Source organism: Hippoglossus hippoglossus, chromosome 1 (genome assembly GCF_009819705.1).
Source record: "Hippoglossus hippoglossus isolate fHipHip1 chromosome 1, fHipHip1.pri, whole genome shotgun sequence".
Classification (NCBI taxonomy): Eukaryota; Metazoa; Chordata; class Actinopteri; order Pleuronectiformes; family Pleuronectidae; genus Hippoglossus; species Hippoglossus hippoglossus.
Window position 1 is genome coordinate 4,855,540 of NC_047151.1, and position 144,179 is coordinate 4,999,718.

Below are 144,179 nucleotides of genomic sequence, written 5' to 3' on the forward strand. Positions count from 1 at the left end.
ATAATTAAGTTCATATTTAAGCTGTTTGTTGTACTCTATTTTAGTATAAAGTATTTGTATTTAGGTGTTTGTATTGGCACTTTGTCCCTAAACCTTCAGACTGTTGCTGTGCATCAAGACTAAAATAGATTTTTATTCTAAAATGTCATCTTGTTTAAAAAACATATTATTTTCGTTGTTGCTATAAAGTAATAGTAGAGAAGGCATAAATACTCTTCTTAGGGTTATGTAATAATTTTTGTACTCCCAGCACATGATTGCAGTGAGCTAAATTTGCTCCAACATTAGTGTAACATGAGCCTTGAAGGGCAGATAATGTTCAGCAGATGGCCTTCTACAACTGTTGGGCCTGTGATTTTAAACAGGCCCAATTCGTTTGACAAAACAACCCCAGCTGTAGATTACAACTCTGTACCTGCAGTAATAAACACTTCAGTGATGCCCCATTGGTTTAGTTGGATAAACAGAATGTTTTATATAAGCTTCACAGAGACTGACTTATTTAATGGCATGTTTAGAGTTGACCTTTTGTTAGCATGGGGTTGTCACCATATGCTTCTGTCACAGATGGACGGGGTTGTATAGAGCCTAAAAAGGACAATAACTTAGGATATGGGCCAATCTATTTTGGAACAGGAAGACTTTACAGACTTGCTTCGTAAATTTAGATGACAAATCCCTGACACAGATGTGTCATTGTGATGACCGTCGTCATGAAGGTCCCAACACTAACTATGATGCCACAGCTGTCACCCTGGGTTTTAATGTGTTTTGTGACTGACCCCTTGGTGAGGGGCACACACTGAATTTAAACCTGCTCAAGACAGCTGTTATACCTTTGAGAAAAAGGTTAAAACAGGATCTGATGCTGTCTATTTTAACAGCCCTGTGGATATACATGCAACCTTTGACCTAGTTAGTGCTATGCCATAACCAAAGTTAAAAGGTACTTTATCCTATTACCTGCAGTTGACAATTTTATTTTAAAGCCTTACACACCTCAAAGTATCCATACTAAAATCTTTATGTGTTTTTAGTAGATGCAATCGTCATAGCTTAGCATGTTAGCATGCAATTATTTAGTAATTAGCTCTAAAAACAAATAACAGCTGAGACTGAGGGGAATTTTAAGGTCTTTTCCTTAGTATGTAAAGTGCCTTATTATAATTTACGTTGTGATTTGGCACTGTACAAATGAAATTGAATAGAATATAGCATTTGATCCTAAAACAAGTAAGGTGACTTCAGGTAATGTGGGACATTTATTGCAATTTTTAATTCTGCGACTTATTCCGATATCTGTTTTATACATTAGATCAACAAAATTATACCTTTCTGTAATTATTAATTTGTTTTCTAACCACACCAGGAGAAAGAATGGAGATATCATACTCAGAGAAGACATGACACAGCTTTTAGTGTTCTTCTCCAAAAACGATAAGTCACCATGCTTTATACATGTCAAGCTCAATATTACCGATTTTTAACAAGCATTGTGACAATTTATAAGAAAATGTATATTATTCATAGAAATGTTATTAATTCATATGGATGAGAACCCTGGCAAAAATATAGAAACCATACAATTTATTGAAAACATTCTATTAAAGGTTTATCACATTAAAAAAAATCAACAGCAAGCAGAAAAAACAATAATAGTTTATTCATTCAGGTATTTGCCATTCTATTGGGGCTACTCAGTTAAAAAAGAGTCCTTGTAGGTGAGAGACACCTCATCTTCTTCTCCACATTTGGTGAAACCAATGGCTGCAGACCTCAGGACAGACAAATATGTGCTTTTGGGATCATCTCTGTCCGAGAGGGCTAACTGATTATGTGCTAGTTAGCTAACCAAATGTCTGTGCCTGTCAGTTTAAACAGACATCTATTTTTCCTAAATGCATATTTCTCCTATTTAGAGCACTTAATTACCCAAATTGCCCAAAGCATGCTGTCCCACATTATGGGACAACTAAAAAATGTTGAAAAAAAACAAACCTAAAAAACAACATATTTTTTTACTTGAACACATCACAAAGATAATTGGATAACAACCAGGAACATTGTCTTATCTATGACAGATTTATATCCTTAACATTAATCTTGTCAGAATCTTATGTTACTCACCTTGTCATGGAAATCCAAGGGGGAGCTTCTGATTGACATTTGTCCTGCCCCTTTCTGTGAAATCACCCCATAAAGTCCTGTGATTTCAGTCATATGATATCCATGCTAATTTATAGTAAAATTCCTGTTGACTAGATTTTGTTAAAACAGGAAATAAACCGACTAGAGCTTAGGTGTGCCGCATTACCCAATGTCCCAGATAACACAAATTCCCCACTACAGTAGGATTCAGACATTAGGCTCTGTGGATGCCACAAGCAAATTTTAGTTTAAAGAAAGTTGAAAGAAATAGTCATATAGAAGAATCATATTTCAGTCGGTGAAAGAAGTGACTGACATCTCATCATACTCCTGAAAGAGAGTTGTGATTTGTTAACTCGATCAAGAATTCAGAAGTTATGAAGCACAGTGGTGAGGTTTGCTCTGACAAGTCTATACTGGACTGCCTGTGTTTGTTGTATCATGTTTTATGTTCTCTATCAACATACTGATGTTTTCAGATTGGGAACAGTGTGATATGGGCTGTGGACTATTGCTTGATGAGTCAAGTCAGGTATATTCATGTAGCACATTTTCATACAACAATGGACTTTGTGCAGCACTCTCTCTATCACACATAAATTACACACTGCCACTACCATCAGGTGCAACAATAATGCCTAAACATATGAAATTATAATATAAAAAATAAGAGGATATTTCAAATATGTATATAAGTTATTATAATGGAGAACAAATTAAAAATATAACATAATTATAACAAAGGAAAGTGATAAAAATATTGATAAATAATACACTATGTCCCATGTGTGATGTATGATACCTCCAGGGTTAGGGTTAGGCAGCTAAAAATAAATCAGTCTATAAAGAATAACAATGTAATGTGTCCCACTTACTTATTTTAGTCATTCAGTTTGTTTTCCCCATGTTCTCTGACTTAACATTTCATGACAAGTTTAATGAGCTTCAGTAATCTGTATCCAATCTTGGGTTAGGGTTAGTCCACTCTTGTATCTCGGACAGATACATTTGTGTTACTTGTGTTCTAGTAAAAGCTGATTCTCTTTTATAAAAACATAAAAGACACAAGATACTGCACTGGTTGCTGGAGTCATTCAATGGTAATTCTAGCTTATTTCAATTGTTCTTTATCAAAGGGATTTATGAGGAAGCAGAACTTTAAAGTTGCAATGGTCCATCTCAAACAGCAAAATCATAACTGTGTCGAGTTACCAACAGAGGTTTTAGCCAAATTTCACACTTCCTTTTCTCTTATTCAAAAGAGAGATTAGACTAAAGGCTGGTGTGTTTTGGGGATTGTTTTTCATATAAAGGTGTTCTGTTACATTAGTCTGGAAAACATAAAAAAAAAAAAGACTAATTGAATCATGTATTACAAACGTTTGCATGTTCAAATTGCTACAATATCTATAAGATTGGGTCTCATCGCGTGTTTACCTTGACACATTCTACTTTTGCATGCTGTAAATGCTTCCTCATTACCACAGCTCTGCGGTGGACAAGGATGTCATGATCACACTGTCACGGAACACAGACAATATTGCGTAATTTTTTAAGGAACCACACAGCCCGTGTAGACCACAGTATATATCTCTTGAAACTGTGACTTGTCCAAACTAAAACTAAAGTTCTGGGCATTCCATTGTAACCTTTGGTGTTTATTTCAATGTTTCACATCCTACTTATCCATGACCATCTGCTCCCTTACAATACTAATAGATTTAGAATCTCCTCATGTGTTCAATGTGCAGTTTTGTTTCTGTGTAGTTTTACATATGAGTCTATGATCTAAACATCTTTCTGCAAATCTATTTAAATATTTTGCAAATTCCTAGAGGCTTTCTCAAAGCAAAAAGGCAACAGGTTATGTAGTGTTCTGTTGTAACAGAGGAAACACACTACACACACACTGCACACACACACTCACGAGAGACGTCATGGAAAAACACTCCACTGTGAGTGTTTTACTCTCTCTTGTAGCATGGCAGAGTGAGCCAGCTGGTTCTGTGTAATCACCACAGACAACGCTGCTGCTGCTGCTGCAGCTATTATAAACTCCTGTGAGGCTTTGAGTCACATGTCAAGCTCTAATCGTCACACAACTTCTATAACTTCTATACATAATTGGCTTTCAACCCAGCTTCATGAACTGACAAGTAAAACATTTCATACACTATTTCTCAATGACTCATTTTCAAGAACATGCATGAAAAACAACCATGAAAAAAACATCATACTCAAAATCTAATTTAGAACTTCCTCAGACCATGTGTACTCACAAATGAAGGTCCGGTTGTCCTAGAAAATATAAACACACCTTTTAACCAAATGCATAATATGTTCAAACAAAAAAACAAGTCTTTAATGGACAACAGTAATTTAATTTACTAATGCATTGACCAAATGTACAAAATTACCATTAAATTGACGCCCTTTCATCAATTATTGTCATTATTTAAATCTTCAACTATACCAGTTGAGATTGCATATTTAGTTTACAATAAAGTGTATAAGAATGTTCATATTGAAATGTAACAGTTTTGGCTTTCATTAAATTGTTTATTGGCCTATAATTGACTGTATTCACCTGTAGTGTCTCCCCTAAACCTGGATGACATAACATATGACATTAGTAGCTCATGCGTGTACTTTAGCAAGACACAAGTTACCTATACTTGTTTTTGTCTTTCGGCTATTTAGCTGTAAGCTAGAGGCACTGGTAGCTTAGTCCTTTGTTCATCACCACTCAGCTCCACACAAGAATAACCAGAACAACTGGGACAGGAGGTGGGAGTTTGTTTATTTAGTGTCTTTATTTGAATTGTAAAACTGTCGTTATTTAGATGGGAGTCATGACCTGGCATTTTATGGAGGATATCATCTTTTTACTGGTGGCAACTTTATCTTGGCTGATAAATCAATCAACCTAAATCATTGTCAACACAGGTTAATGAAAATGAACTCATTGGAAAAAAATAAACTCCATGTACTGGATTATGATTTCGGCCAAGATAACTGCTGTTTCATTTAAGGTATTCCATTCATTTATTTAATGATGCATTATTTATGGGTGACTCCTCTATATGTGATTGTATCAGATGCCATTATTTATGATAACATGTAGAACTGCTCTTATCCCACGTCCATCTGAGCATCAGGCCCACCCTGATTCTGTGAATTCGCAGGTGTGGATGGACAAGTTTGAACAGGAAGCTGTTCTGGCACAGTGTGTTCTGGAGCTCCACGTGTCAGATGTCTGTCTTTCAGCATAACAGGTATTAGTATTGTTTCCTGACACATACCTACATCCGTGTGTGCATGTCATACCTGAACATCTCAGTTTTGTGAACCACAGCTGAAAAAGACCCACTGCTAAAAGAGTCCGTTTGGAGCAGTACAGCTGCATCATATTGACATTTATTTATCCACACAAACTCAAGTAAATAAAGGGCCTTTCTTGGAGAGGATTTACATGGAGGGTGCTGCAACCAATCTTTTACAACTGTACAATGAGGGACATTGAACATAGAAAGGACATTGTACATTTAATACCTATTCTCCTCATTATCCTCAGACATACTCCTGCAGCAACAAATATGGACCATTTCCCCTCATTTATTGAATTGTATAAAGCAATGTTTTCGGTTTAACTTGCCCTAAAGTTCTCACCAATCAACAAGCAACCCATCTGTTGTTTTAAATACCCTATAAAATATTGGTGCAGATCCTGGATTTTTTTCCCACTTTCAACATTGTGAGATAGGGCATTATACAACTTTTTTGTTGTTTTCTCAGATAATAACTCATGCATCTTGATGAAAAACATCAGGCATATTAAGGGGCTACTCTGTATGCATGTTTGTGTTATGTAAGTGAACAATAGTGTCACATGTTTTCTATTTGTTGAAAAAAAACACAATCTCAGTATGCTGTGTTCCAAATGGCTAATGTTGAAGCACCAATGATCATCATGTCTAATTAAGAGTTATTTATGAGTTATTACAGTTATTTATGTCTTAGTATTGTTAGTAAGGCACTAATTTATAAAGATAAATTTAAAAAAGACTACTGACAGAACAGGGGCACTTTAGAATTCAGCTGGCTGAGTAACCCCCTGACCCCTAGATCCGCACCTGGTTGAGAGTGACTTGCTTACCTGCCTAATCACCTAATCTCCGACCTTTACATTTTTCTCCGACCATGACATTTTAAATGCGTAATTACAACAGAGCCAGAATTTCGATGCTATTTTTCATCCAAAAGACCTACGTCACATTTGCCTTGAAGAGAGATGAGAGGTGGCTTGGCATGTGGACACCAACCACTGGAGAAATAATCAGTAGCCTGGCCTCCACTGTAGTCAAACCCTTTACAGTTTTGTGGTTTCCTCCACTTCAGTATTGAGGGACAATTTACAATACAATACTACAAAGCATGAATTTAATCAAGTTCTTTGCTTTTTTTAAAAAGAAAATAAATATGCTTTATTCATTTCATTGAAAAATCATGACCTAGTCAGCCAGATTATTTCAAACATTTATTTTTTACGGTGCAGGTCCCATTGCCAGACATACAGACAGAGCCACAGGGAGCTAGCTCTGTCTTGTTTCCTCTAGGTGGTGAGGCAAGCTGCAAGTTGTGTGCAGTTGCCCTTGTGTTTTCAGATTTCCATATCATATGGATTCTAATGAATATGTTCAGTTGTTCAGGTCTGTGGGTTAGCTGGGAATCTCTCAAGGTCAGAGGAAATGCTGATAGTTGATGTGCGTCAGACACTAACAGACACCCTATCACTGAAGGAACAACAAGAAGAGAGTCTTGACTTTTAATAAAGTCACAAAACAAAAACTTTCAAACGACTGGCGTGAGTTATGTTAGCTGTTTCTTTATCCAGGTTGAAAGAAACAGTATTGCACTTGTTGTTGTTTACCACATTAGTGTTTGTATTGTGACATTGCCACATTTTGCCACCTCCTTACACATGTCAATCTGATAAGCATGTCCACTTGCAAAGCTCACTATGTAAATTCGTCACATAATTACTATGGCTATTTTTTGTCACAACTTTATGAATGCCTTTGAGGAGAGAACAAAAGTGTCCACCATTAATATCTTCAGTTTATTGCGTTTAGATTACAAAGACACACAAAGGAAGTTAGCCCATCGAGAGACACCAGGGAGGGATAGTGGTGCAGCCTGAAAGAGGCTTTGACACCCAGGGATGTGCACAGACATTTTGGAGGGAAGTTTCTCAAGTGAGAAAAAAGGCCACTTCTCATAATTATTTATATTAAAAAAAATTATAAAACCGCAAGTTAAATATAGTATCAGATCTCTAGCTTAACACTTAATTGTAATACCTCACACTCACACAATTGTTAAATACTTAACAGTAGTAGAATTAATTATATTTGTTTTTGTCTTTAGGCTAATTAGCTGTAAACTCTAGGCACTGGTAGCTTAGTCCTTTGGTTGTCACCACTCACCACCACACAAGAGAAGAAAACCCAGTACAACAGGGACAGGAGCTGGGAGGTGGGAGGAGCTGCCAGTCTCACATGACTGTGATGACTGTGTACACAGTCATCACATGACTGTGATGACTGTTTACTGTTTAAGGGCGTTCTGGGGCGTCGCTACTTCGGCAACAACGAAGTTAATATTAATATTAACCTGTCACGTCACATCTTGTGTTGTGTAGCAGGTTTAAACGTTTGTCTCATAGACTCTGGAGAATCAAACACTCACACAAAGTACACGTCAGTCCTGTACGAGTCCTAATAACTTGTGATCAGTGCTGGTGTTTATAGTTAAAGTGTAAAGTGAGCGCAGGTCAGATGAGGAGTGAGGAGGAAGCAGACTCGGACAGAGACTCAGACACAGGACAGCCGCACCTTTAATTAGCGTCTGTCCTGGAGCAGCGGTGTTATAATTATTCAGTGGCGGGACATCGCTAAATACAACATGAATCGATTATGTTCTTTCTCTGTCTCATCAATACAGAGTCGTCCACATCGATATAAATATGAATTAAAAAAATGCAAAAGCACCCCAGAAAAAGGTCACCTTCTCTCGAGGAAGGAAAGGGGCAGGGGCTCAAGCCCCCTTTGATGTCTATGTCTGCACGTGTTGACACCAGGCTATAGCAGGGATTAAAACACTTTTGCTTCTAGACTTGATCAGATGATGTGTCATATATGACCTAGTTCATTTCAAACATAGTGGACACTTTCTCGTGCCTTTGTGCTGGTGACATTATGTTTTTCGGGGGTTATCGAGATAGGGTGTTAGCCTTGGTGGGGGTGCTCTCCTAGCATGCCTGTTATCTTCAAGATGGAGGTGCACATAAGAATAGTACAACACAAACTACACAATATTTTATCAGTGAGTTGAATATATAATTTACACAAGTGAAGAAGTGGGTGTCACAGCTGGTGCCAGGAACACAGGAAATAGAACACAAAATCAAATGCTTTTCTATGATTTATTTAATAAATTCAATTGTCTGTGGAAAAACAGGCGAGGGGAAACATAAAAGCAATGGAGGAAAAAAAGGATCCAGGTCATGAAGCAAACTCTGACTAAACAAAACATTCTGCAAACACAAGGCAATAAATCCACTGGGAACTAATTACTTATGAGGCAGAGGTGAAACACAAAAACGGCAGGAAAAACATGAAGACAGGAAGTAAACCGGAAGACAGGAAAAAAGACAGACAAATAGGAAAAGTAATTACAAAATAAAACAGGAAACTATAAACAGAGGTCAGGCAAGAAGTTCCAAAATAGAACCAGAGCATGACACTGTTTTGGTCTGAGAAAAGCAACCATCACAAGGTTAGGTTATAATGTGACTTTGTTGAAGCCGAATACATGAACATTGATCATCAAATCTTCGTTCCAGATTAACCCAGGTAGGATACACTCAAAGTTTTCCAACTTCAATCTGCACCATAGACTGTTCTGCACACAACGCCCAGCACACAAACAATAAAAAGTGCCAGTTTGTTGTAGAACTGTTTGAAGAGGACTCACTAATGACAAAGAATAATACAGAAATAGCTCCAGAGCATTTACACAGGACAAGAAAACAGCCCATCCCAAAAAGGGAGGTTTAGAAGTACTGCACTAGTATAAAACTTTCACACTTTTCCCTGAAAAGGAAAGAAGGAGGTGCTTAATGTAGACTTATGACATATTGATACATTGCTTGAACTTTAATAAAGATCCTTGAATGAGGCAGAGCTGAGAAGGATGACACAAGCTGATACACAGCTTATCTAGGGCAAAGGTAAACATGGATAGAGGAAAAACATAATTAGCTCACTGGTCACATGCTCTGTTTTGACAAAATGTCCCTGGATTGTTTTATCTTCCCTTGAAAGATATTGTGAGGTCAAGAATTGTGTTTTGACTCTTTCTCTTCTGAAAGTATTTTCCCTTGACTCGAAGTAGCAACCCCTCGGGATACCGCCTCCCCACCTTTTAACACAGGATTGTACACACACTCACTCCCTTTATGTCTATAATTTATACTTCAGCTTTCTCTCTTGTCATATCAGCCTCCTTCCTCTTTCTCCTTGCATTGAGATGTGGATTTGTATAACAGTGCGTCTGTTCTTCAGAATTGCTGTTTAGTATACATATACAGATGTTTCTTTGAGTGTGCTGTGTAGCCAACTTCATTTCACACCTCATGTTTTTTTCAGGTTTCTCCTGAGGTACTGTCAGAGGTAGTAGGAAGTCACACATGTGCAAATCACAAGCAAGTCTAAAGTTTTATAAGCTGTAAGTCAAGCAAGACAATTAAGTCAACTCAAGTAAGTCATAAGTCAAGTCATACGAAATTCTAATTATCTACTCCAGTTTCATTATACAAATCAGTTACATATTTGAAGACCATCATTTACCCCCGAACCCCGACATTCAACGGGTACAACAACAAGCGGAGAAAGCAGAATCGCGGGCTGACCTTATATATACAGTCTATGGGGCTGACCAGCGGAGAAATGCACGTCCCGTGTGAACAGCCAGGTGGCTGCGTGCTGGAGAACGGCGCTGCGCTGCCTCGCTGCGGCGCTTCCGCGTCCGGTGTAAACCCGGCGTAACGAGTGGGGGGGCTCTGTTTGTGCCAGTGTTACAGTAGTGCTGAACACCGCGGAAGTCTTCCACACTGCTGGCTGTGTGGCGCTGACACAAATTCCAACTCACGCATGGGAGAGCGAGCGGTCGCGCCTGAGCAACTGCTGCAGCCTCCCAGTCCCAACGATCCAGACAAATGCCACATGTGAGTGAATCGCGGGCTGACCAGCGGAGAAATGCTCGTCCCATATGAACAGCCAGGCGGCTGCGCGCTTGGGAACGGCGCTGCGCTGCCTCGCAGCCTCGCTGCCTCCGGTGTAAACCCGGCGTAACGAGTGTGTGTGTGTGTGTGGGGGGGGGGGGGGGGGGGGAGATGGCCAAGGCCATGTGGGGAGTCTTCCAGTGCCTTGTTACGACACAAAACCCAGGAAGCTCAATCGAGTCACTCAAGCATGATGTTTCTGACTTAGAGGAACCATAACAAAACGCGCGAGTGTTTTTTTCCCAGAGTTTTTGGGTTGGTAGACATGCTAGATACCCACATTAACATGTAGAAGCACTAACAAAGTGGAATTTGCATGCTATGTCCCCTTTAAAACAACTGTACCTGCAAAACTGAAAACATTTCCAATCAGCTTCAGTTGAATTTTGTGTTTAATCACAATTAAACAAACATGGACGTTACACAGGGGAGAGCTGGATTTTGCACACCCTGACAGTACGATCTGGCCAAAAATTAACCCAGCCGACTCTGAGATTCTCCGGAGAGAAACTCCAGGACAACAGAAGGGGAATACAAAGTATGGGAATGCATATTTGATAATTTATGTCATATAAAATATGTAATTTATATCGTTTAAAATCATTTTTCAGTGTGTTTCCTGGCGCGACACGCTCGCGGCAAGCGGAAAAAATAGACTCGACGCCGAAACCATCGGTGCAGGGCGCGAGGCGCCCTTGGCGCTGCGCGGCAGGGGGGCGGAAAGGAGGCGCCTGGCTTTCCTTGGCTTCCGCGTCCTGTGTGAACCCGGCGTTACTCCTCGCTGATGGACGCTTTCTACAATGGTCTCTCTGACGTCATCAAGGATGAGCTGGCGGCACGGGATCCTCCGGCTGATTTGGACACGCTCATAGCTACGGCTACCCGCATCGACGAACGTCTCCAGGAACGGAGGCGAGAGAGGGCGGTGACAAGTAGTCATCGTAGTCTTCTACCTTCTTCACCTCCGGACTCCTCGTTTGCATCGAACACGAGCTGTCCGAGCGAACCAGCGGAGCCCATGTAACTCGGCAGGACCCGGCTGTCATCAGCTGAATGACAGCGCCGCCGAGGGACAACTGCTGCATGTACTGTGGACAGGGGGGGGGGGGGGCACTATGTGTCATCTTGTCCAGTAAAAGACCGGGCTCACCAGGAATTCCGAGGGCGCTGGTGAGCCACATCACAAGTTCTGAAATGCCCTCTCGTCCCCTTCTCCACGCCCAGCTCTTCTGCAAAGGACAATCTAACACAGTCTCGGTCTTTATTGACTCTGGGGCCGACACCAACCTCCTGGACCGCACTCTTGCCGTTCAGCTGGGTGTTGATCAGGAACCTTTGATCCAGCCCATTAAGGCCACTGCTCTGGATGGGCGCCTCCTCTGCACAGTAACCCACCGCACCATCCCTCTCCGTCTAGGCATGTCAGGTAACCACACAGAGTTTATCAAGTTTCACCTAATACATGCACCACAACAACCGGTTATTCTAGGGCACCCATGGTTACGGAGACATAATCCACATATTGACTGGGTTACTGGTTCCATTTTACAATGGAGTAACCACTGTCATGCTGTCTGCCTAAAATCTGCTTCATCACTTCCCTCCAGCCCCTCTCCTCCTAATGAGTTTCCAGATCTTTCAGGAGTTCCATCTGAGTACCAGGACTTAAAGGAGGTGTTTAACAAGGCTCGGGCCACTTCGCTTCCCCCACACCGCCCGTATGACTGCGCCATCGATCTCCTCCCTGGTACCTCACCACCCAGGGGGCGACTCTTCTCCCTGTCTACTCCTGAGACCAAGGCCATGGAGAGGTACATAAATGACTCACTGGCTGCCGGCATTACCCGTCCTTCTTCATCCCCTGCTGGAGCTGGGTTCTTTTTTGTGGATAAAAAGGACAAGACCCTCCGACCCTGCATTGATTACCGAGGTCTGAACAACATCACCATTAAAAACAGGTACCCCTCCCACTAATCTCTTCTGCATTCGAACTGTTGCAAGGGGCTACAGTGTTTACCAAGCTTGACCTCCGGAACGCCTATCACCTTGTTCGTATCAGGGAGGGGGATGAATGGAAGACTGCATTCAACGCCCCTAGTGGTCACTATGAGTATCTGGTTATGCGTTTTGGACTTACTAATGCTCCTGCTGTCTTTCAGGCTATGGTTCTCGTCTGCTCCCATCCTTGTCTTTCCAGACCCAGAGTGCCAGTTTATTGTGGAGGTGGACGCATTGGACTCCGGGGTGGGAGCAGTCCTCTCCCAGCGGTCAGCTGAGGACCAGAAGATGCACCCGTGTGCTTTTTTCTCCCGCAAATTGTGACCAGCCGAACAACATTATGATATTGGGAATCGAGAGTTGTTGTCAAGTAGTGATGTGTCGAGCAATCCAGGAAGACTTGTGTGAAGCGCGTATTGAGGCTTGTGTTGATGACGTATGTGGTGACGTTCAAAGCCTCGCGAGCCGGCCGTACCACGTGACTGAGTCAGGAAATGGTTTGCGGGTTTGGCGTGCGATTCGAAATCAAAGGGGCAGCGAAACGCAATGGATCTCCCCCCACATGTTGTGGACTTGGGACTTTATTGCGCGTTTGTTTGCAAAAACAAAAAAAAGTTCCCGTCAAGCCAGGTGGGCATTATTCTTCAATCGTTTTGACTTTTCCCTCTCTTAGAATGTCAAGCCTGATGCCCTGTCCTGTCAGTTCCATTCAGACAGTTGTCCCACATTACCAGAAAGTATCCTCCCCTCCAAGGTGGTCATCGGCGTTATAACCTGGGACATTGAATATAAGGTGAAGCAGGGTCAGGCTGATCACCCAGTGCCGGCTGAACTTATGCTGCACCACATTTTCCATCTGCATGGCCTCCCCAGTGACATTGTCTCTGATCGGGGGCCACAATTCACAATTTTGGACAGAGTTCTGCAGTCTGTAGGGGGCCAAGGTAAGCCTGTCCTCTGGGTTCCATCCTCAATCAAATGGGCAGTCCGAGAGGGTGAATCTCCCACAATCCTTCCTCCTGGTCCAAGCAGCTCCTGTGGGTGGAATACGTTTGCCATTTTGCGCACCATGACATCAACCAAACACCAGGACCGGTATCTGCTACTTTGTGAGAGGAGGAACAGGAGGAGCACTGCCAGAGCCCAACAAAATAACCTCCAGCAGGCTACTGGCGTGCATGTTTCTGACCAAACTGTCATGTGGGGGGCATGAGGGCCCGGCATCCTCTAGTGGGACCTGTGCTTACAGCCCAGCACTGTGCAGCTCGATTAGCAATTGCCAGAGAACACCAGAATTCGCAGGTCCACCACGGGGCAGGCGCCCAATTCTCTTCACAGATGAGAGCAGGTTCACACTGAGCACATGTGATAGGCATCTGGAGATATCGTGGTGAATGTAATGCTGTCTGTAACATCATCCAGCATGACGGGTTTGGCAGTGGGTCAGTGATGGTCTGGGGAGGCATGTCCTTGGAGGGTCGCACAGATTTCCATGTCATAGCCAGCAGTACCTTGACTGCTGTTAGGTACCGGGATGAAATCCTCAGAGCGGTTGTCAGACCTTACGCTGGTGCAGTGGGCCCTGGGTTCCTCCTGGTGCAGGAAAATGTGGCCTCATGTGAGCAGAGTGTGTAGGCAGTTCCTGGATGACGAAGGCACTGATGTCATTTACTGGCCCTCACGTTCCCCTGACCTAAATCCAATTGAGCTGAACAGACTGCCCAGGAGCTCAATGATGCCCTGATCCGGGTCTGGGAGGAGATCCCCCAGGACACCATCCGCCGACTCATCAGGAGACGTTGCTGGGAGTGTATACAGGCACGCGGTGGCCATATACACTAGTGCAGCCATTCCCAAACTTAAGAATGCCGCGGCCCAATTTGAAAACTGAAAAATTTGTGCGGCCCACCCACACCTTTAATCACAACTATATAATCCACACACAGGACTAGAATCAACTATTACATACATATTATTCATTTTATAGCTAAAATAATTGTATATGAACGCAGGCATATGCAGTGCAAATCCAATAACATCCACATTTAAGCGTAACAATTTGCAAAGCAACCAATGTAAAAAAACATGAAGTGCAAATAGTGGATTGTTAAAAATATATTCTTGCTGTTTGTATAACAGAGCACAACAAGAATATCCGGGAGAAGAAAAACACATTTGAGGCATAACCAAATATACTTAAGGCGTTTAAAATGTATCAATCATACATTTTTTGTGGTAGTCAACGCTTACTTACAAATCTGAAACTTTTTTATCTATTTGGGAATGACTGCACTAGTGTATACTAGTAAAATTCACGCAAATTGGATTAGCCTGTGATTTCAATATCGTCACCCTCTTAAACTAATGGCCCAAGTCCTTTTTTCAGGTTTTTCAGAAAACACAAAAAAAATTAACCAAATATTGAATATATGATATTTATTAATAATTTCACTCAAAAAGGTTATGACAATTGATGACTATTGACATACTAATAACAATGTCTGTCAATTATGTAACATAAGAGGAATAAATTACTTAGGCAAATTTTTGAACTTGCCTTTGGACTTAAGCAATTTGAAACTTTCTGGAGTATGATGACGTAGTCTCTCGGGGTGAAGATATGCGTAACTATTTTGCGTTCAATAGTACTATGCATGCTGTCACACTCCGTTTGTGTGTGCCCTGCAACAAGGTATTTCTGTGTTATTAGTACCCCATATTTCCTTGCAAGCTCAGAGAATGCATTCGCCATTCTGATAAACGCAACCGTCGCTCCACACTATGATCTCCTTGAGTTCTGGATGGTCTTTGATCACAACTTCAAAGGACTCATCATAGGATGGGGTATAGTCTGGATCGCTTATGACATCATCATTATCAGATATGTCCTCTTCATGGTGTGGATGTGTCTGCTTGGAATCTTCAACAACATCAACGGGAGTGTTTAAGGTATTGTCTGCTCCATCTAAAGCAGAGTCTTGGCCTGGTACATGCTGCTTCATCTCTTCAACGACGGTCTCGTTGTCATTTTCAGTGGATGAGACATGATCGGTGTCAGAATTGTCAAGTGCATCTCCCACCAAAAAGGAAAAACATTTCAACCTTTTGAGGTGTACAGTCACAAATGTGTGATCATTCTGAAAAACATTCATTGCCTTGTGGTCACTTGTATTAAGCTACATCAGGGATTCCCAAAGTGGTTTGCATGCACCCCTAGGGGTGCACAAGCTGCCTCTAGACACTGCACAACAGGCATACTATAATACCGGTCAAATTATGTTATGATTACTAATATTATGTTCAAGTGAGGTTTTCATTAAATAAAAACACAAAAGTAAAGAGGATCCTTTGTAATTTTTTAGTTATATACATAATTTCTAGCTGTTAGATTACAATATGGTATTCAAATCTTTCTTAATTAGATCATGTAATGTGGAAAAAATTAGACAAAAACTGTAGATGAAATATTGTTTGAAAAGACAGAAAAGAGTTAACAGAAAGCCTATCACTTGTAACAGCCACAGATTGTGGAGCCTTTCCACTCTTTGCTAAATGCTAGCTTCATGGACTTAGCTATTTTACTGACTAAAATGCTGACTAAAAAGACTGAATAAAAAGACTAAATAACTTTGCAATATTTATAGCCTAGCCTATATTATAGTAAACCTCATCACTTACCAATAGGGGACGAGTCCTGAATCATGGAAATAACTTCAGCAGCTAGGTAGACGTTCGTTCTTCTTGATGCAGCCGCCATCTTGAAAAGCTTGTAAAATTGCCTAAGTCACATTGTCTTTTGACTTAGGCAAAATAAAACGGCCTAAGTCACACTCTTGACATAGGCCATTATTATACAGGGGTAGAATCGCATGATCTGTTCAACTGAGGATGTAGGCAATTTTACCAGAGGTGGCCAGCATCATGAGGAGATGATTTCGTCAAAAAAAATCATTTCTGTCAAAAAATTACTTGGGCCATTATTTTAGGAAGGTGACGATGGGTTGAGGATTTTGGTTTCCATTGACTGTTGTTTTGTCATTTTGTTTTCAACAAATTAAACAATGACAATCAGTAAAGAATTTTAACTTGAATAATTCGTTCATCAAGATCTGATGTCTGATTTAGGTGTTCCCAAAACGTTTTGGAGCAGTGTAGGTTCTGTCTGGGACCAGCTCTTAGTTATGCTGCTATGAGGTCTAGAATGTTGGGAGAACGCATGACACATGGAGCTTCTCTTTCCTCTTCTCCCTCAATATCACATAAATCTTGCATCAATACTTGTTACTGACTTAACTTCTTCCCCGGAGTCCTTGTGTTTTACTGACAATTACTCCTCAATTAATTTATAATTGCTGCTCCCTTCATCTCTATCAGACATTTTATTATGTGTAAATACTTTAAACATTGACATACTTTCCTATTATGTTACAAACCATTTCTTCTAATCAATGTTGAAAATACTGTTATTTTGTTGTTGTGTTCAGTTACAAGCGGCATCTATTGCACTTCTGTCCGTCCTGGGAGAGGAATCCCTTACATCTGGCTCTCTCTGTGGTTTCTAAATTTTTTTCTTCCTGTTTCCTGATTAAGGGTTAAGGGCAGAGGATGTTGCACCTTGTCAAATTGTGATTTTAGAATATGGGCATACAAATAAAATTTTATTACATTTTTTTTTTTACATAATACCACTGGGCTCAGTTTTCGCCGAACCTTGCCATAACAAAGATGCTTCCATCACTGGTGTTGACAAATACATGATAGGCCTATCAGCTATACTTGAAGTAGCAAATATCTCTGTTATGCTCACAATGGCACTCATTGTATTTTTGTTGTGGTTTCAAGTTCTAGCACCATGGAGATGAAATGTTTAATGACATCTTAGAATTGCCAGGCATGAGACAACCGTGCTGGTGCCATGTTATGAGGAAAACATAGAGATGGCCTTGTTACAGTATACCTGCAGATTACTTCACTCCATTACTATGATGGCTGAGACTGATTTAACGCCTCCAGCAAGCGCAGTTGTCTCAATTTTCTCCTTCTCACTGGATGTACTATGTCAGACACCTCTGGTTTATACCAAGCATGTTCTTAAGTCTGATGGCCAAATAGATAAATGTTGGTTGTATTAAACCACAGAAAACTCACATGTGCCCTCTGGCTAAAAACCTATGTGAGTTTTTTGTTACAGTGGCTTTCCCTTTGCCGCTCTCCCTTAAACCGGACACCCAGCCAGTTGTTGCTGTGCCCAGTCCTTCTACTCTCAGCCTCTGAAACGTCTTCAGGGTTGATTTAAGTTGTTTAAAGTAGACTCCACATTAGACTCCTTCTTGCACACTCAATCAGTTTTGAGGACACTGTGTTCTGGGCAGATTTACAGCTTTTGCCATACTCTTTCCATTTAATGACTAGACTCAAGGGAATGGTCTCTGTCTGAAATTTTCTTGCATCCATCCCCTGACTTGAGCTTTTAGAGCTGGACTTTACTTCCACAATTTCAGTAAGCTATGTGGTGGCAATTTCTGTGAATCAAGCACAAAGCCAAACATTTGTCTTTCTGTAAGTTTAATTCAGCATCTGCAGAACTCACAGTACAATCACAGAGGTGAGGTCTGTGTTCTTATAACCAACAGCCCCCTCCCATTAGGTATGTAAAGGTATTTATTACCATCCTGGTGTCCTATCAGTAAGACATTCTGCCTTCACGTCTCTGTGGACGACCCCAGATGTGAGATTCCAACCATATACAAAGAGATACCATAATGTTGAGGCTTCAAAGAGGCCATAAAGTTAAAATCTCTGAGCAATAACTGTAAACCTAAAGTTGCCCTTTTAGATAATCTATTTGGTTAATCTTCCACGTACAAGTCTGCTCATGCAATATCACAGACACAAAAGACAACATTTCCATTACAGCTACTTGGGGTGTTTCTTTGTCTTCATGGAGAAAATATTTTTTGGGAAAATACTAACAGACTGATACAGTACAGTGAACTCCCTTGATTACACATTTGTAATCTCCATTTAACATATGTGTTTTCCCAAAACTTTGGCTATACATTATTTAAGTGTGTCCTATTAAAGAGTGTGAATTATGTGTAGGCAGGGTCTCATAATTATAATACTTTTTCTCTGTGTCATATTTAGCCATTCAGTTATCACACAATTGAATATGTTATGCTTTTATCATACTGTTCAGTTTAAAGATTTGAAAGATTTATTGTTTCTTCTCCGTAATAGCTCATGATGTAAAGTAGTTGTTGCTGCTACTGGCCAGCAGACAGTCAGGCAGGTTACTGTTATGTAATCATAATGATCACCAGCATTGAAAGTGATGTTGGCATCACACAAAGATAATCAGTGAGCTGGTGCCATTTGATCATGAATATAACACCTGTAGTGTTTGATTGTTCAGCCTTCAGCCAGAGACACAGACAGTTGTTGCTAAACACTCCACAGGCAGTTGAACGTAATCAATAACATATCACTGTCTCATCCCATCCCAAGCATTTCTCTTGCAATTTGAGCTTTTATGTCTTTAATAATAGAAGGTTTTGGGTTTTCACTGATTATGATTGGGGTAAGCACTCTACACATGCCTTATTTTTTTCTTAAAGATCTCTGCAATATTTTTAAGGAAATTCACAAAAATGTGGAAAAATCTTGCAATGTTGAGGAAGAGGAAAAAATAAATTCTGGGTCTGCCCCTTGATCCGGATCCATGTGTAATGGGTTCTTCCCTTAAGCATCGCATCCCTTCACCAAGTTTCATTGATATCCATCCAATGTTTTTTGCGTAATTCTGCTAAATAAATAACAAACAAACCAATAAATGCAGACGAAAACATTGCCTCCTTGGCGAAGGTAATACCACATATCTACAATTTTCTGTGAGTCTGTTCTGACATAGTGGTACTTTAAGCCAACAGCATGTTAGCATGCTCACAAATTACAAGATAGCAACATGATGATGTTTGTGAGCTGACTTGTTTTGCTGATAACTTCTTGTCAGGCATAAATACACAACACAGCAAATTATGAAATGAAAGTGAAATTACTTCATGCAGAAAAAACTGAAACCCAGACTAAACTTGTTTTGTTGGTTTTCTTTGCTTGCACGTGTGCAAAATTGAAAGGGCTCTCAAGCACACCCAGATGAAGAAATGTGCAAATACTTTGAGTAGGTGGCGGTCACAAACTGCAACGATGACTGTTCCTCTATGGTATTCCATAGTGCAGCATGCCAGGAGGACATGGGTGTGTTTTTTGTGTGAGGGGTTAGAGGGGTTAGTGTTTAATGCCAACATTAACCACTATTCCTGATTTCTGAACATGTGCCCATTCAAGCCATTTTTTCAGACAAAACCTGGTCTTACATGTGAGAATGTTTGACACAGACAATTGTTTATATGATGAGATTTCAAGCCCCTTCACAGAAACCATAACTCCACAGATGTGTTTGTACTTGTTTGTCTTATTTGGTCTCCTCTGAATGTGATGGGAATGTGCAGACTGTTATTGCATACCATCACACAAAGGATAAGACTGATTGAATTTGGCACCACTAATGCTTCCCACAATCATTTCTGTTGATCTTAATGCTGCTTCCATGTCTTTTACAGTTGAGAAGTAGAACTGTCAGAAAGCTTCATTGGTGTAGGAGTTAGTTACTTCTGAATTCTGAGAATAACATCACCGTGTTTAACCCAGATGGTGTGATATTCTTTCCTCCCTCCTCATGTCTGCACACGCAGTCTCTGCTAGGTTTATATTGAATGTCACCTGTGAGTCACCGAATTTCAACTTTTCATTGTTTATTGGTTATAGTGATTGGAAAATTAAGCTCAATGGTACGATGTGTTGGGAAACAAGATAATTATGAGATAGTTTCAATAGTATGAGTAAACTGTTTATATAATTATTATCACAATGTATTATCATTACCTGAAAGTCTTAATATCATGATTATAAAATGTCGTTTTTAGAATTACATACATATTTGTCATACATAATATTTGTTATCCTGGTCAACAGCATCTCTCTCTCCCTCTTTGTGTTTGTCTGTGTTCTGATTACAGGAGTGGGATTACAAGGGTGTCGATCAACAATTGCGGAGAAGAAGCAACAATTGCTAATCGTCTCCTGCTTTCAACTTCGGACTCCAACTGAGGTGGAGAACTTGTCAAGTGAAATTAATCTGAGGTAATTTATTTTTAAAAACAGTGAAAACAGTGAAAATATGATATTTCAAGGGCTTTTACTTTGAATTTCCTCAATATAAGTGCCCTTTTTCTGGGGTGCTTTTAAAAAAAATGAAGTCATATTTTTATCGATGTGGACGACTCTGTATCGATGAGACAGAGAAAGAACATAATCGATTCATGTTGTATTTAGCGATGTCCCGCCACTGAATAATTATCACACCGCTGCTCCAGGACAGACGCTAATTAAAGGTGCGGCCGTCCTGTGTCTGAGTCTCTGTCCGAGTCTGCTTCCTCCTCACTCCTCCTCTGACCTGCGCTCACTTTACACTTTAACTATAAACACCAGCACTGATCACAAGTTATTAGGACTCGTACAGGACTGACGTGTACTTTGTGTGAGTGTTTGATTCTCCAGAGTCTATGAGACACACGTTTAAACCTGCTACACAACACAAGATGTGACGTGACAGGTTAATATTAATATTAACTTCGTTGTTGCGGGAGTAGCGACGCCCCGTTTATCCAGGAACATAAATATGAATTCATCAGGTTTTTATAAAGATCACTTCTACGTGTAAGTGATTAGAAAACATCAGAGGAGCAGAGTCACTTGTTGACCTGCGGAGTAATGCGTCTCAGTACAAGATGCATTGATGTGCATTCGAATCGTTGACGATTGAATAGTAATTGAATCGTGAGACTAGTGAAGGTGCACGAGTGAGTACACAGTCATCACAGTCATGTGAGACTGGCAGCTCCTCCCACCTCCCAGCTCCTGTCCCTGTTGTACTGGTTTTTCTTCTCTTGTGTGGTGGTGAGTGGTGACAACCAAAGGACTAAGCTACCAGTGCCTCGAGTTTACAGCTAATTAGCCTAAAGACAAAAACAAATATAATTCACCCTACTACTGTTAAGTATTTAACAATTGTGTGAGTGTGAGGTATTACAATTAAGTGTTAAGCTAGAGATCTGATACTATATTTAACTTTTGGTTTTAGAACATTTTTTTATATAAATAATTATGAGAAGTGGCCTTTTTTCTCACTTGAGAAACTTCCCTCCAAAATGTCTGTGCACATCCCTGGGTGTCAAAGCCTCTTTCAGACGAATTTACATAGTGAGCTTTGCAAGTGGACATGCTTATCAGATTGACATGTGTAAGGAGGTGGCACAATGTGGCAATGTCACAATACAAACACTATTGCAAATGTGGTAAACAACCACAAGTGCAATACTGTTTCTTTCAACCTGCACTCTTCTCAACCTGGATAAAGACACAGCTAACATAACTCACGCCAGTCGTTTGAAAGTTTTTGTTTTGTGACTTTATAAAAAGTCAAGACTCTCTTCTTGTTGTCCCTTCAGTGATAGTGTGTCTGTTAGTGTCTGACGCACATCAACTATCAGCATTTCCTCTGACCTTGAGAGATTCCCAGCTAACCCACAGACCTGAACAACTGAACATAGTTCATTAGAATCCATATGATATCAATGCAGAAGAATAAACTTATCAGCAACGCACTGCAACTCATCCCTAACATTTCCTATCTGGGTCACTCAGTTCCCAATTGAACCCTGAAGGAACATGTCACCAATTTTCTACCACATTCCCAAATGCTAATCATAGAGGTATCACATAAGTCAATCATACTTTCTCTCTCTGGCTTGTGATGGAAATCTGAAAACACAAGAGGCTGGATTACCAAATTTGTCTTTGTGTATTTTATTGAGAGCTTTCTGCAGAAGGATAAACACAGAGAGTCACAGGGATCACAGAGTGTTGATGGAGAACTGTCAAATGCAAACACCTTGTATAGGAGAACTAAGGCTGTGTGTCTGAGCCACTGCAGACTGGTTCTGTAGGCGCAGTTGAAGTCAATATGGTCAATGGAGAACCTACATGGAGCATTTGACTGATTTGACCTTTTCCTCTGTGGAGTTGAAGCAAGTCTACTGCACCCGACTTGCAGCTTGCCTCACCACTTAGAGGAAACAAGACAGAGCTAGCTGTCTGTGGCCAGAAAAAATGTTCTAAAACTAAAGTATGTCTGTATGCCAAACCCTACTGTCACAATAATTACTGTGGGACATCAGTTCTCCAGAGGAATGACGAAAGCTGTTCAATACAATGGATAAAACACAGTGTAAATTCAACATGAAGGTCTCACTCATCAAGCAATAATTTGAACACCCCTCACATACAGACATATTTTAGGTTTAGAACATTTTTGTTAGTGGTGCACCGATGTATCGGCCGTATATCGGTAGCGGCCGATATTCGCCTCGTTTACTGCTATCGGCGTATCGGTAATAAACTTGACTTTCAGCGATAACATTGGCCGATATTCATTGGTATGTTTTCTGCAGCCTGCCAATCTGGCATCCAGATTATGGTACACTGACGCCGGGTTTACACCGGGCTCTGAAGCGCCGCGCCGCGCAGCGCAGCGCCAAGAAGCCAGGCGCCTCCCCCCCCCCCTGTTAAACCTTTGTGCGGTTCACATGGGCTGCGAAGCGCCGCGCTAGCGCCCTTCACCGATGGTTTCGGCGTGCGAGTGAGCGTATCGCGCCAGGAAACAGACTGAAATATGATTTTAAACGATTTAAATGACATATTTGATATGATATAAATGATCAAATATGCATCCCATACTTTGTATTCCCCTTCTGTTGTCCTGGAGTTTTAATTTTCCCAATTTTCCCAATCACATAATTAAATGTCCCCCTCTGCCCATCCACTACAGCCACACAAGCAGTCATATAGATAAAAAGAGAGAGAGGGGGGGGGCTAAAGGCTTGCTTGGAGAATACGTCATTTACCCCCGACACCCGACATTGAACGGGTTACATAGAACAACCAGCGGAGAATCACGGGCTGACCGACGCGCAGAAATGCGGGTCCGGTGTGAACAGCCAGGCGGCTGCGCGCTTGAGAATAACGCTGCGCGGCGCGGGGCGGCGCTTCAGCGCCCGGTGTAAACCCGGCGTTACACACCAAGAAGGCCACATGCAAGTAATAAACAAATATCGGTATCGGCTATCGGCTAGATTGTTGTTTTAAATATCGGTATCGGTATCGGCCAAGAATTTCCATATCGGTGCATCCCTAATTTTTGTATATAAATAATTCTGAGATGTGCCCTTTTTCTCACTTGAGCCCCCTTTTGAAACACTCTAACACGCTTGTAACTTCATGCTTATAAACAAAGTGCACCATGAAATGAGTGGGGGCTAGTTTGACCCTGTGTTTCAGAGTGGAGGCTGGCTTGACCGCAGTCCTGTACTGCTGCACAGTGTGAGGGTCACATGACTGACCTGGTCCCTTCCTGGCGAACATGTTATGAGACCTGCAGCGAGAACGATCATACCTGCTCTATTCAATCTGACTTGTGTTTGATGTGTCACAATTTAATGAGCATTTTTTTTCTTGTGTTTGAGTTCAATCAGGCTCAGTGTGCAGTTTCAGGACATTGCCCCTGGGGAAGGCAGCGCTTAAGACTCCTTCCCAGAACAGATGTCAGGTACTTTGTATTGTGCAATCATAGCAAACTGATTAGTGGCTGTTAGCATAAAGGTAGCAGAGCAGAGCGGCCTCTGCCTCTTGGTGTTTTTGCCGACACTGATAGGAGAGGATCCCTGCATGGACTCCCTGGGTGTCTGCCCGAGGTCCCTGCTTCTGTAGCCAGAAGGAATTTTTGAATAAAACCCTGTTGCTGGAATGTTGGGTTTGTTAACAGGATCTGGAACGGTCCTGTCCAGCGTCTGTGTCGCCAACTTTTCCGCCTTAGGTCTTTCACTACCACCCAGTCGCCGGGCTTCAGGTTATGAAGTGGTCCAGTCGCCGGGGTAGGGAGTGCGTCTTTAACCCCATCTGTGTATGTACAGCTGTTTTTCCTCCAAAGTGCACGCTCATCCGCTGTTGCTCTAAGTTGGAGTTCCTGCAGGTCAGCCGTGGGGGTGGTGGGGTCGACCTGTAAGAGAATGTGTGAAGCAGATAGTGGCTGGCGAGCAGCTGCTTTCGCTGCTGCATCCCCCCTGGCATTTCCTTGTGATACTGGGTCATTATTAGAAGTGTGAGCATCACATTTACATACTGCAACCTGTTTGGGGAGGAGGACAGCATCAAGCATCTGAGACACTAGAGCATGATGTGCAATTGGTTTGCCTGATGATGTAAGGAATTCTCTGTGTTTCCAAATCGTGCCAAATTCATGTACTACACCAAATGCATATCTACTGTCAGTGTAGATATTCCCCCTTTTCCCCTTAGCCAATTTGCATGCTTCAATGAGAGCAGTGAGCTCTGCTGCTTGTGCAGACAGAGAAGCAGGGAGAGGTCGTGCAATCAATGTATCATGTGCTGTTACCACAGAGAAACCAACTTGAAAGTCTGGATTCTGCAAAGGTGTTTCCTGTAAATCTGGTCTGGGGGAACAAACCTCAGTTATTGTTACTACACAGTTGTGTTGTTCACCATCTCCTTCTGTTGGAAGAAGAGTAGCTGGGTTTAGAACATTACATCTTTTCACAGTGATGTTAAGCATTTCCAACAGAAAAGCATGTTATCGATAGCATCATAGACACAGCATTTGGGGTCAGCAGGGTGAGTGGGGAGTATCCTGCTAAATCCCTGGATGCCATGACAGTCTTATCTGAAGCTGCTACAGCTCTGAGACAAGTAAGGAGGCCTGTATCAACAGGATCAAGTTTTGCTGAGAAAAATGCCACAGGTCTCTGTTTGCCCCCATGGTCTGGGAGTAGCACTGATGTCATGTAGCCCCCCTTCTCGTCAACTGCCTGTGTGAAAGGTCGGTCAGGGTTGGGTAGTCCTAAAGTCGGGGTCGTTTGTAAGGTCAGTTTCAAGTCAGTGAAAGCTTTCACTATGACTCCTGATGGGGTGGAAACGATAAAAATATCCACAAGACAAATTACATCACTTCCCATCAAATTAATTGGACAACATGAGGATAGCAAAAATGAAAACTTGAATTTTACAGTGATGCCTCATATTATATTATATTATAATATCACCTCATATTAAGGGAGTCGTGAATTTTTCAACCACGGTGCTTCCTGAATCTAACACAGATCTAACAACTCATTCGCTCATTTTAGGATGTCTGTCAAACATATCATTCTTGATGACTGAATGTGTTGCTCCTACATCTAAAAGGAATATAATCTCTTTCCTTAGCACTGTGAGTGAGTGCGTTGGCATATTAGCATATACATCTCATTGATATTTAACATATGTTCCTATCAGTAGTTTATCTTTCTTTTCTGAAAAATCGTTTACGTCTGTGACAAGTGTTTGTGTTGGTGTGGTGCATTCACCCTCTTGATGTGTGAGGTGTTCCTCACGGTCTCGTTCTCTGTTCAAAGTTGCTGGTTCCTCCCTCTCCTCCATCCCCGCCTCGGTTCAATCAGCCTTGTAAAGTTGTTGTGTCTTCGGCAATTTTTTGCCCAATGTCCCCTCTCTCCACAGTGAAAACAAATGTCCCAATCATCATTCCACACGCGTCTCCCCTCCTTCCTTGAAATCCTCTTCTTTTGCATCCGCGGTGTACCTCTGAACATTGTCACTGAGCCTTTATGCAGATCAGTCTCTCTTTTCTTCTTCTTCTTCTTCATGTTTAATTATCTTCTTCGCATCAACGGCATGTGCTTTTATTAAGCTCTTCCCGAGTCCCACTTGATGCCTGTACGTTTTAACAGGCTGGCAACATCAGGTCACTTCAACCATCGCGATTTGGGCTGGATCCTGTCCCAGTCCACATTGCCCGCTTGTCTGGTGCGAGGGAAGAGAGGAGTTGCGGGTCTGGAACTTTATTAGGTGGAAAAGGTTGTTGTGGAGCCTGGGCTCCTGCCTGTGGAACAAACGCTTCTAGTGGAGCTTGGTGTTGTTCTGGTTGTCGTCTTCTCGGCGGGGAAGAGTCGAGGTCGGAAACCTACATTTTGAGACACTGAGACATTTGTGAGGTGTTATCTGTCCCTGCCAGTGTGTGTTTTCTGTCCCTTTGATGCAATTCTTCTAACCACATTCCACATACCTTCCTATCTGCCTGAAATGTAAGATTTACTTTTTCTGCCCTGACTTACTTTTTCTTTCTCCTCTAGCTTCAGTCTCAGCTGCTTTAGCTGTCTTATACTAAAACTCCCCCTAGTTGGAAACCCACATTCTTTCATTCACACTTGTATCAGACTTAGTGCTGTGTCACCATAGTTCCTCCACATGAAGTTCATATTAGGATTACTCAGATCAGTTCCATTATCCAAATCATCAAATTTTTCATTTACCTATGTAAAGACATTTTTTTATTTTAAGTATTAGTTACCTTAAGTCTTCAATCAATCTCCAAAACGCTTTCGTAAGGTACAAAATAGGAAACTCAGTAATATTAATATCCTCAAAATATTGTAATATCCCCTATATAATATAACCAATAGTAATTTCCTTTTACTTACTTGGTCTTTGGTAATTTCTCAATTTTATCTATTTTTTTATTTTTATTTTATTTAATACACATTCAAATATCCTGCCTTTATCTGAACATGAATCATAGTGCCTTAAAGAAGTTCTCTACAGTTCTCTGCACTTTTGGAGTCTTGTTTCAACAATGCAAATACAACTCAGTATTATGTCCTTTTCTGTGGTTGTGCTCTTAACAAACTCTTGTAATGGACGCAAACTGAAACTGAAACAAAAAACTAAAAGAATATAAAGATTTCAAGATGAAGAACAGGTGCCTTTGGTGATAAGGGCCAATTCCATTTGATAAGTTTATTTCATCCACCCGTCAGAATTTCCTGATTTCTGAATTGCTGGTTGAACATAGGGCTGGTTTAGCATTCAGTGGGTCATGTCACATCCAGACAGACAGACAGACAGACAGACAGACAGACAGACAGACAGACAGACAGACACGTTTTTACTTCAATCTGAGTAAGGACACTCATTGGCATAATACATTCCCTAGCCCCTTACCCTGACCTTAACCATCCAAACTAAATGCCTAACCTAATTATAACCCTAAAACCAAGTCTTAACCCTCAAACAGCCCATTGAAAAAGCGAGGACCCGCCAAAATGCTACACTTTCTGCTCTACTTTTTCCCTCCACTTGACCCAGACTGAAAACTTTATCTTACACGACTCATTGCTCCTCTCTGTCTCTCACCTACCTGCTGTGTTTCACAGTGACTGTACAGCCAGGGTGGGAGATGCCACCAGGGTCCTTTTTATACACAGTACATGGAGAAAACCCTCCTCCAGGCAGTCACTTTTCTTTCACTTTTATGAGTGTGTGCTCAAGTGTAAGTATAGCCGCACTTACCCTGGACTTCTACAAAGCCTTGCTTGTTCTGTCCATATGGTTTAGTGTAGCATTTAGTAAATCACATGGGATGAGTGACACAGAAAATAAAAGGGGCTGCAGCAAAGAAACAAGCTGGAGAGCTGGTTAAAAGAACCCGAAAAATTTTCTGTTCTGGGATCATGTTTGTGGAGGAGCTCCCATCTCATCATAGAATATAATAATATAATTTTGAACTTAAGTGTGTTTAATGCACACAGATCAGAGTGTGTATAAAGGGGTCTTTGTATGCTCCAGTTGAAGCCAAATGGAAAAATATTTTCATACATTTTTTACATATTTTCATACTAGTGAGGAAAGAAAAACCCATTCAACAAACTTGACATACAGTATGTGTGAATTCTTACCTTGTTCTAAAGGTCAACAAGTATATACAGTGAAGACCAGTAGTATAACCATCTGCATGTAGTAGATCATGAGATCAAAACCCTTGTATCCTGTCTACGGATGGTAAAAAAACAAAGAAAAAAAATCAACTCCTGACCAGATCTTCATCCGTGAGGAAAACAAATCGTCATAATTGAACACCACAGCAAATTTTGAAACCCAACCACATAATGCAATAATTCTGCTGCAGAGATTCAGGCCCGGATCTCGACTGCTCAGTTTGGGGGCGGGCAATCAGACATTTGGGGTGGGTACCCTTTCACAAGGTAGACTTAATGTTGAGCGTTTTTCCAAGTTTTAAAGAAGATAGAAAATTCAACAAAGCTGTGGTATAATAATAATAATAATAATAATAATAATAATAATAATAATAATAATAATAATAATATATGTGCAATCCATTGCATTACTGCACACATAATTATTATAATAATCATCATTTCTTTCAATTAGAGAGATGACTATCAGGAAAATATCATAGCCTAATGTAGACTTTACAAATAGTTAACTATATAGCGCTATCTGACCAAGTACGTTAACTTTATACGGAGTGAGCTGCAATTAAACACAACGATGAAGATTGGTGTCATTAATTTAAAATATGCAAACAGTTTCTGTATTTTTGTTTTTAGAGAGCACTTGAAGGAAGCGCCGAAAACTAAACTCGTGTGTGCGTGCCCCTCAGTCATGCTCGTGTGGACCTGAAGCAGCTCAACCGGGGGCTGCTGTGCCCCGCCCTCCTACGCCCCGACGCACGTATTGGCTGCAGGCCAGGGGGGGACCAAGGCAGCCACCCAATCAGGTTGAAGTAGCGGCAGCGTCCCTCTGCTTCTGTCGCCTTTGTGACCCCGCCCATCGCGCGAGCTATAAACTTGATGCGAAGTGTCGATTCTAGAGAGTTCCGTACTCACTCCCTCCACCACCACCCCTCACGATCTCTCAGCATCAGCTCTGACGACTCTTTCACTTTGTTTGACAAAAGTTCTCAAGCAGACTCTTTTGGGAATCAGACAGTGAAGGACAGCTACTGTTTGTGTGTGTTCCCTCCATCTGTCTGGCAGACGCGCCCTCACTCCCTCAGCACTGTGGATGAGTGGATCTTTCGCCATCTGGACTGAATCTATCAGCTGTCACAGTAGCTTCTGTTTCCTCTGCACGTCAGCGTCACATCACTTGACACGTACCGTCGACCCCAGGTATGTGTTTCCATCATCCCTCACGGTGTTTAGCCAATCTCTTTTGCCCGTTGAAAGTTTTATTTTTATTTTGTCTATGTACATTATTTGTTGTTTCTTTCAGTTCTTTTCTGTGAGACAGCTGTTTGCGCTCGGTCCATTTGGGACACTGGGCGTCTGTCACAGTTATAGCACCGAGGGGCTCAGCTGCAGAGATAAATTGGCTCTTGTGGTTTGTCTTCTGTGACTACAACTAATCCATCCCTCTCTTTGTCTCCTATCACTTGTTTTGATCGGCTGTAAATTTCCACTGCACCTCGTCTGAAAACAGAGGCTGAAACCACCACGTATGTGTATCAGACTAAAGACAATATAATTAAACCAATGAAAAGATATTCTTTTCAGTATTTGAATATTTATTTAAGGCATTTAAAAAAAAAAAAAAAAATCTTAAAAAGGAAGAAATATTTATTTTATTTTATTGACTCCATATTTTCAGAGTGCCTGTATGTGCAGGACGAAGAGAGATTGTTTTCATTTATTTCAGTAAGAAATCCTCAAGTTTGTATTTATTTTCTTAATTTCTTAATTTACTTGTTAACATGCTTTACAAGCAGCACATTGGTGAACTGACAAAGTGACTGGCTCTCTTCAAAAGACTTTAGAGATTAGCTTCCATTTGTCCCCAAACTGATTGTATAGACTTCAGCCGGACATTAATTGTTCCCTGCATAAGCTTTTGATGAAATCACCTGTTTGTACCATGAGTGAATTAGCAACTTGTCACAGACGGTGAACGTGTGTTCATCTTTTGTGTAAAGGTTGTCCTCTGTGTCTCTGTCTTTAAAAGCAGATATCAAGATAACATATACTCAATATAACCTTGTGGCCTCGTGGTTTTAGTTTAAATTGTGCAGAGATTGTTTTGAATGTTAGATTTCTTTGTATATTTAGTAGTTTGATACCTTCATACCTTGGTTCTTGCTCTGCTTGTGAGCTGTGATGGATGAGAGATGATCTGTTCCACAGAACTGATCCCTGAGGTGATGTGGGACATAAAAGTGACATTTTTCATATTAAGATTCAGAGGAGAGCTACTACAGAGAAAATAAGAGGTAGCAGGTATTTTTAAGGATCTCGCTGTTGGTCATCTCACTCTCTTCCTTTCCCTTTCTGTGAAAGATGACACGCTTGTGTCTGGACCGTGGCAAGGTCATATTTCATTGGCTCTCAGCATCGACCTGAAGTTTCATGTGTGAACGTGCACGAAGGCACACACGTGTGCTGGCTGGTTGTGAAAGCTGCCATCTTTGTTCATTGTCAATGTCAATTGTAGCAGACAATTATGTCCGCATAATTCCACATAACTACAGGGGGGGAAGATGGTGATGACGCATGTGGCAAACTCTCGGTTGGAACAAGAGTCGTTCTGAACGGAAAAGTACTGAGAGGAACAGGAGGTGTGTGAGGACAGGTATTTCTAGAAACAGTGTAGCTGCGCACATTCCAAGACACACTTCTACAACGTTAGGAATGAGAAAACATGTCAATTATTTAGACAGGAAAGAAGTCCAACGACACTCTCTCACAGAGGTTATCAATCCTCTGCCTGCTTTCTCTCACAGAGCCAAACGTCACATTCAACCTGTTGCGCACAGCCTCCAGATGTCATTAGGCCATGTCAAACCTGCAGTATATCCTTGTACAGCAGAGGTTGAGGATACCTGTCTTCTTCCAAAACCCCAGTGCCTTGAAGGTGACATTTTGTTCACAATCCTAAATCTATATCTTTCTTTAATGCATGATTTTAGAGGTTTACAGCAGCGATTTCTGATCAGATGAGAAAGATTAAGGACACAATAGTGAGTTTGAAACTCTTGTGACAATGAAGAGTGAATCATCTGCAAAGTTCAAATGCAATTTTTAACTCACAGCAAAACACAAAAGGATCAATAAACTTCCAAAGTCCTACTTGAATAGAAACAGGATCTTCTTCGTGACTGCTGGTAAATGTTTGCTTTGGCTAATTAACGAACGTTTGTTTGAGGCCCTATACTGTACATGTGGATCCACCATAGGAACGTCCAGAATGATCAAATTATGAACCCTTTTTTTCACCCTAGTTGCCAACAGTCTAAAGGAACCTCAACAAACTTGCTTGACTGTCATTGGTACCCTTGAGTGGCACCATGCTGCAGCATCAGTGCCAGTACAGTTTCGTTATACAGTCATTGCTGTCAATGCTTTTTGCCTTGAGAGTTTTCTCAGAAGGATTATTGTTCCTTTGGTTTTCACCACAAAAAAACCCCCCTGATAATTCATCTTCACAGTGAAATCAGAAGAACATGTTTTCTATGCTTTTATAAAAATGATTGTCAGCAGACTTTATTGCCTTAAGAAATAACTCATTGTGAAAATTACCAATGCCTTAAAAGAAGTGGCACAGGTCTCAAAGTAAAAATAACCATTCAGATATATATAGAAAAGTGGGTCCTACCCCTTTTGAAAGTTCCATCTCTAAATGTGCCTGCATTGTGTTGACGATTGAGTTGTGTAACAAGAGTTATGGAAAGATACCAGGTGCTGAGTAAGAAAGCTGCGGAAGTGACATGTACACACACCCACACACACATACAGAGCAGCTTGTGAGGGAGCTCCCAGCCACTCACAGACTATTTAAAGAAGGTGGGGCAAATAATTTGCATAACGTTAAGAGCGTAGGAGAAAGAAAACAAATCTTAATTTATTCATACTTACGACCTTGCTCGGTGCATTCTGTCAGTATTCAATTCATTTTATTTGTATAGCACCAAATCACAACATACATTTTCTCAAGTTAAGGGATAATGCATGTATGTGTGTTTAATATAATAAGTTCGAGACTTACTATTATAGAGAGAAACACTCGGGGACAGCAGAGAATAAAACTCTTAACTGGTAACTGTTTCTATACTCAATTGATAGAAATGAATGATTCCCATTCGCAAATTCTTATGAATGGAGGATTAAGGCTAGCCTTCATGGCTAAAAATGTTAACACGATAAAAATGTTTATATAATGATAATTTTCACCAGATATGTCTAAACATTATTTCTTTCAGCTGTCAAGACTCAGAGTTGTGGCTTAGTCAAAGTTGAAGACACCAGACAATTAATTGTGGTTTTAAACTGGGAATCAAATAACAAACACTTGGTGAACAGCAAAACATTTTACTAGTCTTCAGGGAGATCATTGAGAATTGATTATGGTCATGCCTCCCACCATGCTTGCACAATCCATAAGCATTATAAATCAAAAATTGTATGATATTGCTGTTTAGGACATTTTTATTTTGCCATATATTATTGTTTTATCACCCAGCTTGATGAAGGTACATTTCACCTCAGTAGTGAAACTTTATTTGCCAATATTTGATATTTGGCATGAAGTTGACTTTCTATGAGATTAGTAACAATAAGCATTTGTGAATCCTGCATCTGGCTTCCAAAAGGGAGGGCCAGGGGCTTTAAGGTCTGAGACTTAATTACATTCATATGTTACCTGACATGAATTATTCTGACCAAATCAGTGAATGTCAATACATTAGCCAACCTGTTTGGATTGTCTTTAAAGGAAAACATCATTATTGACTCTATAGTTGTGCTCCATTGCAACGAGAGTTTGTTGCCAGGTTAGAAGTTGCCTACGGCATACATAAGTTAAAAATTAGCTTGGCATCCTTTTCAGCCAGACATGCTCTTGATTCAACTCTCACTGAATCCAGACATTGAATAACTGCAAAAAAATATGGCAAAGTAAATGAAGGTGTGAAAGTGAAGTGTGACGATCAGTTTAAGTATCTGAATATGCGTTTCCCTGTTTTGCATTTGGACCAGAGTCGGTAACATGAGCACATCCTGCCTCACAGGAAAGGCAGATTAGCCACATTCACCAACAAGGTCCTTATGGACATCAAACGCATCGCACTGAAAGAAGAGGGCCAAGTGTGTGTAGTGAGGGAGGGGGCGTATAAGGGAGTTTTTTCAACTCCAAAATAGGTCAACAAGCTTGCACATCTCTATAGAGGGACCCCAGATCTCTCTCTGCTCTGGAATATCTTGCATACTGTACAAAGAGGAGAGAGGGGCTCAGTAAACTAGTCTAGGCCGTGCTAACCCTGCGTAAAAGCTTAAGAAAGGCTGATACAAACTGAAACTCACTAATATTATAAAGCTCCACCAATCAACATTGTACCATACCAATAAATCAACTGACCTCATATGCTATTAATGTCCAATGGGTCGCTCCAGTAAGAAACCCGGAGCCTCTTTTAGTTCTGGCTTTTCGGTACATTTACTTCACTGCTTTTGCTTGCCTCATTTCCTGCAGCGACTGGTAGTTGTATGAAGCCAAATACCTAAGAACTCACTGAATCCCATCACCTATAGTATCAAAGACAAAGTTAGCCACTAGCTGAAGGAGGAATCAAGCTATATTGAATATGAAACGGTCACTAGGAGCAGTGAATACACGTGATTGACCAAACGTTATTGGTCGGAGCTGTCAAGCTTCACCTCGTTTTTATAGCAGCTATCTAGAAATATTAGCCCTTGAACACGCATCAGTGTGATAAGAACTATGCTAAAATGACAAAAACTATCTTTGTGAAACAATTATTTGACGTGTTTTTTGGAAGCAGTATAGGTCATAAATCCTGCCTCCTCCATGTTATGTGGATTGTACATGGACCCAATTAGAAAGTCAGCCACCAGGTGGCGATTGAGATCCTTTGGCGTCACCTATGGGTGGCAGTCATGTAGTCCATCTTCATATACAGCCTGATAAGAGTGTGTTGGAGATCTTCCACTACCAGGTGTATGAAACATTTATAAGTGTAGCTTTAAAGTCACATCAACACATGCATGTCTTTCAACATGTAACAATAAAGGTTTGTAGGTTTTATCCATAAATGTGTCAGTTATGTAAGAAATTCATGGCACTGGTACAAGGCTTCCTCACGATTCCTTCCCCAATGTTCTTTTGTTTTACAAGCAGCAAAATACCAGCAGCCTACAGGGAAATCTGCCACCTCTGCGGTTGCATGAAGCCCCGTTAAAAAGTTTTACAAGCCCTTGGAAAGATTGCAAACATTCTCTCAGATGTTAATGCTGTTGATTTTAGTGGTGGCTAGCACCAATTACTAGAGCAATTACTTGGCTAAGCATTGTTGAGGTCTCAGACTCCATACTTGTTTGTTTGCAGCTGAGCTGCTTGTACTGCCAGACCAACTGAGAATCAAGTTTTTTTACAACTTTGAATACTGCTTGAGAAGAATGTTGTTTGTTTTTTATAATAATGCTTTGACGCCATAGTGTTCACATTGACTAAAATAATGCTGTATATTTATTGGATTCATACTTGATGTTTTGTGTTTCCCTTGTAACTCATTGTACTGAGGTAAGAAGTTCACAATGTAGCTCGGAATATCTGTTTACAAAATATATAGTTTCGAAAATGACACTATATTTCTATGTATTTTTTTTTCTTTTTTTATCTTTGATGATATGGGTTTGAGCTGTGTAATGTCTGGTACGTATGGGCTGTAACAGTGTGCGCAAACACATACATAGCTGTTATGAGCCACGTCAGTGAGCTTCTCAGGCTTTTGTTGATTTTGGCACAGAACCAACTCCTCCAGCCCCCCAGTCCCTTACCCATTCCTTACACACACACACACACACACACACACACACACACACACACACACACACACACACACACACACACACACACACACACACACACACACACACACACACACACATTTACCTCCTACTGGTATTTTCTTCGCTCCTTTCTTTTCACAAGCATATCCTTCTTCTCCTTTCTCTATTCTTCCATGTGGATATACATGCCTTCATTCTTTCTCGAGTTTTATGATTGGAGCCAAAGCTTTCTGTATACCAGATGTGTTTCACCCTGTTGGGAGGGAGCCATGTCTTGTTTTTTTCACCATGAAAAGAATGGCTGTGTTTTATTACAAATACATTTGTCTTTAATAAAGGAAAGGGTTCTCTAAGAAACTGCCTTACTGTGATATTTATCAAAGTGGTCCTTCAACTTTCCTGCCTTGCATTAACACAGTTGATGGGGTGTACTTGATATAAGCCATGTTGATGTGCAGAGAAGCAGGGGCAAGTAGGTGCAAACCAGCACCTAAAGTTTAACGCTTTTTTTATAGGTGCAAAGACTTTTCTCATATATTAATCCTTTTTTAAGAAACCATCTGCTCATCACACAGTTACAGTATCAAAACACACACACACACACACACACGTACACACACACACACGTACACACACACGTACACACTAACTTGGCTCTGAGTTGTGTTTACTTCCAAATGTATGGGGTCGAAACTCGTCCCGCCCAACCACTGAAGACGGGGGACAACATCTGTCCGCCATCTTTGTCAGTGCTGCCAAGTATTATGGTGAGACCCCTTTTGCTCTCCGTATCTTCATCCCTCTCTTCCCTTGCCTTCTGTTTTCTCCTCCTCCACTCCACCTTTCTCCACCCCATCACTCCGTCTGCCAAGCAAGTAGAGTCAGGTCATCCGAGATGCTGCCGCTCCTGTCTTTTTTGCTCCCACTGCAACCTTTTTATTCATTCTTTCTTTGAGACGACATCTTTTTACCTTGCTCACCTTACTCTCTTCAGTCATTTGAATAAAGCCTACTGTTTCTGTTCATTGTTGTTTATCATTTGTGCTTAATAGCTTTCTGCACATGATGAATGTACCTTTTTGTTTGTCAGAATCATCTTAGATGACATCTGAATATTTGCAGACTTGCCTCCCCACCCTCCTGTCCTGCAGTCCTACAAATATTTTAACACACATAGTAAATGTGAATATGTGATTTTTGTTTGTGCATTTTGTATTATTTGCTTTAATGATTTAAACAATCATTGCAAGCTGTATTGTTATATGATCTTTTGTATTTTGTAGCCACTCAAATCTTCATGTTTGTCCCTTTCTGTCTCTCTATCCAACAGAGAACGCACACAGCAGTAGTTCCGGATGGCTCTCAATGTGCCCGGCCTGGCGGTGATGGCAGTGTTCTACCTTTTGATCTTGGGCACGGGCATCTGGGCGTCCCTGCGTTCCAAAAAGGAGGAGAAGAATTTCAAGGGAGACGGCATGGAGATGACGCTATTGGCCGGGCGTAACATCAACTTGCTCGTCGGCATCTTCACTCTTACAGGTAAAGCAAAGAGAGCTCGGGACAGACAGAGGTGCAATAGATGTCACGCATATATTATACATTTACAACATTGATGAGAAAAGACAGTGTCTAACATAAATGGAGAGGTGTATCAAGTATTTATACAAAAGAAAATGTCTGACAGATAAAGTGACAGCTGTAATGGTAGTGTATGAGTAGGCATATTGCATACATGAAATTTACGATTGAATAAACAAAGTATCAAGTGATAACAGTCGTCTTAAATTGCTGTCGGTTATGTGTAAAATGATGGTAATGCACACACTGTATGTCATGTTTCTCCTATAACGTGTGTTTGTTTCTCTGCAGCTACGTGGGTGGGTGGAGGCTTCATCCTTGGTATAGCTGAGGCAACATACAACCCAACACTGGGCGCAGTGTGGGCCCTCATGCCTGTGCCCTATGTACTGACCTTCTTCTTAGGTGAGTGGCACAATTGATCCTCAAGCCAATAAAACCCTGAACCATAAACCTGGCCCTGACCTCCCCTTTCACCCTCTTCTTGTTGTTTTTTACGAATCATGTCAGCTCATTGAAGTCTGCGGTCAAATTTAATTGGATACAACTTTGTGAGTGAAACTGATCTAAGAGTCCATGTTATTCACGCACTGCAGTATCACAGATTTAAATAGACACAAAAGTAGGTATGTACTTTATGCAGCCTAACGTAGTCTTGTTACACATGACCTAAGGTCGTGCATGCAAGGTCTGAAATGAGTACCTGCAGTAAATGCCAGTGGTACTAGTGGTTGGGAAAGTAAACTGCGATAAACGCTGATAACATGTGAATACTGCCATTTGAATTGGTCTGTCTTCTATCCCATCTTCTTCACATCTCTGACTTGAAGATTATGTGGTCAGGTTTGGAAGAGGGAAGGTTATCGTCATTATTGTTTCCTTTGTTTAACCCTCAGCAGCTATTAAAAGTCCTGTGGGATGAAAAAACAATGTATTTTACAGTACAAGTATATGCAGTAATTGTAAAGGATATTTACTTTAAATGGGTATACCAGCTAATTTTAGATAACAATAAAATAAAGTTTCATAAAGCCTGTACACACAGATTATTAGGTGTGATATCAAACTGAACTGATTCCGTCTCTCAAGTGTTGTTGGCCACCAACGCTGCTCCCATACCCCCAACCCCCCACAGACTCCACACTCCAATAAAAGTGTCGCTCACTTTAAAAATAGGACCATGAGAAATAATGTTGAGGCAACAGGTGCAAAGAGACTTGGATTTCCTGCTCCTGATTTCACCAAACTGACAAACTCAGTTATTCGTCTGTAAACATTTGAAACAAGTGAAATGATCACTTCCTTGGCCTTATTGTCACAATAGCTTGTATGTGTGTGTTTGTGTGTGTGTGTGTGGGGGGGGGGATTATGGGAAATGGAAACCCCAAAGTCCCTGATCAGGAAATCTAACATTCCGCTTCTGTTGTTGTCCATTGTTGACCAAGTGGACCCTAGAGTTCAGCTGAAGTTGTTTATTGAGTTATCTGGAGGGAACATTTGTTTCTCTTATTGTTCATACGCACTTGTACTTTGACTCTCGCGCTCACCCTCTTCCTCTTCTTCCTCTCGCTCTCATTCAGTGTTTTTAAAAGGGCTGCCATGTTTTGAGCCTGATTGCCTCATCGAGAGAGTCTCTGACTTTATATTTCTGATTTAATCACACAGGTGGCTTTTTCTTTGCCAAGCCCATGAGAGAGAACAAGTATGTGACAATGATGGACCCCTTCCAGCAGAAGTATGGGAACGTCCTGAGCGTTCTGCTAATCTTTCCCGCACTAGTGGCTGATGTCCTGTGGGTGGCACGCACACTCGTCAGCCTGGGTAAGTTAGCTCAAACTCTGTCTGTCAGTATATCGTATGCACATACCTACTTAAGCAATCATGCAGGCACCAACAGATCTAGGTACACAATGTGCACAAAATAAATAAACCACTAACCATCAAGACTTGAGCTGCATTGGTGCTTGATGGACTGTGACGTCAGAACGACACCTTTAAATAATAATAGTTGTGCACACATGGCACACTCATCAGCTTGGGTGAGTTAGCTCACTCTGTAAAACTGTCTGGCACTGAATCGTTTACACACATGTACTTGTGCAATCACGCAGGCCCCCCACAGGTCTAGTTACACAATGTGCACAAACACTTTAAAGCACAATAAGTGGGTGCAGCTTAGTGAACAGTCACTTAACTTAATAACAAAAACTGAACAGTTCAGAAAAAAGAGAGCTGTATGATGCCGGGCAGAAAGAAAATACTGGATTTAGTCTTAAATGTCTGATGGAACCAAGCTCCGGGTGGAAAAGCAGTAATTACTGCAATATATTTGCCACACACACATGTTACATGACAACGCTGTGGATGCTCGTTCTTGCTGCTCCGCTGAAATGAAATCAAAACACAAATATCGATCCTCAGTTTTATAAGCTCAATGAGGGTCAGTCACTAAAATAACTGACTGACTATTATTTCGTGGACTAGGGGACTTAAGATTTAAGTGTCTCCTCGTGCTGTTAAAAGTTACTACATGTGTTTTCCCTATTCACTCGTGTGTGTGTGTGTGTGTGTGTGTGTGTGTGTGTGTGTGTGTGTGTGTGTGTGTGTGGTGTGTGTGTGTGTGTGTGTGTGTGTGTGTTGTGTGTGTGTGTGTGTGTGTGTGTGTGTGTGTGTGTGTGTGTGTGTGTGTGTGAGATTGTGGATGCAAGTGTACATGTGCTGTGCATTGTGAGTACGTGTGGGTGTTTGTGCAGCAGAGAAAATTTGTGTGTACAAAATGTTTTTTAGAGTGTGTGTTTTTAACGTTGTTTTCTTTTCCAGTGTTATTTGAAAAAGGGGGTTAAAGATCGAGCAGCCTGTTGATTGTGAAAGGTGATCAATAATAGATTGTTGTGTCATTACAAACTTCTTTCCATTGTTTGTTCCAAGATTCTCAATGACTGACGAGGGCTTCATGCTTCCACTATAGTTTTAATCAGTCAAAGTTTTAAAGAGGGGAGCTGTGAAATCCATTGACCGTGTCTGAGTCACTGTGTTGACACACCACAAAAGGACTGGTAGAGAGGCAGGAATGTTCCTGGGACGTTTTTATCCAAACCTGTTAAACTAATATAGAAACAGGGTTACCCTCACTCATCAGTAAAACCTCCTGACGTTGTTTCTTGGACAGTTATGGATACATGACTGATGTGTGCGTGGCATCACACGCACACACAAAAACACTTTGCGTGTGTGCGTGTGGTGTCTGTGCGTGCATGCGGGTCAGTGCCAGTGCCAGAGAGGATTTAACTTTTAAAACACACACCCCCTCCATGTGCCATAGTGATGTATTAACAACACAATCATGGTCAAATTTCTGCCAGGAAGAAATTAGGTACAGGACCGAAAGGTTGCAATGGGAGTGCGTCTGTATGTGTGTGTCTCTGTGTCTCTGTGTCTCTATGTGCGCACCCCAGGCATGAGTTTTGGGTGGGACAAGGAGCTAAAAACAACACAGGGTCTATTCAGGCAGCTCTTTGCCTCTGTCAATCCTTGGTGCTGCCCATTAAGCCCCAGAGCCCCCTGAATTCTTCTACTCCTAAATTTAGCACAGAGGGGTACAGCATAGCTCAGCACAGAACAGATAAGAGAATCTAGAGCTATGGAAAACAGACCACCCAGATATTATTAACAATACATGCCTTGTCATAAAGTAAATTACTGGACAAACAACAACAAAAAGCAACTGTTTGATCTGGATGTGTGTCTACACATATCTAGATCAAGTTTAGATCTGGTTGAGATGGATTTCAGTTCACACATGGCATCAGAAAGCATGTGACCACATGTGGTTCAGATTTTACTCCTCTGAAAACCTGTCGGCTCATAAAAACTGGAAAATGCACAGAATAACTCCAGATCCAAAAGAAAACTGAGGGTTATCTAAAAAATGTTTAATGAGTTGCAGTAACTTGCCTTGGTGGCATATAAGTGGTTGGTCATACAAAGTTAACACTGTGCATCGTCATTGTGGTCTCAGTAAAAAGGTGTGTGTTTAGGTTCATTCACATTTGTATTTAGAGCTCATGTGACCAGATGCGTTTCAGTGCCAAGTGAGAACAGTTTACTATCTGTAGTATCTTTTGTTTTAAGGGTAATGAAGAAATTATTATCTCTTTAGATAATCAAGCAGAATTAATAAAAAAAACAGATCATATTTTTTTAAAGTGTCACTGAGCCAAGGTCAAACTGAAAAGGTCATGCATATATCATCAAGATGATGCAAAGCTATAGTGGGTGAGACAGACAGCAGTGGTGGGGTGGTTTAGAGGGTGGCGGGGTCCGCAGGGAGATAAACAGGTCAGCAGGGTGGTGAGTGGCGAGCGATGGTGCCGATCTGACACTTCTCTGTTTAAGGGCATTGTTGTGGTGTGGCTGCAGGCTGCGGCTGGGGGGGACCCTGGCAATGTGGCAGAAGAGACGGTGAAGGTAGTGACGTTTTGCTTGCCTTGTTGAGTAACAAGATATTTTTTTGATTAACTTGTTTACATTACCAATAGTTTTACTTTTTTTTTTTACATTTCTTGCACTTGAAGACACTTCTCTGTACATTGATCTTCAGTTTTCTTACTTTAATCAACATCTGTCACTATTTAAAGTGAGATACTACACCTAAGTGTGTGAACAAGGAATATTTTGGAGTCACAATCAATAGGCTGCTTCTATTATGTTTCTGTATGGTTGTGTTGCCTGGTTACTTTATCTAAGCAATCTGATGCTTTGCCACACATGTTTGAGTGTAACTTTACTCATAACTCAGACTTCTAGAAATGTAAGGTTTTGCTATTTGTTGGTAAAAGTTGTTTGTCAATGCTTTTTTTTTGGAAAATACAACATTAAGGCAACAAGGCAATGTCATTGCATAGCTTCTTAAATCCTAAGTCAAAGTACATAAGAGTGGATGCATGTATATTAGTGTGTTTGTGTGTGAGAGAAAAGACTTAAAAGCAGAAGTGAGACTGAGAACCTAATGAAACACTTAAAGAAAATATTATGTAAGAAGTTGCATGAATCTGTTGCTACATCATCTGTACATCACAAGAGTTTGCTGGCTCTGTCAGTCCTCCTACACTCACCACGCTGTGTGTTGTTCCAGGGGGAACTATGAGCGTGATCCTGGATCTGTCCTACGTCTACTCCATCGTCATCTCCTCAGTGGTGGCCATAATCTACACTCTGCTGGGGGGGCTCTACTCTGTGGCTTACACAGACGTTATCCAGCTCATCCTCATCTTTTTCAGCCTGGTGCGTAAACACTAAGAATCCCAATAATTTTTTTGGATAAGGAATTTGATATCGATGTTGTAGACTTACCACAAGCTACGAGACTGTGAATATAACACTATTGTGTTATATTCTCCTGAAGAAGCCACAAGTCCATATGATATCAACTGCATTTTAAGAGTAACATGTTTTAGTCAAAATGTCAAGGAGAAGGACCACACTACCCACAATCCTCAGGAATAATTGCAACATCTCTGATTGGTGGAGCAATTACTACTGAACAGACATGATTTCAATTTCTAGCAAGCTGCGTTTTTTAGAGATGAGTAGAGAAAGTCCAAAGGTTTTAAAATCACAGTATAGTGTTAGCTCGGGGCCGGCTAGAAAGTTCTGTACCATGTCGCTGACAACACTAAAGTTAAACAACTATACACTATATGAAACGTTACATACGTACACACAAGACACAAACTACAATGTATTGCAACACTATCTACCTACTAATTCCACAAATGTCTGTCTGTATGTGGAACCTGTATCTCTTGAACCTATAATCTTATCAACTTCACACTTGGCATGTCTTTTATAAATAGCCAGAGAAAGCCCAGTTTCAATTTTTGCATGACTTGGACACGAGATAAGTGAAACAACAATAAAAATGGGATGAACAGACCTCCGGTGCACTGTAGCTGTCAGTGGGGGCGGGTCAGTGTGCCTTCTGTCTATGGACCGAGTTGAATCTTATTCTATGTCCTTAGATTAACTACAGCATCGATTGGCATCTGGCAGCCTGCGCTAATATTATCCATATTTTTTGGTATTGCCATAAATACAATTATTTTGAAATAAAAAAAGGGAGGATATCTATATTACTCTAAAAGGGAGCAACCATTTGAACACAGGTCTTTTGCTGCTAGGCGTGTGTGTGTGCGTGTCCTTGTACAGCTATCTTTGTGCGGACCAGTTTGACCTTACAACCTACGGAGTGAGGACATTTTGGGAAAGTGAGGACCTTTTGGGCCGGTCCTCATTTATGACCCCCCCCTTAACAGACTATTTAGGGTTAAGACTTGGTTTTAGGGTTAGGTAAGAGTTAGGTTAAGGGTTAGGGTTAGGCATTTTTGGATGGTTAGGGTAAGGGGCTACGGAATGCATTGTGTCAATGAGTGTCCTCAATAAGAAAGCTGTGCGTGCGTGTGTGTGTGTGTGTACTTTTGCCTCTTTTATTTTGATTGTTTTTTTTCTTCATGTTTGTAAATGTTTTGGTTTGTTTTGTACGACTGTATGTGTATATGTATGGAATTATGGACAGATGAGATGTATGTACATTTAACCACAGTGAGGACATAGTTTTGTATAGCCTCTCACAAACAGGAGCTTCAACTCTAGCTCTACTTTCAGATTCCTAATCCCAGTGTCTGACTGAAAACACCCCCCTTGGACCCATAATCAGATTAGTTGTGTCCTTGTGTTTGTGTATACAGTGGGTGTGTGTTCCTTTCTGTTGACCAACCCTCACTCTCTGGACATCTCACTGACGGCCTACAACCAGACCTTCCAGGCTCCCTGGGTCGGAACGGTGAAGCTCGACGAGGCCGGAAAGTGGTTTGACGACTTCATGCTGCTGGTGAGTGGAGTGTGAGATAATATATACATCTACAGACAGCTCTGATGTTTTCTGATACACAGCTCATGCAGCATTTACATAACTCCTGCCATCACAGCAGTTAAAATAAATTGAAAGCAGCGGTAAAATTAATGCTCTTATTTCATTAGATGAGCTATTTGCCAAGCATTACAACAGCAAGTCATGGGAGGATTGTTCCCCTTGTCCTGCAATGCTTCACAAACTAATTCCTGTCATGTCTCAATTTCATGTTGTTTGTGCCAGGCTCTAGGGGGCTTGGCTTACCAGGCGTTCTACCAAAGAATCCTGTCAGCCTCATCTTACACCCAGGCTCAAGTGACCTGCTTTGCCTCCTCAGCCTTCTGCTTGGTGCTGGGTATCCCCTCTGTGCTGGTGGGAGCTGTGGCTGCATCTACAGGTACATATTAAACAAATTTGGGAAAAAACATTTTAGCTCAGTGTCTACATTGGCCTTACACCTTGAATAAAACTGAATAAAGCTCTATTGATCAGATTTAACCCCAGTTTCTTGTTTCATTTATTTATTCCCCCCCTTGCCCTTTGATTTTAATCCAAAGTAATCACCAATCCTTCCTTCCAGACTGGAACTCAACCAGCTATGGATTGCCCACCCCATATGAGCGTAACCAGGCAGGCTCTATCCTCCCTATCGCCCTGCAGTACCTCACGCCCACCTACATCTCTGTCATCGGCATTGGAGCTGTCGCTGCCGCTGTCATGTCCTCCATGGACTCAGCGCTTCTGTCCTCCGCCTCATTGTTGTCCTCAAATATTTACAAGAACATCCTCAGGAAGCAGGTGAGAATTTTGGAGAAAGATGTAAATTGTGCGTACAGTATGTCCTTGACCTAATCTGAAGTTTTAAATATTTACATAATTTCAATATGTAACCTTAACTTTATTCCAATTCCAGATTTTCTTTAAGAACTATAACTGACAGCATACATTTTTGTCAAACTTTTCTTTAATTGAAAATGTGTGTGTGTATATGTGTGTGTGTACATGCACATGCTTATCTCTGTCACTCTTCACTCACAAACAGACGATCACTTTTATATAGTTATTTATCGATGGTGTCGGGTCATGAATCCGGATCGTTCCAGTCACTATTCTGGCTGTGCCCGTTATATCGCGTCATGTCTTTTTTTTTTTCTCATAAACAAACGCAAAGTTAACTTCAGGACTGTTCAGGTCCTAATAACTTGTGACTAGTGTTGGTGTGGAGGGAGGACACTCAGACAGGAGACTCTGACATTGTATAAACCAAACCGTTGCTTCTGCTCTTATCTTAAATCGACAACAATCAACAAGCGACAAAGGAACATTTTTAGTCGCACTTGAAATATTTTTGCTTGCACTTGCTATCAAAGGGGTGCACACTGGACCTCGGCCGTGTGCGGCGCATAACTGTAAATTTACCGGCACACAATCGGTTCACTGACACTGATCAGGCAAAAAATCGGCCAATGCTGTCACTGGCCGATCAATTGGTGCATCCCTAAATCTGACAGACCTTGATGATCGATGATTCCTCCAGAACGAGATGGTTGGCATTTTTGCCTTTTTTTTAATATATATCTTGACAAATTAACAGGGTTGCTATGAAATTGTTCATGGTGCCCAGTGGAAGTATTCTAATGACTTTGGTTATGCTTTGACCCCTACTGGTTATGCCTTGTGTTGGAGGTCAAATTTTACACTTATAGTGGTGAAATATCTCAACCTCTACCAGGCAGACTGGCAGAACATCTTGTTCTGACATTAACTATTCTCAGACAATGGATCCCAATTATTTTTATTCCTGCACCAACATAAGGTCAAAATCCCTTTTACTTTTTAAACAAATTCTAGCAAAGCTAATAACCTTCTCATCAGCCTCAACTTTACTATACGTGTGAATTGCTAATTAGTATCTATTAGGATGCTAACATAAACATAACATTAGAACTGCTTAACACTTGGATGTTAGCTTTGTCATAGTATGGTGACATGCTAGTGTTGTCCTTTAGCTCAGAGTATAGCCTCACAGTTCTGCTAGCATAGTGGTAGCCCTATCACATACCTGGCACAAAGTAAAGCAACAGTTGTGCCAAGGGGATGCAAGTGTCTTTGCTATTTTCAGACCAACACAGTTGTCGTTTTCCCATACAGTGCCAATGTTTTTAAGTTGTGCCCATTTTAGCACCCATGGTTGGTCTTAAAATGATATCTGGTCAGGTGTATCCTTTGCACTTTGCTATCTTGAGGCAGCAGAAAGGGAGAGACCTACACTCCTGGTCAGTGACCTACACTCCTGGTCAGTGACCTACACTCCTGGTCAAAGGCACAGTTTTTCACTGTTATTTTAGGGGAGCATAATCAAGATAGTAATATATACAGTACCTATATAGGCAAGTGCACAAAGCACAGTTACTCTTCTTGTTACAAAGTGGCAACCCACCGTGACATCACCCATTGGTTTTTGAAATTATAACTTTCTTGTTACAAAGTGGCAAAACATCTGTTTCCTGCACCCATTTGATGAGTGTAGCTGTCAATCACACAGTATCGATGCCCCAATGCATATAGGGCTTCATCATCTATTTGAATCTTGGACCATAATTTATAAAATGAACATCATGCTGTATTGAATAAGGCTTGAAACTAGAGATTTAGACCATAAACTCAGTATGGAAATGTCAACTGACGTTCCAGTATAAATCAAGTGAGGAGGAGAGTCATAGACTTCTATAGAAACAGACTTTTCTTGCAACCAGTGGAGGCAATCTCTACTGGTCATTCAAGGGAAAAGAGGTTTCAGGCCCTTCTGCATTGGCTTCACTTTCCACACCCGGAGTCTACGTCCATTTTTTTCTACAAATATACAATATCTGCCAATATAATAACAATCCGCCAAGGTGCAAGCACACCTGGCTTTTGAACTGAATGGGAGACTGCATTCTGAATGGTTTAGTGCACATGACATCACTCTATCTCACCAACTAGCCGTGCCTGGTTTTTACCTGTTTTATTGTAGTTTTGTATTTTGCATGCTGTTTTTAACTTCACATGTCTATAGCATCCTAATTTTTATATGCTCAAAGACACCGTAAGATTCAAGATTCAAAATTGCTGCAGTACCACTTTTGATAATATTACATTATGTCTCTTTTAGGGGTTTAAATCCATCACAATTTGCAGTATTACTTAAGGGAAAGTGAAATGCCTATAATGGCCATCAATGTAAAGAGTCTTGTGCGGGTCGCCACAATAAATTTACATTCCAGAGTCTGTATCTCTGATGATTATACTGTGCTCACAAGCTGGGGGTGACAAGAAAGTAGCTATTGACTTTAGAAAAATGTACATACTGTACACTGTGCACTCTGTTTCAGACTGAGAGTGTTATTTGCTGAGCAATATTTGAGTGGTATTTGCTCTCTTCAAACAATGATGTGTTTCATGATTTCGCCCCCGAGGAATGTTACATATAATGAGTCAATTCATTGCTGCTCTTTTACACTGCTGTAACTTATGGATACTGTCTTTGTAAGAGGATCTGTTTGCCAAGGAGGCCTTAAGTCCAGATGATCCTTAGATCTTTTACATTTTCTAACGAGGAGTAATGTGAACCGCAACTCATTGTCACATTCTTTTCACTCCTTTAGGCTTCAGACCGTGAGATGCAGTGGGTGATCCGTATCTCAGTGGTGGTGGTGGGTATTGCTGGCACCTCGCTTACCTTCCTGGACAGCAGCGTCCTGGTCTTCTGGCTCGTGGGTGTGGACATGTCCTACACAATCATGTTCCCTCAGCTAGTCTGCATCCTCTTCTTCAAGGTTTCTAACGGTTATGGCGCCAGCGTGGGCTACATGATTGGAATAATCATGAGGCTCCTGAGTGGCGAGCCCCTCATCGGCCTGCCACCCGCAATCAAGTTCCCCGGCTGTCGGCTGGATGCCGAAGGAAAGTTAACCCAGTACTTTCCCTTCCGCACCACCATCATGATCATGTCACTTGTGTCCATTCTGCTGTTCTCCTGGTTGGCGTCCATCATTTTCAACAAGGACCTGCTTTCCGAGAAATGGGATTTGTTTAAGATCAAACGCAAGCAGAAACCTGTGACCATAGCCACAGACGACAAGAGGACCAACTCGGATAACGAAGAGGCCTCCACGGCAAAGCAGCTTCTGGACACCACCAGCTTCTAAGGAGGCTCACAAAAATGGAGGGAAGGTGGGCACTGGGTGGAGGCAGACATGTTTGTTTGTCTGGCAAGCAAGAGTTCACAGAGGGAACAATGGCAAAGACGGGACATTGAGTACAGACTCTTTACAGTGAATTTGTGACGATGACATATACATCCAGTGGAGTGTGTGCTGAGCTCTCTGGGTTCCTTACCTCATCCATTGTCTCATGGTCTTCTACGCAGAATGCAGTCAAAACAGACACCCTGGGTAGGTTACACTCGCACACGAGCTATAACACAGAGCAAAGATTATAACATAGATAAAGGCCCAAATAAAATACCAGATCATCATACAATCCCTGTAATAGAAGCAGTCCACAAATTGAAACCAAAGGCAAATTCAACCATAAAACCATTTAAATGAATTTCCAAAAACAAGATTTTGAGTTAAATATTCACAATGATGCAACATATACCTCCCCATTCATTAGATATTCTTAAATAAAGATTGCACAACCACACTAATTGAGACCAGCCTAACACCAAGAAGGGCTCCTTTTTGACCGTGGTAGACTTGCTTTAAGGTCACCCGCACAAGAAATGGACTTCATGACTAAGAAATCAGTCCAGCACAATCATGATAAAATAGTTTACAGAGTAAAAATCTGTTTGCATCAGATTTTTCTTTCGCAAGAGAGAGTGAGTTAGACTCAAGTCACGTCTTCTCAGAAAAAAAGGAATTCAAGCCATCCTCTCCATCCTTTATTAAAGGAATCATTGATTAGCTTGACTCGGGTGTGGCTGGTAGGAGAAATGTCTCGTGATGACGCAATCATTGTTCTTGTGTACTTCTCTCTGTGTGATCCTCTGCAAATGATTTGACAAGCAAGACAGGGCTCTCTTTCAAACCAGAACAAAGAAATGCTCCTCAACGAACAAAGAATGAATCCATACTTGTATGCACTGTTCCATGACGTGTCTGAGAAGGATGTTTTCTTATTTTCTCTACTGGATCTTCTACCTTCAGCTGTACTACACAGCAACAGTAATTATTCTCAGCATATTGGTTAAAATAAGACCATTTTGACATTGACAATGTTACTCATATAAACAAAGTAGCATTGCTTCGTAACTGTGATTTTATTTCAAATGTAAATGTACTGGTCCCTGATCACCAAGCTATGTTTTTATCATAAATCTTTCCTTAGCAACAGCCCACTGTCCTGACAGTGCTTCTTGGATTTCACAAAAATGAATCTGAATAAATGGAAGGAGAGAGTAATCAGAGCAGATTCAACTATATTATATAAAAACTATATTTCCATGTACATTTTTTGCAGTGAAACCTTTACCTCCATCTTGCAAATACTGTTCAGTAAACACAAACATGTTAGAGACAGATTTGTTTCTACCTTACTGTGACAACATTTAAACCACAGATGACTTCTGCCCCGTCAAACTGCTCTGAGTTGGGTTGCAGTACAATGGTGTTTGGAAGCAACAATAAAATCACAAATGGTGACCAAAAGCTCACAGTCGGTTTGTTTGATGGGTTAGGTTTGTTTCCAACTCCACCTATTACTATTTAATTTAACCCATTTATTGTGAAAAAAACCCCAGCAAGCCACACTCACTGTAAGCCCATTCCCCTCAGCTGCGTTTTACTCTCATGATAGAAAACTGAATGTGGAAAGTGAGTGTCAGACATCTTCCTCCTTGTTTTTTTCTAACCGTCAGTCAGTATGAGCCTTTCAGTTCAGTGTTTTTTTAATTGTATAGCTGCTGCTGTTGTTTTGTTGTTTTACTTGTATGCAAAGCTGTAGTTTAAAGTGAGATCAGTTTTTCCTCTGAAGCAGTTTCTAATCATTTGAAATCAAGTTTCACAAGTTCAAATTTTAACCCTCTTTTGATGATTGGACATTTATTAGAGAACTGACTATTTAATTTGTCAGTGTGGTTTTTAATGTTAAATGTTTTGTTGTCCTGAGCTTCGATAGAAGTGAAATTTCTACTAATGAGTGACTGCCACAAAGCCGTCCTCTTATCATACTGTTACATTTTGAATATCACTGGAAACTGGTTTCACTCCACTGTCAACACTTATTTGCTGCACATCGTAACATGTTCAGTCACTGCTCAAATACCTCATGGAACGGTTGGCTTGTATACAAACTTCAACCTATGATTCTGACGTCTACAGTATCCTAAGCATATCATATGAATGTAATTTTTCAAAGAATAATGGCTGAGGACAAACTGTCTGAAAACATGACGCATGCAGAACACAACACATGCATCTTTTTATACGTGTGATTGTGATTTCTACCTGTATTATATTCTTGTACAGTCTGATCATGATTTGTTTATTTACACTTTTTATCAAAGTTGATTGCTATGCATTAAGTAGACGAGAAACATAAATGTATTTTATCTCGAGTAACCAACATAAAGTTTTAACTTCAGTTCAAAGTATTTTTATCTCCACCTGTCATCTGTGTCGGCGCAAATTCTAACAGGAAAAAACCTGTTGCATGCCTGTGAGTCTAAGGAAGAAGTGAATTAGAATGAACACCCCTTATAGGATAATGTGTCAAGACATGATTTGATGGAGGAAAGTAAGCCGTCCACAATATAGTGATAGATGGCCACGCCTTAATAGTGGAGCATACGTATGTTATCTGAGCGTTTTATTAATCTTTGAGCAGAATTGATTGTTTTTCCCATGTTAAGCTAGTCAAAGGACATCTATAAAAGTACTGGACAGTTCTGTTAGTTTTATAATATGAGGTAAGTAGTGAGTTCTACATTGTATTTTCCCCTTATATGGATTTGGTTTTATACTTTTATGCATGTTGTTTGTCATTAACAGTGTTGTTTGTATACTGAACTTTTGTGAAGGCTGTTTCCTCTTGCCACTTGGTAAGGTCCTACTTTGTAATCAATGTCAATCCCCATGGGGTGATGTTCTCTCGGAATAAAAGCTGAAATCAAGCGACCATTCCTTCGTCTCATTGAGTCACGCAACACACATGAGCATTTCCAGTAATTGTTTTTCTGATATTTGAAGATTTCCAAATTGCGTACACTGTATAGTCCTAGTAATTCCTACTAAAATGTTGTGCAATCTCCCTGGACAAAGCAGATTGCTAAGAGACTGGCTGAGCCGAAAAAAGAAAATAGAACCCAGAACAACATAGTTAGTGCATACCTCTGCCAAAGCCTAACAGTCCCCTTAAATTCAATCAAGCTGGACTAACTTTCAAACACCCATAGAAATCAGTTCTGTTAACACCCTTGATTTCTTTTATTAAGATCCATTAACTATTCTCTGGGAAAACAGTAAAAGTGAAAAAAAAGACGCTGTATCTTACCCCTAATCCGTATGTGTATCTAAATGTATTGGGTTCTTCCCTGACCCACACCATCCAGTCGTTGTTGTATAATCTTGCTCACAAACAAACAAACCAGCAAACAAATGGACGGGGGAAAACACAACCTCCTTGGTGGAGCTAAATACACAAGACGTACACTATAAAACTTAAACTAAAGACAATTTGGGAGTTTTTTAAAGAGCTTTATTTAATCACTCTATGAATTAAATCTCAGTTTGTAGTTGGTTTAAATATTATCATCCGAAAATGGTACATTTTTCTCGACCCTAGATCAACCATTCAGAGCCATCAAACCTGACAGTATCAACCACATAGCAGAACCAACAGCACACGCAGGAGTGGGGTCTGAATTGTAGCCAAGGGTGTACCCCCTGACCGGCCACCCCAGGTGCCCCCTACCAGGTCACAAGGTGATAAGTTCATGTAGTATCTGGCACCACTGTGCCAGAGTTCAGCCTGCAGCCTGTTCAGTTTTGCATCTTTTCCTAGTCAGTTTGTGTCTTTTAGGTTGCTCAATGTCTCGAGAGCTGCAGGCATTGCAGTAATATTTAACACAGTAAAAATGCAACATACTATTAGTGCTCCAGCCATTTAGTGGGTTTAAATTGACATTAGCACCTAGCTTAGCTGCTCTGATATTTCCCAGCCAAGCTGGAGTGCGAGTTTGACACAACATGTGAGGGGGAGGAGCTGCCTCACCACGCAAACCCCAGGAGAGTAATAGCTTCTAGAAGTCCTGTGTTTAATTTAGGCACTATTTTCAGAATTGAGCTCTGTGGCACTCTACGTACAAATATAAACTGTGGTGCACACCAGAGCAGAGTCCATACACCACATTTCAGAGGCTGGTGTGAATTCCTCACTGTGAAGGTGCATGGTCCAGGGCACAGCTTTAATGTCACCTTTGCGACTGTGTAATCTGGCAACACCGTCGCCCACAAGCAAAACTGCAATGGTGTCTTGCTCTAAACAATTGGTGCCTTTGTCTACTTGTTTAAACACACAGAGCAGTCAGCAGCGATGATGAGCCAGTGTCGTAGCTCTGATCTTCAGCACATTGAAGTAAAATGAAAAGAGCGAATAAGGTTAAGGTGCAGGATCAGTTAGTTCAACATTCTGGGGAGGCTGAGACTGATATTTCTGTAATGGCTGCATGATAAAATGAAGCTGGTTAGCTCTGCTTATAGAATGGGAAACAAGGGAAACTACTATCCTGGCTCTATGTAAAGTTTGTTTTTCATGGATTAAACCACTACTGGCTTATTTTTTTAAGGTTGAATGAAACATGACCAGAGGCATCATTTCAACAGACTCGCACTTTTTTCTCTCACTACAAAAAAATCCAGCAATGTCAACATTGAAATCAAAAGTTTAGCTTTGGTTTAGTTAGCTAATTCTAAGTTGATTATAGAGATATCCTTGTTAAATCACATGAGGGTCGGATCCAGGGGTGGATCCAGGGGGGGGGGCACTGGCCCCTGAAGTTTTTTGAAGAGCACAATGTGCTTGACCAAGAAACCATTTTCAAAATAAATTCAATGATGTGTGTTATTGCTCAAAGCTATAGAGCTAAAAGTAAACAAGGACTGACCTAAATGATCACCTTACTGAATCGGGAATTGTGATGGACGTTGGACATATACTGCAATTGGCCCCTCTGTGTAAATTGTGGCCCCTTTATGGCCCCAGATTTAGAAAAATCCTAGATTTGCAACTGAATCGTGCTCCTATGGCAACTCCACCTAGATGATGGAGCAGATCGAAGGTAAACTGATCATCAGTTTACCTTCGCAGTTGATTAAAAAAAGATTGTTTAATAAAAATTTAAGTTGGCTTTAGTTTTACAACTTAAGATACCAAGATAGTTTCTGTTTTACTTTTTCCTATTTCATATATATTAATATTATTACATGGACCTTTGTTATTTTATCATTTACACTACATGCTGTACAATTTTTGTAGTAGATTTTGACAAATCATCCTCTTTTTGCTTCTACTGTAACACAAAATAATTTACATCTCATAATCTACTTTTAGATCAGTCAATAATATCCGTCTACATAATATTGTAATCACACGAAGTAGATTTGTTTTGTTGATTAATGACCAATTCATTAAGGGCACAGGCTGATCTATTTAGACCTCTGCTAATAGATATGGGGTTTCTACAGTACACATTACAATCTAAAAGCAGCTTAGCTAACTCTAACGGCTGCTGGTTGGCAATTTATCATCACTACAGTTTGGAAGACCTTAAAATATACAGGGGATATTCAACATCTTGTCCTATCTTTTAAGTATATGAATAAACTAGAGCTGGACATTAAACAGCTGACACTGACAAAAGAACCAAGGACAAAGCAACGATCCATGCATGACAGAAAGACCAGCACTTTCACTGATGCCCATCAACACCTAAAATAGAACTATTATTACAGACTACTTCAGTGCAAATGCTCTCATCTCATTTATCACTTCTGGTCCAAAGTTTTGCCATATTGACGACATTTGAGCTTTAGCAAAGACCTAACCATTGAGGTTAGGTCCTCAGCATGCATTGCCTGCATGACTGGAAAGTTGAAGGAAATAGTTTGATAAACTGAGCCTGGTCCTTACTGTGTTTGTGTTTCTGCGTTCTTCCCCTGTGTGGCAGCATCCTTCAAAACCATATACTTATATCTGGCTTGACAGATAAGTGGACTGTGGATTCTTTCACCAACAATTAATTAAGAGAGGTATAAAATATACCTGGTAGATCTTTAGATTAATGTAATGCTTTAGTTTGGTACAAATGATTGAAATGTTTTTTTTTTTTTAAAGATTTGGTGTGACTCAATGAAACAAAGGGTACATTAAGAATCTGGAAAGCTTTGGTGTTAAGTAAAAGAAGAAGTGAAGAAGTGACCTCTTGAGAAAACAAAAAGCAAAGCAGTTAGGGGAATGCACCATGCTCTTACTGCGTTCTAGTGCTATTTATAACAAGTGGATGCAAACACCAAACTCCTCTTATTAGGAAGAGGAACTCCTCTTCCAAAGCAAAGGATACTGTTGCTTTTAATTATAGCTGCTCCCTAACTAATTGGGATAAGGTTTCCCTGAAAAACAAATGTCACAACACTTTATCAGAATATTATTTTCCTAGACACTGTCAATGTTGTGAGGTTTAACCCTTGTGTTGTGAGTTTTACAGTCCTTTTTCCTGGGGCATATCTGACACCTCTTCCTCTTACTCGCCCCGAGCGGGGCTGCTGCTAGGGCTATGGAGGAGGCCGGACACTCGGGTCGAGCGTCGTAGTCAAGAGCTCTCTGTGCGGCGGCGGCGGCTTTTACAGCCTTCACAACCGCGGCGGACGCGTCCGTGCGGGGGATGCGCTCCCTTCGTGCGATGAACGGAGTCACGAGAGCCTTTCCCAGCTGCTCTAGGAACACCCTCCGCTTGTTCCGCTTGCCCGGCATCCAGTCTGGGTTGATCTCTCTCCATATCACGAAGGCGTTGTAGGAAGAGACGTCGAGAATGTTGTGAAAGACGACCAGGGGCCAGCGCGCGGTCATCCTCCTGCAGCTGTACGTTCTGATCACCTTGTCTAGGTTGTCCACGCCACCTTTGTTGCGGTTGTAGTCCAGGACGATGACCGGTTACCCGTCCTCGCGGTCGCTGATGTCGGCCTCGGGGTGCCGTGTGCTCAGGAGCACCACATTCCTGTTTTTCTTTGGGATGTAGGACACAAGAGTGGCGGTGGGCGTGAATGCAAACTTGGATGAGAACACCTCTCCCTTGACCGCGAGCAGCCCGGTCGGGAGCTCGGGCTTGTTCTTCCGAACAGTGCGGACCACGGTGAGCTTTCTCTCCAGGAGCTGCCGCGCGAGTTCGTAGGAGGTGAAGTAATTGTCGCACGTGACGTTACGACCGTGCAGTCCCTCCATTACATCGAGCACTACCCGCAACCCCTGGTTCCGTTCTGGGCGTCCGCCGCTCGGCTTTCCGGTGTACACTTGCATCTTCCAAGCATAGCTTGATTTCGCAGGCCACCCACGACTTGATCCCGTATTTCGCCGGCTTGCTGGGCATGTACTGACGGAATGGACACCGGCCTAGGGAGAAAAACAGGAGGAGAAGAGATGAGAGGAGATGAGATGAGGACGAGGACTAGCAGCCGCTATTTACATAACATAACATAACATAACATAACATAACATAACATAATAATAATAATTTTTTTTTAAAAGACTAACCTCTGAACGGAACCTCGTCCACAGTCACTTCGGGCCCCAGGTTGTAGAGGTGCGGTAGCCGCGCCACCCACGCATCCCAGACCTCTCGCACGGCCGCCAATTTGTCCGTGGCTCGTCTCGTCTCGCGGTCGTCGAAGCGCAGCAGTCTGGAGTACATGTGGAAGAGTTTTAGGGGCATCGTGGCACGAAATATCGCCCGGTCGCTCTCGGCGTCCCACAGGCTGGCGGCGGCCTCGCCCCGGGACCTGTACACGCCCGCTAAGATCAGCAGCCCTACGTAGGCGCGCAGGTCGGTCTCGTCCATCCCTTTCCATTCGTCGCCGTATTTTCGACGACCTTCCCGATTCGTCATCTCCAGGATGATGTTCTCTACCGTCGGTGTGATGAACAGGTGGAATGTCGAGGCTAGGTCACCGGTGCGGGACGTCGCGTGGATCGTGGGGCCCCGGGGGACCCCGCTTTGAGCCTCAGCAGAGGAGGAGGAAGAGGAGGAGGAGGAGCAGTGGCCCTCCTCTCGGCCGTACGCCCTCGAGGACCATGTTATTTCCCCGTTTCTTGACGGGAAGGTCTCTCTTTCCACGAGTCCGGTGGTGGTGGTGTCGCCGTGATCTTGTCCTCCTTCTTCTTCTTCTTCCAAGGATGAAGAATCTGCAGAAGCATCACCCACTGGGTCGTAGTCTTCGTCACCGTCGTCGTCTTCGTCGCCATCGCCGTCGTCTCCGTCTCCGTCCTCTCTGTCTTCTTCTCGGTCTGCTTCTCCATCTCCTTGTCCGTCCGCTTCTCGGTCTGGCTCTTTCGCGTCCTCTTCGGGTTCAGAGGATGGTTGCTGGGAGAATAGCTGTTGGAGAACCTGTTCTCTGGTGAAACGCTCCTGACGCGACATCGTGCCATGGTCCGTGAGAGAGTGGCACACTGAGACTTATATGTGGGTCTAATGTACCCCCCTTGATTTCAATTGGAATCAGGTGTGGGTCTAAATGACCCCACAGAGCACCACAGCGCCCTCTCTGGGGGTCTAAATGACCCCTCCCATGACAATCGAGAATGACAATCCATTGGTCTCAATTACCCCAGGAGAATTGGATAATGACAATCCTTGGGTCACCCTAACCCTAAGCCTGACCGGCCAGGGCTTGTGTATGATCGCACGCACTCACGCACGCACACACACACACACACACACACACACACAGACACACACACACTCTGGGTCAATCCGACCCAGGAACAACACGAGGGTTAAAAGACTTCATAAATAAACGAAAAGAAAGATGGACTTTACTGGAAAATAAAAAAAGTTTTTCGAAAAATCCAATGTCAGCTTAATGTATGTAGCTCTCAAGGTTAAAGCCTCTTGACCTCTTCGCCGGACAAATTGGGTTTGATTGACAGCTGCACTCTCAAAGAAGATAGTGAAGCCAAATCATCTAGTTCACCCCCTAGTGGCTGGAAGCAGTAAGGTGCTGTATATGTACTTTACCTCCTCCATGTTGGCATTGACCAAAAGTGCATGTTAAATCATGTTTTCTCAAATAGGGTTTCTGTCATTTTCGGTAGTTCTCATCCATTTCTGAGGTTAGTATAGTTTTTCATTAGTTATTTGATGCTCTAAAAACAGGGTGAAACATCATGATTGACAGCTGAGACTGAATTGCAATTGGTCGAGCATGTGTATCGCAGGGACCTCACTACCCCAGCTCAACTCCACGATCACTACTGCACAGACTCTGGCTCCAAATGACATTAAGATGCAACATGGCAGCACCCGAATACTTAAGCTTCATTTTTGAACAACCTACTGTATGGAAGTGAAGACACGTCATCCATTTTAATACACAATCCATGATCCTGACCAGGTCTAATCAGTGAGTGGTTATAAATACCTGTGTGCATGGGCAGAGGCTTGAAGGTATTATTTTCGATTAATCTGTTATTCTGACAGCCATAAAACAGTCTGATGTCTTACTGTGTGATGAAGAATGTTGAAATGCTCAGTGTCAAGTTAGCTGAATGGTATTTTGCTAACTTGACAATAAAAAAAATGATATGACAAGAAATATGACGTGGAATCCAACACACAAATATAGGATAGTGGTCTATATGAGATCTTCAATAACACGTAAATGTAGTTAGCACACGTGTGCTAACTACACTAAAACCAGTAAACCATCACTGAAACTAAATCACATTACCACCCATTCCTTCAAAACAATGACTATCTTTGTCCACCATTAAAGGAAAATGACACTTGAACTGTTTCAGTCGGATCAACTTTCAATTTTAAAACAATCTTATGTTTGTTTAAACCTACAGTCTATGGTTTGAACACATATAGAGATATACAGATAAAATGTAAGACAGCCAGCCTAGAATATACAATTTATGTACACTAATTTAACCACAGCCTTAAAATCCCTCGCTACACTGTAGTAGCTATTAAATTGTGCACTGTAATGGTTGTTATGGCTGTAACACTTATTATGCACTGAGTTGTCAAATAGTGAGTTTGATCTCGCACAGTATGCCTGTGTGTAATTTAATAAACTGAGTGAGCAGGCAACTGTGGCTTTGTGTGTGGGACTGTTGATGGCAGTGATGAGGGTTGGTGCGCAGTCACAGTCTGTGCTTTGTCCAGTACTTTTCCACTGTGTATGGGTGTGGGTGTGGGTGTGGGTGTGGGGTGTGTGTGTGTGTGTGTGTGTGTGTGTGTGTGTGTGTGTGTGTGTGTGTGTGTGTGTGTGTGTGTGTGCGTATGCGTGTGCGTGTGCGTGTGTGTGCATGTTTGAAGAAAACACAGCTGCTCTTGCTCAACCTTATCAGCCAAACAAAAAAAAGAAAGAAAAAAAACATCTATCTTTTGATGCAGTGCTGAACTCTTGGGGAGGAGAATGATTTTTAGGCAGGATTACAAAATCAGTCATCCACCATGAGCACTACATAGCAGTAAGTCGTGTGTATTATGTTATGAGGGGGCAGCACTGCAGACACCGGCACCTCAATGTGTGCTTCACACAGCTCCCATTACACAAAGGTGCGGCTGAGCAACGGTATGTGTCTCCCTCGGGTGCAGAGAAAACATGACAAATCTGAACTGAACGCAGCAGCTAACATATGAACATGCCAGAGCTCTGATTCATGCACACATTACATTGTCTGAAGTGTGGCTCAATAGCTGCAACCTTCTCTGTTTGTATGTGCACAGAGACATTCTGTACCTGGGCGGTGTGTTGATTTGCATATCTTCGGTATCAGATTTCCAACAACTGCTGTAAAGATTTTTACTGTTTGTACTCTTCTGGTTGTGTTTTGCTCCACCTGTAAGTAAACAGGAGTCCCAAGTTATAGAGACAATAAAACACACTAAAAAAAAAACACTGCAATGCCACTCCTCTTCTTCAGGCAACCACAGACACACTGTTTCACACACAGCACCAGACTGTGACACATGTTTTTTCATTTAGATTAGATAGAGAACTAAAGAAGCCTTTCAGATGGCAAGTGAAACGTAATCAAAACGTAGGAGTGCCACATTAGGAATAAGTTACAATCTTTAACAGATTTGTATTGTATAACAAAATGTCACCCTCGGGCGTTCATTATTATCTTTATGCAGAGAGGATGATGGTATAGAGAATTTCACAGGCCAGCGGCAGGCAGAGATTTTTATCTTACTTCAGGGAAAAGGAGTTTATTTCACAAGATGATCCCAAAGCTGCACATTCTACTTTATGATGCCTGTAGGGCAGTGGTCACCAACCTTTTCGAGCCCGAGATAACTTTTTAATACCAAACGTAAGCCGAGATCTACCACCCTGATATCTACCAAAAAATCCACTTAGGAGAGTCATATTTATTATTTTTTGCAATTTCTGTTAAAGGCTGTGTACTCAAATATATACCAGTACTATACACTATGAAGCCGTGCATAATCTGCTCCTGTGAATATTTCACAATAGCATGACAGCTGTCATGCTTAATTAATTGGTGTTTATAACAAGTCAAGCAGTGGTTTGTCCTGGCAGTACACCACTGCCAAAAACTCATTAGTCATTATGTCATGCTTTTATGCTTATTTATTAGAGATTGTTTCGTTTTCTTTAGCATTTTGAAATTGGTTGTTTTAAAAAAAAATTGTGAATTACTAAAGATATAATCTGATGAACATTATGAAAAGAAATCTAGCTTGTGTAGACTGCTAATATCTATGAACAGGTCAAATTTGATGTGGATCTGAATAATGATCTGGATTCTGTTAATCAAATTAAGTGGTGTTCTTTATTCAGTTACTGTACAGTGCACAGCAACAAATATAGCTGAATGCGTATTTTGCCTGGGTTTAATGTGAGCAGTTTGCAGAACATTTTCGTGCAGATTGTAGCCTAGATGTATCTGATCGCAATATGCAATGTGGCCAATAAGGCTTGGTGGACGCATGCTCTCTCTGAATGCCCTTCTAGTTGTGTTCAGGTTTTATTACCACTCTCACTCCTGCTGAAGTCCACCATTGATCAGCTTGTGATCTAACTGTCACATCTGCTTTGACCCCCTCTTGAAAAGGACACTCTGCTTCGAAGTGTGGCTATTACCACTTTCAGGCTGGTAGCTGGCTTTAAATTAGCAGAAGGTAAATGAAAGGTTTATGACCACAGAGAAGAGCAACAGCTGGTTTTAATCATGTTGGAACGGGTGGGTTTCTCTACGAGATTGTATGGTCTGGAACTTACTGTGTAAAGTGCCTTGAGAAGAGTTGTGCAAGTTCGCCAAGTTGTCACAGGAGACTATCTGAACCTTGGAATTGCGGTGGAGTAAGTGCTTATGAGATATGCAACAACAGAAACACAAGGACACGGTTTTTTGCAACAGTAACATGATGTGAGGATTGAAATGCATAAGGGAGCGTCTCTCAGGCAGAAGGACAATATACTGTAGTCAAAGCAGCAGTGAAGAAATAGTACAGCCCTCAGGAGGAGCTGAAACTACAGACCCAAAGACAGGATTAGGAGCTGCTCTGACACAAAGTGGAAACCCTCCAGCATTTAAAGAGACCATGCTTAAAACTGAGAAAGAATGTGTGGCTGTTGTTTTTGGTGGGAGAAAGTTCCACCGGTAGGAAGCCGTTCCTGAGCAAGAGACTGAGGCTCCAGAGAAATGATGAAAATTGTAATACAGTATACTGTATGTTCCTGGACATGACATGGTGCTACAAATACTTTGAGCAGAACATTCTTAGTTGAGGGTAGCACTAAGAGGCCAGGAGGAACTGAGATTGAGACCATTAACATGGATAGTTATTTACCTAAACTGCTTTCATACATGCACTGAACTCCAGAGAATATCTGGACTGATCAGATCGGTGTTTCCATCCCCAGCTACTCCGTTCTGTGTACAAAAGTGTTTTTTGGCAAGACACTGATCCCCATATCTCCCCATGGCTGTACCAGGAGTGTATGAGTGTTATAGAAAAAGTACTGCACATAGATACCCTGTATGAATGAGTGTGTGAATGCGTCAAGGGCAAAACTGTTCTAGAAAGAGCTTTGAGTGGTCATCAAGACTAGAAAAGAGCAATATTAACCCAGACCATCCTTACCATCTCAGAAGAGAGAATCCACACAATGCTAGGCTAAAGGATTGATCAAATTTATTCAAAAGGAGAAAAGAAATAAAGAGCAACATTGAGTTAGAAGTGGTTGAGTGTTCAGGATTCATCTAAAAGGAAGAAGTTTTTTTTTCCTGACTCACTGAGAAGGGAGATCAGTCGTGTTCATTCCTCTCACCCCGGGGCAGAGGGATGCCTTGAGCGGGCCAGAGAATGTGTTTACTAGCAGAGTATGAACATACTGTTGTATGAAGACACAGAGCAAAGTATGACGTGTAGGTCAAAGTAAAAATACGACATCCACATCATCCACAAGGTTGGTATAGATTTTATTGCATGACTGTTTTTTACTTTTCCAGCTTTTGCCAACCAGTCAAGTACTGTGGAATAAAATATCAGCGGTTTAGCCAATTTTGAGAGTTTTGAAACCTCCTCACCTGGGTTTCCACAAAGCAGTGGTGGATCTAGGATTTAGGCCAATTTTATGTCCAATATCCATCACAGTTCCTGATTCAGTAAGGTGCACATTTAAGCCATTCCTTGTTTACTTTAAGCTATATAGCTTTGGTTGAGGGACCGCTGACAGGAGTCACCGTTTTCTGGAGTCAGAGGTTAAACACAGCTGATTGACAGTCAACGATGGCAAAGCAAATACTACAGCTAGAGAGTAAAAGATGTGTTCGCACAACAGTTAAAGAGGGAGACAGCATTAGAGGTCAGGATTTTGCACCTAGAATCACTGTCAATTTTTGATTTTATGGTGTTGCTGATTGTATAATGGTTTAAAATGAGAGTAGAGCAATAAATCACCGCTTCCACAGCACATATCACTAGAATGGCACTCAGTAGAGCATATATCTCCACAACGACCCAACAGTCCCATTATGTTCAATCAAATTACACATATACTAAGAGATTTCAGTTCCCTAGAGGTGCCTTATATTTTTCATCAAGATACATGAATTGTTCCCTGGGGAAACGGTGAAGACGAGAAAACAAACAAAAAACCAACCGACAGGAGTGAAAACAAAACCTCCTTGCTGTTTATAATAATTCAAATTGCTTAATTACATATCTTTGGAGACTCAGTTGGAGGCCAGTGTATCACATGATTCCATTGTATCCTTGAGATATCTCTGCATGGTCTTACAGTTATGCATCCTGTTCACCCTCACAGATCAATCATTGTGAGGTTGGGTGTGTGTGTTCGATCTGTGAAGTGAAGCTGAGAGTGACTGGTACAGCTGGCACTAACTGCTCAGATGGAGGCAGCCTGAGTAAACAGTCATACAACACTTGCTGTTTAAAAGCTTTTATCGTGGTTCACTGATTTTAGATAAAGACATGAGGTGAGTCTGTGTCATACATCATGTCATATATCAACCAATTACAGCATATGAATGGTCAGAACCGCAACTGTCTCTAAACTGTCAAGATTCTCAGAGAGTGGACCTGGTGTGATGTTGACTTTGGCATGAGGAAATTCTGAGTTTCATGAACAAGACTCCTTCCTAGTTTTTTTCCATTTCAAAAAGTGAGCCGCATCTTTTGGAAAGCTCTTTCTTTTCTCTCTTTTCTCCAAATAATGGAAAAGGAAAGTTTAGCCTTGGAGGAGGTTTCTAAACCATTTCAATATCCAGGTTCCTATGATAGTACACACATCTTGTCTAGTTAAACCTTATAAAACCAGCATGTCAATCAATCAAATCAATCATATTTTATTTGCATAGCCCATATTCACAAACCACAATTTGTCTCATAGGCCTCAACAAGGTGTGCCATCCTCTGTCCTTAACCTTCAACAAGAGGGTTTATAGAGAAAACTGAACTCAGAGAACCCTTGAGTCCAATTGATGTAGGTACAGGCCTCTGGCTCCTGGCTGGGCTCTGCTGCCCTCTGCTGGTTTCTGGTGATCACCGCAGTGCTTGCAGAGAGCCTTGCAGAGGTGATAGTGAAGCTGAGAGGAGGGGCCTCAACGTTTTGGATGCCATAAGTGTTGACTCTATGAGCATTTCTACCGGTAGATCTGGATCCTGTTGAGTTGGCAATTAATTTTCTTTGACTAACTACAAGTTGATGTGGGTTATTGCTTCAATGATCTGAAGATTACCTACTTCAAGAAAAGGATATGTTGTGCACACCATCCAGGTGATTGAATACTAAGAGGCAGATGGACACAATATTTAAAACCCAGCAGCAATATAATTATTTGACGTATTTGGATGTTATAAAGTAGGGTACATTTCATTAAATATATTTCTTATTTCCATTTATATTTACGAATATGTTCACATTATCTGTTTTTGTTTCCATTTGTTTGTTTGTTTGTTTGTAAGAGAAGAAACCATACAGTTTTTGTGTGTATCCAGGTTTTTTGTTTTCACTTTCTTTAACATTGTGAGAGGGTGTTTTTCAATGTTTTCATTGATTTCTCAGATTTTAATTCATGTCTCTGGAAGAAATCTGTAATGTTTAGGGGAATGATAACTATGAGTTTTTATGAAATTTATGAAATCCAGATCTAGTGAATTTAAATGCTGTTTCATACGGGGACCGTTGGGCCTTGGTGGAGGTGTGTACTCTCCTGAGTGACATCCCAGTTCTTTAATGTCATTAAAAGTCATCAATAAAGAGAGGGCAAGTAACACTAGATCCCGCCTACTTCAGTCAGAGTGAACCTGTAGCAGGTGCACTCACCCAAAATGGATTTACATTAGGGACTTTTACTTTTAGGTATATTTAAAATCAAATGCTTTTGCTCAAGAAGAAAGGTTAATCTGGTATTTTTACTTTTACTCGAATACATTCTTGTCTATTTGTAATTCTACAAGTAAAATGTTTGAATAATTTCTCCACCACTGTAGTTTACATGAATAAAAAATGTCTTTAGTTGATATGAACCATAGCCAAGATATCAGTTGTTCAGGAGCTGCTTAGAGTATAAGATCATTTTGTTTTCTGGATGTCACCCTGAGCCAGAGAAAATATTCATTACATAAGAAGAAAAAGCAGGAGTCAGGAACTGTGGCAAAATTAATAAAGTGAAAAATTATTGCGATAAGTTCAGCATATTTTTCTATGCATTGAATGAGGTATTTTACTGGTTGTTTGAATGAAATGCTTTTGAATATGTCCCAACATGTCCACAGGGCAAATGTTTCCTCAAAGACTGAATGGACTAATGTGCTCCTCATCCAAATCATCAAAGTACAGAAAAGGACAGTTCGACAAGGATCATAAATCACGGCTCAGCAGACAGCCCATTGTTTATCAACAATGACATCAGGAAGCTTGACACCAAACGATGATGAGTTTAACCTAAATAAAGTCAGTGGAGAGTCTAGCTGAGAAGTGGATTGTGGGCATTTTCTTTCACGGTGGATACACTGTGATAAGGACATGTGACGTGCAGGTGAGGTACTAATTATATCTGCACACAACATCAGCTTGAGACGACAAAAAAAAATAATATATGTGCACTATGAAAACAATTTCACCTATCTTGTGCGCTTATGGCCGGTTAGCTCAGCTGGTTAGAGCGTGGTGCTAATAACGCCAAGGTCGCGGGTTCGATCCCCGTACTGGCCAACTGTTCGTTTTAACGTCTGACTCAACGTTATTGGATCATGCGGAAACAACTGACCGATGCGCATCAGTTTGTGTTTTCCTCCGCACAGTTCTTCTGGTGGACGGAATCTAACATGCTAACAGCACAGTCCACCGATGAGAACGTGTTAATGTTCCCATCGAGAGATACTTTGTCCCTTGTGTTTTCAGTGTCACATGTTCAGCACAGTGCTAGTGAAACATATCACATATCAACATCAACCAACTCTGAATGAGAGGCAGATATATAATAGACTTGATCATCGATGTAGTGTTACATGGGTTCCATGGTGTAATGGTTAGCACTCTGGACTCTGAATCCAGCGATCCGAGTTCAAATCTCGGTGGAACCTAAATTTTCTTTGGTGAAGGACTTCATTTAAACGACGACTTTAAAAAAGTGTTCACGTGTCACTTTACTCAATTGTATTGAATTTGCCCCTGAGACTCCCCACATGCGCTTTAGACCCTTTACCCATCTCGGAACAGTGGTGAATATCTGGGCTAAATATCCTTTAATACTATTTAACACAAAACAGAGTTCTGTTGTTAAAGTTCACTTTAAACATCAATACATTTGAAGTAACTGGTGACCAATTCTTCAATTGCAAAAAAAACGACAGAAAAAAATAAAATGCCTCCATACCGTGGCTCCAGTGTCCGAGAGCCCCGATGTTCATACTAGACTCAAAACAGCATCATTTACACCGTGTTTGAACAATGTCCTCTGTGATCCTCCTCCTAGTTTCTAATGCAGAAACTGCAGAGCATGGTATCTACATCATGCTTAGGATCAACTCATTTTCAGGTAACAAAAAAATGTTGCTGTTTCAGATGTTAATACTGTGATGAAAACCTAACTGTCAATATTATATTCCTTTTCTCAACATACTTGTGAGACAAACAGCAGTTACTGTGCAGTAAAGTGTTACGTGGACTCAAACACTTCACCCACCCCTCCATCGGCATAGTGGTGAGTAGATAGAGTGAATTTTCATTTTTGGGTGAACTATCCCTTTAAGGTTAAGTCCTGTATTAATGCTGTCAATATTTGACATTCCAGCCACTAATTGGGCTTTCTGGAAACAAACTCATCACAGTAAAGAAGAGAGCAAAATCAAAACTCTTACAAAAAACAAGATTTATTTATTTTCTTTTTTCTCTCGATTCCCAATCCGAACCTCAGACAATATTTTTCTTACCAAATACACCACTTAACAAATGCTACAGAAAAGTTGCAACACATCAAAGTGGAGAGTATTTTCTTTAATTATCCCTATTTGAAATATAACTTTTTACATGGTTTCATGAGTTTAAAAAAAAGGACTAAGAAATCGTAAGTGTTTTTTGTGAAGGAAATCTGCTTTTGAACCAAACGGCTTCAAACAGAAGTTAACTTGTTCTCATGTTAACAATCCAACATTGTGATGTATATGTATTTGAGTCCAGTTCTCTGTTACAGCAGACGGATCATTTCAAACCAGGATGGTCTTCATCATGAGGAGGTGCTGCAGTACGGTGGCCGAGACGTCTCACACCAGCGTATTATCAGTAAACATGAAAGAGTTCCTTACTACAGTCAAGAGAGCCGTCAGTTGTGAATACCATAATGACAGCTCACTTGACCCATACATCCATGACTTGACCGCAGGAAGTAACTGGTTTCATTGTCAACATCTGTTTTCCCAGTGATGTAGTTGTGTGAGCCGTCTCAGCCTCCGTATTGCAGAGTCACTGCTGCACATGAACACATGAGTACAATGAGCACAAATGGCTCCTTAATTCATTATTTTTGTCTTTTCTTGGTTGATGCTGCCCCCTTCTGGTGCAAACTGGATTCGGTTTTTCTGGAAAAAAAAACATGTGACCTTTCTTAGTAACCAAATACAGTGTTTAAATATATACAGTATAGGTTGCTTGACTTACTTAGGAGCTTTGTCAGGTTTCTCTGGATGAAGTATGACCACTTCCTCCTCTTCGCTGTCAGATATTTCAACCACATCTCCTATAAGATATAACGAATTCACAACTTATGTTTTCATGTTCATGAAAACAAACATACCGAATAATTATTTATTATTAGCTAACATACATAATATTTAAATATGTTTGGGAGACACTTGTGTTTGAAACATTTCTATAAGTTTTGCTTTGCTTTCTTAACTTTTGTGAGTGTAAATGTTCTTTTCTTGTTTATCTATGTTTACATGAAAATCTGATTTAAAAAATAATTACCTCCTTTGCGCTCTTCTTTTTCATACTTTTCCTCTTCCATCTGTGATACCCTTCCCTCCTGTTCTTCACCACTGTTGTCACTTCCCCCATTTTCATTTTCATTTTCATCCTCCTCCTCCTCCTCCTCCTCCTCTTCCTCCTCTTCCTCCTCTTCCTCCTCTTCCTCTAGGCCCCAGGTGTTCTGCAGCCCCTGCCCCACCTGCCCCACACCTGGGACGGGCACAACCGGGGATGGTACCCTGGTACGTGTGGTTAAGGAGCAGCAGTGGATTCAGGCAAAGTATCAGGGGGGAAAAGAATAATGACACATTTCCGTGCTTGATATACTTCAGTTGATATTCAGACTCAGTTTAGGATACATCTGAGGTGGGACCTCGGCTTTCTGGACGATGTCATTGGCCCTCTCTGTCACGTCCATCATTTCCATCGGAGTCTCGTCCATTTTCAAAGCTGTGATTCGCTCCAGAGGAATAGACTCTGCATAACCACACCTACCACCCGCCTTCCTAGAAATGTTTAAAATTCAGAGTTATTATCTTCAACACTGGAGTGTCCAGCGTTTCATTCTTTAGTCAGAGAGGTGATGCTACTGCTCACCTGGCTTTCTTGTCATTCTCCAGGGCTTTGCCGATGAGCTCTGTGATTTCAGACACTTTGACGCTGGCGATTTTACTGCATCTCATAACCTTTAACACCAAATACAAATATTGACATGGCATGAAGTGTGTGTTGGAGAGCTGCTTTTCCTGGAATTATAGGAGTTAGTAAAACTCCCCTCGAACACATAGGATCTTCTTGACTTCAGCTTCTATGATGACAACACAATACTAATATTCAGAGTCTGTTCACCTGGTCCTTTAGCAGCATGATGCCCCCGCTGGACTGGATGGAGCAGATTTCTCTGTGTTTGTTCATAGCGATCATCAGCAAGCCATCCATCACCCGCTCCTCTCGCTCACAGGGGTCCACCAGCAAATATGTTCTGTATTAAATCATCATTTAAATTTTTAAACGACGGTTATATTTTTCTAAGAATGCAGCAAGTATTTTCAGGTCTGTGTTGTGTCTGCAGGTATTAATATTTAGGCATCATACACCCCAACATCATCCACCAATAATAAAAGTAAAGTTGCCTGTAAGTATTCTCAAAGACCCACTTACTGCTGCTAGCTGAATGACACATATTACTTTAAGCACATGGTGTTAACTGCAGGACACAACAGTGGAGATAAAAGTGAGGAGGGAGAATGTTCCAGTGGAAATTACTCCATTCAATATACGAGGATCTGGTGGAAATGGCTGTAGTTGCACTAATTGCATTTTGAGGAAGCAGTGACCAGTTAGCTCCATATAGCCGATTTATGACCTGCACTGAACTCCGTCATTCTCCGGAGGGGCGGTGAGTGAGAATGTAGAGCACTTATGATGAAATAGCGCAGGAGAATACACTTTATTTTTTACTTCATTTCAATTTGAACTTGGAGATATTATTCTTGATGATATCACTGAACAGTGTGGAATTAAAATTGTCTGAAGCACCTCACCCTTGCTGGAAGAAGGAGAAGCTGACACTTATGGGCATGTGGTAGATACTCAGAGGAATAGGGTCTCTCTCCTCTTGACTGTACTGATGGAGCACAATACAGAACAAATACAAAAATTACAACAAGGTCAGAGAAGGACACAAGATCTCTGTGAAAAGAAAACTGTTCTCACGTTAAATCTGTTTGTGTTGTTTGTTTGTTTTGGCCATAAAAAGATGTGTAAACAAGCAGAGTTCATGATTGATCACTGGTTATCTGTGGTACCACTGTAAGTACCGTCAGTACATCACATGACAGAGCAGTTTGGGGAAGGAAAATAGGGACACTGTCTGCTGCTGCTGCTGACTCACCACTGTGACTTCATCTCCCTGGATGCTGACATCAGGGCGTCTGAAGTGGCTCAGAGCGCTGATGGCTGCAATGCTGGCAGCGTCCATCAGGTTCCCATCATGATTCAACAGGTGAACGTCCACTCGGATCTGCCACACCTAATCTCACACACACACACACACACACACACACACACACACACACACACACACACACACACACACACACACACACACACACACACACACACACACACACACACACACACACACACACACACACACACACACACACACAAAATCATCACCACATCTCTCTTGTTTTGTTTGTGTGCATGTGTTGACAAAAAGATTGAATGGAAAAGTATTTGTTGTTATCACGTTTGTCCCGGGCCAAATTCACGACTATAAGCAGTTGATTACTATAACCAAATTGTGGAGCTTCTGAATGATAATCCCAGGATTTGAGGGAAAGATAACGGCAGTTTTGAATATATGGGATATATCACATAGCACACTCACGTATGCACACACACTCGTCCTGATTCCAGTCGCTCTCTTTCACTGACGCACACACACACACACACACTGAAACACAAACTCACTACCATAAACAATGTCATCGAACATATGTGTTAACTCAGACTGGGTGAAAACAAGAGAATGTGTAAACTTGGACAAAGTATGGAGAGCCAGAGGAGATGGAGGGGCGCGCTCGGTTTGGCTCGACTTGGTTGTCACAGACACAGAGAGGAGCAGTGAGTCACTGACAGAGCCGAATTATTTAAACGGTATTTATATAGGAACGATTCTGTCCCAAGCTTTTTGATCCATATGAACGGTTGATCACTCTATCTGGTTTAGGCTGGATGTTATAATGTATTTCCTTAAACTGTAACATACTGTGTGTGTTTTACCTTTTCTCCAGACACCACACACAGGGACTCAGTATCAATGCACTTGGAGTTCCTCAGGCATCTCTCCAGCTGTCTGTTCAGCTTCACCGATAACTCTGACTGTCTGAAGGGAAAGAAAAAACACACGTGATGGGCACTTCCTGCAGTAACAGCTCCATCTGACAGTACAAGTCCTATACAGCATGAAGTGTACAAAAGTACAAACACAATCTCTGTAGTTTTTCCAACCTGCCCTGTTCGAACGCTGGTGAGGCCATGGGTGACAGCTCGATGTTGAAGAACATGATTCCCTCATTTGGTCGATTCTCCTTTGGAGCCACCAGCTCACAGGACACCTGACCCATGACCCTGTGTAGCACATTGATACTCCACCATCACATTATGTTATATAGATATAATACAGTGTTTTTAATAAAGACTGAAGTCTCTATATGAATTGGAAATGGAGATTGTTCATTTTGAAACCCATGAAAGTTCGACCTTTAACAGTAATGGGTTCATCAGGCAAACTCAAAAATCTTTTAAAAGATCTGATCCTATGTACCTGGTTTTCCCCAGATCCACAAAGCAGCATCCATAGTCTGTGCCAAACGTGATCTTTATCTTTCTGTAGTCGTAGGTCTGTCTTCCATCCAGGCGCTGCAGAGAGACAACAGGACAAGTTCAGTGGTATAGAAAAAAAAAAAAAAAGACTATCACTTTGTAAGTGAGATTGACAAGTCTTCCCCCAACATGACTCAAAGTCTGAGAACACTGCAGAGAAGAGGCACTAAATGAAGCACGGGACATCAGAATCAGCTTTATTGTCCAAGATTGTTTGCACATACAAGGACTCTGTCTCTGGTTTTACATTGCTCTCAGTGTACTTACATAAAAAAGAACAGAATAGAGAACAATAGAAAGAATGGTACAAAAGAAACACTACATGTTATTGTGGTAGATAGTCTGAACTGTACTGTACAATAGCATGTGAGAAAAAAGTGAGAGAGTATACAGTTTACTGGATCCACTAATGACCAACACCATGAAAGTATACACACTATGAGAGTATGGGTCAATGACAACTAAAGCTTCTCAAAAGTTTTGTTGTTTTCTTTAATCATGTGCGCAAAGTTGTTATCCTATGGGAACAAGTTACTATCTTTTGTGCACAAGATAAATAAGTTGTGCACACAGAGTTCATATCTGCATAGTAAAGACAAGTTGCATGTATAGCTTTTAAAGTATTAAACACAGTCCTTCTGTCGCCTGAGCCTGTTGTTCTTCAGTGTGAACAGCAACAATCCTGTGTCTCTGTGCAAGAGCAAGAGAATTTCATTGTATCACATTCCCAGGTGAATATAAAACTTTATTAGCTGAGTTTTCTCAAAGCTATAGTACAAATCTGGTGGCTGTGTGCATCTGAGTGATTAAAACACAAACATCTTCTTAGAATTAATGTCTTTGCTATCCTCAAGATAATAAGATAAGAGCGATAAGATGAGACTAAACTTTATTGAGAATAGAATAAAAATAGTCAACAGTTTCTATTTAAGTGTATTTGTGGAAGAAAACTGACTTTTGTAGATTCAAAGAAGTAAATGTATGGCGTGCACAAGTCAACTGGTTCAGTTTGTAGTAAACAGGACCAGTGAGAAGAGACGTAGTGAAAACTGCTCACCTTCTTCTCCTGGATGGCTTTCAGCAGGAAGTCCCGCTCACAGTTGGACAGAGGTGTGTCCTTCATCCTGACTGCAGTGGCTCGACCTGTATTCAAACAATCTTATTCGCCACAGCACTGCTTCAACCTGTCTATGGCTCCAACAAGCATGGAGCAGCCATCAATGTTTTCTCAACTCTAACCCGGAAGTGCAAAAGCCGGTAACGCCAGCCGCCGTTTGCAAAGTGATGCTCGTCTATTCGTGGTGTTACGGTACAGGCGGGAAGAAAGTGGAAAAAAGGCCGAAAACACGTTGAATGTTTAATGTCACCTATCATTGACGTTTTATTTAATAAGTAAAAATGATTTGGGGTTTGGATTATTATTTGTGTGGTTTTTTTTAACTAATAAAGGACAAGTCGGCTGCATTCGTATAATTATGAAATTCATAATTTTCTCATATTTAATATTATTTAAATATGGTGGTCACAATAAACCACTAAACTACAATCTTTCTTGTTCATGGTGACCCCCACTGTCTGTGTGTCAAGTTTCAAGAGATGTTACGGTAGAAACTTAAACAAATTAAAAAGAGAGTCGTCTCAATTTTCATTATGGCATCCATAACTAATCTTTAAAGGTGATGAAGACTTTTCACCTCTCTCTTGTTCATGGTGTTGTTTCAGAAGATTCTGAATAAGACCCTAAAACTTGAAACCTGTTGTAGACTTCAGTTGTCATAAAAACTCAAAAGGTGTTTAGTTTGTCCAGTTTGGGCTACTGTAAAAAACATTCCAACCCTCTGCAGGGTCCATCTCCTGACACTCTGCATGGTACCACAGGCAACAGCTGTCACACTGAATCTGTTTCATTTATTGTATTTGATCATGCTTGGCAATAATTAACACAAGGGTTAGAATTAGTCCAGGTGACATTTGAGTTATTTTCAAGGTTTTTTAGGACTCAAGTAAATATCTGACCAGGAGCTTTCCCACAAAGAGTGGAAGAGAGATTAGATTTCATTAGATTTATGAATGCCATAGTGAAAACTGGGCTGACTTTCCCTTTCAATTTCTCAAATTCTCAAATTTCTACCGTAAAATCTCTTGAAACTTAAACATGCAGATGGTGGAGGTCATCTTGAACAATAGGGAGGTGAAATATCTTTGTCATCTCTTAAGGATTTTTAAAAATGATAAATTAATAGAAGCAAGCTATCAAAGCCATAATGAAAATTGAGCCGACCTACCCTTTAATTTTCTAAACTTTCCAGAGTAAAGTCTTTGGAAACTTGACAAACAGACAGTAGGAGTCACCATGAATGAGAGTGAAGAGGAAAATCGCTGTCCCCTCCTAAGTATTTGAAAAATATATATATATTTAATAGGAGCAAGTTATTAGTGCTGAAATGAAAATAGAGCCGACTTTCCCCTTTAATTTTCTGCAGCAAATTAGATGAACATTAATTGTCACCTCTTAATGTTTCTTTAGAAATAATATTTAATAAGAGCAAGTAATGAGTGCTATAAAACAAATTGAGCTGACTTTACCTCTAGGTTTCTCAAGATTTCTGCAGACAAAAACTTCTGAAACTTGGCAGGCAGGTAGTGGGAACTACTACTGTGAACGAGAGTGAGGTCAAAATTATTTGTCACCTTAAAATAATTTATTATAATATTAAATAAGAGCAAGCCTGGTTTTACCACATTTTTGTTAAAACATGAATGTAACATCACATTTAATTATACTTGTCAATGTTTTGGTTGGAAAGAAAAATCTTTTTTACTTATGTTATCAAATGTCCAAAATAAGTGACGTTTGTTTTCGGCCTATTTTTACCCTCTGAACGCCTCTACCGTAAAACCACAAATAGACGCACAACGACGGACCACATGACCGCGGTAAAGTAAAAGCATGGAAATGATTGTGTACTAAAGAGATAATAAAACCTGGAAAATGCGTTTTTATTTCTGTACTGCTGTTTCTATTGTCCCGAAGTCCATCAAAAACCCCACTGGTCATTTGTGACGGGAAACTAATTCTGAGTTGTTTTGTTTCATTGGACTCGTTTTCAACTGTGGTGAATTACTGTTGAGTTAACCTGCGTGTGTATATTCAGTATGAGCCAGGTTACGTTCTTAACGTGCAGATTATTATTGTTGTTGTTATTATTATACTATTACTGTAGTATTTACTGATAATAAGCTTTTACTTTGAAATTCTACTTTTGAAATTCACCGGAAACTCACGGTGTACGGCTGTACACCGTGAGTTTCCGGTGCATTCAATGACTCATCGTAAAGCTGTAATTTGTATCTTTTATGGTTGTAAAAAAAATGTTTTTACAGGATTTCTAAACATGTGAACGCACATCACTCATTATAATGCTTGTTTCAGTATAAAATAATGGACAGAACGGATTTATGCAGTAATTTTTCCGCTACAATTAATATTTCTGTCTGTAGTGAAAGGTGAATATTATCTTTCTTACATTTTTAAATTGTCTTTATTATTGCAGGTTGTTTTCTTTTACGGGTGTTCTCTTGTCTACCTCATTCTGCTGCTGTAACAAGGGACTTCCCCCGGTGTGGGATCAATAAAGTTTATCTCGAGTTTATCTTAACTCAACTACAACTCATCTTATCTTATCTTATCTTATACAGGACGTATGAATGAGACTTTTAAATACACATAATATAGTATAACATTACCAAAATGCCTCATACAAATCTCTGTCAGTTGTGATCACCAACTCAGCTCACCCCCACTTACTATTGGTTACTATAACGGGGGCACGTGAATGCATCAGTCACGCTCTCCATCTGCTACAGTGCGCATGCGCACCAGCCGAGCCTCGCACTTGTCAACCGTCCTCCGGGCCGAGCTGTCACTGTGGGTCCAGTTTCTCCAGCGAGCTACCGTGTGATTCCGCGCCGCACATCGGGGCTCTGGTTGTATTTGAGCGGAGCAAACGCACAAGACACGTCCCCCGAGAAAACACCGCTTATCAGGACATTTTCCTCCGCGAGTTACAAGAAGGCTCAAGGTTTGTATGTGTGTTCATTCATTCTCTCATCCCACCCCGTGCGACATCACTGCTAATGTAGCGAGCTAACGGTTGCTATCCACTCATTCCTGTGGTCTCATAAAACGTTTCGGTCAGACACTACGGAAAACGTTTTTCTCAGTTTCTGTTTTTATTATGTACCACCAAAGCACGTTCAGCTATTAGGCTATTTGTTTCAACCCGACATCCAGCTAGCTAAGCTACTGTTATGCTAACGTTTGCTGTTGATTGTGATTGGCGAGCCGTGCAGTTAGCTAGCATCAGCTAGCAGAGCAGGTGCTGCAGTCTGAGCCACTTATCCAAAAGTGTTTGGACGTTGACGTGTTCGATGGCAGCCATGTTGGCTCCACAGCCCCGTCCTCTGACCCTCTCACTGTAGTTCTCAGATATTTTCAGCGTCACGTTATTCTTATCTGGTTATGATAATGAAATAAGAGCTTTGTGGCAACGTTGTCCCTCAACCAGAGGCTGGGAAGGGACGCTGCCGCAGCACAGCACAACTCTGTGAGATGGGAGGACTGGCGCTTAATGGGAAACAGAATTAACTGGTGTAGCTGCCGTCCAGACTCAGAATCTGTTCCTTTGAGATAAGCAGGGGGATGGGACCTGCTTGTCTTTAACAGTTCACAGTGTAGATACATGAACAAGTCAGCTTCTTGGCTCACACTTGGCTGGTTATGATGCATGTGGGGTTGGGGACTGTTTATAAGTACCAGTTGAAACGACTAAATTCATTTCTATTGACATCTGACATCAGTTCAATTTGATTTAATCAAGGATAGCAGACGTGTCTTGTCTGAATGCTGGGAGTGTATGAGCTTCACATTTCTGTTGTCTGCATGTGTACAATTTGCATTAGTTGTATCAGAAATTGTTAATAACCTTAAGTTTTAACCCTTGGCCCAGGTCACTCTTCATGCCATTCTTTATGACCATGGCATGTGGAAGGAGAAGGCTGTGGGGTTTAGGGTTTTCAGCCAGGAAAGGATTTGCCTCAAAAGGGTTAATTTCACTTTTGAGGTCATCATGTTGTGCACATTGAAAAACCATGATTACGTCTATGAAGTATAGGTCAAAGTAGCTGAGATATGCCAGAGAGCGGTTGTCTCTTTTATGGCAGCAATAAAATGTAATGGTTAGAATAGAAAGACACAGATCTGGTTTAAACTACTAATGTTGCTTGTTGAGAATCACCGCCTCAACCCATTTTTCTTTATCTATATCTGAGAAATTAGGTTGATTGAACTGCATCAGACTTCTGAGTGTATGCATGTTTTTGTATATTCTCACATCTAAATCCATTTTTTTTTCATCCACCTCTTCTTGCATATGATGTGGCCAAGATTTCTGCAATGAATCATTTTGATCCTCCTGAGCTCTGATGTTGGCAAATAGGACAACGCCAGTGTGGGAATTAAAGCTAATTAGGAATTAAGGAAAGTGTGCTGCTGGGCTGTCTGCGGTGATGCTTTTCATTTCCTGCTGCTCACAACAAGAGTGAGCAGCTGTGGCCTGATCAATAGGAGGTCATTGAACCTGTTGTTTGGTTGAACGGATCACTTAAATGTCAGCAGGATGTGTTTAGGTGTTAAAAGGGGTATTAGTACACAGACAAGTGTGTGTTTCTAATCGCATGCATGTACAAACTGCTACAATTTAGGATTATTTAGGATTTGCAATGAAGTGGAGAAAAAAACGTAATTTCAAAGACGCTAGTTGTTTGTTATATTTGACCACACAGATGTCATTGCCAGAAGGAGTCTGCTCTTTGTATTTTAATTGGTGGAAATTCATCACCAGAGAGAAGAGGTAAATTTAAAGGAAAGGGTATTAGGAATGTGAGATAAAGAAGCCCCCCACATTAAATGTCACTGTGTTCGTGTTCATGTGACCTCATCTCTACCCCTCACCCTCTCATCGCTACCACTTCTATTCTCTATTTTTATCATTCATGCCCTCCCTGCTCTCTCCTCAGTCTGTTGTTCACACCATGCTCCTCACTCCTAATCTCACACTCTGATGTTTGCTCCCCCTCAACAGATGAAGTTAGACAGGGGTTGGATGTGGCATTTGCTGCTCCTGTCCTCCCTGGCTGTGGCCATGGTTGTGGCCCAGGAGGAGCTGTCAGAGGCTGACGTAGCAGACGTCGATGAAGATATGGGCCTTGACGAGGAATTAAAGGTTCTGATGGCAGAAGAAGAAGAAGAAGAAGAGGAGGCGGCAATGGTGATGGATGAGGAGTTGTCTGATGAAACCGATGGCAAGGACACAGCAAGTGGGAAGGCTGAAATGGATGAAAATGTCTCTTTCCAGGTTAGGAATTGATCATCAGTCAACCAAAGGTCATAAGCGCAATTAAAAAAAAAAGTAGATTTCAGTAAATGAAACCTTGGAGATAGTTGGAAAGCTTGGTAATTGTGGGAAATTGTTTCCTGTATGACAATATTTAACTATTGTGGGTTTTTTGTTCCCCAGGTAAAATATGTGACTCCTGTTCCCACGGGAGATGTGTACTTTGCAGAAACGTTTGATGACGGATTGCTGGGAAGGTATTGCTTAAGAATTTTACTGCCACACGCTGCTAAATTTTTTGGGACATTTTCATTGGAGTGACCAGGATCAACTTAAAGAATTAGTGCTCTAAGTTTGTTTGTGTGTTCTACTTTCACTTGTATGAAAGTGTTTTGTGATGTTGATCTTCACAGATGGCAGCTGTCAAAGATGGTGAAGGGGGATGCAGATGAAGAAACGGCCAAATATGACGGTTTGTAGATATTCTCTACCTACCATACGATCACATCTCATGTCTATACAATTACAGAAATATAAAATTATAGAAATATGAAATTATTTACTTTCAAAACTATGTACAGTCACAACAATCATAAATACCAAAGATGAAGTGAAATAACAGGAAATATAGTGAATAGATACAAACGAAGTAGAGAATCAAATTATTACCTATACATTACAACATATTGCCAGCAAAGAACACACAAATAAAACTAAATTGCACAAATCCTTGTGTATCACACATACACAAATAGAACAACACACTATTGCACCCTTATATGCAACTAGATTGCATAACTGCTAAATCCTGACCTTTCTATACTTCCTTGATGCAAAGTCATCAATCACATCATTCTGCCCAGCAACTGCCTGGTTAATACTTATCAGAGAAAGTCCACTGAGGCGTTCCTGTGACATGGTTGACCTCAGGTTGGACTTGATGAGCTTCAGCCTGGAGAGGCTCCTCTCTGCTTCAGCTACTGTCTGGTTTTATATTATTCTTAACGATCTTACGAAAAGATTTAACAATATGTCTTTGAAGCTACATTCATAGTATTATTAATGAATTGTTGTTAATTTGGTAGCATTTCGCAGCGGGACTGATTTTACTGATTGCATTAGTACCGTACAAAGTTAAAGGTGCACTATTTGATAGATTCACCGGCTACCCCTTTCTCAGCCTTCCCCCCCTCCCCATCTCCTTTTGAGTGTGTGACACCTCAGCTTCTCTGTTCTCTGCTCACAAACTGGAAACTGGATGCCCACTCTGACAAGGTTAACTGATACACACAGGGACATGATATCATGAACATGACGTGACATGCAAACGATACGCACATGTTAACGTTCCTTAACATGTGCGTTCCTAGCATCCTGTGCTGCCCCCAATATGATGTTGCCATACCTAGATCCCCATTAATGGGTTCTCCTCTCTCACCCAGCGTAAACCCACAATGTTTTTACTACACCTCCGACTGTTTCACTGTGTGTTTCGCTCTGTGTGAGTGAGTGTGGGCAGGGCCAGCCCAGGGCATGTTTGTGGGTGTGTGAGTGTAAACTCTGCCTCACTCTCAGACACAGAGAAGCGGTGCAACTCACTAAATGTTGGTGACATTCTTATGTAAATAGACGCGCATGTAAACACAATGCCAAATTATCCAGGTCAGCCAAATTATTGAGTTAATGTTTATATATCATACGATAACTCGATATGGAAATTATCGCGTCACTCCTCGTTACTTGTTGTTATGATCATTGTTGTTAAAAAAAAAAAAGGTCATAATTCAGCTCGCTAAATGCATGTAGGGGAAACACTGCATGGGTGTTATTTTTTATAGTTTTGGACTTTACTTATAACAACACTTCACTGAGCAACACAATTACTGTCACATGAGATCACAACACCTCTGCTGGAGATTCTAAAAGTATTTGTGATGTTCTGTTGACTACAATAAAGCTATTTCAAGCAGAGCGTGTGCAACCATACATAGTAGTTGAAATAAAGTAGTAGTAGAATATTATCATAACCCACTGTCATGATAGCTGTGGCCATGTAAATAAAAAGCCTGACTGTCCGACCCGCTCCTCTCTGCTGTAGGGAAGTGGGCTGTGGAGCAGCTGAAGGAGAACAAGGTTCCTGGAGACCAGGGCCTGGTGCTCAAGTCCCGCGCCAAACACCACGCGATTTCTGCATTGCTGGACAAACCCTTCGTCTTCCAGGATGAGCCTCTGGTCATACAGTGAGTTCAAACGTGCATTCACATACATACAATCTGCATCCAGTGTCTAGCCAGTGGACTTTTTCCTGGAGGTGCAGTGGTCAGTGGATATACAAGTATCTATTTGAAATCTGTAATTTGCACTTAACAAGTAACAAAACTGAAGCACTTGATGAACATGACTTGTTGAATTTTTTTGTTGTGTTCTGTTTGTAGGTATGAGGTGAATTTCCAGAATGGTATCGACTGTGGTGGAGCATACATCAAACTGCTCTCAGATGCTGGTGATTTCAATCTGGTTAGTATACATATTTTATTTTGCTTTACTTTCTGAGTAAAATCTGTCTGGATTTCGACAAAATACTCACGATTTCTTGATTAAATTGAAATCTTGTATGATTTGCTCTGTAGGAGGAGTTCCATGACCATACACCCTACACCATTATGTTCGGACCCGACAAATGTGGCGAGGACTACAAGCTGCACTTAATTTTCCGCCACCAGAATCCTCTGACCAAAGATTTGGAGGAGAAGCACGCTAAGAGGGCTGACGTGGACCTCAAGAAGTTCTACACAGACAAGAAGACTCACCTCTATACATTGGGTATGAAGCTTATTGGAAGTGTCTGTGTATTTATCTGTTGTGTTTGTGCTATGCAGAGCCCATGTACCTCCATAAAAAAATGTCAATCTTACCTGCGTTGCTGCATGTTTTCTGTGCTTTTATTATTGTTTTCACATATTCTCAAATGCTGAGGGTTTTCTCCCCACATTGTTAGTCCTGAACCCAGACAACAGCTATGAGATGCTCATCGATCAGTCCAGTGTGAGCCGTGGGAACCTGCTGCACGATGTGGTGCCTCCAGTCAACCCTCCCAAGGAGATAGATGACCCAAATGATTCCAAGCCCGATGACTGGGACGAGAGGACCAAGCTCCCCGACCCTGAGGCTGTCAAGCCTGATGACTGGTGACTGCCACCCCCCGCTCTCATAGACAGATTTAACATGTTTAAGTGTAGAGGTGATGTTAGTGGGGATAAAAACATTGATGTGTTTGTCTCAGGGATGAGGATGCACCTGCTAAGATTGATGACCCTGATGCTTTGAAGCCGGAGGGTTGGCTGGACGATGAAGCAGAGTTTGTTCCTGACCCAAATGCTGAGAAACCCGAAGACTGGTAACTATGCTCATTCACAAAAGTTACACAAAAACAAACCCACAACAAGCCTTTGAATTGTGTCCTCCTCTGGCTGTGTGTAGGGATGAGGAGATGGATGGAGAGTGGGAGGCACCACAGATTCCTAATCCAGCCTGTGAGACTGCCCCTGGCTGTGGCGAATGGAAGCGCCCCATGATCAACAACCCTCAATACAAGGGCAAGTGGAAAGCCCCACTAGTGGACAACTCCAACTATCAGGTAATGGCTGCTTTTGACTTCTTAAAATTTCTGTATGGATCCATAAAATCAAACATAGACGGTGATAACTGATCTGACATTTACTGTTCCGGGTTTTTATGCCTCCGAGCTGGTGACAGCCAGTGGCTGGAGGCATGTTTTTGGGTTGTCCATCCGTCCCATTCCTGTCAATGCTATATATCTCAAGAATGTCTTGAGGGAATTCCTTCAAAGAGGTCAAGGTCACAGTGGCCTCACAAAGTATGTTTATGTTTTTCTTGAACATGATATCTCAAGACTGCTTAAGGGAAATTCTTCAACTCTTGGTCAGTGGTCACTTGGACTCAAAGATAAGTGATTATGTTTCACTTGTCAAAGGTAAAGGTTACAGTGACCTTTTATATGAATCTGGGTTTAAAAAAAGGATGTAGAAATATGTACACAGAAACTGCACTGGTTGGCGGAGGCATACAACCCCAGTGCGTGATTCTAGTTAAACAATGCTTAGGTTTTGGAATATGTTTTTACTCAGCATCTTGGTTATTGGGTTAATGAAAATTAACATGAACAGTCATGTGTTAGTGTAATAATGTATTATAATCACATGAACATGCTGTATGTTTGTGCTAAAACTCATGGTCTTGTCATTCCACCTAACCCTCTTGCTTGAAATTCTTTTTCTTCTCCCAAGGGAGTGTGGAAGCCACGTAAGATTGATAACCCTGACTATTTTGAAGACCTGCTGCCGTTCAGGATGGCACCTTTCAATGCCCTGGGCTTGGAGTTGTGGTCCATGACCTCGGATATCTACTTTGACAACTTCATTATCACCTCTCACAAGGAGGTGGCCGACCGCTGGGCCTCTGACAGCTGGGGGCTGAAGAAACTGGTTGCTAGTGCTAATGAGGTCAGTGGGCTGTTTTGTTAGGGCAACAGTACACGTACTTAACTTTCACACTGTGTTCATATCATTTCCCACAAAGCTGTCTGTCACTGTAACTGAAAGTGCTCACTGCCTTTGCTCTCTGGCCTCTTGTCTCTCCATCTCACCAGCCGGGGATTTTTGCCCAGCTGATGTTGGCTGCAGAGGAGCGACCGTGGCTCTGGGTGGTCTACATACTGACAGTAGGCTTGCCAGTAGGACTGGCTGTGCTCTTCTGCTGGCCAAAGGTACTATGAACCTGCTGTGTAAATAATGTATTGTATAGTTCTGATCATATATCTGTGTAATGCACAAGTTCACCAGAAATGCCTCTAAATTCTCTCTCTCTGTCCCAGAAACCAGAGGATGACTACGTGTACAAGAAGGTGGATGTGCCCCAGGCTGATGTAGAAGAGGAGGAGGAAGAGGAGGAGGCAGCTGCAGATGAGGAAGACAAAGCTGCCGAGGCTGCAGAAGGAGCAGCAGCTGCAGGTCAGACATCTGCTGCTGTACTTTCCACAGGATTTTACTTTGACTGCTACATTGTTCTAGATCGTATTTCTTGATCCTCATTGTTTTGATCTTTACTCTGCTCTAAAGCAACAGAAGAGGCTGAAGAGGAGGAGGAAGAGGAGGAAGAGGAGGAGGAGGAAGAAGAGGAGGAGGAGGAGGAGGATGCAGATGTAGGAGGGGACAATCTAGAGGGGGATGATGATGAAGAAGAAGATGAGGAGGAGGAGGAGGAGGAGGATGGAGAAGAGGGAAGCCAAGCTCCAGAGAGAACATTAGAAGACAAGGTTGGTGTTGCTTTAAGTTGTTAACTGCACAGCAGGATGTACTGATCCTACTTTGTTTTTATTCCACATTTCTTTCATTTTGAAAAGGTTGCACATCATCCGTTATTCATCTGGCTAAGCACAAATTTCAGATCTGAACTCAAACGAACGCTTCCTCAATGGGTCTTTGATCCAATCACTGACCACATTCAGAGGTGGTCTGGGAGGCATCTGGCCACATTCTTTTCGCTGTGTGAATGCAAATGCATCCTGGGCCACATATGAAGGACCACCCACTCAGCTGACCTCCTCTGACCTGTTACAGTTTAAACACTTTTGTTGTGCTTCACAGTGTCAATACACTGATTTGTTTGCAGCCACCACAATTTTTATATTGATAAAATCTTTCATTCATAAATTTTACAACTCTGCTTGCTCTTTCTCTCGCTCTCTGCGACACACATACACAAACATCGGCCACATCTGTAGAGTCCGACTGGGTAAAAGCAACTTGTCTTCTTGCCTTTGTTAACACAAATTATGTTCAAGATTATTTACATATAGAGCAGGGAAGTGAGCTCTGATCAGAAGTGGTCACAGGAAGTGGTCACAGGAGACACATTTTAATAGCAGTGGTGAACAGTCCTACTTGGCGCTGACCACTTGTGATCGGATCTCTCAGGATGGATGTAATTACCAGGTCTGAACAGGGCCTGAGTGGCTGGTTTGTTCCAGAAGTAACACACGCAGTTTTATTCATGGTGATGTGTTTAAGTTTTAAGCTCAAGGTCAGAACATCATGTTTTGTATTAAGTTTCCTTGTATTAGGAGGTGGCACGAGGATCTAAAAACTCCATACTAAACGAATGTTGCTGCATGTCTGCTTTTCTTAACAAGATAAATTTAAAATGTGCTATAATATTGTTTTGTTCACAACTTGTTTGTACTCCCACCTAGTGGCTAAGATGTCAAATAATGTGTCATATATTTTAATATCAATTGTTTAGACAAGAGATCTAATAATGTCTTCACTAGCACCTCATTTGTCACATAAATGAATTCAGTCATTGACTACGTTTCCATGGACACCAATATTCTGTAATTGACATGATTAAGCCAATAGTCTGAATAAGACACTGCCAAGTACAACAGTTACCACATTCCCTGAGTGTAAACAAAATGGAAAAATAAAAGGAGTTGTAGCTTTGCATTGAAAATACCCTAAATGCTAAATGGTAGCATTGTACATGAAACTATTTCCGGTTGGGGCTTTAAAACTGGAATAACATCTGACATTATGACGCGAGTCATTATTGGGGCAATACTCTGTAACATATATACAAGAATATGAATGGAATATTCTATCAGCAACTCATGTTAACAACATGATCAATATTGGTGTCCACGTAGACACAGTCACTGATATTGTCTAATTGAGGACTGTCCTGCAGACGACATGCAGAACAGGATCACTCACTCGCCTCCTTTCTGTTTAGACTGCTTCACGTCTCTGACAGTGTCCTTGTCCTAGTGAGAAAAGTGCAGCGAGTCCCTGAGCAGCTTGTTTTCATTTTCAGTAACTTATCATGCATTTCACTCTACTCGACATGTACAGTCTTTTCAAAATAAGGCTTGACTCGATACAAATTTCCATTGATAAAACTAGGATGATGTTAATGTCTCATCCGTTTAGCTTTTTCTTTCTTTTTTCTCTCCACCAGCAGAAGGAGGGTGAAGATGTCGGCGAGGAGAGCCACAAACAAGCTGTGAGAAAGAGGCGGGTACGGAAAGACTGAAGAGATGAAGGTCACGCCTACTGTCTCCTCGCTCCCCCTAAAGGGGTGGAGATGGCCGCCGCTCTCTGAGCGGAGCAGCATGTAATTCCTCAAAACCCACTTGGTAGCCTGCAGTCATCCTGGCTGCCCCATCCACGTCTCGCTTATCCCTCTGCTTCACCCACCACAGGTCCACAGTCTCCCACACCACATCCTTTAACTCCTCGTCTACTCAGTCCACCATCACATGTATCCCATAGAGATTTTGTGCGTTTAGCTGTTTTCCCCTCCTGCCCTCTGAGCTTCTACGCTTTCTTCACCCCACCCCTCTATAAGCCATTGCTGTCAAAATGCCTGTCAGCCTGCCTACCCCCCCCCCGTGTTTGCCGTCAGTCTTCTCTCTGAACATGCACCGTCATAGATCTGTCTCCTCTGAGAGGGAAGGCAGCACACAGTGTGTGCTCTGCTGCCGACTCCAGTCTTTTGTACCATTTCACAGCATATCGTAGGGGCTACATCTCAGACGTTAGACTTTATTCTGGTGCCCTTTCTTTATAATGAACTTGTGGGAGGACACGGTTTGACCAAGTTCCTTCATTATTTGAAATAGTTCGGGTTACGTGAACAGGCAAGAGGATGCCAGGCTGTGTGAGATGTCACTGCAGTGTCAGAGCGTCTCTGTGAAGTCGCTTCAGCTTAGGTTTCATATATTATTACCTCTTTAAAAGTGGATGTTCTGTTTAGATTTTAGCGAGTTTGTCAGGAGCATCAGTTTCTTTTATGTGTTTTTTACTGAGTTATAGCTGTTCAAGAATCGAGTTTTAGCACAGATAACCCTATTTATTGGTTTTGTTTAAACTTCGTTTTATTAATGCAGTGTTTTGAATGACTCGAGGCAGTGTTCTGAAGATGCCACTGATGACCTTATTCTGAGCTTCAGCTTGTTTGAAATGTTTATCATCGCTTGTAGAAGAAATAGATCATTTTGTCAAAGACAGAATGAATATGGGGGTTTCTGGATGGACATGTCTCATTCAGTCAGCACACAGCAGTGCTTTCCCATAATATCTAGACTGGTTGGAGTTAGGATCTAGATAGATGTTGGAAGGGAAGTTGATGCTAATTTATTTGTTTTATATTATTGTCTCACGCTTTTGTAGTTCATTCTTACCAGAAGCATCTGGCAGAACTCTCTGTTTACATTTGTTTGCAAATTGTACATTGCTCTTGAAAATAAAAACAATTTAATACAAAGACATCGTCTGATCAAATGTGTCGAATTTCTTCTTCACATTTCTGTAAAATGTTGGATTGCGTAGGTGACAAAAGACCCAGGGAATGAGGTGATCTTAGGTTTTTATTAAAACAGAAACAAATATTTAAAATGCTAAGGTGCAGGGTGTCTACACACAAGACAAGATGGTACCAGGGTGTGTGCAGCCAGGACATATTCAGCACATCAGACAAATGAATGAACTACTGTACAACTGTTAAAAAAACGTAAATAACCTTAATAGATTACAGCATATACATTGTTTAAAGCCTCCTGTAACATCACTTTCAAACAGCTCCTCAGTCCCTGGATGTTTACAAACAGATCACTGATTTCTAGATGTTATTCTACTGGATACTTCAGTTTAAAGGGAATAAAAAGCTTGTCCAGATTATGTTTTTTTTCATCTCTGACGACCATTTATCCCTTTTATGTTTCTAACTGAGGCAGCAAAGGACACACCCTCCTCTGCTGTACAGTCAGGACATTATCACATTTTTACGGTCAGACCCATCCTCTAGCAGGAGATGTTTTCCAGACCTGACTTAGTGGATCAATAAGCACTCAAGGCCTCTTTACTGCTTTTGTTCTTGATATTAAAGGAGGAAGTATCTGGTTATTTTTTTCTTTTTGCTCCTAATCTCCTCCTCCCTGTCACTATATCAGCAGAAGGACACAAACTAACATACAGAGTTTGTCTTTGTGACCTAATCACTGACTCCATTAATTTTGCATTAAAGTCACGTATGAATGTATGACTTGATCATTTTAAAGGGTTGCAGATACTTTGAAGCTCAGACAAAGTCTTTTGTCATGGACCCTGTTCAGACCTGGTGTTAATATCTGTCCTCAGTGATCCAGTGGTCAGCTTTTAGTACATGTGTGAACGTAGCCAAACGTCCTAACCCTGTCCTTAGATCTGATCACATTCCGAGGTGTGACCACATTATTTTGTGTCTGCACAAATGCATCCTGGACCACAAATGAAGGATCGTGAAAGGAGCCTACTAACCGGTCTACCTCTGACCTGCTCCAGTTTTACAATGAACTGTCAGTATTTTTATTCTCAGTGCTCAAACGTTGACCACATTGATTTCTTTTATTTTAGAAATATTATTCCGTAGCAGAGCTGCACACAGTTAATTGAGTTACTGTGCATTCACATGCTCATCAGAGGTTCCCATTTTGTGAGTTGTTGCGTTGTTGTCCTGACTTGTGTTTCCAAGTCAGAATGTAGAAAAACATTAACGGTGTAAAACTAAATGTGTTTCATTTATGTGTTTAGCGCATTTAAACAAAACAGTGACACCTCTTTCCAATATTTTCATAGCAACGAAGAGCAAAAAAAGGATCAGGTGAGACAGGCATATTTAAATACTTTAAAACGTCTGAACATTAATCATAAGAACATCTGTATTGACTAAAAAGTGTAGTGTAAGGGATGGACAGGTAGTTCACATTAAAAGCTACTACTTAGAGCTGATTGTAAAATTATGTTCATTAGTTTATGATGAAGTACACAACTTGTATCCCAAAATTATTCAGGGGCTCTCCAGGTTGACTTGAGGTGGCATTAACATGAAATTTCCCAGTTGGGAACAAATTTTTCCAATTATTCCAACACCACGAACATCACTCAGTCGCTGCTAACTCAGTGTCTCTCATACCGACACCAGACACATCTGTAAACTCAGACTGGGTTAAAATGACATTATTTCGACTTCATGAGCATAAATGACGTGCATGATTATTTGTGTATAGAGCAGGGAAGTGAGACACATTCAGGACACATCTTAATTTCAGGTGTGAAACACGTATTTTAAGCTGTCTACTTCTGATCAGATCTCTGAGGACGGATATTAACACCAGGTCTGAACAGTGTCTTGGTGATTTCAAACTCCATCACTAACAATTCAAACCATCACTGATGTTAGTCAAGCTTTACACCTTTAAGGAGTGCTTTTTAACAAAACCTTTAGTTTCACTGTGCTTTTACTTTCACTGATGCAGAGCTCTCCGTGTATGTACAGTTGTATCCACATACTATTTGTTAACAAGTTAATTTCAATGACTATTATTTTAATGCAATTTCATTAGATATGCTAAACCATTAAAACCATTTCAGAGTTGTATGACTCACACATGCCATATAAGGTTTTTTTTCATTTTCAGTAACACTGTCCAGTTTCTCAGCTTTTAATTGGAGGAATACGGTCATGCTTTACACAGACACCATGACATCTGAGAGCTACTACAAACTCAGTTCCAGCTGACGTAGAAAATACTGTACAATAATAAATTAAATAAATCAGTGTTGAAGGTGAGGTTGGTGGTCCAACAGTTATTTGTAATTTTAATGGTTTAGCCCACTCACAGATCAGCCGGGACGAGAACACTGTGAGAATGTTGGGGAAAAACCACAGAAATGTCAGAGTTGTCCTCAAACTGAAAACCAAGCAGGCGAAACAAAGCTAAGAATTATTTTACAGACGAAGAAGAAACTCATGGTACAAATGATCCTTAAACACGTTAAAACACTTAAAAACTACCTTGTCTGCCAAAAAGACCTGGGGCCACACAAACATGATATTTATCAATTTCTGAGCCACTGGACAGGCGATAAAGTCAGTTAATGTTTTGAATGATTTAGTTAGTTTGGACTCAGGTAAGAGAGTTTACAGGAAACAGTCAGGTCCGCTGAGAAAACAAACCCCTCTCCATGTCTTGGGTTTCCTCTCCCAGCCGCGGACCTGGGACCTCAGGTTTTATATCGGCTCACAGCTCACTTCCGTTTGCTCTTAGTGTCGGTGGTCTGGAAGACGCTGGAGGCCGACATGAGGTTCTCGATGTACTGACCAAGGACCTGGTTCTCAGACTTCAACTTCAGGTTTTCCTCCTTGACTGCGTCGACTCGTGCCGACAGGTCTGGAACAGAAATTGACGACAGGAAACTGTAACACGTGTGCTATCTACTTGCCCTCTCTTAGGCTCAGTTTACAGTAGAAAAGAGAAAGAAGTATGAGAGAGCATTCTGAAGCTACTCAACCAATAGATGACTCATGTCAACATTTAAGTTTATTCTACATTTTAGAGTTTTTTTTAGCTTCACTGGCTGATTCTACAATAAGTGTGGCTGATAAATCTTCCAAAGGCCTTGTCTACACTACTGTGGATATCTTTTTGAAAGGATATATTCCCCTCAGTTTCAAAAAACTATCCCCAACCACAAACGTTTTTATTAAACAAAATATTTCATCCAGACGAGACCACAAAGAAACGACTGCAAAAGCGCAAACAAGCATGCCGAGCCAGTAGGTGGCCATAAAGTGTACATCAACCATTTGTCACCAGAGAAGAACTTAATGAGCACGTTCAGTGAGCTTATTGGCCGTAGTAACTTCGAAACAAAAGTAGCTCATCTTTTTCTTCACTTATATCTCGTCTTATAGTTATTTGACATCTGTTTTGTCACCTTATCCAAGAAAGTCCTTTCTGGCACACAAGTGCAATGACATAAACAAAGCAACAGTGGGCATGCGTGAGGTAAGCTTTACCAATAACCCTATAAACTAAAGTAAAGTAAGGGAGTAAACAGCCACTAGTACAGACAATAGTTTACTCAATGTTTTCTTGTCACAACACTAAACATTAAATGATGTTGACTGTTGTGTGAAAAAGATTTCCATCACATTCAAACTATCATCACTTGAACTGAGATTGTCTGTCATCTACTGAACAAAACCACGTGCTTATCTCCGTGGTATTTTCTGTGTGTGAACGAGGGATGAGACCGAGCAAAGCAGAAGTGCGGTGAGTGCATTAGCACTGATGATTATATCAAGAGAGCAGAGCAGCAGCGGAGAGAAAAGAGCAGCAGCACAGAGTGAAACGTGCAGCATTTTCAAACATCAATGCTGAAACAGTGTTTGAGGTCGTCTGTGTAGAACTGGGACGTGAAAGTTGTATCATCCAAGCACAGTTTTCTACAAGTTACATTTAAGACTTTCAATTCAATTTTATTTGTATTGCGCCAATTCATAATATACATCATCTCAAGGCACTTTACATACTAAGGTCGAGAGTAGAGAGACTTTCAGAGATTTCTCATCAGGTGAGATATGATGATGATGTATATGGTGAGACAACAGGAAATGTATATTGTTTCCTATTATTCATTTATTTCATTGTCACAAATCCCAAATTTTACGTGGTCTGGATATGAAATGACCTCCATCAGGGTATGTGATTTTCTTCATATCACACAGTGCTCCCTCTGATGTCAAATGATTAAAATAGGGTCTGACTGTTAACAAGTCAGACCCTCCAGTTAGATCTGTTGTATTCTGGAGCCTTTAACAAACCACCCCAGAGAAGACACAGATACAGAGTGATGTGTGTGTTTTACCTTCAAGTGTGTGCTGAAGCTCCAAAACTTGGTTTATTAACCTCGTCTTCTCCTCCATCTCCACCTGGTTCTCCATGTCTCCTAAAATACACACAAACAGTGTGACAAACATTTAGACACAAATACAACACATATCTCATGTTCTCATACTGTTTTGCACATGTGAGCCGACGTACCATCTATGTCGCAGTTCATGATGGAAAGCTCGTTCTCCTGTTTAGTATACAGGACTGCAGATTCACCGTCCTCTGAAAAAGAAGTGGAAGAGCTCCATTAAAGCAGCTATAGCAGTGATGATAAGATGGAATTACGTAAGACACAAATACAGGAACTTGAGGATTTCTCCATCATTGCTTGTTTTGAAAAAGAGTTGCCACTCTGGTCCAGACAGATGTTGTAAATTATGACCAATGAATTAAGTAGAGAGCCGATAAAGGGAATTGTGTGAAAGAGGCCTTTTTTACATATATTTAAAGATTACTTCCATATAAGTGTATCTGTTTTCTTGTTAGCAGAGGTGACACGTTGTTGATTCTAAGCTAAATCAGATGGCATGATTATTCTAGTGAAAGCTTCAGGCACCTGTGTTCTCAGCCCCAGTCAAACCCATACACTTCCACATCTGGGCGGATTCTGGCTGTGTCCTCGCTCCAGTATTTTCAGAATGCGACCGAGAATTTGTCCAGATGTGGAAGTCCTGCCTCTGTGTCTGTCTGTCTGTCTGTGCGCGTGCGTGGTGTCTGGCTGGAAGCAGGCACCGCACCCAGGCTGTGATGATGCTGTTGCCCAGTGCTGAGGCGCTATCCCTGCACCTAATAAACTCACACATTTCCACATCATGCAGCCAGTGTCTCTGTCAGTGATCTCTTACTCCTGAGGATTTAGATCATCTTGATGACCGATTACTGATCCATCTTCATCTCGGCTTAACAAGCCTCCCACTGTGCGATATCCGTAAACAGACTCCCATGTCACACCATGGAAACACGCAAGCATCCATGCTACACTTGAAAATACACTGTCACACGTAGAAGGAGATCATGGGTCGATCGGCGGGGAGACTGTCAGAAAACATCTATCAAACCTAATGATCAATAGCGGATCACACGCGGGGGTGTCCGATAATGGACGCGTAACCCAGCTCTCTCGTTAGCTAAACAGAACAATAACAACACCAAGTGTGAGGTTTGTGTCTCACTAGCAGTAACTATAACTAGTTAGCGTACTTAGGCTCATATTCAAAAGCAACTCATTGACTAAATTACAATTAAAAAACGACATAGGCCGGGGACTCGTTGCTAACGCCCACAAGCTAACGGTGCTGCTGTTAGCTAGCTACGTTTAGCTTTAAATTTGATCAGAGAAGCTGGTTGGAGGTTAACTACACAGCATTTAGAAGTGCACACAACAACAACAACACAAGTGGCCCGTTTCAACTCACCTAAGGTAAGAAATGACCCAGTAAACGAACCGAAGGCTCCGAGGGGCTGATGTTAGCTGGACTGCACCGTCGATGTCGTCATCACGACCTCACTGAGAGCACGTCAGCACACTCACCGACAGGGGGCGCAACAAACACACACACACACGTTTGTCTTTCTATGCTTGTGAAGACACTCATTGACTTAAATGGAAAATTAACTCATCTATTCACCACCGTGCCGATGGAGGGGTGGGTGAAGTGTTTGAGTCCACAAAACACTTTTGGAGTTTTAGGGGTAACAACAGTGTTGCAGAGACAATTGAAGTAACTGGTGATCAAAACTTCAAACGTAATAAAACAACAGGAAAAAAACATAAAATGCCTCCACACTGCTCCGTACTACCAAGTGTCCTAAAGCCCAGACATTCAAATTCGACTCGACACTAAGACCAAGGTTTAATCAAAGTTGCCATTATCAAACCAACCCTAAATAAACCTGGACTAGACTCCAACGACCAAAACAACTACTAGCCTATTTCCAATCTACCATTTATCTCCAAAATCCTTGAGACAGTAGTCACATTTCAACTCCAAAGGTAACTCCAGAGCAATAACCTCTTCAAACAATTACAATCAGGCTTCCCCACCAAACCTAGCACAGAAACTGCCCTGGTTAAGATCACCAACGATCTCCTCCATGCAGCTGATTTTAGTCAACTCTCCCTCCTCATCCTTCTTGACCTCACCGCCACCTTCGATGTCATATCCCATCAGCTCCTCATATCCCATCTTGCCAGCCTTGGAATCAGAGTCACTGTGTTTAAATGGTTAGTCTCCTACAGACAGGACACAGTACGTACACATTTTTGAACTACTGATCAGAAAGCTCTATAGTCCACCACGGAGTTCCGCAAGGTTCTCTTGGCAACATCTTCATGGTATCCATTTTCATTCCTGTGCTGATGATATGTGTCCACTTAGCCCACATCTACTCTCCCCCCAAGTACCCTCACTGCTTGTCTCAAGGACCCACAGACATGGATGACAAACAACCATCTAAAACTCAATAGTAACTAAACTGAGCTAGTCCTCATTGGTTCCAAATCCACACTTTCAAAAACGAATATCCACTCACTCCCCATAGCTGAAGCCCTCATACCCATCTCCACACAGGTTAGGAGCCTTGGTGTTATCATGGACAGTACTATTTCCTTCTCCGGCCATATAAATAATGTATCGCGGACTGCCTTTTTCCATTTACGAAACATCTCCAGATTACGCCCAGCCTCAACACAGCACTCTACAGAAGTTCTTGTTTATGTCCTGGTCAAATCACGCATTGATAATCCTTACTGGCATCCCCAACAAACTCATTCACCAACTCCAACTCATCCAAAACTCTGCAGCACGGATCATTACATGTACAAAATCCACTGAACATGTCAATCCTCTGCTTGTTCAATTACAGTGGCTCCCCGTATCACAACGCATCAACTTCATAATCCTTCTGTTATCTTTTAAAGCCACTGATAATTTATCACCAAGTTACCTCACATACCTCCTACACATGGACTTACACTCCCTCTCTCCCCCTACGGTCTTCATCAGCAGATCTATTGATGGTACCAATAACAGAATAATGGCGGACATTTAGGCTAAAAACATGGTGTAAATGACGCTGTTTCGAGTCGAATATGAATGTCGGGGATTACAGACACTTTGATGACCACAGGAGCAGTATGGAGGAATTTAATGCTTTTTTTCTGTTGTTTTATTTGAATGAGTGAATTTTCAATTTTCAGTGAACTATCCCTTTAAGGTTATAAGTCTTCAGGAAATCAATGTAAGTCAATGTAAGTCCCTCGACTTGTGTGTGTGTGTGTGTGTGTGTGTGTGTGTGTGTGTGTGTGTGTGTGTGTGTGTGTGTTTTTGGGTGTGTGTGTGTGTTTGTTTTTGTGTGTGTGTGTGTGTGTGTTCGCGCATGCACTGTCTCAGCTCCATATGCTCCTTCCTCTCCTTAGCCAAACCAAACCCTTGAGACGCTGCTGTTTCAGCGAACACACTTCCATGCCCAGACTATTCCGCCTCCATCTTTCTCTCAGCCTATCTTTCCCTTTCCTGTCTGATTCCCAAACCCTGTGAGATGTCGCTGGCTAAAACTGTGAAAACAGTGCTGCGCCCAACTGCTAACATTTCTAAATACTGTATGGGCTCTGCAGGCCTTTCTGTTAGACATGTTCGTAATGGCAAAGCTGTGAGAGAAGACGTAGAGAGATGTAGAGAAACGTGTTTTGTGATTTTTCTCTTTAATGATACATATCAAAATATAGGCTCAGTTAACGGTAGCAGAAGTGGCGAAGAATAATTAAGTCTGTATCTAGCTAACGTAGCTAGCATTCACACCCAAAAGCTAAAGTTATACCAGACCAGGTGAAGCTGGGGAGGCAAAATCCTTGACTGAATAAAATTGAGCAAAAGTGTGTTTTACTTTTATTTGTAAGCGAAACTTTTTATTTGTCTTCTTTCAACACACATTTGTTAAATGTTACTCATGTAAGACAAGGTACAATTGCCTAAAATGAACAGGATCATGATATTGATCTGTCACTTCTACAGGAGTCATCATATCTTCTACCTTGGAAACAGTGTTGGAGTATGAAGGGTTCATTCTGATTCTTGAGCGACAGACAGAACTTTCCATCATGTCTTCACAGGCCCCTTAATGATTATGCTCTTGTGAACTTTTGATAGACTTTTTGGACGTTTGATTGATGCTATGGATTTGTGTTTGTAGTTTGCTTTGAATGTTTGTGTTTTGGATGTATAATCTGTGTGTAAATGTTACCCTTCCTTGTGTGTCTCTGCATGTTTAGTTACTTTCTTGTGATGCCTCATGTTGTGTCATTTCCTATTTTATTTTGATCTTAACTTCCTGTTTCTCATGTGTGTCATCACTGGACACTTCACTTCCTGTTGTCTCCTGCTTCTTTGTTGCACCTTAACATGTCACACCTGTGCCTCCGTGTTGGTTCAGTTCAGTCCTCTTTGTTCTTGTCATGTTCCCAGCTTTTACATGTATTTACTGCCTGACATTTTTGTAGTTTTCTTTGTGCCAACCTGAAAATACAGATGCCTGTTACTGAAAGACTGCAGGCTCTGGACAATGCAGAAGAACATGGAGTAACAATGTATGAATTCAACAAGCTCTAATAAGACATGTGGTTGTTGCTATCACCATGCAGTCTGCCCAAGGGCCCTGTGACCCTGATGTTCCAAACATTTACTGTGTTAACTGGTTTCGGTTTATCATTGAAATAACTGTGAATTTGAGAGGGAATATTTGCATCACTCAAGTCCAAATGCATAAGGTGACTTTGGCAATATCATCTTGTTTTTTCATATATATGCTGATTTATATGCTTAGAAAAGACATCCCATTGTCACGATTCCTGCCAGTCTGGGCAAATAAATCTCTCAACTATGTATGTTCATTATCTGTGAACTTAATTTGTGATGGCTCAATTGACCATATTCACTTGGCGGCCATTTTCCTTTGACATCCTGGTCAGGGTGGGAAGCTCAAATTCTGTTATGGACAGAGTAATGTTGCACTGCTGTGATCACACACAGAGAATCGGACAAACTGCTTTTATTTCACTGTTTCCAATCTGATCAGCTGCTGAAAAGACATTGGACATTTACAAATCTTGACTAAAATCAGTGAAATGAAAACTGTTTGACAAATTCTTTGTGGTAACATGACTTATAAACATCACTGCAGCACAACATTACTCTGTTCACAACTGAATTTGAGCTTCCCACCCTGACCATGACGTCAGAGGAAAAAGACGACTGCCGTGTCAATAAGGTCTATAGGTCTGTTAGTGATAAGTTAACATATTTGTGCCTGTGGTCAGCTGGAATTTAATAACCAGGCTCATGAACAGACACATTTTAGAACCTGTACCACCAACCTGAACTCACCTTAACATCACCTCATACTTATACCTGTTTGTTTCAGTGTGTCACTCATGTTGGACGGTAATAAACAGAGACAAAGACTGAAAAGTGTGTATGTGCTAACATACAGGGAAAGGATGTTCCAAGGTCATAACTTACTAGTTAAATGCTCTCAGTTCTCATAAACACATTTCGTTTAAGGACAATTTATCTGTGTGTATGTGTGTGTGTATTTATGCAAACACAGCGATGTGAATTAAATCGGAGCCACACCTCAGTCCTGTCACAACACACCCACATAACCACTCTGCTTTTCCCGGCTGCACAGTCACATACTTTAACTGTCTGTCATGTGTGCTGTGGCTGACAACAGCAAAAAGTACAATAAAATGATGAGTTTGATTACAACCTGAGATATTTTTACTGTAGAGAACAATGGCCACTTTATAAGGGAGAAGTGGCGAAAAATAATTGATGAATAGTCCCTTGAGGTTTTACCTGTGTTGTCTGTCAGAGAGATGTTAGTGAATGTCCCATTATCCTCGTCTACGGCAGCCTCCATGTTCTGACTCCCCTTGTCTTCCTCCAGCTTGGTTTCCTTTTGTCTTCTTTTAACCTCCCAGTGTCGCTCAGTCGTGTTTCGATTTTCTTGCCTTTGCTACTTTCCCTCTTTCTTTGTTTAAACTTTGCCCTTGCTCCTTCACTCTGTCTCTCCTGTCATCCCTTTGGCCCTGCCTCCTCACAAACCTGCTGCCTGAATAATTCACATCGTCACGTTTACCTGCCCTACCTGTCTGGTGCCTCAGGTTATTGAGTCGTCATGGGAATTGGTCACCATGGTGACAGCTGGACCAAAACATAAGACGCACTGCCCCAGCACTATCAGGGGTCAAAGTTTATGCTCCAGTAAAGTCACGTGAAAACGAGGGCCTTAAAGACACACACACACACACACACACACACACACACACACACACACACACACACACACACACACACACACACACACTGTAGTTTGCTGTTCAAACCAAAAGGCTTCAGTGCAGAGTTGACCTACAATGGCTGTGAATGAAAAACTGCTGTCATTGTTTGTGTGGGAGCAGGCTGCACCCTGGTGGTTACTGCTAAACACTGCAGACAATGACACCACAGGTTTAATCTTTGGGGCATTTGTGCTCTTTTCTGTTTGCTTGTTCATATGTGATTGTCTGTGCTTATGGTCAGTTGTGTGTCTGTGTGTTTGCACAGGATTCACCTGCCTCATAAACACAGGGTGAACCCAACATTTATGTTAACAATATCACAGAGAAGGGACACATAACAGTTTGCTGGTAATCCAAACCTTCCCTCTGCAGGCCAATCAGCTCCCTCTGAGCACTGCTGCTGATCTCAGATCAGTTTTACAATGGCCGACATAGTATGAAGAACCATAGTGACGACTAAAGCTGTGGACTCTGAGGATGCTCTTGCAGATCTCAGTGTGCATGTACAAGAATCCATAAATAAAAACATAACCTGCACAGAGAAACACAAACAGACCACAACAGCACATTCTGCTGTGATTCGTGCAAGTTTAGGGGACAGATTTTTATGAGAGCAAACAGAGGTTTTCTTCATTGCTGTGTTTGTCAGTGCAGGCGACTCAGAGTTGAAACATAATGGAGCTCCTGAGGCCTGTGGCTGTCATTGTCTGCAGTGTTCAACAGTAACCACAAGAGGGCAGCCTGCTCCCACACAAACAATGACTGCAGTTTTTCATTTTCACGGCCATTGTAGGTCAACTCTGCACTGAAGCCTTTTGGTTTGAACAGCAAACTACAGTGAGTGTGTGTGTGTGTGTGTGTGTGTGTGTGTGTGTGTGTGTGTGTGTGTGTGTGTGTGTGTGTGTGTGTGTGTCTTTGAGGCCTTCATTTTCACGTGACTTTACTGGAGTATAAACTTTGACCCCCTTTCTGCTGGGGCAGTTCATCTTGTGTTTTGCTTTTGTGAGGAGGCAGGGCCAAAGGGATGACAGGAGAGACAGAGTGAAGGAGCAAGGGCCAAGTTTAAACAAAAACAGAGGGAAAGTAGCAAAGGCAAGAAAATCGAAACACGACATCGAAAATAAGACAAAAGGAAACCAAGCTGGAGGAAGACAAGGGTAGTCAGAACATGGAGGCTGCCGTAGACGAGGATGATGGGATAGTCACTAACATCTCTCTGGCAGACAACACAGGTAAAACCTCAAGGGACTGTTCAGCAATTATGTTTCCACACTTATCCCTTTTCTACCTTCATTTTTCCAAAGTAGTATCTTCTTTTCATTTGGATCAAGCCTCATTTATTCAACTGCTCAGTGTAGAGGTTTCACCAGTCAGAATGTTGAACAAACTTTAAATAGAATCTCTAAAGACCAAGACTGAGACTTTCCTTCACATCTAACTCCCTCTGGAAAGATCTATACACATGCTCATAGTTAAAAACACCTTTGTAAATATGGAACAAGCTCTTCAGGTGTAAAGTGGCCATTGTTCTCTACAGTAAAAATATCTCAGGTTGTAATCCAACTCATCATGTTACTGTACTTTGCTGTTGCCAGCCACAGCACACGTGACGGACAGTTAAAGTATGTCACTGAGCAGCCGGGAAAAGCAGAGTGGTTATGTGGGTGTGTTGTGACAGGACTGAGGTGTAACTCTAAATGAATCCACATCGCTGTGTTTTTGGAGTTCATTGCATATGGAAGACATTTCTTTGCATAAATACACACACGCACACAAACACACACAAATTGTCCAATAACTAAATGTATTTATGAAAACTGAGATCATTAAACTAGTTATGACGTAAGAATAATCCCTTCCCTGTCCAAATCTTTGAATTGAATTGTGTTTCGGTGCATTAACTGTCTCATCTTAGGTTTCTGTTTGTGTCTGTCCCACATTAGCGACAACATTTGTTCCCTTTTTACAGTTAAGGGCAGCTGTCACTTTAGGGACCCCAGGCAAAAGGGACCTTGGGGGCCTACATTGAACAGGGTTTTAAGGGTAGGCTTTGTCACCTAAAATGATATTGTACTGTGTAGATAGCATTAAAGTAAAAGCACAACAGTAAGCGAGCAGCCTTGTCTGTTTGTGACTGAGAACATCATCCATATTAGCCCTCAGTTTGCCCAAAAATGTTGTGTTCAAATCCCCCCCATATGAAAAACAAACACAAATACTAGGGGGAAATATGTATATTGTATTTTCGAGATTATCACAGCCTTGTATATGTCACTGATTAGCAACACACACACACACACACACACACACACACACACACACACACACACACACACACACACACACACACACACACACACACACACACACTGAGAGCTTCGCATGCTCAGAAAATTCACAGCAAAATTGGGGTTTCATTTGTAATATCGCATTGAGTTCACATGTGCACATGCATGTTTGTGTGAGAATTATAACATCGCACAATATTATTAATCTGAGTTTTCTACCTCTGGATACTGGATATCTGCCCTTTATTATAAAACTGTCCCCATAGTGCCCTAAGGGTTAACTTCAGCAATACAAGCACAACATTCTACAGAGAGTGATAAATAATAATTGTATTTTCTTCTTGTTCCTCTTTTCACTGATTTGCTGGTTGTTTTTGAAACAGTTGTTCCTCTTTTCATCAGGAGAGACTTGTGAGATGTGACACTTTCAAAAAGCTGCTACCTGCTGATATATTCATTTCATTTTCTTCTGATTCATAATGAGGAGATGGTTCAGGTTACGACAGAAGAGACAGCAACTGTATGGAAAAGCCTCGGGCACCACACACATACAGTATCACACAGCCAAGACAGCCACTCACTCTCAGGTTGGAGATACAGATCCCTCACATTCAGGAGTAAGAGAACCATATCAAGCTTTGTGCCTTCACCCATCACACTCATCAATGGGTGATCTATTCATTTGAACACTGTTCATTTTAATACTATTTATTGTTTATTACTTTTACAGTTACAAGCTGAACTTGCCACTGTTGACTGCCCTCTGGATGTAGTAGTACAGGGTATGCAGTATGATGCATGTTGTTGCAATATACAGTATGTGTACCATGTAAGTTCCTAATGGATAAATAATTAGTTATAAGTTATTTGAATTTGAATGAATGCAGAACACATATGTCAGAGCACCTTGCCATTACACTGTGTTTACCTCTATCATGTTAGGCGCACATGACTGCCACAAGTTAACTGCAATACAATACTACACGCATCAGATTGGTCTGTTATGACTTGATATACTGTTGTATGTGTTTGGATATGTTGCTTTACAGCTGCTTATCAGTCCTGTGTGTCATTGCCTCCTCTCTAACATTCTCTTTTTTAGTGAAAACTTGAACGAATTAGTTTAGGTAAAATGTAACTTTTAAGTATGTTCTAACAAATAGGCCTCTCTCGTGTTCTGTTACAGAGAATGTTCATTCTTCTGCCATCTTCTTTCCACAAGGCTCAGCAACTAGAACTCTATAGACACCATAGCAGCTTCATGAGGTTGTGATAATAAGTACACAACAGAAAGATTGGATGGATGAAAAATGAAGAGACACACCATGAAGTAAACAAAAACATTATTCATTTTTTTTACTGGACAGTTATCCTTGTGTTTTGGTCTGAAGAAGTGGTGTTACGTTCAAGGACAAGTTGTCAACTGACTCACTCAGAAAGATGTTACGGCCATGCTGAGATAGTTAATGTACAGAGATGACAGCCTGGCCCATTGACTGTTTATAACAATGGATGACATGACAGTTCCCCAAAGTGAAACCAAAGAGCTCAAACGCCACCTGGTCGCTAGCTGCCATACATCATAAATCCTGCCTAAACCGTGTTAGTGGATTGGACATGGAACCAATTAAAAAAGCACAGTATCAAATAGATTTTGCTCAAAGATGCTATTCTGTCATTTTAGGTAGTTCTTATCACATTGATATATGTATTTGTATGTCAGAGTGTTCATTTTTCATGTAAGTGGGGTTTTAATTATGCATTTGTTGTCATAAAAACATGATTGACAGCTGAGACTGACTCCTGATTGGTTGAGCGTGTGCAGGAACTCAATACTGCGGCTCCATCCCTCTGATCCATACTGCACAGACTCTAGCTCCAAATGATTTCATCGGCATAAGATGACAGTGCTCATATACTGGAGATTTTGGTCTCATTTCTAGTTAGTGGGAGGAAGTGGAGATGTGTCGTTGATCTTTAAATGCAGTCTACAGTCTGGCCTTTGTCAGGATCAATGAGAAGGAGTTTTGCAGGGGCAGATTACTCTGTGAGGATATAATGGCATATTGTTTTCATTATCAAATTTTGTTTTCCTCCGAAAAAGGAAGAACAAGGAGCCATGTTGAAACAGCAGATGTTGTCTAATATATCTTGGCCGTCGTGTACAAAACTAACATACAACAGAAAATGTTGGTGTATTGACATTTCCACACAAAGATGTAGGATCAGTGTGGATTTGAGCAGAAATATGATCAACTCTAATGTCAGTTCTCAACTCATGATGCAAGTTTTTGGAGTTGCCGAGGACTTTCATGTAGCAAAGTAAATCTGGCTGACTATTGCATAATTTTTTCTGACTGGTGTTTAAACATATGCATTCACATATTCATCACTTAAAAATATAACCATTTTCATAGTATATTATATGTAGTGTCATAAATCCTAAACATAAATAGTTATTTTACTATCAATCCTGTTCCAGTAAAGGTCCCCTCCAGGCTTTGCAGGCAGCCATGAGAGGCTACAGTGTTGGTTTATGATCTCCACCATACATGCTTCCTCCCCTTCACCTCCCCTCTCCCCCCTTCTCCCTCATTCTATTCTCCCTGCCCGAATCTCATCTCACTCACACACACTCTGCTGGGGGAGCACACACACAATCTCACACACACACACACACACACACACACACACACAAACGTCTCCATGACTTCAGAGGACATAACAATGACTTACATTCATTTTCTAAAGATTTACTTTAACCTTAACTTTAACTACTGCTTGCCAAACCTATGGCAAATTACTTTTTGTCCCCAGAAGGAAGACAAGTCCCCATAATGTGACTGTTAAAGCAGATCCAGGTCCCCACAACAAGAGTAATACCTGGACCACAAACACACACACACACATACTGTATAATCAGCATTCATTTCACAGTAACACATAACAAACAGATTTTCCATAGAAGTAATGAAAGAGTGTAAGATGCAGTACTGATGTTTTAGAAACTTTTTGTTCTTTTTTTGTGTTCCTCTCATATTGAGAAAAAACCGTGACATTGGTCCATATGCAATAAGTTCACATTATATTCAAAGGACAGAGCCCTCTAGTGGCTGTAGAAGTTAGGACAAGTGCAAAAACGGAAGTGAAAAGAAGTTGATGGTAATTTCTTGTCGACAGAGATCCTTCTCTATTTCCATTAATGTAAGACCCCTCCTCATTATTTTACTGAACCAAACAAGAAAGCATTGTCCTAAAAGGTACCCTAACTTATACAACTTGAAACAAAATGCTACCTTCACAGCCAAGAGCAAAAATCTGATGTGTCAACCTCTGCACTTGTAATTCTGAGTTGAAGATAATTAAGTTCTGACAGATATGTCTGAGTTGTTGAAAAAATTTACACACATCAACAAATTGATGGCAGAATGGCAATTGCAGCACACTTAAAACTCACATCAAAATAAAATCCATTATCAACATTAATAAAAATCCATTCAGCTCAGTTTATGAGGGCCATAAGCTGTTTGATTCACTTGGTTTATATTGCTACAAATAAAATGCAACAAAAGATATGCATTTGTTCTCTTTATATAGTGTGAGGTTAGCTCTAGGGCTAACTATTTTGAACAGCTTTAGTACAATGTTGTTACTATGGCTGTTTTCTTGTTCATCCTATTTCGCCAACTTTGTGTGGATTCTGTAAAAATACTTATTTAAACTCAAACCACGATCTTACTAAAACCTAACAAGTTGTTTTGCACCTAAACTAACCCAACAGTTGTTCTTTTATTGATGTGGAACATTCGATTTTTGCAGGCAAAGACAAATGATATTGATATTATCCCACTGATGCATCAGATAAGAAGCTGTATTATTCCACAGGGCATGGACAATGATGTAGGTAGGTTGTTGTTTAATTTAGAGGACTTGTTGGAAAGTTTTGAACCCAGTAATGGCTTTTATTCAAATTACACCAAATTGAAGAATAGCATGTTAGTATTTTACTTTCACAAAAAGGGTTAGGGTTAAAACCACAGGTTATTTTTGATACAACTTGTGGGAAGTAATTGATTTGGAAATTTAAAGTGGAGTTTTTCCTTGTTCCCCATTAATATAAAATAAAGATAAAGTAAATACTATAAAGTCAACAGCACAACTGTCCACAGAACCAACATCATCTTTCTGTTCACTGCAACATCACTGACAGATCTCATGTTAAACCTTCAACTGAATAAGACAACTCTCATACCTTCTTTTTGGTGGAAGACTTGTTAATGATACCTTGACTCACTGAGCTCCCTCAGAACCCAGGAGTGAACTTAATCAGGTTTGATGAGCTAAAAAAACAAGACTGTTTATCTCATTGCTTAAAAAGGTGACATTTAGAAACCACAAAGGTTTCCACAAAGACAACAGATGCATGTAGGGCCCCTAAGATTCAGGGGCCGGGGCTTTTATCCATCCACCACCATTAGCTGCATGGTGTTGAATGACTACAACTGTATCTCCGAGTGTGACTGGGTCAAAACTGTCCTGTCTATAAATGTATCTAAAAGTATTTTACTTACAGGTGTTTCAGTCGGTTCAGGGTGATCAAGGCCAAGCAGGTGTTGTGAATGCACTTGAGATGCATGAGAAAAATCAGTGGTCAGTGTTGCATGATATATAAAAGGAATATACATCAAAGCAACTCTAGGTAGTTTGTATACCTTAAAATAACGAAAACTTCAAAAATATTGTGATGGTACACAAACCACCAGTGCCACAGCGCCCCCTGGACACCCGGATTTGCACTATATAACTCACCGTGCTAGAACTTAAGGATCTGCTTTAAAACAAATGCCACCCACCAACAACCAAGGCCGAAGCTAGTAGCTAACTATAAGTAACTCACCATTCTCATAGTGGACATCATGGCAGAGGCACCAAAGAAAATGGGACGTTGTTGGAAGAAGAGGAAAAGAGGAAGTGACTGAGTAAGAAACCGAACTCAATACCGAAGACTCAATATCTGAGCATATTTCACTCTAGGCCAAAAGATGCAGACATGGCATTGTTGTGCTGTTCTGCTTGACATTAGGCTGTGTAAGAGAATTTGTCGACTCAAGTTTATTATCAGAACCCAGGTAAAGACATTTCAAACCTGTCATATATGTGTGAAATCTCCACTTTTGATCAGTTGGCCTAGTCGGTGTTGTCAAGACATTATTGAGAACACCTAGGGCAATAGTAGTAGTAGTACGTTGCCCAGTATATTTGTGCCGTGATGGGGGGAGAGATTTCAAGAGGGAACTCTGCCTCTAGTGTTCCACACTCCTCGAGTTTATCTTTGTCTTTCCTTTATCTCATGCAACACTCCACACACCATCCTGTCACTCATACAGACATTTTGACATTTTGACACTACTGATTGTCGTGACAGCCACACTTGACCACGCCAACTTTTTGCGTCCTCTCCCGTCTTTTATTATGGCTTTGAGCCAGTCAAGACAAAGGGGAGGCTCAGACCACAACTCGTATTTACGATGGTGAATCCCACCTGTAGGGGGAGCCTGGGAATAGCCAACAGCGAATACTGTATGTATTTCCTAACAACACTGAACAATATCTATCACCTATATGAAAAAGAATATGAAACATGAAACAAACATGCATCTCGCACATAAACAATACAAATAGCTACAATAAAACCTCAACATAAGGTGAATAAGTTCTCACATATTGTCATTTATATAACCCTTGTGTTGTCCCTGCTTCCCCCGGCTGTTGGCCCCCTCACATAGCCCACCCCATATTAGGACGCACACGTAGCGCAATAGACACGTGAGCAGCCCTTGCAGATGTATTTGTTACACCCGCGGCACACGGTATGAGTTTTACAGTCCTTTTTCCTGGGGCATATCTGACACCTCTTCCTCTTACTCGCCCCGAGTGGGGCTGCTGCTAGGGCTATGGAGGAGGCCAGACGCTCGGGTCGAGCGTCGTCGTCGTCGTGGTCAAAAGCTCTCCGTGCGGCGGCGGCGGCTTTCACTACCTTCACAACCGCGGTGGACGCTTCCGTGCGGGGGATGCGCTCCCTTCGTGCGATGAACGGAGTCACGAGAGCCTTTCCCAGCTGCCTGAGGAACACCCTCCGCTTGTTCCGCTTGCCCGGCATCCAGTCGGGGTTGATCTCTCTCCATATCACGAAGGCGTTGTACGAAGAGACAATGAGGATGCTTGCCCGGCATCCAGTCGGGGTTGATCTCTCTCCATATCACGAAGGCGTTGTACGAAGAGACAATGAGGATGTTGTGAAAGACGACCAGGGGCCCGCGTGCGGTCATCCTGCAGCTGTACGTTCCGATCACCTTGTCTAGGTTGTCCATGCCACCTTTGTTGCGGTTGTAGTCCAGGACGATGACCGGTTTCCCGTCCTCGCGGTCGCTGACGTCGGCCTCGGCATGCCTCGGCGTGCCGCGTGCTCAGGAGCACCACATTCCTGTTTTTCTTTGGGATGTAGGAAACCAGAGTGGCGGTGGGCGTGAATGCGAACTTGGATGAGAACACCTCTCTTCCCTTGACCGCGAGCAGCCCGGTCGGGAGCTCGGGCTTGTTCTTCCGAACAGTGCGGACCACGGTGAGCTTCCTCTCCAGGAGCTGCCGCGCGAGTTCGTAGGAGGTGAAGTAATTGTCGCACGTGACGTTACGACCGTGCAGTCCCTCCGTTACATCGAGCACTACCCGCAACCCCTGGTTCCGTTCTGGGCGTCCGCCGCTCGGCTTTCCGGTGTACACTTGCATCTTCCAAGCGTAGCTGGATTTTGCATCGCAGGCCACCCACGACTTGATCCCGTATTTCGCCGGCTTGCTGAGCATGTACTGACGGAAAGGACACCGGCCTAGGGAGAAGAAGAGGAGGAGAAGAGATGAGAGGAGAGGAGATGAGGACGAGGACTAGCAGCCGCTATCTACATAACATAACATAACATAATAATAATATTGAAAAAAACGAAAAAAAAGATTAACCTCTGAACGGAACCAGTTGCTCGTCCACGGTCACTTCGGGCCTCGGGTTGTAGAGGCGAATTTGTCCGTGGCTCGTCTCGTCTCGCGGTCGTCGAAGCGCAGCAGTCTGGAGTATGTTTGGAAGAGTTTTAGGGGCATCGTGGCACGAAATATCGCCCGGCTGCTCTCGGTGTCCCAGGGACCTGTACATGCCCGCTAAGATCAGCAGCCCTACATAGGCGCGCAGGTCGGTCTCGTCCATCCCTTTCCATTCGTCGCCGTATTTTCGACGACCCTCCCGATTCGTCATCTCCAGGATGATGTTCTCTACCGTCGGCGCGAACGTCGAGGCTAGGTCACCGGCGCGGGATGTCGCGTGCATCGTGGGGCCCGGGGGGACCCCGCTTTGAGCCGCAGCAGAGGAGGAGGAGGAGGAGCAGCGACCATGTTATTTCCCCGTTTCTTGACGGGAAGGTCTCTCTTTCCACGAGTCCGGTGGTGGTGGTGGTGCTGCCGTGGCCTTGTCCTCCTTCTTCTTCTTCTTCCAAGGATGACGAATCTGCAGAAGCATCACCCACTGGGTCGTAGTCTTCGTCACCGTCGTCGTCGTCGGAGTCGTCGTCGCCGTTGTCTCTGTCTTCTTCTCGGTCTGCTTCTCCATCTGCTTGTCCGTCCGCTTCTCGGTCTGGCTCTTTCGCGTCCTCTTCGGGTTCAGAGGATGGTTGCTGGGAGAATAGCTGTTGGAGAACCTGTTCTCTGGTGAAATGCGCCTGACCTGACATCGTGACATGGTCAGGGAGGGTGGCACACGGAGAATGGCACACCGGCTTCTGTGTGGGTCTAATGTACCCCCCTAGATTACAATTGGAATCAGGTGTGTGTCTAAATGACCCCACAGAGCACCACAGCGCCCTCTCTGGGGGTCTAAATGCCCCCCCCGGAGAATCGAGAATGACAATCCATTGGTCTCAATTACCCCAGGAGAATTGGATAATGACAATCCTTGGGTCACCCTAACCCTAACCTTGACCGGCCAGGGCTTGCAGATGATCACACAGACACACACACACTCTGGGTCAATTCGACCCAGGAACAACACAAGGGTTAATTGTTATTACAAAATTGTTAATTTCAGATTCTTCAAGCATTTAGCAGGTAGAAGGGTTTGGCACTTTACTCTCATTGATCCTAGTTCCTTCACCATCAACCCACTTTCCTTGTTTTATGGTGACACCTTTGTGACTTTGAGAAGAACACACAAGAACACACAAACAGCTGCTCTTTCAAACCTCCAGAAAATGTGATTCTATTTGACGACATTTTGCAGTCATCTGTTTACACCTGTCTTTTTCATGCTGTGCGATTAAATGTAAGGTTCAACACTGTCAAAAAATTGTGTTTGAAATCATTAAATCTGGAATAAAAAAGAAATGATGAATGATTCATCTTGGCCTCAGTGCTGAACAGTGTGACCCACCTCTCTGTTTTTCTGTTTTGCAAAGACTGAGCAGTCGTATTTTATTGTTCTCCCCGCGTTGTGTCATCGTGACATAGCAAGAAAGTGCCAAATAACAGTGATTAGGGGATATTCTGGGAGCATTTGGGTAGTCAATGTGTGTGTGTGCGTGTATGTGTGTGTGTGTGTGTGTGTGTGTGTGTGTGTGTGTGTGTGTGTGTGTGCCTGTGGTTGAGTTATTGACATCAGTCAGTAGCGGCTTTGCTTCAGCTGACCTATGTAGACACGGAATGTCTCGATGGTGTCACAAAGTCATAAACGCACCGTGAGGTCATAAACAGATATTATGATCTAAATAGAGGAGTCTGACATCATCATCGTCATGTGTCAGCGTGTGTGTAATTGTGTGTCTCAGAAATCCTGGTTGTTTTGACACAGACAGGACACCTTAGGTTTTTCACAGACTTTGTCGAATAAAAAAGTTATCAGTGAAATTTATTGTAAATTCAATTTTATCCATTGATTTTTAAGTATGGGTGTGTGTGTGTGTGCCTGTCTGTTTCTGTGCTTTTCACAAAACTCCAATGTTACATCCTTGCAAACCCATTGACTCCATGTGTCCATCAGTGTATCATTCTCATGTGCAAATAGTGCTTCTTGTTTATACAGTATCTCTGTGTTTGTAAAGTTGTAGGCACTTTATTTTTGTGTATGTGCATATATACAGGGCTAAGATGCAGGCAACTATCAAAAGAGATGTGTCGGTAGTGTGTGTGTGTGTGTGTGTGTGTGTGTGTGTGTGTGTGTGTGTGTGTGTGTGTGTGTGTGTGTGTGTGTGTGTGTGTGTGTGTGTGTCTGTCTGTGTGTGTCCTTGCATGTCTCAGTGGCATGTACATGGTACTTAAGAAATTTACATATTTTGAAAGGAAAGAAGATGTCATTTCTTAATGAGTGAGGGCATATGCATCTCATTATGGCATCATTAGCATAATTACCCAGCATCCTTTGTCATCATGACACACACAAGTGGAAGTGCGTATTTGTGTGTGTGTTTGTATTTACTGGGGAGATAATTTTTCTCTGCCTCTTTCTTGTCATTAACAGTCCACCCCCACGTCCTCACACCATAATCAGCAGTAACGATAAAAAAAAAGAGACACTCTCCGGTGACTTTGTATTTTTCAGCGAACAAATCCTTTCTGTTTTGCTTCTTGACCCCTCTCAAACAGCTGATTAGGTAGAAAACAATCTCATCTCCAGCCCTCACAGCGAGTGCGGTCGCCTCCTCCCCTCTCCCAGCCCGAGTTCTTCAACTGTCGCGGCACCGTGCAAAAGAAGTAAACATTGTGGTAACTGTGTGTGTATGTCTGGGTAACAATAGCATTCCTAAGTTTCGGTTATTGCAGCACGTCAGAGTCCAACTCACAGACTCAATGAGCTGTCACCCAATTGATTTCTGAGGGATTTCTTTTTTGTTGACGTTATCCTGATCTTTTTCACCATTTCCCATGAGTCCACGAGCAACATGACATGAAGACATGAAGATATCAGACCTAAGATGAGACCTGCAAGGCTGTCATAATGATATACAGACAAAGACTTGTCTAGTTTGGAGGATGGAGTCTGAAAATCAGCCTTATTCTATTTTCAGACATGAAAGTGTTCAGAGAATTTGTCAGACACATACACAGGAAAATGTTTGGAACATTCAGGTGAGGGGGCTGTGCCAGGATACTGCATGTCAGAGGCAGGTCCCATGGGCAGGACATGCATATATAACTGTACATATAGTGTCCGCTGCAGAAGTGTTCTTGTTTACAACTCATCGGCACCAGCGTCGGTCCTTATCACCAAAAGCTTGTTGTCTTTCCAAGTTGACATGTTAGTCGCCGAGTAGACCACCTCTTTTTCCTCCTGAGATATCACGTGTTACAAAAATCATCAACACGCTCGCTCACTGTAAATTTTCCAAAAATGTTCCTGCTGTATTCTCACATTTGCTTACTTTGACATTTTCCAGACAATTTGCGAGTGGGCTGACAGGAAAAGTTATGAAAAAATGTTCGGAGCATCTGACTCTTTCCGGGAATGTCCGGACTTCAGTGCACGTCTGAAAGCAGCTTTAGTCGTGTTGGCTGAGAGGTAAGAGAGAAAACTTCATATGGTCACTGATCACACGCAGGAAAATTATAATCCAGTGCTAATTCCAGAGCCAACAGTGAATGATAAATGCCATACAGTTGTAATATAATTTTTATTGATCTCCCCCCGTTTTCATAGCATCAAATTACTAATTAAAACCAAACTTACCAGAGAATGAGTACTTGGACATACCTATACTTAAGCCAGCTACTAGGGGGCTAATCAAAATGCTTTGGCTTCACTTTTTAGGAGCTGTCACATTGTCCATCATTATTAACAGTCAATGAGGAGAACCTATACATTTGCCTTCAAGTAACATAAGAGAGCTAGTGTTTGGTTTGTCCATTGTAGGCTACTGTAGAAACATGATTCGATGACTACTGGAACTTTAAAAGCAAATTTATTAGTTGAGTTGCACGTCTTACATCTCAGTCGGTTATTTAATCTTTGTGAGTTCCACCTCCCTAAAGGGAAAAGGATCTCATCAACAAATGGTGATGCAGGAGTAACATAATTCTCTTGAGATGTGTTTCCATTTCAGAAAGTCTTGGCCTGCTGGTGCTGTCTAATTATCACATTTGCTCTGGAAAGGATGAATCTCTCTGAAGAAGGTAAAACAATATTTGTGAGAATGACCTCTATACTCTGTATTGTGTTGTGTTGTGTGCCGGCTTGCTTCTATTTACAGTCATTGATTGTCCTCTGTAGTCCTCTCAGACCAGACACGCTCGGACTTGTTTCTAATGAACCGGCAACACGCAGAGCACAGCTCTTATATAGTTGGAAATGCAATAACATGAAAATAAGCATCCGAACAAGAGCAGAATATAAATGTAGAGTAATACAGTAAGAGCAAAGTATAACACAAAAGATCAACAAGTACAGGTACAATGACCGGCTGTGTGGATACCTGATATACTAAATTCACCATTTAATATTATAGCCTAGGCTATTTATATTATATTGTTATTAGAAATACAATTATTGTATTCATTTTGAGAGAACATGCTGTGAAGGTGAAGCTAATGTGTATGAGGCCTCATCTTCCGACTGAATAAAATACCAGAAAGTACTCCATTGATTCAGAACTGCATTCCCAACACAGTCAGTCTCATAATGGACAGTTACAATCAAAACAAATGCAACAGATCAATTGATGCCATCTTTTTTATTCGACAAATTATTCTTCCTTATTCATATTATTCCAAATCTGGAGCCTACATCACCCAAAATGCAACTGAAATGCAGACAGTACAGTGCATTACAGCCTTGAGCTGTCGTCCTCTGGCTGCAGACTAATGGTTCAGGATGGATTTAAGGCAGCGCTACTGGTATGGATCCACTGCTGTTAAGACTGAAGGATCTTGACAGACATTGGTTGTATTGCCATGAAATATCATCGAGACATTCATGGTCCTGGCTTGAATGACATTTAAATGAATCAATTTATATTATTTTGTCAAAATCTTGTCTCTTGTCTCTTGTCTGTTGTTTGGTCACGTTACCCAGTGGAGTTTGAAATATCTCTTCACTTCATGGTTTAGATAAAAGTGCAGAAACAGTTAAGTTGAAATGTGTTTGCAGCATTTTAAAATTGTTGTAAAGGTGCTATAACTATTATATAAATTAAACTATTATATAAATCCGGGAGTGAACGACAAAAAAATGATTCTCTCCGCTTTCTTAATAACTACCATCAGTGTGTCCTTGACAAGGTTGTCTCTCCCATCCTTCTGTCCTCCCTCGTCCTTTTATTCCTCCATTTCTCCACCCTCCTCCATCCTCCCATTCAATCCTCTGCCCTCCCTGTGGCTCATCAATATATCAACCTCCCTGATTCTCTCTTTATCTCACTCTCCGAGACAGTGCCGTGTGCATTAAATATTTAGAGACAGACAGTCTAGTGCAACAGCCCGGCAACCTCCACTGAGGGAGAGGGAGAAATAGTGAGTCAGGGTGGACCCTCTCTCTCTCTCTCTCTCTCTCTCTCTCTCTCTCTCTCTCTCTCTCTCTCTCTCTCTCTCTCTCTCTTCCTCTCTGCCACTCCAGGGAGGGGAGTCTCCGGAGGAGCCGGAAAGGGTAGGGGAGCCCCCTTTCTCCCCCTTGGGTATTGCTGAGCATGTGTTGGGGGTCATCGCAGGGTGAGCAGTGCGGTCTGAATGTCAAAGCCGTGGAAGTCGATGTGGCGTGTGCAGAGAAAAGTAAGTGGAAGAGGAGATATGTGGTGTCAGTGTGGGAGGAAATCCTCAAATTAGGTGAAACACATTTCTCTTATCCTTGTGTGCTTGGTCTGAATCTGGTTGAAGTAACAAACAGAGCAGTCAGACAGGTACACAGACATCACTGTTTGCCCTGCTCATTGCTTCATCCCAGCTCTTATTTCACAACCCTGAGTGTGTGTCTATCTGTGTGTGTGTGTCCGTACCTTTTGTGTAAACTCGTTCTTTACCTCCCACACTTGAAGTCGTGAGCAGACAAACCAGCATGACAGTGACAGAAGAAAAGAAGTATGTCTCTACCTTGTTCAAAGGAAACAACAAATTATCCTTTGTGCTTTTGTGTATCTGAACCACAAAGAGGCAGATCCAGTGAAAACAGCTATTAACTTCTCTTAATGGTCACTTAACTTCTCCAAACAACTTTACTCTATTAATAGGCACCATTGGCTGTCTGAGAGTGTTAAAGTTCTTTGACAGTACTATTATACATTTGCTCAGTAAAGTATACAGTACTGTATATTACTATGTTACTATGTTTTCATGGATACTGAAGGAAACACAGTTATGATGCATCATATCCAAGCTGTAGCTGTTTTCTTCATGGTGGGAAACCCATATTTTAAGTTTACAGTAACCTTCAGAGTCACATGCACAGACAAGAAGTTAATGTTAATCTCTCAGACTCCATATAGCTTTGTTTTAGGCTACATCCATACTACTGTGTTTTCGTTTGAAAACTGGGTTTTTGAAAAAAGGCTTTTTCAGACTAAAACAATCTTTGTCCACAGGAGCATTGTGGACGATCTGCATTTCAGAAATAAAAAGAAAGACGTTCTGCGTTGCACATGCGCTGCTCACGCAGCCAGTCTGGCCTGGGTGTTATTGTATCAGGCGGACCCTGCCTGGCCCCCATCTGCAACCCCACTGAGGCGCATTAGTCTGCATCGGTCAACAAGAGACTCTGCTCCTCTGCTCTTTTCTCATCACTCACATGTAGAACTGATCTTTGTAATAACCTGCTGAATTCATATTTGTGCTCCTGGATCAGCTGGACAATGCTTGCATGCAAATAAGAACACCGAACTGTGAGATAATCTACGAGAAGAACTTCTCTCCTGTCTGCAGGAGTGTGTGTGTGTGTATGTGAGAGAGAGAGAGAGAGAGAGAGAGAGAGAGAGAGAGAGAGAGAGAGAGAGAGAGAGAGAGAGAGGGTCCACTCTGACTCACTCTCTCTCCCTATAGTAATAAGGCTACAACCACACTTTTACGTTTTAGTTTGAAACTCAACTGCTACGAATGCGCCTTACGTTTACTCTACTCTGGAGTTTTAAGCTACTTTCAGACATCCACTGAACGAGGATCCTCCATATTTTTTCTGGAGGAGGTTCATGTGTGAACGCAAAAGTCCAGGTGAGAAGCTCCAGATTATTTAGTTTCTCCGCCTGGCCTCCTAGTATAAAGTCCATAGAGAGTCAGGAGAATCCAATGAGAGATCCCCACTCACTCGCTGTGGATGACCCTTCTAACATGCGACAGACAAAAAATTTAAAAATAAAAAATCTCCCGGTGAAAAAGCAGTGACACACACGTTGACACACTGACAAAGATGTCAAGAGAGTTTGTGGTGATAATGCTGACACAGGTGTCTGTGTGTTGTCAAGAAAATCACGTGATCCCTGCAGCGGAGTTAATACGTCACTTCCTGCCTCTGTCTGCTGCACCCGGCTGCTCCACCTCTCGCCTGAATAATGCAAAGGATTTGATGCTGTCCTGATCGTGTCTGTGCAGAAAACCTCACACTGTGTTGTGCATGTGTGAAAAGCAAACTGCGATTAAAGACTGGAACCAATTCTCCGGACTTTACCCGCAGATAATGTCTGAAAACGGCTTTAGAGATGCTAAAACAGAGAAGTTTGGAAACGATAACATAGACACTCACAACCGCTTGCTGATTTGGTCTTTTCGGTCACTCCGTTGCCTTCGCTGATTCGTCAGGCTCATATTACATGACCCCGGACGACAACACTGGCATTTCCCTCGGCTACCAGTGTAGAATGCAACATGGGTAATCCATTCCAAGTGTTTCTGTTGTCTTTGCTAACAGCTGTTTTACTGTTAAATTATACATTTTACAATGCTTATTGTATTATTTGAGCAATCTGCGACAATTCTGCAATTAATAACCAGATGCTTCCTATGTACACCAGCATGTGCATGCCCAGTGTGCGTAAGGTGTCACAGGATATGTGTTTTCAGGCATATTAGCATGGACAGGGATTGAATACTAATACTGAGCCAAAATGCTTGAGTGATAAGTTTGAATACATTATTTTTGAAAACGCCGTTTTTTAAACAAAAACATAATAGAATGTAGTCTTGATGTGGAGGTGAAATGAAAATGCAATAAATATTTTGTTCATATTTTCTCCAGTCTTTTGCCTGGTTAGGTGGTCAGTGGGCTCTGGCTTGTCAGCTCAGGTGTAGATACAGGGCCAAGATTCATGCTTGTGACTCTAGCTTGCTACTTAACGGCTATTTTAGTGTTAAATTCAGTTGGTCCCTCCCCTGTCTCAAAATCCTGCACACTCCCAGTTTCAGTGCTGACAACCAAGATGAATGGAAATATAACAATTGCACTTTTAAACAAATAAAACAATAAGAAAACAAAGAAAATGTTTAAAATAATTTACAAGCAGTGGAAGGAAAAGAAACAGAGAAAACAAAGTGAAACCCAGTTGAATTGTAGCCCTTATAGAGTGAGGACATTTTGTCTGTTTAATGGTGAAGACTTGGTTTAAAGGTTCAGGTTAGAATTAGCTCTAGGTTAAGGTTATGGTACAAGTATGATTTGAAGTTAGGGATTTAGTTCTGATGGTGAAGGATAGAGCTTGGATCAGTGAGTGTCCTCAGAAAGACACAAGTGTGTGTGTGTGTGTGTGTGTGTGTGTGTGTGTGTGTGTGTGTGTGTGTGTGTGTGTGTGTGTGTGTGTTTGTGTGTGTTTGTGTGTGTGTGTGTAAAACAACATTCCATTCATTCCTGAAGCGCTAAGCCGGCCAGACTGGGCAGCACAGCACCAGAGCACTACTTACAACCACACACACACACACACACACACACACACACACACACACACACACACACACACACACACACACACACACACACACACACACACACACACACACACAATCTAGACGCTTTGGCTTCACTCTTAGGAGCTGTCATGTCGTCCATCTTTATATACAGTTTACACACTCTCTGCAGCCTCATCTGTACTCTGTTTATTACTAATTAGCATATGTTAGAATGTTAAATGTGTTCATTTTCATTCCCTCTCTCTCTCTCTCTCTCTGAGCAGGGGTAAACAAAAAACATGTGACTGCTTTCTGGTTGCAACCTTTGCTTTTTCTATCTGCTCATCAATGATAGATGATTATTATCATTGATGACCATTATCCAAGGCAAACTCGACCTACAAAGATAGAGTTGGAATTAGCAGTGCCGTAGTTCAGTGAGGTAGCCTTCATGCACAGGTTAGTCACAGAGGTGTCGAGGTGCTCCTGACGGTGTGGCCACCACTGGTTGAGACCTTTCAAGTACATGGGACAGTGGGAAAACCTTCAGTGTACAAGACAAAACTGTAGATAGAGTTGGACTCTGTGAGCTGGACTCAGTGGGTGAGCATCTGCCATGACTGTCAGTAGCATTGAGCTCAAACAGTCGCTTCAGAAGGTACTCAGACCCTTTCACTTTTTACACACATTCATTTGATTTAGATAAATCTTAAATAGATCTTAAACTGACACTGTAACCCATCAATCTCCACTCAATAACTTATAACATGTTTGTAAAAAATGAAAAACCCTAATCTCTCACTTGTGAACGTATTCAGACTCTTTGCTTTTGGACTCCAAATTATGGTCAGGAGTATCCAGTTTGATCTTATTAGATTTGCTCAAATCCAGGCATGCAAAGCTTATAAAGATCTAATGAAGACTCAGAGCTGTAATTGATGCCAATGGGGCTTCTACAAAGTACTGAATCAGGGGTCTGAATACATTGGACATGAGAGATTTCCTTTTTTTGTAAATCTGCAAAGTTTGCTATGCTGTAATTTTGTGAAGCTATAGCTTCACCTGCAGCAGAACCTGGGTCATGAACCTGATATACAACTTACATTTTTGTCATTTTGACCATTGTGGTGACTGAAGTTCACTTGTGACAAATTTAATTAGAAAGACAAAGTTTAGAGAGGAAAATACTTTAGAGAGGAAAATACCTTATATACACTATACGTGTATATAAGGTTCCACAGTTCACACTGAGGGTCAGGACAAAACACACCACAAAATCCAAGAAACTCACCCGGATTTAATTGTAGTGAAGTGTAGATTAGGGAAATTGTATGAAACAATTTATAAAGCAATTAGGCTCAATAATTATGACATGGAAGAAGTTTAGAACCATCAGGAACAAAGTCGGCCATCTGTCCAAATGGACAGGTAAAAACATTATGTTACACCCGGGCTACACTGGCCGTGGCAGCCGTGCTGCTCTTCTAGAGATTCAAGGTCTTTTCTGCGCTCGGTTCATCGCAGAATAGACAGTGAATTGGATCTTTCATAACAGTTTCAATGTCTATCTATTAAATATATGTCAACATGTCATGGATACACACACACACACTCACCATTTCCTGCTGCATGTTCTATGTCACTTCCTGTTATATTTTGGTATATAAGGTCTGTGTCCCCTTGTCCAGTGCCAGTTCGTCTCGTATTGCACGCAGCGTTCCAGCGATCTCACCAAGTCTTGTCTCGTCTCATGTTGTCTCGACCATGTCTGCCTGATGGTTTGACCTCATTTTTGCCTCACGTTTCGGATACCCTTGCCTGATCATTTTGACTCCCTGTGTACCAAACCCTGCCTGGTAATAAAGACCACTTATTGTTGAAAACTAAAGTCTGTCTGCGAGTTGTGCTATTGGGTCCCAGTTCTAGTACGAAACCTTACAGTACGAACTGGCCTGACATGAACCCAGCCATCTCTGATCCATGGTGCAACACTATTAAAGCACATGAAGATCGGATCACGAGACAAGCCGAGGAATTACGGAGCCTGAAGGAAAACCGCGCCGAAACCAGTAACCAGCATACCCAGATACTAACGTTGTTTGGTGAGCAACTTACCTTCCAGCCAAACCCTCATTAACTTTAATCCTTCACATCCCAAGGTACTGGTAACTGTGTCCGCTCCCGCTTTTTCTCTGCAGTTGCCGGTGTTGGTGGATTAAGGTTTTGACGCTAACCTCATGGACCATGGACTGGCTGAAAACTCGGACTCCAGACGGAACTGCTTCCTCACTCACTGTCACCACCCTGGATGGACGCTTACTATGGCAACGCACCAATCTCAGCCAGTTGTCATGGTTTTGTATTTTTTAGTGTTTATTTTTTCCGCCTCTTTATTAAGAGTGTTTTCCGTTTAATTATTACCTCGTGTTTCTTGTACATCCTTGTGTTTGTGTTTGTATATGAGTTGTTTCGGTGTCGCATGTTTTCTGTTTCCTGTTTTATTTTGTAGTTCCTTGTGTGTTTTCTTCACTTCCTGTCTCTGTGATTGTCTGCACCAGTCCTCATGTGTTCCACATGTGTTCAATTGCCCCTGCTTTCCCTGTGTGTGTCTATAAGTCTCTGTGCTTCCCCTTGTCCTTGTCGGTTCGTTGTCATAATGTTTGTCGTGATCTCTTGTGCTTGTCTAAATGCCTGTCCCCTGCTTCTTCTCGTCCTCTTGTAAGCTTCCCCCGTGTGCTCTGTGTTTTTCAGTTTAGACTTTTTGTGAGATCCTCTGTTTGTTGTTTTTTCTGTTAAAGACTTTTTCCTATTAAAAGGACACCTTTTGTTTAAACTGCATCCTGGGTCCATCTGCTTCATCGAACCTGACACCAGTCCAGGTAGCGTTCCCTGGCTCAAGATCCACAACCCCACATAGACTGGGAGACAGGTCGGGTGGTGCAGTGGGGAACTAAGTGTGTCAAGGATTGTTTTGCTACTCATGCCAAGTTTGAATCCATTCTGTGTGCCATGTCTATGACTAATCATGTTAATGACTCTGTGTATCAGAACATTACCCAAGTCCCTAACAACTATCTAGACCTTAAGGAGGTCTTTAACAAGGCCCGAGCCATCTCTCTTCCTCCTCACAGACCCTACAACTGCTCCCGTGACCTTCTGCCGGGGACGAGTCCACCCTGAGGCCGTCTCTATTCCCTGTCTTCCCCTGAGCAGGTAACCATGGACCAGTATGTTAGCGAGTCTCTGGCGGCAGGAATCCTCAGACCCTCCTTGTCTCCGGCTGGAGCTGGATTCTTCTTTGAAGGAAAGAAGGATGGTTCGCTTCGCCCGTGCATCGACTACAGAGGACTCAACGACATCACGGTTAAGAACAGATACCCTCTTCCCCTAATGGCATCTGCCTTTGAACTGTTGAAGGGCGCCAAGGTTTTCACCAAACTTGGTTTAAGGAACGCTTATCACCTGGTTAGAATCATAGAAGGTGATGGGTGGAAAACTGCATTCAACACTTCCAGTGGTCAGTATGAGTATTTGGTGATTCGTTTTGGCCTTACTAATACACCTGCATTTTTCAAAGCTTTGGTCAATGACGTACTGAGAGATATGCTTACCCGATTAGATTTTTGTATATCTGGATGACATTCTCATGCTCCCGGATTCCATATCTCAGTTCATTGTAGAGGTGGATGCCTCGGACGTAGGCGTTGGAGCAGTCCTATCACAGAGGTCAGTGTCTGATAATAAAGTTCATCCGTGTGCGTTTCTATCTAGAAAACTGTCCAACGCCGAAAGGAACTACGATGTGGGACCGAAAGCTACCCGCCATTAAGATTGCCCTGGAGGAGTGGAGACACTGGTTGGAGGGAGCTGAGCTTCCATTTCTGGTTTGGACTGACCACAAAAATGTTGAGTACCTTCGTTCTGCCAAAAGACTGAAACCCAGACAATCAAGATGGAACCCCTTTTTTAACCGGTTCAATTTTATTGTTACATATCGCCCAGGTTCTAAAAATGTCAAGCCAGATGCCCTGTCTCTTATTTTTGATCCTGACTCTTTTCCAAAGACTCCCGTTCCAGTCCTCCCTACTAATTGTGTGGTGGGGAGGTGGAGGAGAGAGGGATTCGTGCCCAAGAGAACCTGCAGGTTCCTGATGGCTGCCCCGACAATCGCCTGTTTGTGCCTCCTCAGCTTCGTTCCGAGGTAATCCACTGGTGTCATACCTCTTCTCTTGCCTGGCATCCAGGAATCAAGCGCACCTTATTCAGGGTCAGTTCAACGTTTCTGGAGGGCTAGCATGGAAAAGGAGATCAAGGAGTACGTGTCGGCCTGCCCTACTTGTGCCCGCTGCAAAGCCTCTCACCAGGCTCCAGCTGGTCAGCTCCAACCGCTGCCCATCCCGTCACGTCCCTGGTCCAACATCGCCCTGGATTTTGTCACCGGGTTACCTAATTCTGAAGGTAATACCACTATACTCACTATCATTGACCGATTTTCAAAGATGACTCATTTAGTTGCCCTGCCCAAGCTTCCCTCCGCCAAGGAAACCGCGGAGGTGATCTTGTCCCACGTCATTCGCCTGCATGGATTCCCAATGGGGTATTGTTTCGGACCGAGGGCCCCAGTTCTCTTCACAATTCTGGAAGGAATTCTGTAGATGGTTGGGGCCAAAGCCAGCCTCTCGTCTGGTTACCATCCGCAATCAAATGGACAGACGGAGAGGATGAACCAGGAACTGGAGATGGGACTTCGATGCCTGGCCGCACAGAATCCCTCATCCTGGTCCAAGCAGCTCATATGGGTGGAGGAAGTCACCGTTCCGTCTGCCCTGTTGTTGATTCGCCGTTGCCGTATCACATGGTATAGAGCCCGCCAGACATTGTTAAAAGCATCTATGGCACATAAGAAGTTTGCAGACCGTCGCCGCTCTCATGCTCCAGAGTACAGGGTCGGGCAGAAGGTTTGGTTGGCTACTAAGGACTTCAACGTTCCCGGAGTACCCCGTAAGTTAGCAACACGTTTTGTCGGCCCCTTCCCAGTGTCCAAGATAATCAATCCTGTGGCTGTAAAATTACTACCTAAGTCTCTCAAAATACATCCCACATTCCACGTCAGCCGCATCAAACCCGTCAAGGACAGCCCCCTTGTCCCCGCCTCCAAACCCCCTCCTCCCCTTGAGTCATCGATGGCGGTCCGGTCTACAACGTCAGGAAACCCCTGGTCCGCCATAGGGGGCGTGGCCGTCAATACCTGGTTGACTGGGAGAGATACGGACCAGAGGAGAGGTCATGGATATGGATCCCCAACTGATCGAAGACTTCCATGACTCTCACCCTGATGTACCTGGGTCGTCCGGGGGGGGGGGGGGGGGGGTACTGTCATGGTAACACACACACACACTGACCATTTCCTGCTGCATGTTCTATGTCACTTCCTGTTTTATTTTGATACTCACGCTTGTCTCTGTTTCTTCTAGGTAGCTTCTATTTGAGTACATTTCTATATGACTACTACAAGGAAATACAGCTCATCTGGTGTAAAGAGGTGTGGCCACTTTTGTCATCCTGTTTATGATTTATTATATTTTCCAATCAACACTAGAGCTACTGGTCTACAAATTATTAAACTACTGGTCGTCAAATGGGTTTTCCAGGCTGCTGGGTGGTTTAGGTTTTGGGTTTATATTCTTTCACAAGACCCAAAATTTATAGCGGCGCCCCCGGAGCTAGCAGCGTCATGCTACAGGGACGGAGCTTCTCAGTGGCAGGGATAGGGTGAATGTTCAGAAGGGAAGAATGAGCAAAGACAAACTTGAAGAGGTCCTTGAAGAAACCCTGCTCCAGAGTGTACGTGATCTGAAAATGGAGTGACAACTCACCTTTCAGCATGACTGTGACTTGAAACAAACAGCCAAGATAACAGTGGAGTGGCTCCAGGACAAGTCTCTTACTGTCCCAAGCTCAGACTTAAACCTCAGATGTCTGTTCACAAATGCCTCCTGTCCAATCAGGTCGAGTCTGAGAGGATCTGACTGATCTGATCTGAAAGAATGCTGTACTTCAACAAAGTAAAGAGAATGAAAATGAGAAATGTCGTTTTTTTTACTTTAATTAGTTATTTGACGTTTATAATTCAGGTCTGAAGGAAAGGCCCATGGGGTTCTCATTTGTTAGTCAGAACAACTGCAGCTCCTTTTCCATTGCTCAAATAATCCACTAACACCTACTAATATCTGGCTTTTGTCTGTAATGGGAATGGATACAATCAGCATTCACTCCCAGGTCAAATGACTCTGCAGTGGATACAGGTTTTTATCGGCTCCATCCGAATGGCAGTGATGGAAACGTGACACCAATGTGAAAGTGCCAATTTCTTCTTCTTTATTTTAGCAGTGTCGCTGCTGACGTTGCACCTTTTCAGGCACATGAACATTTGTGTATTTATTGTTCTTTACTTCTTGGGAACAACGTGCAACAACAATTAATTTGTTGTTTTGTGCAAGATGCAACACTGGCAAGACAGTGAGGTGAAAGAGCTTCTCAGTGTCTTGCACGTTCATGACTTTGAGTCACTCATCGGGGGAATAAACAGAAAGGCAAACTCCTCCACTGGGTGTGGGAAAAAAGTCAGTCACCTTTTTAGCAAGTTTACCCACATTTAGAAAACCGACATATACCTGCTAATTCTGATGCATAGTGTAACAATAAGCATAATAATCATTGGTAGAAAGGTCAACTGCTGAATTTACTTTTAATACTGACACTGGCTGAAAGGTGTTTTCTTAGTTATGGCAGTTCTCTCTCACATAAAAAGAAGCAACAGTATTTGAGCCGATATTCAGCCCAGGGCCGAAGGAGACATTTTCTTGCTCCACCTAGAACAATAACAAGAGAACCAAAGCCTTTCCTCCAAAGCAGAGAGACAAGCAAGATGTTCCAGGAAAATACTCGTGGCTTCAGGTCTGGCAGATGGTGGGATGATGAAAGAGTCAGAAACACTGTAGTTATAATTTACTTCTGCCATTGACTTTTTGTCGACACTATTTTCATGTCACAAATAAAAAGAATTTGTTTGGTGATTGATGTATTTGCTGTTGTAGTTTTCCATTGGAGTGATGACAGTTTATTTGATGATCAAACAGCATCTTCACTTCTATAAAAAAAGTTTCTTGCATTATTCAGTAAATGAAGTTTGTTCTGCTCTGTATCATTTGTTTAAATTTCTCCCTCTATTTAGACTCAACAAACTGGTAATGGTGCTGTTTATGCCTTTCTTTGCTCTGAAACATTTTCCCAGGAAAGACTCCCCATGCTCAGCGACTGAATCACTATGTGTTGAGAAAAAGGATGACTAAAAGAGGTTTTCAATGAGATATTTTTTGTATGAAATTTAAAAGATATATTTTTGGGAGGACTTCAGTTGGAAAATGTCTCCTCTCTGTTTACCTCAATAGTCTCATTGTTTTCGCTGTAATTGAGTAGTTGTAACTAAGCAAATTCTCATAAGTACCCTACTTAAGGGGAATTGTGACTGGGCATGTTTATTAATGGTAAGCTTTCGAATCGCTGCAGTAGTTTGTCTCCACTGGCAGCCACAACTCGGCTGTAGTGGCTACAATGTAATCTTATGGTGCAACAGCAACAGTCCACAACATGTCCACCAATAAAAGGTTAAATGGTAACTCTGGGAGAGTCTGGTTACATTACACGTCTCATTCAACAAGAAATCTCTCTCTCTCTCTCTCTCTCTCTCTCTCTCTCTCTCTCTCTCTCTCTCTCTCTCTCTCTCCTTGTTCGCCTTCAATTTATAGGAGCTCTTTGTCCATCTATGGATTCAGTCATAATAGTTCCTCTCAGTAAAATCTACCCCCTGCAACAAGGGAAGACTTGAGAGTAAGACTTCTCATTGAACGAGACGTGTTTTCCAGAATAACCATTTGATTATTTTATTGGTGAAAAAAAGCATTTTCATTGGACATTTCTTGGACTGTCGCTGTTACCCCATAAGATTAAATTGTAATCACTGCCACCGTGTTGTAGCTGCCGACAGAGGGCCATCTACTAAAATTTGTGCAAGTATCATCATTTTACACACCCACATATATAGACCCATATCGAAAAATGTAAGTTACTCTTTACTTCACTCTATATACTGTTGTTTCTAGTTGCCATTATACGCAATTTAGGGTTCAGTGTCTTGCCCACACTTCTGTCCGTCCTGGGAAAGGGATCCCTCACCTGTGGCTCTGTCTGAGGTTTCTACATTTGTCTGAACCCAAACATGTGTTGGACCACTTTGAAGGACCACTTACTCTACTGACATCCTCTAATCCACTACAGTTTCATAATGAACTGAAAATGTACACATTCCTTTGGTGTGTTATTGGATCAAAAGATCATTATCAGTTATAGATTGGAGATGATTTGCTGATACACACGGAAAGACCTTCTCCAATCTTTGCTTGTGTCATACAGGTCTTCCTATCAAAGAGGGAAATGCCTCAATGGAGAATCTTGACATCATGAACAACTGGTGTTGAGACACTAAAAGTGAGATGTGTAAAGGTTTTTGAAATTGAGACAGAGCATGTGTAGCTCATCTAAGAAACCAAAAGGGACAAAATGACTGCAGAGTTTCTACAACGCCAGAAAGAAAATGTGAGTGAATTAACCTTGATGCAAGAATCACCTCCTTTAATAACCTTTTAACACTGACACAGGAAACAGAAATGAATAACACCCAATGGAGTGGAAGCAGAGACACATGCTGGCTGTGTTTTAATTGCCTTGCAGATTGTGTGAGTGTATGTGTATGTGTGTGAGTGCACAGGTCTATGCCTCTAGTGTAGTAGAGTGTGTGTGTGTGTGTGTGTGTGTGTGTGTGTGTGTGTGTGTGTGTGTGTGTGTGTGTGTGTGAGTGCACAGGTCTATGCCTCTAGTGTAGTAGAGTGTGTGTGTGTGTGTGTGTGTGTGTGTGTGTGTGTGTGTGTGTGTGTGTATGTGTGTGTGAGTGCGCGCATGTGCATGTCTGTTGGCTAGAACGAGACAAGGGAGCGCATATGGCCTGAACAGTCGGGGATGGAACTCAGAACTCCCACATGACATAGCAGATAAAAATAAAAATGGCAGCAAGCTCGCCTCTGCTGCGACATAACATTGAAATATACCACTTGCATTTGTGAGGTTATGATTCACAGTTTTTGTCCATTTGTGAAAGTAAACATGCTCGCGTCCCTGTAATCGTGCTTCAGTGGTGACTTGGTGGAGTGTAGCCTTTGGTTTTAACCATGCAACGTAAAAAAGCCTGTGATTCGTAAAATTACAATCAATCAGGTCATATTACATGAAGAAATATTCAAACGTTATATCCTTAGATCTGATGGTTCTATATGAATCACATAGTTGAATCACATTTGTGATAACCTTGCAATTGCTCTGATTTGCAAAAAACAATTTCTTCTCACGTCTTATTTCCTTTTCTTTCTTCTTAACTCTCTCTCTCTCATAAGTAGACATAAGTATTTTTACCAGCTTTTATTAACACACTATGGGTTTGTACTTCTACTTATTGGGGTCTTTAAATAGAACTGAAACTTATTATAATGCTGAACCTTTTTTCAGTTGTTCTCAAAGGAAAAATTCTGCTCTGCAGTGTTAAAAAGCTCTCTATACAGTCGATGAAATGTTTCCACATAAAACATACAATTCTTCAGTTTCAGCAGCTTTTGCCTCTTCACCTCTACATCTTTTTGCCCCTTGATATTTAGCTGCCTGCATACAGTACGTACATGTGATTATATCAGGATAATAAAAACAGTCATTATCTATTCAACGATTTTATTCTCGCTATAGTAGCACAAGCTGAACTTGACCATTTGAATCTATTACGACTTATTTGAAATAATCAATTTACAATTCCATATTTTAATTTTTGAATGTAAAGGCTTGAGAGAAAGGTTTTTCTACTCTACTGTGTAGTTTTAATGTGATGGGAGAGGTGTTGTTGACAAAACCAGATTGTTAAAGCTTGTACATTTTATTAAGAACTGGAAGATCAACTGTTGGGGCGTCAAAGCCTTCAACTGGGAGTGTTAAGAACTTGTGAGGTCAAGAGAAAAAGGCTTCAGTTACAATTATTGAAAACACAATTTAATGTAGGTAATAACACACAAATTATTGGGTTGTATTGTTGTATATATATTAAATACATTATTCAAACATTCACATTGTAGGTTGTAAAAATAATATGAACACCTAAGCTTTTATTTATTCAGGGTAGTTTCAGTAAGAGGCAGCTTCTCATTTACAGGAACAACCTGATCACATTCACGCACTCAAACACATTCACACTTGGAAGAGGCCCAGTACAAGCAGTCAGCGTTAAGGGCCTTGCTCAAGAGCATTACAGTGGTGCTGATGGTTTTTTTCACTTTTCATACCCAAACTTAATTTTTAGACTGCATGGCAAAACTCTGGTCACAGGTTCACTTCTATGACGTTTAGGTTGCGACTGACATAAAAAAAAAGCTAAGTGGAGTCAGGAATCTGCAAAGCTCAAGTCCACTCAATGAAACAGGACTTGAGGTGTCGGCTGACTCATAGAAAACAGTGAGACATTTTGAGTTTATTATTCACAAGAATCTTCTGCTGATGTGGACAAAGAACCCAGATGCGATCTCAAAGGATTCACAATCAGAACGTGTTGATTTGCACGAAGCAGGAAAGGGTTGCAAAGAAATCTGAAAGAGATGAGATAAATGTTTTGTTGACAAAAGAAGGTTCAACAAGTTACTGAATTCAAGGTTTCACTTACTACAACTACTACTAATAAAAATAATAATGATAACATTAATATCTATAATAATAATAATAATAATATGTATATTAATAACAACATTAATAATATAACGTTGTTAATAATAATAATAATAATAATAATAATAATAATAATAATAATAATAATATTATTAATATTAATTTAGCGTCAGAAGTGTATGTGCTTATAATAATAATAATTATACTAATAATAATACTACTAATAATGTGTGTAAAAACTCGTGAACACAACACAGAGAAAGTCGTAGGTGTGACGATCCCGGTCCTCTCCGGGTTACACTCTGGACTCCGGGCCGGGTTTTGCGGGTGTCCACCACGGGCTCCTCACAGCCTCTCGCTGGTTTTCACTGAGCTCCTGTCCTGATATCACTCCGCTGGCATGGTGGAGAAGCGGACCTGATTGTTGTGATGGTGGCAGGCGGCAGCCGCTGACTACACACTTCCGCCGCTGCTTCCCATATCCGCGTTTTGCGCCGTCTGGGCTGCTCGAGTAGCCTCTCTACCGGACTACCGCGGGCGCCTGAGCACTTGCAACCCCCACAACTTTACCTCTTCCCCGGGATTTCTTTCAAACCAAAACCATATGAGATGCAAGTTCACTGGGAAACTCCGGAGCCCGTTCGGTTCAGGCAGCAAAACTTTTTCTCCAAGGACAACACCGTGAGACGGCGAGTGGACTGTTACTGCTGCCGCCGCCGCCGCTGCTGCTCCGCGGGACGGTTTGTGTGTGTGTAACCGCTGAGCGCCTGCTCAGGTCCGGACCTCCGCCGTGTCGTTGTGTTGGTTTCCCGGTGGAGTTGTTGTAAGCAGCGTGGCAGCGGGTGTATTGTTGGATTCAGTGCGGGGCTTGCCCGGCTCTCACTCGGGCTGCCTGTTATTTGTGTTCCCGGGAGCGGTTTGTTTGGAAACAGAGTACAGGAGGGAAGAAGAGACGGTCACTGCCGGGCTCGCAACCCTTTAAACGTGCCCGGTTTGTTTCTCCCTTCAGCGGCTGTTGTTGGTCGTTTCTGTCGTCCGCCGCCCGGCTGATTGGGACCCTTCGCCGGGGAGGACAGAGGGGGGAACTCGGTGGTGGAGGTGGCGGCGTTGTCGGTGAGCGCGACGGGGGGGAAAGTTCTTCCAAAATAGCAGCCACCCGGCCCAGTGATGGGGGACTTCGCCTCCCCCGCTGCCGGACCCAACGGCAGTATCTGCATCAACAACAGCATGAACCCGGCCGCCGGGAGCGTGGTGCCCGCCGGGGCGACGGGCATACCTAAGCACAGCACCGTGGTGGAGAGGCTGAGGCAGCGGATAGAGGGCTGCCGGAGACACCACGTCAACTGCGAGAACAGGTACCAGCAAGCACACGCCGAGCAGCTGGAGATAGACCGCAGGGAGACGGTCAGCCTGTACCAGCGGAGTCTGGAGCAGAGGGCCAAGAAGTCCGCCGGCGGCAGCGGCAGCAGCAAGCAGCCGCAGAGCAAGCAGCCCGACCCGGACTCTGCCTCCTCCGCGGAACAGAGGAATAACACGCTGATCGCGGTAAGAATGAGCTCTCAATCAGGGCCAAGACTTCGCCGAGACCCCCTCTCTCACACAGTTACACATGGACACTACACACACTTCACTACACACTCTTTCATTTCCCCTCCATTTCTGCCCCCCCGCCCCAAATTCTTGGACCCCCATCATGCTGCAAGCTGCACTTGTACTTCCACTACTACTTGTTCAGCACAGTGAAAACTTGTTGAAAACACGTTCACTGAGCGCTGCTAATTGTTTTGGAAACACACGCGCACACACACACACACTTTGTTTCAAGCAGTGTCAACTACTGCTCTTGTTTACAAGGAAGTCCAGAAAACAGTTTGCTGGAGCTGCAGTGCTGCAAGATCTGGAAATGACAAGAGACATTTCTTGTTTTGCACCATCAGCTCTGCTTTATGCAGTGACTGTCAATAGTCAACTTATGATTATCAGCTCAGGCTCTTCTGGCCAACTTCTGGTGGATGTCTGCTTTCTTTTTTACATGCAAACAACTTCTTCTTTCTTGTTCTTTGTGTTTGGATGCAAAACATTCTGCAAGATGGGCCAGCATTTGCGTTGCAACATTGCTTCCTTGGTCTCCGCAGAAGCAGTTTGTGCTCCAGCCTGTTCGCTAACCTTTGTAACCTACTCTCAAAATCAACAGCCAGTCCAGGGTTGCAAACACCTCATCACAGCCATCTCCTAACTGAAGGCCACCACACTTGAAAATCACCTTAGATGGCTGCACAGTAGTTACTGAATTGTTTTGTTTGTTGTACTAGTAACTTTTGAATATACATTCACAATAAACCAAGGACCCTCACTCAAAATAATGCGGGGGTCACATGATATCGTCTCAAAAAAGGCTTTACTACTGCCCCAAAACTGCATGCTTTTGCAAAAACAGTGCAGTGGTGCTCTAGCATTTGCAAGCATTTTGAGTCTAGAAACTCACAGTAGATTTTGTAGGAATGCTACAATGATTTCCTGTTGATAGGGGGCAGTGGTAACATAGAGGATTGTTGAGTGTCTTGTTGCTGTCTAATGAGGACCTTGGTTTGTCTTTTTTTGTGTTATTTCATTTTGCAGGTTTGCAGACAAAATCTGTATATTATCAGATATAGTCATTTTAAAAGAAAATATACTGATGTTGCTTGTGTGAAATTCACACGGACCAACTGTGCAATGTCCCCTGCTCACACCACTTCTCCTGTGGGCAAGCTCTGGGTTGCTTTAGAAAAAGGATACATGTCGGGGGAATGTCAACATTGTCATCCCTTTTGTTGCTGCAATGAGCCAAGTTCCTCCCCTTTTCAAATGCAAAATCAGAACGTCTTTAATTTTGGAGGCTGTCTCAGTCATTATTTAAGAGCCTCACAAGCCTGATCAGCTACAGCTTGAGAGAGCAGCAGTGGTTTTAATAGTGCAGGACCTCCCTGTGGCCCTTGTGGACATTAAACCAAACTGCCTATGGCCCGTGGTCGGCAACAAATGCTCCGAGAAGGGAGGAATTACTGCTTAAAGACACAGTCACATCCCTCTGCCCAGTCACTTATGGTGACACATTGTATGCAGACACAGCATTTAGTAGCTACATTACAGAAATGTAGGTGTTATTATTTTTACACTTCATTTTAAGATCTTGGCATTGTTAAGGTATGAATTGTAAAGGAGATGAAAGGAAACTAGAGTAAAATCTGTCTTCGCTCTCCCATTTTATTCCTCAGAGGAGCTGCAGCTAGATGGCTGTATGTATTCACTATAGAAGCAGGCATTCTAGGAAAGCCAAGTATGATGTGACTACACACATCGCATGCATGCATACACAAATACCCCGCGGGTCCATATCTTATTATTTTGGCACAGAATTTTGATGGACATAGAATGGAGAAGTTGTGCCTCAGTACAGATTCATCTACACCTATAGGATGAGCATGGTTGGAATCATGCTCATGTCATGATTTAGTTGCATATGATAGAGAATCATGTGAGAATGGCCAATGTCAAAAAATACAGCGTTTCTAAGTGACAAGATCAGCAAACAGTGTTTGAGATAAGTGGCAAGAAATCATTGCAGAATATAACTAAGTTGGAAATGTTAGGTTTGAATTCCAAAAGTTGAACGGTTTAATAAGTGCAATGTTCTTGAGGATTTCATATTGTAATATGCAGCCCAGTTCACTGAGCCTTGGTCTTATGGTTCTCAGACACACCCACGTTGGGGCAGGGGCAGGCCTGTAATTATGGAAAGTGTGTGTTTGTGTTCATAGGCTGACTATTAGTGAGAAAGGAGTAGAAGACTGTCAGGAGCTCACTTTGTCTGCTCCACCATTTCTTTGACATTTTGATAATTTGAGAACTATGTCTGCAAGCATCAAAAGCAGAAGGTGCAGGTCAAGGAGACCTGGGGTATGACATTTCCAATGCAACCACTTACAGATTAAGACTTTCTCCAGGTGAGAAAAGGAGATTTGACGCAGGCATCGGTTGAATGTCTTGCTAATATGCACTTTCACAGAATGGACACTTGCAAACTTATAATTGTCTGATAATGGGAGGGTTTCTAGCTCAGCACTGGGCAGCCTTTTACTGCTCTCTGCCACCAGACAGGTATCATGTTGCACCAAAACTGGGATAGGTAGGCGCTCATTCCTTAAAGAAATCTCTATAGAGATGATACATTGTATAAACTATGGACAAGATGTCCACCTAATGCCGTATGTTGATTATTAGCACGGTCAAGACAGATGATATAAGAGCTCAGGAGCAAACAGACAAGAGTACGACTTACAGGCACATTGCAACAGCCAATTATTATAGTTCTTTGACGTATTCTGGAGGTTTGTTGTTGGCACCCTGTCCACTGCATATATATACACACACACACAAACACACACAGACTCAATTGTAAAAAAGAAATTCAATTGTTCATGATTTATTAATCTCAGGGCAATGACCCCATAACCCAAGCTGTGTTGATTGTTAGATTTATCAATTAATTTATCTAAAAAACTTTTAACAGGAAACAGTTTTAGTCAGATTAGGCCTGTTCACACACTTGAAGCACAGGGTTGTAAATATTGTGTCACCAACACAGACATATGCTCAGAGGTCCGTGTAGACTCTCACGGACATTGGCAAATGACGAATAATCGACCTTCATGAAGTGAAATCTGAGTTCTCCAGTGTTGTGAGTTTATAAATATGCTGAAAAACTGATGGACGCAGCCACTGTAAGCTATGCTGGAGATAATGTACACCTCCTGAGGGGAAAAAAGTAACACCCCATGGACACCATCTGTGATTGGATTTCTTGGACTTGTACAAGTGTCCGAAGCTCTTGGAGATTGATGAGAGTGAAGATAAGATGAAGCAAGAAAAGGCCTAGCAATCTTTTCAGTCATATGTCACACAGCCATCTGGTGTTGCTGCGGTGCTATCAGCGAGTGAAATCCTACGCCGTGGGTAGCTTTATCAGGACTGTTGTCCACCCCTTATGTCAAGTATTAATCCAGTTTAACCAGTTCAGCGTTCTGCAAGGCCTTTAGTCTCATTCATTATGGCAAATCTAAAACCTTTAACTTTGGACCTTTTTTGGGATGTCTCTTATTGTTACTGATGTCTGCTAGTGCGTGACTGGCTGCTTTTGTTGTCTGTCTGATCTCTGTTTTATTTGTATTTTCTCTTCTGTGCTTACATCTGCTTTTGCAACAGAGATTTGAGATCTAAATGAGAATACCTGATTAAGGCTATAAATAGTGATTAGTTGAGGGAAACACAGGGCTGAGCTGGGTTTGTTGGGTCATAATTCTGGAATGAGATTGACATGTTGCTGCGTTAAGTTTTAGACACCTCTGCTCCTCTTTGCTTTTAAGTTAAACCAGTTTCTTTTCTTCTGAATGGGAGCGAGCAGTGCATCAAGCTCTGTGAGAGTTTGACCACATAATTACTGGAATGCCCATTCTAAAGAATGATTATTAGCGTGTGCATTGTTAAGGATGATGTGTCTTTACATGGAAAGTGTGTTCGTCTTTCTGGAATGACATCAGACAGCCGACAGGGAGCAGGTGTGTGTGTTCTTGTTCATTAAATCAACTGGTGGAGAAACGGTTTGAGATGGCCACAAACGCCTCGCACCACAACATGTCCTACAAGTGTTTTGAAGTTCAGCCAGTTGATGTTGCTGTTGGTTTGAGAAATTATTTGTATTGATCTTTTCCCCTTTTATATAATTGTTAAATGTGAGCTCAAAATTGTGAGTCTAAAAGTGAAAATAACATGTTGATCATGAGTGAGTGACGCCCAAATGTACACTCTACAAATGTCTTTTTTTGTTGGAAAGAGTTTTGCTGTTAAACTCAGCTGTGCTCATGATGAGATTGGCTAGTTATCCAAAGCTGCCTCCAAACTGCTATGTTTTTGTTTGAAAACGCATCAACTGTGCTACTGATACACTTGGCTTCCACACTTCTCTAGAGTTTAAGAGCCGCTAAAACAAAGAAATTTGGAAACCCCACTGGCCCGGTTTTAGTTTGAAAACTCCAGTGCTGCGTTTTATTCTGGACGGACAGAAACTATGACGTAGACACTAACAACAGCTTGCTGATTGGGTCTAATCAGCAATTGGGTCTAATCAGGTTTTTTTGTCGGGTTCCTATCACATGACCCCTTTCTTCCAGAACAACTGCCATTTGCCTTGTCTACCAGTGTAGAACACAACATGGATAATCAATTACATGTGTTGCTGACCCTTTTGTCTGTGCTAACAGCTGCTGTGCTCTTACTTTGAACCATTGCCGCTTCTCGTTTGTAGCCTTGTTCTTTTTGCAACTAACAACCAAATGCTTCCTGTTAACAGCAGCAAGCGAATGCCCAATATATACGCGAGTGGTCACGTGATATGGGTTTTCAGGCATGTTAATATGGACAGGGATTAAAACTGACACGGAACCAAAACGCTCATGTGATCGTTTTATCAAGAAAAAAAGCTGTTTTCCAATGAAAACGTAGTTGTATGGATATAGCCTAAATGTGAGAATTACATGCAGACAAACGATAGAACATGTTCAGCAGTGGCTGTTGTGTTTCACAGTGTCTGTGTAAGCAGCCAGGTTTCTTGGTTGCTGACGGAAGCACATGGGCTTCGGTGAGGATCAAATCTGTGACCTCTCAGTTACAGGCACATATTTCCAAACCAAACGGGCTACGATGTAGCGTAAAAGCAGAATCCTGTCGGATACTTTATTTTTTGACATAACATGCAGTCAGATCTGATTGTCTTATCGCTAACAAGTTTACAGCTGCGAGGCCGAGGTGCACAGTGTGGGGGCTCGTTAGTTCCACTAAAACACAGTAGCTTAGGACAGTCTGTCTTCGACTCTGCTCTCTCCTTGGCATGCACCTCACCGAGGAATGTCACACACACACACACACACACACACACACACACACACACACACACACACACACACACACTGTTGTCCTGCTCAACTCTTGGCAGCAGAGGCCGGAGTGTGGGCGGCTGAGTTTTCATGAATCCGAGGCCTTCCCTCTTCCCTCCCTTCCTCCCCTCCCTCTGTTCACCACTTCTCTGGTTTCACCGTTAGCACAGCGCTAATGTAGTGTGGATGGGTCTTGGTGGCTATAGCATTGTTAATGTCAGCTGGGACTGCTGCCCAAGTGCTATATTTAAACTGCAGAGCTGGCACGGAGCTGACAATCACCAGTGCATACGCGCACAGACGCAGAGTGTGACGTCGACAAACACTGTGACATCACAGACTGGCTGTTTTTGACTCATTACTCACTGATTTTGCTTTTTTTATTTTTTATTGACACAACCTGATTTTTAACTGTTTATCTCCATGATCGCTGTGCACTTTACTAAATTGTTGTCACAATTTGTTTTTTAGCTTGTTCTCACTTTTTCCCCTCAGACCTACACATACACACACATGCATGCACACACTGGATGTTTTTGATTTGGGGCGGCTGTGACCACATTCCCTTCCACCCACGCTTGTTCACATGTTCTACAGGAGTACACACACGTTCAGCACAGACCCTTGAATAAGTGAGGGAACAGTTTTCCCTCCGTTTAGGCAGTTGGAGTGATAACAAACTCCTGTACAGTTCCGAAAGTTTTAGTTATTCACTCACAGTTCTGAAATTAATACTAGTGATACAGAAGTTGTAGTAAAAGTCCTCTCACGTCTTGACAACTTTGCATTTACCACCTAACATCCAACTATCAAAACTCCGAGGCTTTCCGAGATCTGCGTCACCAGCTCATCCAGCCCTTATTGCTGTTGCAAAAGAGCTGATGTTGGCCATGACGAGAAAGTGTTAATGCCACTTGGTTTTCTAAACATATGTACCAGTAGCTGTACGGTTGAGTTGATGCTTGAAATACCTCCCTCTAGGATCCTCGTCATTTGATTTAAATGTAAACTGCTTCTGTTGGTTTTAGGGTTGCAGTCAATTTCTGGACATGGCTATTAAAGAGCTTTGATTAATATATATATTTGTAGTTGGTGGGCGACTTAACGTTAAAAACAAGTAACTTCAATTGCTCTGTGTTGGAAAGCTGTGTAATGAAGAAACTGTTTGGTGATTTATTTTTACTTCTGTGGCCAAAGTACACGCAGATACCAGTATACCAATACACCGATAATAAGCTAGCACTATTAAAGATGGTTTGAAATGTAGCCCAGTAGCTACAATACAAGGCTACCGGTACACTGACAGATTTAATTGCTTGTAAAAATGTTCTTCAGTAAACACAGAACCAGTTGGAGGTCTCTTATATCTTAAAGGGGACATAGCATGCCCATTTTACCACAAGTTGATATGGTTCCTTGGGGTCTTAATGAAATGTCTGTAACATACTTTGGTCCAAATACCACAAGGATCATTTAAAACAGCTCCTTTTTACCCTGTATAAAGCAGCCCTCCACAGAGTGACCTGTTTTGAGTGCCTGTTCCTTTAAATGCTAATGAGCCAGCTCCCCTCTCCCCCCATGATTTTAAATGATATAAATTACATATTTTATATGATATAAATTATCAAATATGCATCCCATACTTTGTATTCCCCTTCTGTTGTCCTGGAGTTGTAGGGAGACTTCCAGTGCCTTGTTACGACACAAAACCCAGGAAGCTCAATCGAGTCACTCAAGCATGACGTTTCTGACTTAGAGGAACTATAACAAAACGCGCGAGTGTTTTTTTCCCAGAGTTTTTGGGTTGGTAGACATGCCAGATACCCACATTAACCTGTAGAAGCACTAACAAAGTGGAATTTGCATGCTATGTCCCCTTTAAGTGGGATTGTATTATCTCTCGTGCACTGGTGCTTTCTTTTTGTTTGGATTTAGTCAGAAGGCTGCTTGCTAGACCACTTCTATGCATACAATGGGTAGCTCGGCCTTAAGGAAGCATTTGAACAGCAGTTTAGATTTTACATTATTGATAGTAGTATGGAGGGAACTCATCTTTGTTCCTTTCACTCATGTACTAACATACACACACACACACACACACACACACACACAAACTGTAAAATATGGATGAGGTTGTTATCAGAGATGCCTAAGTCCATTGTGATACACCACAAGTGTGTTTGTGTGCTGCATTGCTCATTAATGTGAGAGTAGAGTGAATGTGTTGTGCATGTGCATACAGTGCCTTGCATAAGTATTCACCCCCTTTGGACTTTTCTACATTTTGTCATGGTATAACCACAGATTAAAATTTATTTCATCGTGAGTTTATGTAATGGACCAACACAAAATAGTGCATCATTTGGAAGTGGGGGGAAATATTACATGGATTTCACAATTATTTACAAATAAAAATCTGAAAAGTGTTGAGTGCATATGTATTCACCCCCTTTACTGTGAAACCCCTAACAAAGATCTGGTGCGACCAATTGCATTCACAAGTCACATTTGCAAGTCACATAATTAGTAAATAGGGTCCACCTGTCTGCAATTTAATCTCAGTATAAATACACCTGTTCTGTGACGGACTCAGAGTTTGTTGGAGATCATTACTGAACAAACAGCATCATGAAGACCAAGGAGCTCACCAAACAGGTCAGGGATAAAGTTGTGGAGAAAAATGAAGCAGGGTTAGGTTATAAAAAAATATCCAGAGCTTTGAACATCTCTCTGAGCACCATAAAATCCATCATAAGAAAATGGAAAGAATATGGCACAACCGCAAACCTACCAAGAGGAGGCCGTCCACCCAAACTGAAGAGTCGGACAAGGAGAAAATTAATCAGAGAAGCAACCAGGAGGCCCATGGTTACTCTGGAGGAGTTGCAGAGATCCACAGCTGAGGTGGGAGAATCTGTCCACAGGACAACTATTAGTCGTCTACTCCACAAATCTGGCCTTTATGGAAGAGTGGCAAGAAGAAAGCCATTGTTGAAAGGGATCCATAAAAAATCCCATTTGGAGTTTGCCAGAAGCCATGTGGGAGACACAGCAAACATGTGGAAGAAGGTGCTCTGGTCAGATGAGACCAAAATTGAACTTTTTGGCCTCAATGCAAAACGCTATGTGTGGCGAAAACCCAACACTGCCCATCACCCTGAGCACACCATCCCAACAGTGAAACATGGTGGTGGTAGCATCATGCTGTGGGGATGCTTCTCTTCAGCAGGTACAGGGAAACTGGTCAGAATAGAGGGACAGATGGATGGAGCCAAATACAGGGAAATCCTTGAAGAAAATCTGATGCAGTCTGCAAAAGACTTGAGACTGGGGCGGAGGTTCATCTTCCAGCAGGACAATGACCCTAAACATACAGCCAGAGCTACAAAGGAATGGTTTGGATTAAAGAATGTTAATGTCTTAAAATGGCCCAGTCAAAGCCCAGACCTCAATCCAATAGAGAATCTATGGCAAGACTTGAAGATTGCGGTTCACAGACGGTCTCCATCCAATCTGACTGAGCTTCATCTTTTTTGCCAAGAAGAATGGACAAACCTTTCCATCTCTAGATGTGCAAAGCTGGTAGAGACATACCCCAAAAGACTTGCAGCTGTAATTGCAGCGAAAGGGGGTTCTACCAAGTATTGACACAGGGGGGTGAATACTTATGCACCCAACAGATGTCAACTTTTTTGTTCTCATTATTGTTTGTGTCACAATAAAATTTATTTTGCACCTCCAAAGTACTATGCATGTTTTGTTGATCAAACGGGAAAAAGTTTATTTAAGTCTATTTGAATTCCAGTTAGTAACAGTACATAATGGGAAAAAGTCCAAGGGGGGTGAATACTTATGCAAGGCACTGTATGTGAAGGTTTGAGTGACAGCAAATAACTACATGCTGTGAAAACCGGACAAGTTAATTTCATCTGTACCTACTACACAGCTGAATAAAGTTCAGTTTGTGAGGTAAGTCGCAACCAGATATAGGAATGTATTACAACCAAGCAGGGTTTCATAAATATTGAGAATCTTAAATGAATCCTAAAATCAACCATGCAATGTCAAGAAACTTCCAAAATGGCAATTTTTACATGATGGGAGCCAAAGTTGTTGCCAAAAATATATGTTTTTAAGTGCCTTCAACACAATTTTCTTTTAAATGTGCCATCGATGGCTGTCCCTTGGCAGAGGAATGCACTCTTTGAGTGACCTTCTAGTTCTACCGAGTTTTTGGTCTTAGGTCCAATTATGGTCTTTTATCTCGAGCTATACTTGCTCTCCATCAATTGTACTAGGACTCCAACACTTCCATCCCTTCTTTTTCCACTGATATGTAGTTAAGCACATAATGCTTGACAACAATTACTACCACCTTTTGGTATCAAATATTTAGTTATAGTATTATAAAGTTATAGACAGTGAGGAGAGAAGCACTCAGATCCTTACTTCAGGAAAAGTACAAATACAATAATAAAAAAATACTCCACTGCAAGTCCTGCATTAAATCTCCTGCTGCAAAAGTCCAGGAAAACTTATCTAAAGTATCAAAAGGGAAATTATTTCTGTCACTGATATATTATTGCACTATAACTAACCCTTTTTTAAAATCTCTTCAAAATCCAACTTGTGAATTGTAGCTAGAGAATGTTTACTGAGTTAATTGTTTAGCACTGGTAATATTGATGATTGTGTTATGTTTTAATGGGGACAATACAATATGTTATGATCTGACTCATTCTTCCACAAAAACTAAAATTAAGAATTAATAAAACTCTTGGCATGGGACTTTTTGTCGCCTAGTTTTATGCTGGCACTGACGGCTTCCTGTCAGTGCCAGACAACCACCCCTTGACCTTCCTGTTACTGGCGGTATAAACTCAGGGTCAGTCAGGATCAGTTGAAAATGGTCCCTCTGAAAAATCATCTTCTGACTTTAAGTTGTAGTCTGTCCGTCCTCCACCCTTCCTCCTTTACCCTTAATTTCTACATCTACTCATCACGCAGGAGCTTCCACTTTGTCATAGACGGGACCCTTTTCTTTTTTTCATCTTCTCCCTCCACCTCACCCTTCCATTCCTACTTCCATTTGACCTTTCAGTTTTCCACCTTGTAATCTGCCCTCCCTTCTTTCCTTTCAGACCTCTCCCTTTCCATCCCTTCCTCATCTCTTTGCTCCTCGTCTCCATGGTTCAGTCTCAGCTAGCAGGCTTAGCTAAAGCTCTCTCCGTGTAGGCCAGTGGCAGGAAGAAATCCGGCGCTAAGATGGAATTACCTACTACACAGACTCCTGCAACACACAGGAGACACCGACTGTTACTGTACACAGATCTGCAACAGAGATATCTGCTCAGTTGTAGGTATGACCTTAGCCTAACGATTCTTCACAGAATTAGTCTGCAAAAATCTATGTGTTTTCATACGTGTCAGTGTTTTTCTGTATCACTTTACCCAATAATGTGGACACTTGTATCATCTGCCTCTTCCCACCTTTGTTAAATGACATTTGTTCTTTCGAGAGCTGGCCAGACCCCCCACACCTTCCTATTGAGCCAGCGTCATGAATTTTTTATGACTGTTTGCGTGTGCAAGTGTGTGTATGTGTGTGTGTGTGTGTGTGCGGGGCCCTCAGCTGCATCAATAGCCATTAGTGCAGCAGCCGGGGTAATTGTGCCACAGTGGCTGCAGTGCAGGAGGGGGGAAGAAACACATTATCTGATAATATTGCAGAGGGCAATAGGGAGGAAAAGATGGAGCGAGGACTCGGTGTGGCAGAGCTGGACAGCGTGAGGGAGGATATTAACGGCATGGTCAGACAGTTAGCGTCATTGTTGCTACGCTACTGTCTGATAACTGATTTATACCAGGTGATTGAACTCAGGTGGTCCATTGGTGGTGCAGCAAACAACAATTGTCCCATGGAAATTCAAGAAGCCAACACGTCTGGCTGAAATAATGGCTCTGCTGTCACTGTCGGCTGATTTATTTTTCCTCACACACCAGGGCCAAAATGAAATATTTTGTGGTGATCATTGACCTACTGCTTTTAAATGTGGTTTTACAAAATGTCCACTCATGTTTTCGGGAGCTTACAAATGAGGTGTTGAAAACAGCATTTATTCCATGATTTACTTGTCACTGACACATTTCTTAGATCTGAGTCATTACAATGCAGAAATATCCATTGCAATCCCCACATCCTCTACTTCGAGGAGATCAGAGACTGGTCCAGCCAATCCTGTGAGCTGTTTCAGGCATTATGTTTTCATCGTAAACCTTGGAGATGGGTCTGAGTGTCCAATCAGAGCACACTAGGAGGGTTCACGCAGAGCAAGTGCAGCTTAACTCTGTCCCTCGTTCCCTTATCCCTCTGCTACATCACGAGCTGGAACTAAATAAAGTGGATGTCGTTTCTTCTGGAGTGTTTTATTAACGACTATGGTGATCATTTGCTCCTGTCATAGATCTCTCCACCTACAGAAATCTCATCGTCATTACACTTTTGTGAATACTCCAGCACTACCCTTTCTGCAGATCACTTCCTGAATGGTTCCTAAAATAGCAGCAACAACGATCACAACCAAGGAAACACGCCAGCTGCTCTTTTCAAAACCACACTCACTTTCTGCTCTCTCTCTCTCTCTCTCTCTCTCTCTCTCTCGCTGGATAATAATTGATTGTTTTTTTAATACCTAAGCCAGTATTATGTCCCTGTCCATCAAAAGTTGTCGAAAACCGTTTACTTCAGCATTTGTGCTTCAATCGGGGATTATGTATCTTTATTATTCTTAATTTTTTTTTAATTACAAGTAAGGAGATTTTCTCCACTTTTCAGACATTGTACAACACAACATACAATAAAAGTTGTGCCTTTGCACCAAAATAATAGTAAATTAAATGGGCACTCAGTAGAGTGCATACCTCCACCAAAGCCCAACAGTGAATTCTCTGAGAAATCATAATAGTTGCTATAAAAAAAAATTAAAGAAAGTGGGAAACAATTCATCCTGGATCTGCACCAAAATTTAATTGCTCTTCCTGGACTCATACCACATCCTTTCACCAAGTGTCGAGGTAATCTGTGCAGTATTGTTTGTGTAATCTAATAGTCAAACAAACAAATGTGGACAAAAAAATAACCTCCTTGGTTGAGGTAATAAAAACAGCTCTAGTTAAGACCTATGGCCAATATGACCTGTTCATTTTACACTCAAACCAACTGCAGACCACAAAGCTACTTGGAAAATAAAGCACCCTTTTGTTTGCTTGTCTGTGTCTCATAATGTTTAGACAGGCAATGGAAATACAATGTCTCAAATTAATAGAAGCAGTAAAATTATCGACCGTGTTCCAAAACAGTCAGAGAAAGCAAGAAAGTTAAATAATTTTTTCTTTTTCACATATAGCCCATCTGGATAATGTCAAGAACTGGAAGCTGCCAGCCAGGCTCTGCAAAACCTCAAGTAACAGACTCAGTCTCATCGACAGAGCAAGGCTAACTGTTTCCCCTTGTTTCCAGTCTTTATGCTAAGCTAGTGAACTGGCTGCTGGATTTAGCTATTATTCAAAGGACAGCCATGGATTTAGAATCAATCTTCTGATCTAACTCTGGGAAAAAAGCAAATATGAGTGTTGAACTATGCCTTTCAGGGATCATATTCAGTAGAAAGTTGTCAGGGGAACGTGCAGAATGTAAACAGGCAGCATTGACTGTTGCCTCACTACATTCCTGCTTGAAGCAGTGACCATGCTGGACGGCAGTGGAGATATTTAAGATGTTATTGTGTACTTTTACAACACTCAATACTAAGTTGAATAGAACTTATGAACCAGTAGTAGTGTCCTTTTAAAAGTTTTTTTGAGTTTACAGCCATTAAAATTGTTTACACATATTTGCATGTCTCTGTTATCTACAGTCTCTGTTGCCCTTACTTTACACCACTTCTAGTACATCCTTCTCAACACTGAGCGCCTCTTCTTTTCCTGTTTTTTACCTTTCAGGCTCACTTTTTCTCCCTCCCTCCTCAGCTCAGTCTCTCTACCTGTCAACCTTGGCATATCCCAGTATCTTCCCCACCCCTGCCTCCTTTGCTGTCTCTCTCTGCCTTTCAGCCTCCTCCAGCAGAGACGGTGGACTTTACTGAGGAGACAAGATCGGCAGATGTTTACCCTGTCTCTGCTGTCACAAACTGTTCTTCAGTTTATCACGCAATACACTGGAAGTCATAGGATGAGTGCGAAGCAGAGAGGAAAAAAACCAAGAAAAACCTAATTTCCCTGAAGATTTTGAGCAGATTTGGGTCAGACTGGGTATGACTTTTTGCCAAGCAAGCTTTGTGGAGTCAGTGGCATGAAGCTCAGCTGAAACTCTTCAGTGTTAATGTTCTGAAAGACCTTTGTCTGGGCAAAGTTGAACTGATTTTAAATTCGGCACTTCCATTGCATGCAGAGGGACTGATTATGCTTCCTTTAAAGCTTGTCACTTGTCCCTTTTCATGGAAACGGAAAGTCTGGGATTCTTCTTTTATTTCATCTTGTTGACAGTTTAAGGAGCCATTGAGATTTTTAATGGATACTTAATGACTGCTGCACAAAGAGAGCCCCTTGGGGATCCTAACAGCCAGCGGCGGTCCCTGGAGAGACGGAAAAGTCCTAATCTTTGTTATGCTCATACTTATATTTTTGGAACATTAACAGTGTATTTTTCACACCATTGCCTTTCCAGTTCATTACACCAGTGTGCTGAGCAAATGGGCATGAAAAAAAGAACAACAGTGTGGTCTTTGCAAACGTAAGCTCCTTTCAGTAAAGCAGACAGATACAGACAGAAAATTATGTATTCTCCTACTTTAAACAACTTCAGTCGTGCTGGAATCAGGCTCAGGAAATTGACCCTGTAGCTTAGATGACAGGACTGTCTCAGACTGAACAGTGGTGGTTTCCAGCGTTGTAGTCATAGATGTAAAGCAATGTTCAGAAATATCCTTTATACACCTTTGTTTACTAACAGTTGATGAAGAGGAAGTGAATAATGGTTTTGTACAAGTAATGAAATATTACAATTATCTGATTAAACAAAGACAGTGAACATAGTAAACGTTTCTTTTGAACATTAGGACGCTAGTGTTGCATCTTGCATTGCTATAGAATCTTTGTCTTGTTTTCATGACTATAAAAATCAGTTCGCCTGCGTATTGTGGGGCCAACAATGAGAGAGAAACCACCATTTACACTTACATTCACGCCTATGCTCATCATCTTTGATAATGGCAATATGGGACTGCAGTAGAAGTGGCTTTGCCAGGCAAGCACCGAAAAAGAAAAAGATGCTGGAAGAAAAAAATATCTTTACGGTCCCTGCATATAGATACATGTCTGACACTGTGACATAGGTAAATGAGTTTTAGCTGTTAAACCTCAAAGCCAAAATATACCCAGTGACAACATGCACATCTCAAAACGTGTCTCAGTGGACTGCGACTGCTGCGGACCCAGGTGGTTGTGACAGCCACACTCTCTGGTCTGAGCCCTTTCATTCTGCAACATAATCTGCACTGATTGTCAGACTCGATTGCCTTGAGCAAGTGATCCAGGTTTGTGCTGTAGAAAAATAGTATAAAGTCTGACCTAATCCTGCAGCCTGTAGTTTGTTTGATAGTGTAGGATCAGTAGGACCTTAAGGCAGAGGCACTGGCAGCATTTAGATTTTTTTGATTTATTGATTTTTCTGACACATGCTCATATCTATGACTCCAGCTAAGGCAAAGTCATAGAGAAGTCACAAAGATGTGAAATGCAATGGTCCTGTTTGTGAGACTTTTTCTTTCCTGAAGAGGGCAGGTAATGGAAACAGAGTTGAGAATCAGCTAAAGAAATGGCACGCATTTTGAGTTGGTCGAGCTGCACGTACACATGAGCTTACCATTCTCTCTCTCTCTCTCTCTCTCTCTCTCTCTCTCTCTCTCTCTCTCTCTCTCTCTCTCTCTCCCTTTGTCCGTCTGCATGTCCCTCTCTTCCTCTGCCCCCTCCCCTCATCCTCCAGAGTGCCTGTTTTTTTGTGGATTGTTCTCCCGCCGTTGTCATAGCGACTGTGATGCAGACAGCCCGAACAGGCTGCCTGTCTGCTTGGATATGTCAAGTGTGTGTGTGTGTGCGCGTGTGTGTGTCTGATAAAACGTCAGGGTGCTCTCGGCTTGGAGAGGAAGTGTTTGGAGAATTATGTAATGTCCTCTTTTTTAATGTGGGGAAAAGTCAAGAAGAAGGAGAGGAAATAAATCCTATGTTTCTCTGTTGGCATATTTCCCAGCCTTTGAGGCCATTATATTTAAATATGCCTATTGCCTACGTAGCTTGGTGTAGAATATTTTGTCTTTACTGTGTTTTTTTAGTAGGATGCTGTTTTTAAACACACACAGGCAGCAGGGGGCTGACGTGAGGCTCTTTCCTGTGTGTAAAGTTTCCACTGAAGCTGTGGGTAGCCACCCTGTGTGCATAGAGGGGGAAGAGGGAGGGGAATGGGGGCAGAAAGGAGGAGGAGAACACAGGGATGGGATGGGAGGAGAAAGCAAAAAGAGAGTAGAGGGAGAGGGTGGGATGAACTCAATGGGGGAGAGAGAGAGGGGAGGGAGGTTGGGCTCAGTGCCAAGTGGGAGGTGTGTGAATCGTTGTGACGCCGCCATTCTCCAGCAGAGAACCCTCTTATTGGACAACATGGGGTGGTCTATAAATAGGCCCATAATCTACGAAAGAGAGAGCTAAAAATAGAGAGAGGCAAACAGAGTGAAGGGGGGTCAAGAGAGGTATTGATGATGAGTTTGATGATTTAGAGTTGTACACAGAGCAATACAGTTTTAAAGCTAAAAAAATCATTTGCAGTTTCATATTAAAGTGTTGGAGTCAAGACTCTGAAAAATGAGTTTGGAAAAACTAATGGTTTTACTTATTTTAATGCTGCTAAGAAGTAAGTAAATGATAAGTCGTTTAAGAAAACACCTCAGAGACGTCACCAGTTTCACTTTAGATCAGTGTTAACAGTTTGACATTACTTACCTCATGGTACGGTGGCTAGGTAGGTAGTGTGTAGGACGATAGATGGGTAGGTAGATAGAATAATGAGTAGGTAGATGGGTAGAAGGTAAATAGATGAATGGGTTGGTAGGTAGGTCAATAGGTAGGTAGATGGATGGATATATGGTTCGAGAGATGGCAAATCTTTTGATCCTGAGAGAAGGAGGTTGGACAAAATCGCCTCTCAATGGAACACAATTCAATTCAACAGCACCACACACATCTAATAGAACCATAGTCCTCTCTAATTCTAAACCTCACAGAGATACTATGGATTTTGTCTGCATTACTTTTTTACTAGCTGTTTCTAATATACTGGCCACTGAGTGTATATTGCATAATTGAATGATGTGGTGTTTTAAAATTACCAGTTTTCTGAACAGACTTCACAGACCTGCTCTCAGAGTCTGTTGACAGTTAAAGCAGCTTTCCTCTTCTTTCTCAACACTTATCTTCATTACGCGTTAGCAGAGATTTGTTTGTGTGAGAATTTCTTTAACCTCCATATGTTCCTCTGCACAGCTCTCGTTGACAAACTAATGAGTGAAATAAAACAAAAAAACGTAACTTAAAGTTGAATTTCTGCTGCCGTGTCATAAACAAGAAGGAAAAACAAAACAGATAATGTTAGTGTGTAGTAATTACTTGCAACAAAAGGTTGCTGTACGAGGATGGATTCTTAAACACTCACTGCTTGATAACATATCTCTGATAACAAACACAATTAAATATGTATTGTGATGGATTAATTGTCTCAGCAAGAGTCTTATCCCTACAAGTCACGTCATAGAGAGAAAAATGAAAAGCAGTGGCAGCCATTAGGTGGAGAATGCTTGCTAATGTCAAATGAAAGCTTTGAATCTAGCGAGGAAACGTTGGTCTGAAGGGAACTCAGCGTGAAGTTTTCCTCCTGATCTTCAACTCTTAAGATAAACTTTTTCATGTCTTCTAATCTCCTCTCCTCCAACCCCTCACTTCTCTCCACTCATTCATGGCTCCCCTCAAGTCTCTAATTATGTTCACTTGCTGAGTGAGTGGGGAGGGTGGGAGTGAGTGTGTATACTCACACACATACGTGCCCGCATGTTTTAGCCTGTAATTAGTGCTCTTTAGGATGACAAAAATTCGGAGTAAATGTTAAAAAAAGAGCAGGCATGGATGTGCACATGAAGGCGGTGGAAA

At 41.7% G+C, this 144,179-nt stretch overlaps 5 protein-coding genes and 2 non-coding genes across 14 annotated transcripts in view; 5 read left to right on the forward strand and 2 right to left on the reverse strand.

The window, feature by feature from the left end:
* Window positions 1–29,370: 29,370 nt before the first annotated feature.
* Window positions 29,371–50,990, forward strand: LOC117771366 (high affinity choline transporter 1-like). The gene is given in 11 exon segments (XM_034601630.1): window positions 29,371–29,649; window positions 36,665–36,873; window positions 37,204–37,317; window positions 38,578–38,733; window positions 41,332–41,379; window positions 42,047–42,195; window positions 43,659–43,674; window positions 43,677–43,801; window positions 44,066–44,219; window positions 44,403–44,620; window positions 47,470–50,990. Coding segments are annotated over 10 exon segments (1,707 nt in total). The 5' UTR covers window positions 29,371–29,649; window positions 36,665–36,689; the 3' UTR covers window positions 48,013–50,990.
* Window positions 50,991–64,729: 13,739 nt separating this feature from the next.
* On the forward strand, window positions 64,730–64,803 carry trnai-aau. The gene has a single exon. It is a non-coding gene; the product is annotated as a tRNA-Ile (tRNA).
* Window positions 64,804–65,102: 299 nt separating this feature from the next.
* On the forward strand, window positions 65,103–65,174 carry trnaq-cug. Its single transcript has one exon. It is a non-coding gene; the product is annotated as a tRNA-Gln (tRNA).
* Window positions 65,175–65,945: 771 nt separating this feature from the next.
* Window positions 65,946–71,693, reverse strand: exosc9 (exosome component 9). 5 transcript variants are annotated; one of them, XM_034601671.1, is made up of 13 exons: window positions 71,507–71,693; window positions 70,391–70,485; window positions 70,075–70,194; window positions 69,847–69,949; window positions 68,951–69,088; window positions 68,601–68,683; window positions 67,906–68,038; window positions 67,654–67,742; window positions 67,416–67,562; window positions 67,224–67,295; window positions 67,057–67,187; window positions 66,748–66,826; window positions 65,946–66,668 (listed from the first exon to the last, which is right to left on the reverse strand). In XM_034601671.1, exons 1-13 carry the CDS (start codon window positions 71,570–71,572, stop codon window positions 66,608–66,610), a joined length of 1,317 nt encoding a protein of 438 aa, XP_034457562.1. In that variant the 5' UTR covers window positions 71,573–71,693; the 3' UTR covers window positions 65,946–66,607. The 5 variants fall into 5 exon arrangements, with proteins under 5 accessions (XP_034457562.1, XP_034457552.1, XP_034457542.1 ...); XM_034601661.1 differs by having other exon boundaries at window positions 67,057–67,183; window positions 67,217–67,295; XM_034601651.1 differs by having other exon boundaries at window positions 67,057–67,186; window positions 67,217–67,295.
* A 2,610-nt stretch (window positions 71,694–74,303) lies between these two features.
* Window positions 74,304–85,187, forward strand: clgn (calmegin). 4 transcript variants are annotated; one of them, XM_034601600.1, is made up of 15 exons: window positions 74,304–74,531; window positions 76,593–76,865; window positions 77,028–77,101; window positions 77,258–77,316; window positions 78,943–79,084; window positions 79,280–79,361; window positions 79,475–79,667; window positions 79,843–80,032; window positions 80,128–80,241; window positions 80,325–80,481; window positions 81,152–81,367; window positions 81,514–81,630; window positions 81,739–81,874; window positions 81,983–82,179; window positions 83,883–85,187. In XM_034601600.1, exons 2-15 carry the CDS (start codon window positions 76,593–76,595, stop codon window positions 83,952–83,954), a joined length of 2,022 nt encoding a protein of 673 aa, XP_034457491.1. In that variant the 5' UTR covers window positions 74,304–74,531; the 3' UTR covers window positions 83,955–85,187. The 4 variants fall into 4 exon arrangements, with proteins under 4 accessions (XP_034457491.1, XP_034457482.1, XP_034457500.1 ...); XM_034601591.1 differs by having other exon boundaries at window positions 74,306–74,531; window positions 83,880–85,187; XM_034601609.1 differs by having other exon boundaries at window positions 74,306–74,531; window positions 81,739–81,816; window positions 82,018–82,179; window positions 83,880–85,187.
* Window positions 85,188–86,459: 1,272 nt separating this feature from the next.
* On the reverse strand, window positions 86,460–91,188 carry scoca (short coiled-coil protein a). The gene is made up of 4 exons (XM_034601684.1): window positions 91,053–91,188; window positions 89,788–89,859; window positions 89,612–89,692; window positions 86,460–88,131 (listed from the first exon to the last, which is right to left on the reverse strand). The coding sequence occupies exons 2-4, from the start codon at window positions 89,804–89,806 to the stop codon at window positions 87,989–87,991; spliced, it is 243 nt and encodes an 80-aa protein (XP_034457575.1). The 5' UTR covers window positions 89,807–89,859; window positions 91,053–91,188; the 3' UTR covers window positions 86,460–87,988.
* Window positions 91,189–125,352: 34,164 nt separating this feature from the next.
* maml3 (mastermind-like transcriptional coactivator 3) overlaps window positions 125,353–144,179 on the forward strand; it is a 111,912-nt gene continuing 93,085 nt past the window's right edge. Inside the window, exon 1 of the mRNA XM_034584486.1 lies at window positions 125,353–126,504. Within this exon, the coding sequence (XP_034440377.1) occupies window positions 126,127–126,504 (378 nt within the window). The 5' untranslated portion in view covers window positions 125,353–126,126. The remainder of the gene's footprint in view (window positions 126,505–144,179) is intronic.

What these genes read in the sequence shown, in the direction of transcription:
- clgn (XM_034601591.1), top strand. Translation starts at nt 76,593, where the DNA reads ATGAAGTTAGACAGGGGTTGGATGTGGCATTTGCTGCTCCTGTCCTCC. An exon ending in GATGAGCCTCTGGTCATACA is followed by an intron (nt 79,085 to 79,279) that starts GTGAGTTCAAAC and finishes TTCTGTTTGTAG; the next exon opens with GTATGAGGTGAATTTCCAGA. An exon ending in ATGCTGGTGATTTCAATCTG is followed by an intron (nt 79,362 to 79,474) that starts GTTAGTATACAT and finishes TTTGCTCTGTAG; the next exon opens with GAGGAGTTCCATGACCATAC.
- scoca (XM_034601684.1), bottom strand. An exon ending in GCTTCAGCACACACTTGAAG is followed by an intron (nt 88,132 to 89,611) that starts GTAAAACACACA and finishes TTTCTGTTCCAG; the next exon opens with ACCTGTCGGCACGAGTCGAC.
- exosc9 (XM_034601642.1), bottom strand. Translation starts at nt 71,572, where the DNA reads ATGAAGGACACACCTCTGTCCAACTGTGAGCGGGACTTCCTGCTGAAA. An exon ending in GCCGAGGTCCCACCTCAGAT is followed by an intron (nt 67,296 to 67,415) that starts GTATCCTAAACT and finishes CACACGTACCAG; the next exon opens with GGTACCATCCCCGGTTGTGC. An exon ending in AAAAGAAGAGCGCAAAGGAG is followed by an intron (nt 66,827 to 67,056) that starts GTAATTATTTTT and finishes TATATCTTATAG; the next exon opens with GAGATGTGGTTGAAATATCT.